This window comes from Pithys albifrons, chromosome 7, assembly GCF_047495875.1.
Source record: "Pithys albifrons albifrons isolate INPA30051 chromosome 7, PitAlb_v1, whole genome shotgun sequence".
Lineage (NCBI taxonomy): Eukaryota > Metazoa > Chordata > Aves > Passeriformes > Thamnophilidae > Pithys > Pithys albifrons.
Genome location: NC_092464.1, coordinates 36,962,293 through 37,106,471, shown reverse-complemented (window position 1 = coordinate 37,106,471; position 144,179 = coordinate 36,962,293). Strand labels below are relative to the sequence as shown.

The following is a 144,179-nucleotide window of genomic DNA, read 5'->3' as shown; positions in this document are numbered from 1 at the left end:
CTGTTTGGCAGAGAAGATTAACCTCCATGACACTGCATTATTGCACAGCTCCATGCGATGCTGCTGTCTGCAGCACAGGTTTGCTAAGAGTAGTCAAAGGCGGTGATGTAGAAAAGCATAGAACCACTGAAGAGGTTTTCTTTAGCTGCAAGAAAGATTACATGTGTGCCAAACACATCAATATGGCAGATGACCTGGCAGAACAGGTAGTTAAAACAATTTAGTCTTCTTAGGAATGTTGTTCTTAGGGTAAAAGCTCAAACCTCAGCTCACTCAAAAGAAAATTATTCTAGAGCATTGTTTCTGTACTTAATGCCTTGAGAAGGAAAAATGAGTAGATGAATACTGTTACTTCAACATTTTTATCTGTTTCATTTAGTATTTTCCAAGAGCCAGTTCAATGCCATCTGAATCTGTAAATCACTTAAATGGAAAGCATTTAAGTCTGTTGACTGGAGAAAAAAAAGCAAATACCATATTTCTATTGGAGAAGCCAAATCTGAAAGCAATCCAAGAAATTGTCACCCAGAATCATGGATGAAGTTAGTCATCAATCACCAGGGAGACATGACAAAATAAAGTACAAAGAGATTGAATGGAAACATGGTGTAAGTCCAGCAGAGAAAGTATTGATGTGAGCTCCTGTGTGAGTTTTCCATACCAAGTTTGTGCTCTTCTCAAGGGTGCCAGGACTGCAAGATTAGGGCTCCCAGCTGATCTACAGAGACCACAGGGAGGAAGGACATCATCATATCACCTACATAGGCATGCTTTACCTCAGACACATAGAACAGTTGCAATTCAAGGCCATTAAAAGTAGGAACCCAGGATTCAATTACTTTCTTCAGAATTAAGCATCGAGTTCCTGGAATAATTTTGGGTAACCAAGATATCAGCCCAAGGCTGACAGGTCTAACACAGGAACTACAGGAGAGCTGTGCCCTTTTGCTGAAGTAGCTGCAGGCCAGGCAGGTGACAGGAGGTATCTCCTGTGTCCACGCAACTGATTTGAGGGTCTAATTTCTCTGGAACCCACAGGACGATGTAGGCATCTGCACTAGTTAATTCAGGGCACTGAAGTTAGAGAACATGATTGCAGCCCTCAAAAAAGTATCTATAGAGACAGAAGGCCTTGCCCATTCACCCAAGACTAAGATGGGATTGAGTCTACTGTTGCGGAATGGTGCAGTCCTTTCGCCTCTGCTGACTCCTGTCCTTCCCCAGCAGGGAAACTTTATTCAAGTGAGGCAATGGAAAAAAATGCCTGATGCTGAAGCCTGCAGCTTCAGGCTGCCTTAATCCAAGCTGCTGTATTTCACCTCTTCTGCTGGGCATCTCTCTTGACTGCCTAAGAAATTCACACAGGATGGAGAATACATTTGTGCAGAGAGGTGGGGGAAATCCCACCCTTGAAAAAACATTAGGATGATAAAAAGGGGGCATGTTTTGTACATGGCCTCTGGCAGATTCAAATGTTCGATCAGAATGAAGCAAAATCAGGGCTTGCAGCATGGGCCTTTATCTTCTGAGTGTCCTAATATCTTCTAGGTTACTGGCTTCTCCTCCATTCCCTTAGAACACTTGTTTCATCCTGATACAAAGAGAGAAATTTCTGAATTTTTGGCAGGATAGTAAAACCACCCAGCTACAATCTCAAGGCATGCACTTTCTCTCCATGGGAGGTGAGCAATCACGTCCCATACTGTTCCCTCAGGTACTGGCCCAGTTCCATAGGCTGATAAGGAGGGATAATAGGTCTATGGCCCCACCTCCTTCCTTTGCCTTTTTCACATCCTGCTCCCCAAATCTGAGTGACAACAAAGGCTAGTGCTGTAGTTTTTGGGCTGCCTAGGACACCCACAAGGCAGCCTGTCTGCGTGGATGCCAAGGCTCAGCTGGGAGCAGATCCTCCACAACACAAACAGCTTTGGAGACTCAAAAGCACTTGCTTCCTTTTCCAGACAGCATCACTCTGGGTTACCTGAATTACTCCAAAATGCGAAGTTTCCTTTCTACCCTACCATTCCACTCCTGCGTGACATATCCCCTATGAATACTGGCCAAATCTCACCTGTTAGAGGGGTAGGATGGAGGGGGAAATTAAGCAGTCATTGAGAAGGCTCAGATAAAGCGGAAAGATAATGACTGCTCCAGCCAGCACTGGCAATCACCGCACAAACTTCCCCACACAGCACTGCCAATGTAGCTCACTCCTGACTGCGACACACCTGCTTGCTGAGAGTTGTGCTGCTCCATGCCAGGGCTGCCCACTGCACCAACTGCCTGCGACTGCACTGCTCCGTGCTCCGAAACAATGAGTGCAGCGGGGAGGAATCCAACAACCCCCTCCACTCCACTTCTACATAAAACAGTCAAATTCAGAACTATAGCTCTCAGTTTTGGTGTAGTAACACAGCCTGTGCATCCTTACGTTATATGTGCTACGTAACAAAGCAGGAAGTCACACTTTTCTGACTGTAGAATCCCTTACATGATTTACAGAACATCACAGAGCTCATTTTATGAGAATTCAGTGCTGGAAAATTATTTTCAGTGAATCTTTTATTAATCAACATGTGCCAAATAATATCTGCAGGGGGAAAAATTCTAGAAGAAACCCAAACAAAAATAATAGAACAATTATTCCTTGAAAATTCTGATTGCCTATAAATTATAACTCTATTCAGCTCAGTGACAATTTATGTTTTCATTTATGAAACCATTCTTGTTATTAACTTTCAGTCTTGTTTACTGAGGGAAGTAGGAATACACCAAGCAGACAAATCATTTTAAACCACGTCTTGAAAACCTAGAGTTACGGCACACGGGACACGTTTATTACCACTGTTTTAGAGCACCTGATAAGTTTAAAATGGGGCCCTATTTTAAAAGGCAGAGGTTGGCTAGGACAAGGCAACTTACCATGACTGCAGTTCCTAATGTAAAAGTGTCAATGTGCTTGGTATATTCATAATGTGTTTATTCTCATTACAGTTTTCAATTTGTCAGTGTTTTACTGGCATGCAACCACAGAGCAAGACAGCTATTGCTGGTTAACCTTGTTATTGCAGACAAGTTACAAGTCCTGACAAGAGTCTGATAACTGTGCCTACTTATTTTAAGTCATACATGAGGAAAGGGTAGGAGGTTCAAAGTAAGTTATGCTTTCCTGTGTGAGTCTCCATATGATCACTCAAAGTTACTGTAAATATAAAAGCAGAAGTGCCTGATTGCCATTTTGTCACTATGACACTAGACAAGAAGGTAGTCAAAAAACAGAATCAAACATGAAGCTGAAGTTACAAAAGTGTAAAACCATGGAGTCTAAAATCCTCTAAAGCAAATGTATGGATTTAGTCACTTGTACAGGTGCTTCCAGGATTGAGGACTTATTCACTTGTAAATAATCTTTCCTGGAATCTATATCCCAGAAGAAACAGTGACCAAACAGATAAAGAGTGGAAATTACTGTTTCTTGAAAAAATATGCTTTTCTCCTTCTCCTCCTCCTCCTCCTCCTTTTCCTCTTGACATGTTTACTGCCCATTTATCTGTCTCAGCACCTTGTTGTATCCTGATGTAGACTGATTGTACACTTGCGGGGTCAGAATCTATTTTCCTATTAATTTAAGAAAAACAAAACAACTTATGAAAAACCTCCATGATCTAGGCCTGATCCTTGACTGAGACCACATATCACTGCTGGAATATAAATATGATCTCACTGTTTGACCAAATGCTCCTCAACAGTTAAATAATACATATAGAGTTGTGGAGGGGAAAATAGAGAAAATTTTAGGCAATTCCTGGATGCAATTTCACAGATCATGAGAAATCAGATAACACTCTTACAGCTTCTCAAAAAGAGACACCTAAAAAAAAAATTTCTAAATATTCAGAGATGTTGGCCATGTGCTGTTCTTTAAAGGCAGGATCATGGATGTGCAGCCCTACAAATAAAGGATTCATTTCCTATTTGCATTTTGTCATCTAAATTCAAAAGTCACCAAGGACTGCCAAAAACAAAATCCAACAAAGAAACAAAAAATACAAGAAAAGGTAAAAAAAAAAAAGGAAAAGTCATAGATCTTTAACAAGCATCTGCCAGTGACCCTTTGCACATCAATTCTGATTGTTGTCCTGCTGTGGAGAGAAGAGGTGCTGCCCTGTGTATACCTTTGATTTCAGCTGAACTTCCTTGTCATTAAGGTCTGATAGAGTTCATTAGTGTCCTACAACATGAGGAGCCAACATATGGGAGGTGAAGCAGAGAGAGTCAGGATTCAGCTCCCAAAGACCATCTGATGCTGCTTGGAAATCCTGCTTTTTCAGTCTAGGAACATGCTGCCTCTGAAAAAGCGGTATCTTACACATAGCATTCTTTCAATGGAGTCTCATTTTAACAGAAAGTTAAAAAAATAAAATAGCTAAACTCAGAGAGCTGTGGAGTTGCTGCGAAATTAAAAAAAAATCTTTCCTCATTCATCTTTTAATGTTCCCTCAAATTAGATGGAGAGGAGAGATAGTTACTTGCTTCACCCTCACCCTTCTCCACCCTATCATTTAACCACAGAAAAGACTGATTTATAACAACAGTAACTTCTGTACTATCAGACATCTACAAGTTTGCAGTCTGCAATTTTACCTCACATGAATAGATACTGCAGACTTAATACGCTTCAAAAAGTTAGAACCATTTAATGAACTACTACTAATGTGACTACACTTCTGAGAACATGCAGTTCTTTCAAATGTGTTTCCAAGTGAAATAACACTTCTGAGATTTATAATAACACATATATTTTTCTTCCTGAAAATTCAGGACTCAACTAGTTGCAAAGCCAAGAGTGGTGCTTACAGACATCTCCTTGTTAGCTCTGGACTGGACCATTTTGAAGATAGGTGGCTTTAAGTAAAATTATGCTTAAATTGTTCTTAAGTATTTGAAAGCTGGTTATTTTCTTCTTTCAAATCTCCTTAAGCAAACAAAGTTAATTAAATGTAAAATTGTCCATTTATGCATTTGTTTTGCAGTCCTGTGAATGTTCTTCATTAGGATACTTCAACTTGGAGCAGAAATTTCCTACATCATTTCGCAAAATATCAAGATGGAACGCCCATCCTTCTGATAAAATGTTTGTTTAGAATAACCTCATCTTTTAAGTGCAAGCTCCCTGGTGCCAGTTTTGCCACCTTGGTAAATATTTATAAATGAGTCATAAGCCTCTGAACAAAGACTTTGAATTGGGAGCCTGACTGAAGCACTGTTATTGGTACACATATTGATGTTTCACTTGCTGACCTTGTATCTGCTACTTTTATGGGAAAATCAAATGCTTTTCATTATTACATTCAATTTCTGTCCTATATTTCAAGCAATGTTTAAACTCTAAGTCTTGAGGCTCATGCTGATGTGTAAATAGAATGTTTCTTTATGAATCATACAGAGTTGTCAGCACCATGGGTCTTGGGTAAAGTTTGCACATTGATAAAGCTAAACCTCAAGGGACTTTTTATTGAGTCTGAAATGGGAAATTTAAATCAATTCTCTTCATATCCAGTGCACAAAAGAAGCTTATTTTTATACTCTGATACACCTCAGTATCAGGAGGTGAAACATCAAGAGTAAGGACAAATAAAGGGTGTCACAGACACTCCACTAAAACAAATAGACTTTATTGTACACAAAATACTATGCGAGGGTTAATCCTGTTTTTAGCTCTGTGGCTGACAGTCCATAGGGACTCTGGTGTCTCCACATAGCTATGCTACACAGGCAGCCTGTGTAACTGTCATTGGGCCAATAGATTTACATGGCAACACACTGTTTTGGAAAACCATCACAGTTAAATTAAGGTTGACTTGTTGGTTTTTTACATTAAGTGCCAAGCAGAACTTAACTGACATGAACTGTGTGAGGACCATTACCAAGGGATTCCTGGCCACTTATTTCACCCCAGTCATTCACCACTTTAGAAAAGCAGGCCCCGAGTTTTCTCAGCCAGTTTCATCTTGGGATCAAACCAGAATTCAAACAAAGTCCTCTGAAATAAAAAAAAAAAGTAATAATGTCTTAGTTGCAATCTTCATATTGATCTTCATGAGGCCAAGATGATTCCATGTACACCAACCCCAACCCCTCTGATGCAACTGGAGAGCCAGAGATACCTTGCACTTCTTTGCAAAAGAATGTTGGGGACATGAATCCCAAAAGAAGTTGCAATTGCAAAATAAGCTTCCTAGAGAAATGCAGGGAGTGTGCTGGGAGGAAAAGACCTTTCCTTCAGTCATGCAAGGTAAAACCACAGCAGGTATTCTGTTGCAGGTCTGTGTACTATGTGGACCTTTCAGGTGTCAGAATAATATACTTCCCTGATCTATAGCAGAACAAAAAGAAACAAGCTTTAAAACAAAGAAAAGCATTTTTTTTCCCCCAAGGCATTAGATTTGGAAAGATGAAACAGAGAAACCCTAACACTGAGGGGAAACAAGACAAGAGAATTAATTATTAAATAATTAACATTCTTACTATTAGAGTAACAATGGCTGATGTATTGAGGGCAGGCTGCTCATAAGGTGAGGTATATAGGACACAATGGAGAAGGGTTTGAGTGGACAGTAATACAAGTGTTACAGAGTACAAAAGTGAGTTATATTCCCATCAGTGTGTGACCTGCTGACGTGGTTTTAAACAGCACTACTCTTACTTAAAATGTGTTCCAACACAGTAGTTAGCCTGGGTTGTAGCTCATTTTTCTAGTGCTAATGATCAGGATTGCAGGAAGAAAACTATGGAGACTATAAACTAGGTGCACGCCAATACCTCCAAGTTTGTGTACAGACTGTCCCATGTATTGCAAAGGCATTAACTGAGACATGTAATTGTGGTGCTTGAATGGGTAACAAGATTATCCTTAGCAACATCACAGTAAAGAAAGTGAGCAGGAACAGCGTGATTATCAGAAACAGCACAAATATTTTATTTTCCTGCCTGAAAATAGTTGAAAGCAATAGGAACAACTATCTGGTGCCGAAAAAATACAAATATTATCACTCCAGCATGGGATTCCTGAGCCAGCTCTCAAATTTGAGTCCAAATATTACTGACAAATCTTTAAAAAAAATCAGTAACATGTTTTTTAAAAATTCAAATGTTTCTGCAATTACTTTTTTCATCCAGATCTCAAAGAAGAAGTATCAGAATGTGAAGAGAAAGGTCTGGCAGTCCTGTTGAGCAGGATGAAAACACAGCAAGAGCTAGAAGACTCGTGAAAACAAACAACCCCTCCCAACTGTTTTGGGGGTCTTTTTGGTGGGATTTTTTTTTTCTATGTTTCTCCAAACATGAAATTAGGAAAAGTGTTTGTATATTAAGAAAATTATCCCTACATTATTTGATATATTCTTCTCAATACTGATTATTGGGATATTATTTATTCATACTTGCCAAGGGTGTCCTCTCAAACTGATTGATATCAAAGGAAAATTAAGACTAATTCCCCACCTCTGTCCCATTTTCTGGAGCAGTTCTGGAGGTTTGTAAGAACCTGTGGAGGCAGAGGATAAGCCAGTTCCTAGTGGTGCCTATATCCACTGTGAGGCCTCAGGGGCAAGCAAGGGTCCCAGGAGGTTGCACAGACACCTCCATCACCCTCTTAGTGAAACTGCAGAGATCCACATTTCAACTCAGCCCTGGACTAGCTGGGTTGGATAGACAGTGGCTCATCACCATTGTCCGCACAGAGAAGAGACAGAGGGAGATGCCTGAGCAGTTCCCAGGGAGAGATCCGAGAGGAGCAGGGGCTGGGGCTCTGGAGGCAGACACAGGCACAGGTGTCCGCAACCAGAGTGCCGGAGGGAGGGTCACCTCGCCAGCATGAGTCCAGATGGCACTACACATGGCTCTCCTCTTGCCTGTGCGTGTCTACTGAGGCAGCACCTAAGGTCACAGCAAGGCTTGGCAGACAACTTACAGAGCTCCCTCTACCCCCACAGTTGCTTGGATTTGGAAGGCCAGTGGATTTCCAAACAACAAGCTGCTCTCCTCTGATCTGGGGAGAGATACTTGGTGACCTTCCAAAGACAACATGTACCAGCCTTTGCCCTGGGTTGAGCGACCTGCCTGCTCCAGGAATAATAAAGAAAAAGCAAAACAAAATACAGTGGTGCTCCTCCACTTATGCCAAAATTACAGGTGCAGGGTCATTCATTCCTTGCCTAGAAGACCCCCGCAGAATTGTTTGGCTTGTGGTATGTACCCAGAGCAGCTGAGAATGTTGAATCTGGGCTCAGAGAAAGCAGATCTCTCCAGCCAGGTGCTGTGCACCCGGCATGGACTTAACACTGGTGCTTGTCAAGGGGCCTTGGCCAGTAGATATGGTGCCTCGTCAACTGGTTTTGATGTTCCCAACAGGACTAGCACCTTCTATCTCATGCTTAAACACTGTGTTCTTCCTCCCTACTTTCTCCAGCCATGTTAGTGGCCACATACTTTAGCCTGTGTGCATGTTGGTGGGACCTGCACAAGACCAAGTGTTAGAATGGCTTTACCAGGGATACCACAGTGACAAGTTCAATGGCATGTCATGAGTACCCCAGGGATAAGACTGAGATAGTACAGGGATACTGCAGAGATACCTCTCTCAGAAGGATATGACAGGAGTCAGAGAAGATGATCCTTGGGTCATCAATAGTTTAAGTCTAGAGAGTGATATAAAGTGACAGAATAGTCAAACTTCCACTCAGGACCACAAACACCAGAAGTCTTGTGACTTATACATAGTTTTTTATGGATTTTTGGTTTTTTTACAAGTTCCAAGAGCATGAAAATATGACCTAAGTATAATTAATATAATTGCAACTATGCATCACTCAACTTGAAGCCAGAGAGAGCATGGACTGCATCTCAGTAAAGGATTAATATAATAGAAGGTGTACCAGCTCAGCTTATAAAACATTTCTCATTTTTTTCCTTGAGTTTAGTTTGTTGTTGAGTCCCATGCCACAGGTTGAGCATTTCAGCTCATTTAAGGAGTTATGACTCAGCACCACACTGAGGCTACCTTATTCCAAAAGACTTAACATCACTGTTAATCACAGCTTTCCAGTAGATCCAGAGGGGGAATACCATAAAATTGTTTAGTAAACGGTGTATCTGCATTGAATAAAGATGATAGCTCAATTGGAAATATTTTAAAGTAATTTTTAAAGGAAAAAGAAAAGGCATGAATTCTTATTTCACATTTGCACAAAATCCTTTCCTGCTGCTATTGTAGTGTACCTTCCTGGTATAAATGTGTGGTTTACAGCATCTACATTACAATGTATAACTTTTAGCACTCATTTTATGTTGTAATACATGCACAGACACTTTTTTTTCTTCTGGATCTTCTTTCTGATATGATTTCTTAAGGCTTGTCTACATGGGAGAAGTTAAGCAGCATAGCAGTTCCAGGATAACTACCCTGTGATAGCTCCCTGTGGACACTTCATTGCAATAAAAAAGGACTTTATTTGGGAATAATTACTGTGCATTGTGAGTAGTGGAATAATTATTCTAGAATAAATATCAGTCTAATTCCAAGATAAAGTATACCCATGCAGGAGTTTTTGTCTGTTTGTTTGGGGTTTGGGCTTTTATTCCAGAATATGAATACTGTACAGGAGTAGGTAGAACACTTTTTCCCCCCTAGAATAGATACATTAGTCCATTTTTCCTTATAGATAAAGTTATGGTATTGTGTTAAATAAATATCTGTCACCTGGATTCTTGTTAGTTCAAAATGTAGTTTTTGTCAGACCAAAATATTTATGTTGGCAGATAGTAACAGGCTGATGGGCCTTTCCTTGACAAGGATTTTCCATGCCTTGGTAACAGGAGGATTTGTCCTCCTCAGCATGTTCTTCAGACATAAAATCTGTAGCAGGAAGCCAAAGTGTTACAAATTTTATTTTGTGTGATCATGCTAGAATACATCTTCTCTTTAGTACATCTCTAGCAAAAATGGCAATTGTCTATGGCCCATAAATTCAGAAGACTCAAAAGGTGACTGACAAACTCTTACCTGATAGTGTTTTGTCTCTCCTTTCTCCCTCAATGGAACCAGCTATTTATTGCAAGCAATTAGGTAATAGATAAAGATCCAAGAAGGCCTTGATGCTTTGTCTGTTAAGCAAAGCTGAAATAGCTCTCCACCTGGCCAAGACACAGGCCAACCACAGTCATCTCTCCTGGTCTTGTACCACTGATCTTTCTCCAAGTTCACTCAGGCATCCCTTACCTCCTGTATTTATGACTTCTCCTGCCTTTGTATTTTAACTGACTCTGCTCTCAGGTGGCAGGTGGAGCAAAATGTGTAAAACTATCTGCCAATTATGCTAGTTTTCCATTCAGTTTCAGGAAAAAGGGTTTGTTCAGTAATTAAAAACACTTTTTTTGCTTTTAGATGTGCCTAATCATTTCTAGCAGAAACATAAGTCACGCAGAAGAATCCATTCCACATTCATCTTGCTGGCCCATCTTTCCCTTTTAAATACATGTAAATCTGTAATTCTAGTTGAAGGTGACCTTCAGGGTCCTTAGTCCTTTCATAATATCATCTTTCATTTCCCTTCTTACCCTTTAGCATTTTTAAGAAGGTCTGGCAAGAAAGGCTATTTCAGACACAAAATGTGTTCGTGATACTAATAGTTTTAATGCGTAGTCTAGTGGAGATATTTAAAGCATTCCATGAACCATAAGGAGTTAAATTCAACTGTCTTCAATATGAATCATCTTTATGTGCAGATAAATTGCCAGGCAAAGAGCAAACTGCAAATGTTGCTCTTGATTCTGTGTACACCAGCATTTTTGGTAATTTTTAAACATTCTATATTATCTTTTAAACAACAGATGGTGTTAATAAGATTATAAACCACACCCTATAAAATGCCAAACAGCAATAGCATTTTGCATGGAAATAATACAAGGTATAACATTTCCACATTTATGAAAAGCTGAGCATGAAAAACATTCAGGTTGCAAAAGATAAGACCCAAAATAGTCCTTTTCATTTCTTGTTAATGCAACTTCAGCATTTTAATTAGTATCAAATACTGCGAATGGAGTTTTGGATGTGTTTTAACTTGTTCAAAAGTTTCAAAAAAGAAAGTTTTTATTTGTTTGATATTAGTCTCACTGCAAGTTCAGATGTGCTATGTCAAAAAAAAAGGATCTACTTTAAGAAATAGAGCTTGCTTTGAATCACTTAAATGAAAGAGATGGATGACGTTTAGTTTTTTGTGAGCTCTGAGTATTAAATTACTTAATAAAAGAAAGTAAAATTTGGCAGTGCTGGGTAAGTAATCAGAAAATAATGAAAACTCTCTAAAATAGGTGACAAGTCAAAGCTCTATCAAGGGCCAATTCATATTCCAGGAAATCTCACATTAACTTTGATCAAAGCAAGAGCTTTTGGTACTTCCACAGATGGAAAAGAATCAGACTAGTTAACGTAGAGATCTTTATTCTACTGACATTTTTCAACAGTTTAGAAACTAGTTGGAAACAGACTGGCTTTCCCCTTCAGACTAAACTTGTGGTCTGAGTATCACTCCAGGAGGACACTACAGTAGTTTCTCAACTACAGTATGGAGACATATGGACAAAACAAGTGTCTTCTATATACACAGGAGAATGCCACCATGCCTGTCATCACTTGGGTCATTCAGCACTTCCTCTGCCTATTTTGAGCCCAGCCTGCTGCCTTATCACATTATGCTGAAGGGAGAATCTGTTTCTTCTCTCCTCCATCTATCTTTTTGATATTCACAGGGCAGTCCTCTTCCCACCGAGAAGCCCAATAGCCATGGCAACTCAGCTACTGATCTTAAAGAAATGAAAGATGAGTGTATTTGTTAGAGAGCTGGGCAAGAAGTCTGGTATTGTGGAAGTAAGCATAGCTAGACTGCAGCACCTCCAAGTGTGAACCCAGTCAGACTCTGCACTTAATTATGGAAAGCAGCGATTATGCAGGATGAAAGTCCCGTCTCAGCCAACTGCTGCCAGGTCTACCTGTCTTAAGGTGTTCCAGCAAGGTGTGTGGCTGAGTCCTTGTAGCTCCACCCTCCTTTCACAGTCTCCTGTGGCATGTGTGCATCTTCATTTTACAGTCTTCGGGGCTAGTCCTCTAAGTGCAGTTTGTATGAGTCAAGAGACTCACGCTGGCATTACTGAGATCAGAATCTAGCCATTTGTATGTCTGAGCACATACTCTCCTTGAAACAAGTTTGTGGTAGTGTATTCAGGAATGTTTCGCACTTGGGTTCAGATCTGGTTCCAGCTGGAGTTCCCTTGTAATGTTCCAAATCTCATTAAGTTAATGAGAGTTTTTTCCAGCAATTTCAACGGGATTCCCTGTTTCTGTGCCCACATCTTTGGCTCAGCCATGCACATGGGAAGCCAGAGTGATTGTTGGGAACAAGAGGTCACACTCCATCCTGGCTGCTCCCTCCACAGCAGGACACTGAGCACCAAGGCAGGGCAGACAGGTAGCCATTCTTGCCAGCTTCCCTCATGCCTTGCCTTCCCCTGCTCCCCAGTTTTCTCTGTTTATTGGTGTGGTCAGAGACTTAAATTTAGGAATGGAGAATAGGAAAGGTGCACAAGAAGGAAAAACACATGAATTCTGGGGGGAATGCACACTGATATTACTGTGGTGGGCAGTGGTGTGACCCCCACCTAGAGGTCAAGTTCAATCATTTAACACATGCTCTTTTCCTTTTCGAATGTATTATAAAATTGCTCTGTCACATTTGGCTGGCTTGTTGACCATTCCCCCCCCCAAAAAAAAAAAAAGATTGCAGAGAGAAGAAATTGCCCTCAGATGAACTGAGGGATGGCTGAAAACCTTGCACAGCAGTTGAAAAAGCTGACATTTTCATGTAAAGAAGACTAACAAGCAGGACAGTCAAACCAGTACCTTTAATGAGCACTAGATTCACCCACACAAACCAGTTGAATGGACTCAGATACATATCTTCTCATTTCCAAATAATATACTTCCTATTAGCACTACAATTATTATACAGACTCTCTAAGAGAAGATAATCTTCCTAAAGATTTATTTAGTATTGATAGAATTGCTTACAAAACCTTTCTCTCATTCTGAGAATCTCTTACAAGACTCCCTTGTTCCCAAGTTCATTATTGCTACTTATATTATTACTGTAAATCTTTCTAATGCCTCAAATGCCTGGCTCAGAACAACATTTTTATAATGAGGGTGGGGCAATGCAAAACTTTTCCTCTCCTAATTCATTGCTAAATTGTATTTTCAGGTTCAAATGCCAGAGTGATGAAATCACAATATTATTCATTGGATTTTGCTTGATTATTTGGAAGTGTTGTAGGGAACGTATCTATAAAACAACATGAAAAGCAAAGCAACAGAGCTGTAGGGGTTTTCCGGAATTTCTCTTCCGCACACATCAATTTTACTGTATGACTGTCCTGAAAGATTTATGCTTTGTGTTTTGAGGGCCAGGTTTTAAATGGCTTCACAGAATAAAAATATTAAAATTTAAATACAACTTTAAAAATGTGTGTTGGACCTTTGGGCCTTCTGAAGAGGTCAAGTTCAAGACACTTATAAAAAGACCATTCCCAGAGAGAGACTGCATGGGAAAGCCTATTAACATTACTGCTTTGCCTTTATTTCCCCTTTGATCATGAAATAAGGTTATGGGTGGCAAAAGCTGTAATGGTGGGAAGATCCCAAATAGGATAGTGTGATTTAATCTACTGAATATAAAAGAAAATATTTAACAACAATATGGTGGGTTACCAAGCAAGAGTTTTACTACAAAGTGCCTTGCTAAAGATAAATAAAAACAAAAATTATGGAAAAAAGGCCCTGTACAAGTACATAATAAGAATGAAGTTTTTTTAAAAAAATGAGAGAGAGAATTTTCATTCTACTTCTTCTTTAATTAAATCTCATTTTGTCCATATGACAAAAAACATAACAATTATTTAAAGTGTTCCTAAATATTGAGTAAAAATAAAGAAGCTCTGCATCTGGCTTAGGAAATAACAAAGTACAATTATCTGTTTATGCTAGGGACATGACTCAGAATCTCCATATTCCATATGGAGAATATCCTTTTCCTACTTCTGCAGGCCTAATAGTGACAGTGAGTTATTTAGAGTAACACAGGGAGATTATACAAGTCTATATGAGCACTTCTGAGCTCATTTTTGACCAAACAGGCTTTTGACTGTTATATATATTGAATGTTCATCAATTTTACTGTACAATGTAAAATTTAGAAAATATACTACATGAACTGTCTTCCATTGCTGCTAAGGCCATTTTTTTTACAATGTGGGTATCAAAACGTTCCTAGTGCAAAACAGTCTTAAGCTCATTGATTTTAAATAGTCTTATCTAAATAAAAGCAAAATTTGGCCCTGAACACCTCTAAGCAGAAAACTCTGTTACTGTCATGAATATCTTAAATGTAATAGTTTTTCTTTTAATTAACATTCTAAAGAGAAGAGGAAGTTGGAAATCCAGATAAATCTGTTATGAGTCAATTAAGAAGCCAGGATTAGCATATGCAATCAAGATGGGTGCAGCAAGATTTCATGGAAGAGTTCATGAGGAAGCAACCAGGATGTATCATTTGCATGGGCAACCTCCTTGGTTTGTGTTCTGCTCAACCTCAGTATTGTTGACTTGACTCATGGCATGAATATTGCCAAACAGTAGCAAACCACGATTTCATTTTCCTGCTTGCCCAGATACAACTTACCTTAACATGCAGTTTTAAAAAAGACAAATCTTATGAACTATGACAAACAGTGGTCCTTTTCTTCTTTCTGCAGACATTCTTTTTAATAAAATCCCTTCCTAAACTCTAGTTGTATGAATATCATCAGCAGATACTGTAGACTGTCCTTTTTTTTCCAGCATCAGATAAATTATATTGAATAGCCCTCGGGACTAAAGTAGGATACTTCACACATAGGACACCTGAACAATGGGAGCCTTTATCGGGGGTGATTGATTAGTGGAAGATATAAAAGGAATGGATAAACTCACACCAGATACTATCAGATAAGCATTTATATTCTAAAGTCTATTTCCAACTTGTTTCTGCTTTTTGGGTTTTTGTTGTTGTTTTTGTTGGGAGTTGTTTGCTTTTTTGTTGCTTTGCTTTTTTTTTAGTGAAACAAAAACCCCTAAACATTAGCTTTATGGATACAGAGCTTGAAACTTGTAACATTTTTATCTGATTATTCTAGAGTTTGGCCATCACAGAGAATCTATCTAGCCATAGTGTATCTTTTCTATAAATAAACTGAAGGGCATGAGTATACTGGGATAAAAAACTAATATTTTCCTAACTTCACACTTCACAGAAGGAAGAATCCAAAGCTTTTGAAATATGAACTCAATGGTAGTAAAAATAATTTAATATATATCTGTGATCTCAATTGTTTTGAAAAATGCTGTCCATAGCACTGCAGAACAATACAAATTTAACACAGCTGCTGAAAGACAGTCACTACTGAATTAATTTTCAACATATGGCATGATTTGCTTAGATCTACACATTGAAGGAGTTTGATGAAAACTAAACATTCGTTCATAGATCTCAAGCCTCAGTTACCAGGGTTCACAGAAAGCCATACACCTAATGTCAGTTGAGAAAACTATTTGTTTTGTAGTGACTACAGAGTACAGAACATGAAAAAATGAGAAAAACTGAATTTCAGCCACCTGAAGCTGTGTTAAAAGCTCATGTCTGCTTTTTCTGACTTCACATTCATTACTTACAATAGGCACTGTTTTTCCCAGTGTTGACCAAGGTTTAGATCGATACTAGTTTAATGCAAGATTTGATACCTTCATATTACAAAGAAAATTATACTATACAAATGTAGTTTCCTAATTTGATTTTTTTGAAAAGAAACACAATACTGAGTTGTGGGGCTTTTTAAAATATGCTGCACAATGAAAGACAGCAAGGCCCTCATATTGCATAAAGACTGACCACTACAATCATGGCAAAGATAAGCCTTTATTCGAAGATAGAAACTTCAAAGTATCAAAAGAAACTCATCTACTGGACCATCTTTTCTCTTACTGAATCTTGCTCAATTATATTTGTCTACATCATAGCCAAGGGAAAAATAAAGGGGGGAAAAAAAAGAGTATGGAGCCCTGCAAATCAGAATTGTTCTACACAGACTACATTTTTAAAGGGTGCAAATACATTAGAATATATCAATTTATATGAACAAATTTGTGTAGAAGGGTGTGTTTCAGAGGCTTCTCAATGTTTGCACAGTATTAAAATCTGTCTGAGATCTGCTTGGAGAAAGCAACAATTATATTTCTTATTAAAGAATATGCAATTACAGCCCTCTTAGCACTTCCTGCTTCCTTCAACAATGAAGACCTGTCTGCATCGAAGATTATAAAGTCCTTCACTGTTTCACTAGGTCACCAGACTAAACAGGCCAATCCACTTTCACGGCAATTTATTCCAGATTTTCTCTTTTGGGCCAACATCTTTTATAATACAACTAGTCCTAGCTGGAGATTTACAGCACTGTCACTGCAGGAGAGCTAGCCTGTGTAAAATGACATAGAATGCTGTTTAAACTTAATCATCAAATAGTTTTGTGCAGTCCCTAACATATTTATTCTTATATCTATTATATTTAAATTCTTCATCAGACATTGACAAATACGGTCTTCAGACTTCTCAGGTTGCCACAAAACTTACTACAGCCATAGCTGGTGCAAACACTTTATGTACTAAACATTATTTTAGTCCTTTTTTGTTTATGGTATTTGTCTGTCATCAGAAAAACCAGAAAGTCTACGGTTCAGATTTCTCAGGATCATAAATGGTTTGATTAAACTACAGATGTTAATTAAGACCTAAATCTGTATCTTTATGCATAGCCAGAATAACCAGCTTGTTAGCTAGGGAAAGCCCAAGATATTTAGAATATTCCATATTGCAGGATGTAGATCACAAATGGAAGGGTTCCAGGACAGCTTTGCAACCTCCTCTTCAGTTGTATCAAGCAAGTTTGGGGAAGGAAATACACATGGGACAGACTGTCTGAACAACTGTGCTCCTACATCCTGTATGTAGCAAAGGCAGTCAGTTACACCACAGCAGAAGAAATCTGTGCACTGGGTTGCCATTATATTACCTTTTTTTTTGAGGAATTTATTGTCCCCTGATTTTGGAAGTTTTGAAGTAGGAAAAATTAAATTATTTTTAAAGGAGAAATAAGCATCTTTAAATATCATTACACTTTTCCTAAAAAAGGTCAAAATTTTAATATATATTTCTATTTTAATTTAGATAAATTCCATAAAAATAGTGATTTTTATGGCCTAATCCTATAAAGGATTTTAGTGCTCCAACACTGAATTTTTCATCCCATGGTTCCCTACCAGGTATTGTGTTTTAAAATCATGACTGTCCTGTGGCATATGTGGGGAGACACCTGTGTGGGCTGGAAAACAGCCAGCACAGCATGTCTTGACCTCAAGATAAGATGACTGGTGTTAACCAGGTTAAAAATGAGCTTTGTCCCAAATCTAAAATCCTGCCTCCTTCTAAAGCCAGGGCTCTACCTGAAGGTTACCTCTAAAGACAGGGCTCTGAGCTGTCTGAGAGATGCCTCCATCCAGTCAGTATCTACACCCTGATTCTTTTTATGAAAATAGGTTCCTGTGATCTTTCCTTCAAAACTTATGTTTTATTAAAACATAGCTGGAGGAGAAGTTGGCTTCCCATCTCCCTCTGTATAACAACTCTGTGATTAGAGCACTCACACAATCATGGGATTCATCTCTCCTGCCCTGAAAGGCCCCAATTCACAACTCCTTTCACCCCAGGAAGAACTCTGACCACCAAGCTGATGGTTATTTTAGAAGAGGCAGTCTTGACCCTTGTGCTGAAACAGTGCCCTTGAGCACAAAGGAATCCAAGATTCCTTAGATCATAATCTGATGTTCAGGTTTTATTCCCGGGGCTGGGGCACACACTGAGTTTTCTCGGGATTATTTCTGTCTTCACTATGCTACATTATTTTGCAATACACAAAATGACCCCCAGCAAAAAAAAACCAAACATATAAAAACAGTCCTGGGAATAAGTCCCATCATTGCCACTGTGACCCTGCTGCATTTTGTCAGAAAAAGCCAGTCATGTCAGGGAATCTGGGCACACTTCAGGAGTGACCAGGACACTCAAGTGGAAGAATATTGTGGTCCTGAGGTCCAGAGGACTTGGATGGGCATGAACACTACTGAAAGGCTACTTGGAAGTCACAGATGGAAGAGGAACTAACTCCAAGGCATGAATCATGACAGACAAACGTAGTGCTTTGAGGTTTAGGCAATTGCTTAGCAGGGTTTTCTGAATCACAGCTGTTTGTTCCCATGCTTAAAATCCACCTGAGACCCACACTTCACACCATCCAGATCCTCTTACTGACCAAAACACAAGTATTGACAGAGATATTTTTTTCTTATCAAAATATCTTTTTATTTAAGAGAAAAACAGCAGCGGCTGCCAAAGACAGTTGACAAGGAAAGCATGGAGTTGTTACCTTCACAGCATAATCCTTGTCATAGCTCAGCTGACAGATGGATTATTTAAAGTATGGTGCACCTATGGTAAGGAATCATATTGCAAGGTTTAGGGCTTGACACTAAAACTGCCCTGTCTATCCACATATCCCACAGAAAGAATTGTGCTAAATCTTATTTTCCCTTCACAATATTCCCAAGAAGAACATATAATTTTGTGCAAGGAAAATGTTTATTTTGACTTTGTGATTGAAACCTTCCACTCCAGGACAGAAACATTAGTGAAAGGCCTTACTATCTAGATGCTGTAAACTCCAAACCGAAGACATTTTGCTTTAAAACTTCTTTATTCTGGGACATGTTCTGTTTAGCCTCTACAAAATCTCCACATTTCTAATAACAAAATATACCTTTGTCTCTAAAGAAGCACAGTGGTGAGGTGTTTATATTATTACCTACAGCAGGAAAAGCTTTTTCACTGGACTTACCAGGAATACAAGAAAAGAAGGTGATTTTTTCCTATTTACTCTGGTTTTGTAAACCTGTTTACTGAGATTTGGTGGCACACCTTGTAACTTCTAGTTAGCCATTCAAAATTGCAACATGACTACAAGTTAAATATAATTTGTGAAATATATGCCATATTTGATAAAAAATGCATGTAGTCAGAATCATATGATGATGTAATTTGCATAGATGTAAAACCTGAATTTATTATATACAACCTATATTAATAAAAGTAGACAGTCACCTGGTGTCTCTTCACTGGTTTAATCTGGCAGTCCCTCACTAGAGGCAACAGAATTTTTAAAAGCAGCCAAGACAAACCAGACACGAAAGGGAAGAAGGGAAAGAGAAAAGAACAGACAATGTGCAGGAGAAGTGATTCCCACAAATATTAATGCAACTCCTTCATTCCTTTAAAAAATGATACTTTTAGACTGACAGAAGATGGAGAGAGCAGTCAGGCAAAACAGAAGTGAGTCTAATATCACTGATATACCTGCAATAAGTTTAACTTCTTTTTCATAAAACAAAGGTTTAAATCTACAGGATGTAGCTTACTTTCTGAGGTAATCCAAAGATCTCCTGTAAGAGATGTGGAACAGAAAGTAGTTACCATCTTGGAGAGAAGATGAATGGCCTGAGGTACTGTTGTAGCATCAAGGCTGGCAAACATGGGTCTTCACTAAATGATTGGAGGAAACTTAAGCCAGTCCGGAGACAGACAGGTGAATTTGTTATTACTGACATGATTCCCATTTCAGTGAACAAATTTTATGGAGAGAGATTCAAATAGTAAGGTGGCATAGGCCTAAGCTTGGGAGATTGGTGTCTAACCAACAAAGTAGAATAATCAAAAGACTGTAGAAAGATACATTCAGAAAAAGTCATCTGATTATCTTCCACTGAGCCAATAGCAAGATGAAACATCAGACAAGATTGGGGTATTGCTGATAATGGCCATTTGTACCTAAAATATGTGTGAAAGGCTACTCCACCATGGTTGTATTTGTTAACTACCATTTTCATCTACAACAGGTAACGCTTATTACCAGATGGAACACAGTTACTCAAACCAAATCTTATCATTTCATCAAGCTGCTGAGACAACTACGTGTAGACCAGGCAGGTTTCTTTGCTATGTTTCACAAACAGAAACACATAAATAGTTTACAAAATGTAGGCTGTGGCTTTTGTATGTTAAGAAGGAAAAAAGACCAAAATATTATTTTCAGTTTCTGGTGCTTAAAGCAAACCACAAAGAAAACAAACAATCATAAGGAATGCTAGGTGGCATGTAGTGTATTTCACTGATACAGCATTATTCATATACTACACGCTGGAAATAAACCATACGTGATAATCTACATATTATTTGAGAATGACAAAAATATCTGAACATTACTGAGAGTTCTGTTGCTCATCGATAATTTCAGTCAGAAGATGGCCTTCTCTATCAACCATAGGTCAGCATAACTCTCACATATCCACAAGTTTCTGCAGTGTTTCTTTTTGATAATGAACATTTAATTTCAGGCCCCAGGTAACACCAGATACAGAAGAAAAAAAAGAACACACATGTATGTATTTGGTTCCAGGAACTATGTGGATGCTTTTAACCCTGCTCTGCTCTTCGCTGAACTTTACTTTCCACTGCTCTCTATTCATGTCTAAACATAAAGATATTTACATGTCTGAAACGAACTGGAAAGCAACTGTGATATTTCCCAGAGGATCCTGAAGCTCTTCTCACACGAAAGTGCCACAGCAGCACTTCAGTAAGGGCACCTCAGGAAAGACCTGTGACATTGTTACAATTAACAGATTTATCACTTTCACTACCTCATTTCTAGTGAAGGACTTGAACAGAAATATTTTCAGTTAGTATTACCCATCTCTGGAAACGGTTATGTCTGTACCCCTAATAGAATGGGTCATCAATAAGAGGGTCTTTGGACAAATGTACTTTTGCATATTATTCAAAGCCCCTAAAACCGATGGGACTTTGAAATCGTGTGTATATCTTTCCTTGGCAGTTTCTAAATCCACAAATTCATGAGTAGCTTATTGTGATTCATATGTCACTTTCATTTTTGGCAGGTAATGCTAACGGCATTGGAGAATGACTATTTGAATGAGATCTGCACCCACTTCCCTCAAATCAGGACTCTAAAAATGCTCAGAATGGAACTGTTAGTATAAATAAATAAATTTTTGAAAGAAGCAAACACTTATTCTGTACAGGTTTTGACTGTACAATTCCAGGCATCAGGGATGAGCAGGATAAGCAGGATGAGCAGGACTTTCTATAGTTCCTGGAGAAGGTTGGGCAAGCAAACATCTAGGAATGGACACTGAGGAAGAGGAAATATCTACATGTCAGTAATTGGAATGTTATATTGTACACCTACTTTTTAGGCATGCCATCTGTGCTCCGTCATACCATATAGCTTTGATGACATGCCACAGCTAAAGGGCAGGCAATATATGTCTTGCTTCAGTGACATGAATGACAGAATTCTATATAACTCTCAAACACAGTACATGGTTGTTCCATATGTTTTCCAGTGTTTAGACCCATATTTTGAGACTGAAAGCACTGACGGTGCATTATGGTGAAAACCAATGCACACTAGCAAAGAGCACCATATCTGTACTAATGCTGGACTTCTCATTTTATTTTGTTGACCAGTAACTACACCAGACCATTCAGCAAATATTGTTTACAGTAGCCTAATAACAAGCAATACTGTTACCATTACTGCTCACAATCTCATGTTAAGTATTTGTTTCCAAAGTAAACTGGCCTATGTAGTTGAAAGGTATTACCACACCTTTTTTTAAATTTCATCTTTAAAAACGAAAACGTGACCAAAAAAATGCATTTTGGCTAACGTGCAAAATTGATGAAAAAGAAGGTTTACATTACATTTCTTTATAAAGAAGCATTTTTCATAGCACACTTACAAATCTTTAAGAGGGAGCTTGGTCTAAATTCAGTTCCAGTCCTGGATCTGCTCTTAAATCCATGTGTAGCCTCAGGCAAATGTGTTAATTTTCCTGTTTCAGTTTCCTTGTCTTTAAAGTAGGGATAACGCGACTAACCCAAATAGCTTAGCTACAATTTGTAACAAGGAGTAACTCGATTATTAGATTCTGACACAGGAAACATGATTATTAGTACTGACCAGCCAGTCAGAAATGTGATACAAATAGAGGAGATGGATCTTTGAAAATAGAAGGATGCAGGTTAGTCTGTCAGTCAGTCTGAGTAGCCCTGCGAGGAGACAGGTCTAGGGAGTGGAGAGCTGGACCTATAAAACTGAGAATGTCCCCTTTTTACTGATTTCCTATTTATTACCCCATGGTACCAAAAGACTATAAAAAGCTAAGTCCTCTCTGAGAAATGAATAGGTCCAAAGCACTACAACAAATCAGCTGCAGGCAAATAAATTTTTATCTGTGTAAGTGAGCTTGATGTTATTTTCTAGTGGAAATGTCAGAATTGATTAAAGACCTAGCATTTCTATTTAAAATGAGAGAGTAGTGGATGATACATTTTAAAGGGCGAAAAAGTCAGAGGACTGATAACATGAAGATAATGGGATAAATTAATTTCTGGTGTTGGGGCAGTAATTTGGTACTCAGTGTATTGGGTCTAAATTTTCACCACTGTACCTAGTATAAACAGGAGTGCCTTTTAATAACTATGACAAAAATATTCTTCCCACTGGCAAGGTCAATATTATTAATTGCTATTCCTATTATTAACCTTTGCGCTTGTGTATCCTCCATGGATTAATGATTATTCAGTAACTGAGCTACAAGGTTAACTGTCTAATAGCAATTAATAGAAGGGTATTCTGCTGGTTAACTAGGAAAAGTATTGACTTATCAACTTCTTGGTCTTGGTCTTGTTTATGAGACAGGCAAGGTGCCTACAGGAATTGTAGCTGTCAGTTCCCAGTGCTGAAAGAAGAAATCTGCCTCAAAGTCGAGACAAATAAGAAACGGAGATTGTGCTGAAATCTGGGGTCCTCTCTCATCTCAGTCTCCTAGGAAATAAGAAACAGCCTCAGCTTTCAGGGAAACCTAAACTCATTGCCAGGGTCCTTCTCCAGGAACTCTTCTTCCAAATCCTGCATCTGTGAAGAGGGGAAAGAAGGTATAAAAACAAAAGAGAGAACAATACTTCCCCAAGGAAAAGTTTCACGAATAAAGGCAATTCTCAGACAGCGTTACGGAGGAGCATGTGGTGCCAGGAGAAACACCAGGGGTGATAAGCGGCGGGACCCGACCCCGTTCCCGGCCCGATGGGACAGCGGAGGGGCAGGGTGGGCAGAGGCCTCCGGGTGATGCCTGCCCGAACCCGGGCATCCCCAACCCTCAAAGGCCGCCAGCGCGGCCGCGGAGCATCTCCCTCAGCTACCTCAAATCGCGGGTGGCCGTGGGGCGCTGCCTGACGAAAGTGGCCGCCGTCGGGGGCTTGGGAGTAGAGACAGAGGGCGGGCACGGGGAGCCGAGGCAGGTGTGGAAATAAAGGAGCGGGGGAAGGATGGAGAGAAGGCGGAAAGAGGCGGGGGGGTAGTGCGGAGGACGCACAAGGGGCCGGGGGCGCGGTGCCCGGGCAAGGCAATGCGAGGACGATGGAGGGTTCCGAACCGAGTCGCAGGGCGGGGGAAGCGGTAGGGATGGACGCGCGCACATCACCACCCCTCGGCACTTCCACCGCTACTCGGTGCCGGGAGACACCGGAGAGGAGGAGACACCGCGCACACACACACAGACACACGCTACCGCCGCGTTCCAGCCGCTGCTCTGTTCTCCCCCGCTCCCACCACCACCGCCGCGCAGGCAGGAGGCAGCAGGCGTGGAGCTGAGCGGGCGGCGCAGGGGCTCCGAGTCCCCCGGCCCCAGTCGGACCGGCCTCCCGCGGCCGCGCTGCCCCGACGGCACCGCCGCCCCCTCCCTGGGGGCAGCGCGCACCTCCCCGCCCGGAGGGGCCGTGCGAGGCAGCGGGCGGAGGGAGAGCGGGCACACACACAGACACACACACACACATATACACACACACGCGCACGCACACCGCACAACACGCAGGCAGAGGCAGGGCTGCCCCACGCCGGTACCTTGCTGCCCTGGTGTTTTCCGTCCGGGCTCCTCCTTGCTGAGGCAGCTCGGGAGCGGAGCCAAGCGGGCGGGTGCGTGTGCGTGTGTGTGTGTGTGTGTGTGCGTGCGTGCATGCGTGTGCCTGTCTGCGTGTGTGTGTGTGTACGAGAGCGAGCGAGCGAGACTCTCCCCCCTCCCCCTCCTCCTCCTCGCTCTCCTTCCTTTAAACGCCCACTCCTGATGGGTGAAAAGACAACTTGAACTTCAGTGCAATTAACTTCGCCGGCGCCTCGGAAGCCGGAGGTGTCGCCGGCCTCGCCCGCCGCGCTCCCATGAGTGAGTCGGTCCCGCTCCTTCGGCGTCGCTCCTCGGGGACTGGGGGGGACGGGGCCGTGCTGGGGGCACCCGCCACGGTGATTTATCGAGGCCGGCGGTGCCGGCCAGGGAGGGCGGGCGGGGGGAGGCGCGGAGCGGGTGTCTCCGCTCGGCGCTGCCGCTGCCGGAGTCTCTCGGCCGGCACGGACTCACACCTGCCGCCGCGCTGCTGGCGGCCGCCGGCCCCCTCCGCTCCGCTGCCCTGCCGCTGCCGCCTCAGCCGCCAGTGGCACGGGGAGAACGGGCGGGATGGGGGGGGGGGGGGGGCAGAGGTAAAAAACCCCAAACCCTAGAAGTTTGCCAAAGTTCTCGCCCGGCCCCGCGCGCCTCCCGGCAGCGGCGGGCACGGGGCAGCGGCGCCCCCGACGGCGAGCGGTGCGGGCGAGGCGGCGGCCGAGCGGGATGGGGGGTCGCGGGGTGGGGGGGGTCGTGGGGTGGCGCTTCCGCAGGGCGCGGAGGTTGCGCGGGGGTTGCGCGGGCGGTCGAGCGGCGGCGGCTGGCCCAGCCGGGGGCGCGCCCGTGGCCGTGGGTGGCACGTTCCCCCCGCCCGCCCGCGGGGCGACCCAGCGCTGCCGCTGTCGCGGGGAGCAGTGCCAGGAACTCGCCTCTGTGCTCCAGGATTTTATTTTTGATTTTTCCGCTCCGTCTCCGAACCCGCCACTTGAGGTTTTCCTAAACCCTCGCCCCTTAGTCGCCGTCTCCGCCGGCTGCCTGGGGGAGCGCTCCTGACAGGCACCTGCCGGACCTGGAGTTTCCCTCTGCCAGTCTCCAGCTTTCTCGGACTGCGAGAGAAACTTCGCTAAAATCCAAGTTTGCTGAAACACTTTGGACCAGCTCCTGAGCTGAAATGAGTTTAAACTGAGGAAAGCTCTTCGCTGGTTTTAGTCCGTCCAAATGAGCGCAGCACTTCTGCAAAAATAATTCACAAATTCAGATGCAGAGACTTCAGGGTGTGTGATCTGGAGGTGCCCTTTCATTCTGGTCTGCGCTACTTGGGTGGGAGTTATCAGCAGCCCCTTGTTTCTGCTTTATATTATTTGGGTACAGTGCATTTGTATATTTGTCTGCTGTAGTCTGCTGGCAAACATTAGCATTCAGGCTTACATTTTTGACAAATGTGCAGACAGGAATAGCATGAATAGGCATCTTAAATATTAACAACCTAAGCATCTGTTGTGAAACAAATTTAATATATTTACTCTGTTTTTCTCACATTGTTAGAAAAGGTTACAATAAGTGTAAAATTTCAGCTGTAGTTAGCACGAGGAATGGTTGGATATTTCACTATCTTTTCATACATTTAACACAATCACCAGATAGAAATGTGTCAAATCAGGCGCACTATTCAAAAACAACTTGAAACTGTAAGCATAGAGTGTATACACATGAATGTAGGATGTTCGCTGCAATTTCTATCTTCTAATTACTCTGCAGCACTATTTGTAGAATTTAAGAGTGCTCTTTTCAGTCCTGTACTCCTACATTCTCTTTAATATGTTTATATGTACACTCATTTTCTAATTCACTTTCTCTTTGAGATTGTTATTGGTAGTACCTTGCTTTTCAAGTTGAAGCAATGGTTTTCCACAGAAATGTGAAATAACATAGGGTAGGTTAAAAAATGAGCAGGCAGAAAATGCAACATATTCACATATAAGCATGCGTCTGAACAGACAGCGCACACACATCATAAGGCAGTAGAAGAGAAATTAAAATCACTGGCTAGTATGCTATGTATGCCCACTCTTGAATACAGCTAGTGGAAAAGAAGCAAGTGACTCCAAGGAATTCCTCTGTCCCTGGAATAAAACTGTTGAGAGTAGAACAAGAGCACAGAAGATTGAAGTCTCCAAAAAGACTGTGGAGTTATTTCAAGAATCAATGCATTCCTTCCCTTTTTCCCACAAGTTCAAATATGTAATAAATAAGTCCTTTGTATGCAAAAGAGTTTACTGGAACAAAAAATATTTAAATGAAATGCTTTTTGTGCATGCTCTTTGAAAAACTGTCCATTCCTTTTTTATATTCTTTGTTCTTAATACTTGAAATAGGAAAGTAACTCTTGCAATTTCCCCTGTCCTGTTATTTTAGCAATTTGCACGAATCTTAACCTGCTGTTGTGCTACTGAGAAAGAACTGTAAAGCAGACAGAGTCGATGTGTAACTCACTGATGGGACATAGTGCTTTGGCAGCATGAGAAGCAGAGAGAGGTCGCCACACCAACCCCAGCTTGTATGTGAGCAGGACACCTTTTTGGTTTGCAGCATAGGCCCAGCAGGTCAGTAGATGAGCACCTGCCCTCTGCTGATGTGCTTCCCAAGGCAGGGCAGGCAGCACTAGCCCTGCCTGCAGCCGCTCCTGCAGCCCTGCCAGCATCCCACAGGCACCGACCACGACATTCAGCCCTTCTGGGGACGTGGGCACATCCACCTCTGCAGCACAAAAACCTCTTCAGAGAGGTTTCTCCTGATTTCCACGTTTGGGCTAGAGAGGAGTTTAGTGCCATTTCAAAGACAATCAGCTGAAGCCTGGTGTTTTTGTTAAAAACAACCCCACTAAATCTTTTTAAGGTATCAACTACTCAATTTTTGGAAGTATTGTCACCTTTTTATTGTCGTCTATTTTTTAATCTAAGCAATGTCAGAGAAATTTGAAGTAATTCTTTAGGTTTCTAGCTGTATTTTGGGAAAAAAAATCAAGGAACTTATTTCATTAATAAAATAGTTTGTAATATACAGAAAAATATATTAAAAGCAGATTTCAGAATTAAAACTGGAGGAAATATGACTTCTGAAATGTTTTAGTCATATTTCTAGGAACTATGGTATTTTAACATAGACTCCAGTGAAGCATTTTATTGCCTTCTTGTATATAACTGCCATTGCTCTCTCTAGATATATTTAAAATATAACCAATGAAGCCACAAACTTTCCTTCTACAACAGTTTAAACACATCTGGAACATTTTACTTTCTTATAATTTATGTTAATAGATGTGGAGTGTATATACAATCTTCTCAGACATCATTGCTTTTTCCAAAAGGGAATTTTTTTACTTTCAGTCAGGGAATATATTTAGAAGAACAAAATAACTCAAAGTATAGGCAATTCTATATATCATTTTATTTTCTGTTATATTAGGTTGATTATATAAAGCTTTCATTTAGAGCGATGGGATGATGAAATTACAGAGGAGTGATTGGCTTTTGTTTTTTTTTTCAAACAGTTCAAGTTGAGGGCTGCAAAAATGAATGTTTTTGGTAAAGTTCTTTGAGTACATAATATTTTCATAGAATTCTGACAAATTAATTTAATAGAAAAGCCACAAGTCTCTTAGCATGGAAGGCTATATTTCCAGGTAAAATGGAAGTTCTGCTTTTGCCGTTATAGGCATCAGGCTTCAGTAACCTGCTCCTCTTGTGGAATGAACACTTTCTACTTAAAGCTGTCATGCACCTACTGTTTATTTACGCTGCATTAAACTGACAGCATGGCAATCAGAGGAAAAAATATGACTTACTTTCCTGAAGTAAACAGCAGTTTATAGGTTAGTGCATGTATTTATATTCCTGTCGCCACTAAATAATGGCTGTCTCCATTTTAATATGTACCTGTGGTGTTACCCAGGACTGCTGGCAATTCCTTGTTTAAAATGAGGAAAAAATGAAGGGGGGTGAGGAAAAAAAGAAAGTTTTGTTATCATTCCACTCCAAGAAGAACTTAACAGAAAAGTGATTCAAGATTCCTTTCTGTGGCATGCCAAAGCCAGTTTTAAAGACATAGTATTCAGTTTTACTTGGTGCAATTGAATTGCATCTCAAATAGGGAAAACAGAATTCCTTAACAGTATTTGTCTATCCAAGACACTGAAATTGTATATTCAGGCAATGGCAGATTAAGGGCAGAAGCATTTTATTAATAACTGAAAGCACATATGTGTGTGTGATGAAAAATGTTCTGCAAATCTGTCACTATGCAATCAAGTGCATTTTTTAAACTTTAGTTGTCACAAAGTTGCTACTGATTCTAAAAAAAAAAAAAAAAAAGTAAAGCAGTTTGATGGTTAAAGAGTAACACAGTTCTTACTGCCTGTTATACTGAAATTTTGCAACTTTATAAAGTCCATGTCAGAAAGCACTGTTCATGTTACTCTTAATCTTGGACTAATGCATCCAAGTAGCTGACATTTGAACTGAAGATAACTGCAGTCTGAATAACCCCATTTTGCAGAAAGCTTCCCTAAATCCTTTATTGGAAGATTCCATTAATAACCTTTACATGAGAAGTCCATTTTTTCCTCAGAGTCTGAAATTATTATACTTAACGTTAAGCTGACGAGTTTGTCGGTTCCTGTGGCAGTGGTCTCCTGAACTCTGAACAACCCTGACCACAACTTGTGTTACTTCCAAAACGATATACTATAATGCATGAAGGATATACTAATAGTACTCCATTCCCTTCAAAAGTGGTATTTTCAAGCATTTGCCATCCTGTGGCATCTAAGTTAACCACAGTTATCACCAACACTTCATTGCTTGTTTGGTATCCATTCTGTTGCTTTGCAAATGTTGACTTTCTAATGGTTTCTGCACTGAATTGCTCTTGGTAGGTATAAGTCTTGATAGAGATTAATTTTAAGGAGACTTTCCAGTACCGATCTTGCACATATGTTCTGATCTGGTCCTCATGCCCTGTTCCAGCTGTAATCTACTCTTAATCTGTGTTTTCTGGTGCAGTGTAGTGGGATTGGCATAGTAATAGTAGTGTAGACTAGAGTATAGTAACATACCTCAGGCACCGTCTGAATTGTAAATATTTCCTTTCAGACTTGCTGGGCTCCCATGCACACTGGTGTGTGACTGCAGAGGTTGGTAAACCTTCATTTTTACAGTTCTTGTATGGAATCAGGTGTACAGAGAGGTTGAGAAACACACTAACACTTAGTATTTATGCCAAGGTCCACCTCTTAGCTGGTGATGTAGAACACTAACACATAGCAATATCTTTGGAGATTTATTTTCCTGCGAGACACTGTGTATTTGTGTATGCTGGGATTAGGACTCCAAGAAGCCTTCCATTCACTGCAGCCGAGGCTAGCCCTGAGCCGTTGTAAAGCATCGCTGGAACCATCACTCTGCAGCTGTAGGTTCACAGGAGTTAGCTCTCGCCACCTTGTGCCTCTCTGTTGTGAACTGCGGGCTGGATAGGCAGGGGAGTCTGCCCGTCTGCGACGGGCCTCGGTCAGCCCAGCTGCACCTGGGCACAGAACATCAGGATGGGCCACAGCTATCAGCTCTGCTGGCCTTACAAAACTTCCAGCGACTATCTGCTCTATCTTTCCCTTAGGACATTATGACATGATATGACCTGAGGAGATGAGGGAGGTGCTTTAAACCTAGAGTGCATCTCATCTTCCCAGGATCCTGCTCTGACAGGATTTATTTGGCCAGCAGCAATCATTTGTGGGTCGTTTCACTTGTTGCTTGCTAGACAAAGTGGTGATGCACTCAGATCACATATACTTGAGGACTGTCTTATAATCTTTTCTGGTGTCTGGACTCCTGGTTCTGGTTTCAGCCCTGACAAAAATGTGTGGTTTTGGCTTAATAACTGTCCACAGTGTCTTTGCCATCCTTAATGCTGTAACCTTGATTTTGAAAATGCTCAGCACTCGCAACTTCAGATGAAAGAAAAGGAAGCTGCCGTACACTGTTCTTCTATAAATGCAGCTTTTCACATGCTCCTGGTTTATTTACCTAGCTTTAAAAATAATAATATATGTTTCATAGGACACTGCAGAATTAAGGATTTTTTTTTATGTTTGTAAATCAGTCCTAGAGTAGGAAACATTTTCAGCACAAGTGCCAAGAATTGCTGCTCTGAACTCAAACCTACATGCAAAGGTATAACAAAGATATATCCTTTCCAGTAACTGCACTTAGAATACATCTGGTCATAACAGCTAGGTAATTAAAAACATTTTCAATGAACAGGAGAAAAATTCTAAATATCATGCAGTCTCTGTATTCCTAATTCTATTACATTAAATAATATACAGAAAGAGAGGAGGGGAAAGATAGTGGGAGAGAGTGTGCACGCACACAAACTAACAGAAGGACCAAAGGCAAACAATGAAATGGGGAGAAATTGCAGAGTGAATTTTAAAATGTTATAATCAAAGATTAAATTAATATTTTTGTGGAGAGCAGTATCAGGAAGATTTTAAATCATTAACGCTTTTCATCATAGGTGGGCTTCCTTGATCAATGTAAGGAGTCTCAAGAATAATTAAAGGCATCTTAAAACTTAAAAATGACAATTTTAGCTTCTAAGGATTCATTGTAATATAATAATACTGTATGCTTTTTAGTGTTACTTCTGCACTAGACATTTAATTACAGTCTTTGTGAGACATGTTATCTATGTAGTAACCAGTGCATAAAAAGAATATTTACTTTTACATACAAGCTCTTGCTTGCCAGCTTTCTTTTTAAGATTGTAGATTAAGATCTCCAATCCAGAATGTTCATGTCTTCAATGAAAACAACTTAATTTGACACAATTTTTAGAAGGAATGGGGCATTTACTGTAATAGTACTGCTTCTGTAGTCACACTTTTTGCAATAATACTCGAACTGCTGTTTAGCAGTAGGATTTTTTTCTGTGTATGGGCCCAAACTCAGCATTTCTTTGCTTGTTCAAAGGACGTATTTTAGAATAACAAAAGCATTTTAAAGTTGTATATTGAGTAGTAAGAATAAAAAAATTCTAAGAATAGTTTGTTAGGTTTTTCACAGGTACAGCTTATTGGCGAGAGAAAATTCAGAGCTTGCTTTTTTTGTGTCATATGTTGAGTATTGTCTGAAACATATTCTGGATAATGTAAATTTGTGGGATTTATAGTTTGACCCACACATTGCTGTGGAAAAGCGAGTACATGCACAAGAAGGTGCAGAGAATTAGTTTTTCTTTTGATACATTTGCAGATTCCCCTAAATATGAAAATGTTCTTCCACATACCGAACGTCCCACAGTTCCTAGGTTTTGCACTGCCATCATTGCAGGATGAGACACAATGGAAATCATATCCAGCTGTTTTAGAGCAGAGCTTTCCAACTGATCTTATTTATCATAGGTCTTCTTTCAGGTCTTATTTTTTGTTTCTTATCTAGGAGTCCTCTGCAGGAATGGTACAATATTGGTGTTGAGCCCCTAGTTTTGGTATTCTTCGTAAGAAAATTTCACTGTCAAATCAGTCAGTCAAAATCAATCTCTGTCCCATTGACTGTATTTTGCTAACTTTCTTTTTCTATTTTTTCTTCATTTGACTGACTGAACACCATAATCCTTTTCACCATTCATGATGAATTTTGTTATCATCTTTTTAAGATAGTTTTATAATAACATATTTATATTTGAAACTTGTGATTCCATTACTTTATTTGGGTTACAAGTCCTACAAGTAACTGACTTCTGCACTGCCACATAAAATGACAATTAGGATACTCATAGCTGTAGTTACTGTTTTCCAAGCATTCCAGAAGAATTTTATAGATACCATGCAAGAGAGTTGAACCAGTAGAATTTCTTTATATATTTGGCAGGATGACAGATACACCGTAAGAAGCATTATACTGTCTGATAAATTGCATTACCAAGCACTATTTCATATAGGTTGTGTCTCTTTAAAAATGCAGTCTCCTCTATTTGCCCTATTAATTGTTGATATGTTGCCATCCACAAGACAAAAATTAGAGCTGTAATTAAATAATCATGTGATGCTCCTTAGTGCCAGTGAGAGCAAACTCATTTTTCCAGGCCCTGATGGTCACTGATTATTGTATTACTACTGGCTTGCTTTATTTTTTTTTAATGGCTCTATATTGCTGGGTTACCTAAGCACTGCCCTTCTTTTCAAAATTAAAGGAATTGAAGAACATTAAGTCACTTAATTGGCCAGTGGTCTGTGGGGACACAAAGTAGTTATACCTCCTCTGCTTTTTGGTCACTCGATTGGTTCTACTGGGAGAACTACATCAGTGGTGTGGTTGTGTGCCATTTAATTTACACTGGTGTTTTGGCTGGGATGGATGCATATAGGGAATGCCAGGAGAATTACAAAAGGAGCAGGGTATTAAAATTCAGAAATGATTAAAATTGAAATAAAAGGATGCTGCTTCTTTGCCAGTACTCTGGCAGTCATAATGACACATAGAGATTAGTTTCCACCTTCATCTTTTCCTTCTTTCTCATTTCCTCTTGTTTATTGTTGACACATTTTCCTTATGTCTCTGCTTCTCAGCGCTTTTTTTCACTGTTATATATTCCTACTTTTTCTCTTTCCTTAAGCATGGAGAAGCTTACTTAACCTTATTATAACAATAACAGAATAGGTTATTAATATTTAATATGCACATGATTAAAATTTCTCTCTTAAACATAGGTCAGCTCTATTATTAACTGACATGTTATTTTTCATCAAAAAATTTTTATTCTGCCCTTACGGTTTCTCAAACACCCTTTACTTTGGTGGTGATTTAACACATAATGTTTAGAAAACTGTGTTAGGCTAGTGAAAAAAAAGAACTTACCAGTCATGGATAATCAATTATGCATGAATTCAGATATAACAGATGGAAACTGGTGAGTTAAAGTTTCTCTTTAGCTTCGTGATTTTTTTGTTTTGTTTTTGTGACACCTGTCTCTTATGTATAGATAAACATCTAACATAGCATACTGCTTTTCATGCGTCTTTGTGTGTTTTGCTTTTTGGGGTTGGGTTTTTTGTTTCTTTTTTGTTTTGTCAGTATGGCATAAACTTACTTTCCCCTGTTTATAACTTACTATTTTTAATTTGTTTGTCTGTGAGCATTTCTATACTGGCTGCCTTTTCTAGGGCTAAATTGTCCTGTGATGAAGCCAGCATTTAATCTTTTAATAAATTACACAATGTCATTTAACCTTAAAATTGAGTCAGCATGATATTTTAAATTATAGGAGTTCACTTTTGCCTTCAGCTGCTCATGGCCTGTAGTGTTATGACATTAAAGCAACAGGATAGACTGAGGCTGGGCATATATATGCATATATGCATATACACACATTCTTATGATTGTGATACTTACATAGGCATTCCCTCCAAGAGCATTAATTAAATTTCTTTCAATCATTTGACAATGAAGTAAATTGCTTTACTGCTTTTTATTAAAAAGTTCAGTATGGATTAGGCATAATATTTCTTTTGGTCATGGAAAGATTTTCACAGACCTAAATCAAGCAGAAAAGGCAATCACCCTTTGTGACATGCCAGTAATGACCCCTTGGTATTAAGTAAATAAAGAGCTGAATATTTTTTCTTTCTGTTTTTTACATAGAAATAGAACTTTAAAAGAACTAAAGAACTTTAAGCACGGGTTTAAGATGAGAGATGGCAGGGTTTCTGTGTAGCTCATTCCTAGCAGTGCACTGAGCAATTCTTCTATTTGAAGGTGTCCCATGTTTCAAAAATGTGGAGGTAAGTTGATTTAAGTTGATTTGGACATTACTGTTCTATGACTGCAGTAATTTGGAGCATTACTTCACCTGGCTTCACCCACCTTGGAAGTGGCATATTTGCAGATGTGGTGTGGAGAGATTTTCCATCTGCATACCAATAAAGGAAAAATGAGTTGAGAGAATGCATTGCATCTTTTCCATGAGCAGAATATTCCGAAAGCATCTCACCAATATTTGTGAAGGAAAAAGATCAAATATGGGAAAGGGCTTATAGTATAACCTGCCAGAAGCAAATTATAGAGAAGAAATCTTTCCCCACAAATTTTTGTATTTAATGCAGGAACTAATTTTTACACACCTGTTCAGGCATTTCCTTCAAGTGCTTTCATGAGTGTAAATTACTATCATAAATATTAACCTAATTTTGCCCTAAAAATACTGCATTCTAGTGGGTTCCCAGTGCTGCTTCCATCTCAATTTGTTTCCATTGTAGCCAGTTAGCAGGAAATCTAGAAACATAGCTGTTTTAGCAAAAAAAATGCAATAAATACTTGAATATATTTTTGTTAATTTCTCCTTTTTTTGGTTTTTTTTTTCTTTTTTCCTAAATCAGAACAAGTATTTTGAACATTTACAGGGTGCTTGGAGTAACATTTTAAAGTGATTTTGTTTTGCTTTATGTTGTTTGCATTAAACTGAGCATACTCTGACACATGTATAAATGACCTTTATCTTAGTGACACTGCATATGCTAAACGATTTTTAGTTAATGCCTGAATATTAACAGGTACCCTGTTCCTTAAAATATCTGTGAATATTAACAGCTAATTGTTCCTGGAAAGAACTGTGAAAAACTCATTCATTTTGTCTGTGTTGTTGTGGAACCATCTGAGTTTGAGACGGGAAGGAGCCCTAGAAGAAAAAGCTAATTCGGCCAAAACCACCAACTTTCAATTTGTTTTACACCAAAACCACACATTTTGCATGTATTTTATGTACAATGAATATTGACTCCTGTCAAGTTTGGCTGTAATTAGATACACAGTTTTACTTAAAAGGTTTTGAACCTTAGAAAAAGTGTAGCAGAACCTGGGCAGAGTTCTGAGTTAATAATGAAACTGGAAATAGGACATTTCATGTGGTTTTGTGTTTCATAATGAAAGTTTGACATAGTTCAAGTCATCAATCAGTTCTAACCATTTCCTTAAACTTAAAACTCTTCCATGTTTTCAGTTTTTATCAGACTTTTATTCGTACTGTTAGGTCAATGAAAGAGATGATTCTCCCATTGATGAAGTATTCCAATGTAAGAACTCATAGTGGTTGGAGCTCGACATCACAAACATCTAAGCTGTAGATAATAATGCTTGAATAATCCTCTGTAGAGCTAAGTGCAATGGTTCAGATGTTTTCTACCATAATGCGCAGCTTTTCTTGGGCTATGTGAAATTCACTCTTGCCCAGAACCGTTGGATAAAATTCCTGTATTCCTAAAAGCATACTTTGGGGTTTTTTTCGGTACCCGGGAGGGAAGCACAGTGGTTAGAAGTGATGGAAAATTAGTCAGGAATTGGAAAAAAGCAGAATCGGTCAACAACATTGCAAACCACTTTGGAGATAACTTGCTGTAACTTTGATTTTAATAAATAAATATAACTGGAGCTATGGATTTATGTGTCCAGGGATCATGGTTTACATACTGTTAAATTATCAGACACATCCCTAAACTAACCACTTATCAACTGACTCTTCTTTTAGGTAACAATTATATGTCTGTCTCATGCTAGGAGTTATCTAGTGCTGTGATAATCAGGGTTTTAACAGGAACCTTTTTTTATATCCCATATTAAACATCTTCACATGAAAGACCTAAAAATTACACCTCTGAGGAGAAAGCTGTGAAATTAGTGACCTACTGAATATACACTTATGACATAGGTAATTTGGCTGATCCTAAGATAACCAACTTTCCTCCTTTCTTCCAGCTGCCTAACTGCATTAAATATTATTATGTAAATATCTATTGCATTTTTTTATTTGTTCTTTTTTGTGGAAGTAGTTGGCTGTAGTTGCCACATGGAAATTATGAGCATGACTCACAAAGTTCTAGTCTAGTGTTAAGGATGGAAGAGGATATGGTCCTCAAAATAATTTTTTTTAAAGTTGAAGCTTTTTATTTGAAATAGTTTTGAAATCCACAGTCATAAAATATATTGGCTAATATTAGATAATATATAGATTGTGTTTCTGGGGGCTCATGTCCTACAATAGGTAGTGGGAAGTGAACTCAGTTTGTCCACATAGCAGGCAGAGATACTACAACTATAGAGTAAGATTTATGTAATTAACCATTAATATTCATTGTGGTGATCTTTTATGGGAAAGTGGGCACCTCTTATTACAGGTTTAAGCAGCTAAGATTTCTTATGGCAACCAGGGGTAAAAGACTCGCTATTCTCATTAGTGGTCTCATTCAAGCTTCACTTCATCATGCCAAGCAGTTTGCTGGGTTTTACTCCATAATTTTCTTCAGCATTTTGCCTCTCTGTGACTTACTAAGGGGTGAACTGAAATGACTCCTGGGGTCACATCTGGAAAACTATGTACTTCAGTTGTACAAGCATCTAAGTCAAAAGAGATATACAGCTATAGAATGACTTGAGCAAAATGATGCAGTAGTTTGACTAAAAGTAACTTATTTTATCCAAAACCACATTTTGCTTATTCTTATTAAGCTCTATTTTTAAAAAAAGATTCTATGATTGAAGTACATTGCAGATAATGTTTGCAAGAGTAAACGAGCCTCGTCACAGAGGCAATCAATAGGGAGATGTCTGTTTGTATATGATTTTACATATCTGCAAGATAGCTGAGACATCCAACTACAAAATGCTGCACCATGGGACACTGTGTAGATATCTGATACTACCCAGGGGGTTTGGGGTCTGTAAACTAATGAATACACTACATGTAGCCATATATGTAGGTTTTTCACCTCTGACGAATATGGTAAGGATAATTTACTTCACTTAATAAGCAATTAAGTGCAGTTCAATACAGCTGACTATCGTAAGTTAAATATTCATTTTATGTAACTGTTTCAGGACATGGTGTGTGAGAGAACACAAACGAGCAGAAATTGCTCATGCAAAATGTGAGAGGGGACGACAGCTTGTGTGCGATGCCTTTCAGTGCTATGAATTTCATTTCATAGCACTTTTGCTTTTTGACAGGCATCCTATCCAGGCTGGGGCAGGTTGCAGTCAAAAAAATCTAGGTTGGTATGTAACTTTTGAGTTCAGCGTGGGGGATGTCGCAGAATGCTGTGATTTGCATTGGTGTGCATCACATTCTTGGGTCGTATGTAAATTGCGATTGCCGCAGTCAGGTTGGTTTAAGCTTTCGAGCAGTGTCAGGCAACTATTGTTGCTCAGGGCAAAGTGAAGGGGAAGTCAGGCTGAGGAGACTGAAAAACAACTTCAGTCAGAGGTACAGAACTTGTAGGGCTGCAGGGCTGCGTTAGCATGGCAGTGGTGACTGTGCTGAGGTTAGCACAGGTAGACATGGGAAAAGACAGTAAGGCACATCCTTCCCCTTCACCCACACTTCTGTCTAACCCATGTGGCAATAAAGCAGAAGCCCACCATGGAGTCATCCACCTTTCGGCCATAGACCTGTGGCTTCAGAAAGCCACGGATTGGTATTTTCATTGCCTTTCTGTCTGGCAGTTACTGTTAACCATAGATGAGCACCCATCACCCCTTGCAATGTGGGAAATGCATTCAAATCCCCACCAAAGGGAGTTTCCCAACAGTCTCCCTGCTGTTGCACTGCTCTGCATCACCTCCAGCACAAGTTACCCAAATGGCCGCAGTGTTGTCAGGAGTATGTATGTATAAAACCCAATCAGCTTGATCTCCCCAAAGAAATCTGATAAAAGAGAATACACAGCCATGCTGGGTTTGCTCTGCTGCCAGGTCATTTCTGTTTGCATTGCACAAGAGCCAAGCCTCAAGAGTTGGGCCCATATTTCCTAATTTATTTTGAACAAGAAAAGATTGGAATAGAGGCCTTAGGAGGCACTGAGGCAGCAAGCCACACTGGAGAATTTGTTTTGCTTTGCAGCTACTGAGACTGCTGCTCAAGAGCTAATTCACCATGGGGTTGAAAAAAACATAGTCCCGACTTTTAAAATATTTGTCTTATTTCAGCACAACCTAGTGCAAATGCATTTATATATCATAAACACAATGCAACAACTTTATTAAGGATTAATAACCTTTATTAAGCATATGTTTGCCTGCTGTACATTGACTAGAAGCTATGAAAAATGTGGTTACTATTGCCGCATGTTTAAATGATTGCCTGCATATGTATCCATGACAATATCTATTCATCTTCTGTTCTTTATATATATTTTTATTATAAATATCTTTATTCTAGTAGAACATTTTAATATCAAAGTTGACACATTGAAGTACAAATTGGAATAGGTCAAATGAAAATCAGATATCTGTATCTTGAACTTATTCCAAGTAGTTTGGTATTGATAAGAGATATCTGATTGTTGTCTATCTGTCAAGACATAGCAGCCTTCAGTAATTGGTGCTTTCTAATCAAAGCAAGGGTTCCATACTCGGTTTCCCAAGTCTGTAGTAAATACTTTACCAAGCGTAAGTGGTATACAGGAATTACATTAATCCATGTGGTAGAAAGTTTATAAGGTTTAGTACATATATGCACTTGCAAGAAGAGAGTTCTTTTCCATAATCATTTTTCCCAAGCATAGGAAGCATATGCACAATTATATAATTAACAGAATATTTGTTTGTCAGTGTTTGGTTAGTGTGCGTAATAATATCATTATTAGGCCTTCTGTGCTCCTGTATTACCAGATTGTTATCTCCCTGCTCCTTTAATTCACTGTCTCTGCTTTTTAATCACCGTTTTTATCCAAACATTTTAATTTTTTTTGACCATGGAGAGAATGATTTGTGAACACAAAAGCAAAAATTATTTTAGAAGATTTTAATATTTTGTTGTTGTTGTTTATCTGTTTTTGTTATTGTCATATCTGGTAATCATTTTTATAAGGTGGTGTTTAGGCCCAAATCTTGTTCCAGATCATATTTGCTCTATTTGAATCAGCTCTGCATCTCTCAAATTATCTTCAGTGTCTTCCTCCTCCATCATGCTTCAGGCAGCATACTGCCTGCTGAAACTCTCACATCGTTTGTGATTTTTAGTGGTCAGTCTTGCTTACTGCTGAAGTTTCAGTATACTCAATCAGGCTTTTCTGAAAAGGCTTGAAAAAATAATACCATGTTATTTTTCATTGTGCCCGCAAAGTTTAAATTTGGCTAGTTGAAGACTCTTTTTTCTACAAGTATTCAAATAATAACTACCTCTTTGATTCTTTTTTTTTCTTTTTTAAAAAGGACTGAATGATTGCCTATTTTGTTGGAAAAACACTGGTTTCTAAACAAAAAAAACCGCTAGAGAGTTATCCCTTGAACATATGTTAAGGAAGATGGCATCTATATTTTCCCTTGTTTTCTTTGTGAAACACGTTTCTTGGGGTTTAGTTTTTGGGTTTGGTTGGTTGTTTATTTCCTTTTCAGCACTCTCAACCATCTCGGTAACTATCTTAGTAACCTTTTTTCAAGAGATGCAACATAGGTACAACTTTTAAGGTTTCCTATGTATGCCACCTCCACTCACTCTGCTTTGAATAATAGTATTATGTAACAGTGTATTAATTTTCCAGCCTTGCATTTCCTTGCTTCCGAGATCAGAATCTATTTTATGCGCTGCATAATATGATACATACTTCATGCATTTCACCCTATTACCATTTTCTTTTTCCTGCATGCCCTGTATGTCATTTGTGCTTCTTTTGGTAAACATAGGTATGTTTCTTTACCTAGCCTTGATGCATTCTTCTTAAGTAATGTATGTGTAGTGAAAATTTTTCTCTTTATAGATTTAATGATGTGCGTTTTCTGTGTACAGAGGCCATACCATTTTGTGTATTACAGAACTGGTATTAGCCTTCCCACTCGCCTACTGTTGCTGCTGCCTCATGTTTGTATTGGTTTTGTTGTTGTTGTTGTTGGTTGGTTGAAAGTTACTACCCTAAACATTTTGGTTATGTATCTGTCTATGCAACAGTTCATGTTTTCTTTGGTTGATGATGCAACTTTCCTTTCAGGTATAGTCTATTCAAACCCTGCATTTTATCAATAAAGAAGTTTAATTTTTCTCTTATCTCGTAGCTTGTACAAACTTGTTGCTTTCAAGTTTGGCTTGTCGGGTTACTTTTTTCCAAGTGCATGATGGGTAAAGCCATGTCTATCTCGCAGTTATTTATTTTGTCAATACTTTACCATCTTTTAGCGTTCGCCTTTCAGGGGTGGCTCTCGGCCCGGCGCTGCGCAGAGGGCACAGGGGCGGGTTTGTGGCGCCCCGCACGCTGTGGCGGAGAGGCCCAGGCCGTGCCGGGCGCGGAGCGGATCATCGGCGCTCCCGCACGGTGCGCTGCGTGCTGCGCCGCCACCGCCGGCGGCGCGATGCCCCCACGGCACGGGGCCGGTTCCTCCCAAGCTCGGCCGCCTTTCACCAGCGTGCCTGGTGCTTTCCTTTCACTCTCATCGCTACCGAACGTGGGGGGCAGGAAAAACTTCTTTCCCCCACGTGTCCCGGCAGGTCCCCGGGGGCTCCCCCCTCGGTGCGCCCCCCCCTGCGGGGCGTCCGCCGTGCACCTGCCCTGCCCGCGCAGGCTCCGCGCCGAGGGGCGGGGGCTGCGCTGGCGCAGCGCACCCGGCAGGATATTGTTCAGCCTTCCCCGCCGCCCCTCCTCCCGCTCCCGCTTCTCCTCCTCCTCCTCCTGCCCCCCCCCCCCCCCCCCATCCTCCGCCGCATCCCATCTGCCGCGGGCGCGCGCGGGGCGCGGGCGCTGCGCGCGCGGGGCGGGCACTGTGCGCGCGGGCAGAGCCGCCTCACCCGCGCGCGGCGCCGCAAATTCGTGCGCACCCGGAAGCCGCGCGGCCTCTTCCCGCGGCCCCCCCGCCCGCGCCGCCCGCGCCCCCGGCCCGGCCCGGCCCCCGCCCCGCGCCCACCGCGGCCCCTCCGCCCGCACCGCTCCGACCCCCCTCCCACGGCCCCGGCCTCCCCTCCCCCACGCCTCTCTCTTCACCACCACCTCCTCATCCTCCTCCTCCTCCTGCTCTGCCACTTTCTCTCTCTCTCCCAGGACGCGTCGGATGATCCGGGGCCGCCGGGGAAGGGCTCCGGGCAGCAGCAGGGAGGCTGCGTCCTCCTCCTGTCTGTGGCTGTAGGGAAAAAAAAAAGCCGGTGGCCTCGGTGTTATTTTGTATTAAAATGAGGAGGAGGAAGAAGAAGCAGCGGCGGCAGCGGCAGCGAGCGGTAGCGGAGAGGAGGAGAGGAGGCTGAGCAGGGGACGGCGGCGGCAGCAGCAGGAGGAGGAGGAGTAGTGATGAGTCAACTAATAATTTAATGGGGACAGAAACAGGGAGAGAGAGAGGAGGGGGGGAAGCAGAGCAGAGAGAGGCAGCTCCGTCCGGGGACACACACACATATCCATGTAACATCTAGCAACAACCACCAAACCGGCCTAAATAACAGCCATATCCAGCCAGCCAGGGGAAACGAGAATTAAAAAAAAAAAAAAGCAAAACCAAAAAAACAACAAAGCCTACCATTATTATTCTTTTTCAATTGTTAACTGGTTTGTTGTTGTTGGTTTTTTTGCTGGCTTGGTTTTTGTTGTCGGCTTTTTGCAACCTTTCTATTTTATATTTTTACCCCTTCTTGCGAGTAACTCTTCTCGGAGTTCCCAGATTTTTTTTTAATTGGCAAAAGCAAAACCAGTTTTTTGTTGCTGGGTTGTTTTGTGGGTTTTTTCTTTTTTTTTTTTCCTAATAGAGAGGATTCGATTTGTTTGTTGTTGTTTTTTTTTTTTAATTATAATTTCTCCCGGTTTTGGACTCGGAGGGAGTGAAACCTCGTCACTTTTTTGTAGTGGTGGTGGTGTGCCTTGTTGTGTGTGTTTCCTTCCTCCCCTCTGTTCTTTTTCTCTCTCCCCTCCTCTCTCGCTCCCTCTCTCCCCCTCACTCGCACAACAGCCCCCGGTAAATGAGAGGAGACAGGTCCTCTCTGCCTTTTTTTTTTATTATTTTCCCCCCCTCTGGACCGCAAAGGCGAGTTTAAACGTGGCATTTTAGTGCCTTTTCCTGCAATTTTCTCAACACTTTTTTCCCTTCTTTTTATCTCCAGTAGCGATCTCTGGGGCTGAGGTTTCCGCAGAAAGTTTGGGGGCTGTTACGGTGTGTATTTTTGCGGAGGGGGAGGGGAGCGGGCGCCTTCTGTGTGTGCTGCTCCTCTGGGTGCCTATTGGAGAATAATAGTGTAAGTGACAACCTAGAAGTAGACTTTCTGCTCTTCACACTGGATAGAAAAGCTGCTTTTTTTTTTGCTTTGCTTTTGCTTTTTTTAATAACCCCCTTTCTCACTTGCTCCTGTATGCATTGGTTTTATTTTTGAAAGGATAGCTAGACTTAAGTCATCCTCCACCTCCATTTAAACCTGCTACTTATTTTTTAATTATTATTGTTGTTATTGTTAATTCTTCGTTTTGAGCGTTACACTTGTCTGAGCAATTTGATCTCCAGCTCTGTCTTCCATTGCTAAATCTCGAAAACTGGCTCTCTCAAAAGATATTTAATCTCTGTTTTTTTTGTCAATTGCCATTTTTGCTCATGGCTACTCTGCTTCTCCCTATCTATTTTTGCCCCTCCTCGTCTAGAGGAAAATAGAAACAAGAAAAAAATAAGAAAAAAAAAAAGAGAATATTAGGGGAAGTAGTCCTCAGGTCTGCTGCCCCCCCTCTGCCCCCCTCCAGAAAGGGGGGGACCTAAAAAACATCAGTCTTGAACTTCTTCCTCTTCAAGAGCTCGGTCTGCAAAGGAAACCTCCTTTGTTTTTGTTATTTATATGCTGTCAAGTTTTGAAGTGGTGAGTTTCGGGTCGGTTTTGCTAATTTCACTCAGAAAACTGCAGTGTTTCTGTTTCTAGATAAGTACTTTGCTTCTTTGTCTCTTTAAAAGGTCACAGGGAAAGCTTGGCCTGGATTGTGAGAGCCATATGGAACGGATAAGTGCGGAGCCTCTCTCAAATGTGATTATGGGTTTTTATGGGGGAGGGAGGGAAGAGGAGGGGAAGGGCATGGGGAGGGGGCTGATTCAGGAGGAGAGAAAGAAATAATATAATACCGGCGGCATTACATCGCGACAAAAGGAGATACCGCACCGAGTCTCATTCAGAAATTACGCCGTGTGCCCGTACGTGTACGCTGGCTCTGGGAAACTGTGCCTTGGAATTGTGCTCTTCTCTCAATGATCTGTGATGAAAACTTGTAGTTGTGAAAGATGCCTAAATGCGAAACCCGGGGAAACTCTTGGCCTGGAACCGGCAGAGAGGATAGGTCTTTTCTGCCACCCTCTCCCTGGGCAGGCCATGCTGGTTGTTGCTCATCACTATTTCAGACTGAGGTTTCAGTGAACTTTAGCCTTGGGCATGGAGTTTAAATGAGTAAATTAGGTGTTTTATGTGCATGTAATTTTGCTTTGTAACATAAAGCTTTTTACAAGATGACTAAGCGGGGAAAGGATGCCGATGGGTGGATATTCTCAGGCCAAGCGAAAATGACCCATTTGATGTTTTGGTTGTAGTCAGTGTATTAACTGAGTGGCAATCTATCACTTTTATTCACTGTACACGATGTAGTCCGATTCTGACTCATGATGACTAGATACTTTTTGTAGCAAAGAATCTCTGTGCCTTAGAGTACTTCTGAAGTTGCCAAAAGTGATGAGGAATTTCTTGTTCGAGGCTTTTTTTTTTGGTGTGTATTCTTTTACTCTCCCTTCCCCTTTTTTCCCCCCTTTTTTTGTTAATCCTCTTATTCTTGAGAAAGACCAGTCTCAGAAAAGCAACCCTGTACTATGTTAGCATCGTCAGAAACATCGGAAGATGTTAACAGTTTGAGTCTAATTCTTTGATTAGGCTGCACAGAACACAGCTTAAAAAAATCTTTTTGGAAAGTGGCTAAAATAGGCATGTTTACTGTTAATAAGACAGACGACCTAAAACAGATGGGATAAAGATGAACGGTAAACCTTAGCCTGTCACTTTACAGCATAAAGAAAAATAATGATTGTTTGAACTTCGTCTATTTGGTGCCATTCTTGAGGTTGCTTGTAAAGGTTTGAAATAATACATTACCTCTCTCTTCACTGTGTTGGGAAAAGCAGCATGATCTTCAAAAAAGAAAAAAAAAACAGTTTACAGAAATGTCAGTGGCATGTATACCAGCAATGCAGAAGTGCATATAAACAAAAAAATTCTGAGATATTTAGGCTCTAATAGCTTTGCTATGAAATGTGGAGAAAATTTATTGAATTACTAGGCAACTGAAAGAAAGTAGCAATTATCAGATTCACACCAGTCTTTCTAAATATGACTTCCCCAGTATTAGTATTTGTAATTGTTAATGTAAATACTAGTTCATAAATTAATGTCTACTCACCTGTGCTTAGTGATTATATGTGTAGCATATATATAATGTGTCTGTGTAGTTACACCTTTCTCAGTCAAAGGTGGGTTAAATACGTAACAATCACAACAGTATTGATTAATGAAATCATAACCAGAAAGAAATCTCTGCTCTCAGCAAGAATTTTTTTTTTACTATAGTTGGCAAAACAGATTCTGATGAGTGACAAAAATCCTCAAAACTTTGTTGTGTTCTAGACTTTGAAGATTTTTAGTGACTTAACTGTAATTGTTATTCATGGACAGAGGTTTCAAAAGTTTATAAAAGGGGAAGTACAAGCATGCTAAAACATACCTTTTCTTAATTTTCTACTGAAATTCCGGGCTTTTTGGTTTCTTATAGGTGTGCAAGCAGGTTTGGGGGCTTTTTTTTATATTTAAGTGTTTCAAAGCATCTGCAGAAATTGTGGAGTTTTTTCCCCAGCTTTATATTTGGTTACATACTACTTCTCAGTAATTTTTCTTAATTTGATAAACTACTCATTTAACAGGTAAAGCTTTGCATTTGAAAAATTGCATATTTTGAAATTTGCAGAAGTTGATAAACTCTTTCTATAGTACTGGTTAGGAAACCCAAAAGCAACCATCTCCCGCCACTGCTTTTTGAAGTTCAGTGTTAAATTCTTTTCAAACTTTTATTTTTATGGGGTGTGAGGAATTGTAAATGGACAATATTGTACATCTCTGGTAAATCTGTTGCTCATTCATCTAAAGTTTTAACAATCTCTATTATTCATCCATGTTTTAACCAAGTAGATCAGGAAATGTTTCGTAAGAATCTTTTTCTCTTTCCTCATAGTAAAAAGACCCGCGATTAAAAGCAAACATTTTTGAGATTTGTAACAGTAGCTGTGTTGGAGCATATACCTTGACTATCATCATCATTTATATGAGTCTTAGGGTCTCTCAGATTTAGTAGAATATCTCAAAAGATTTTTTTTTTTAATGGGGTACTCTAATTGGCTTTTAAAAATAATTCCACCAGATTATGTAAACTGGGATATGGGGTCGTTTTTGAAAAATAAATTTGTTTCTTTTAAAAAAGGTATTTCCTTCTAGTTAAAATAGTTATCTCTTCCTTATGAGCTTATGGTGCATATATATCTCTCTGTACATGTGCAGGCTGTCTACGTAGACATATGCGCACACGTGTACAACATATATATTTTTTTTTGAATCATGGCAGGTGATCTTTAGAGGCGGGACTGAGTATGGATCATTTGAACGAGGCAACTCAGGGGAAAGAACATTCAGAAATGTCTAACAATGTAAGCGATCCGAAGGGTCCACCAGCCAAAATTGCGCGCTTGGAACAGAATGGGAGCCCATTAGGAAGAGGAAGACTTGGAAGTACAGGAACTAAAATGCAAGGAGTGCCTTTAAAACACTCTGGACACCTGATGAAAACTAATATTAGAAAAGGTAACACTTTTGCTAATTCTGCATTAGAGAAATATGATTTATAATATTTGGGGGGGAAGAATACTTTTGCAGACTCTACTTCATTTGTATTTCAGTATTAAATCTCCATTCTAAAATACTATATATTCCCGATTCTGATATAAATCACATTTGGGAAATGTAAGCTTCATGCTTGGGTGGAGCATCTTGCTTTTCAGGGTGGAGTCTGATTTCTGTTGAGGTAAAGGCTAGCTGCTCTGGTTAAAGCAAATTCTTACATTGAAAAATAGGTAATACAGTGCATTAATTCTTTGTGTGTTGGGCGAAGAAACGCAAAAATATATAAGAGTAAATACTGAACCCCCCAAACAAATTCTCGCCTTTCCTCTTAATGATGGTCCAAATATTGGAAGGGCAGCAGTATTTGCATAACAGTTGCAAGTTGGTTTAAAGGAGAGAGTGTAAATCCTTAGGTATCACATTGGAGAAGTCATTTATGATGTCAATCTTTGCAGTTTATTTTCTTAAGTACGATTCATTATTGAACAATGAACAACTTGGGTGTCATATTTTTCAGTGGCTGGTTTGCTGTAATTAGACATTTACACAAGGAAAAGGCACATTTAGAATCATTGATGTTTGTATATGGATGACTTTTGTTTGCATTGAAAATATTTTTAATGGACAGTAATATAGAAATTTTACTTACCAAAATGTGTAAGTCTTTTTGACCATGTCCTACAGGCTTGCTAATTTAAATCAAAATATGCTGCATATAATTTGGCAAATATCTTAAAACAGCCTCTACTTTTCCCAGCATAATTGGTTATGCTTATAATACAGATTTTTCTTGTATTTGCTAAGCAAAGTGCAAAATGGAACCAGGACTATTTAAACACTCGAAGTTAGAAGGCAGAGGAATTTCATTGTGTCTGATGCATAACATTTATCGTACAATCATTTATTTTTTCCTCGGTTTGGCGAAAACAAAGAATATATTGATCCTGAAATGAACAGACACAGCAGTCCGTATTGTTAGATCTTTATCTATTAAAAATGGAAAAACAGCACTTCAGCAAATTCTTTGGCCTCTGCTCATGATTACCCTATTTATTGATTGTTTGCCAAGAATGTATGCATCTTAAGAAAGCCAGGGTAAGAGCATTAAAAATATAATTTATTACGGCTTTTCAAGCAGAGTGCATTAACATTGTACAGTGAAGCAGTGGGGCTGTATAAAAAGGACTTTCTGACGCCTGCAAACATATAAGTTCCATAAAATCCTAAATAGGAGATTTCAGCTGTCTCTGGTATTATGTGATATTTGCACAGCAAACTTTAATGCCAGGACAGTTTTAGACAAGGATTCTACAGACTTCAGTGCTCCTTATGGCAGACGTGCTGTTTACACAGACTCGTAAACCATCAGCAAAAGCTCTAACACTGCCTTCAGGTTTAAATCATGCTGTATTTTTAGCAGGGAGCACTGACCAATGCTCTCCCCTTTAATAGTAGAAGGTTATGAAGTTGCTGCACTTGGAGGTCTTGCCAAGTACTAGCAGGAGTGATCAGCCAGATGAGATTGTGCTGTCCTGTATAACATTTTTCACATTAACAGAAGGACACTAGTGACAGTTTGCTAAAAGATTTAGTGACTTGATTTGTAGTCAGATGATACCTGTGTCGCACTACCGGGATCCACCTCTGATAATCTAATGCTGCGCTTCAAATTTTTTTCAAGAGGTTCTCCCTGTGTTGCTTAAAGTACCTCATTTTCCAGAATGCTGCAACACAGCAGACTATGTACATGGCAAAAAGGGTGCTGATAGCAACGAAGTACCTGTGTGTTGTGTCTGATCATAGCTTAATTTGTAGGAACTGGTAAGGGGAAAAACAAATATATTGTAGCTGGTTTTGAGTGTATCTGCAGTGTTTGTTAAAATGAAGTTTTGCTTACAGTTTATCTTCAGGAATTACTGGTGAAACTACTTAAGAATTTTGAACCCTTACTCTGAGTCAGATGGTAATAGGTGAAACATCAATTGTGAGAGCCTGGAAGGGAGGAAAAAAACCCCAAACCACCACGTTTTTGCAGATGAGCATGTGTGTCCACAGCTTAATTAAAACCAGTTTGCATATACTGCTTTTGCTTTGGTGTTCTTTCCCTTTCTGATAGGTCTCTCTGTCATGTAAAAAAACCTCCCAAAAACCCCCCACAAAAAAACAATACAAAAGTGCTCCTTCCTGCACTACATAAATATTGGCAAGCTTTTACTCGCCTTTCATGCAGAGCCTATTGGGCAAACTGCAGTAAGTTTGTGAGCTTTTCCAAGCAAGCCTGAAGGGATTTGTTTGCCAGAGATTGGCTCTCTGGTGAACAGATGTAGTTTAAATATACGTGCTTAAAGAGGTATCTTTTTTATCAAGATTTCTTGCTATACATTAGAGCACAAATCGACAGACGCAGTCCTAAAGTGTGTATCTATTGTCAGGAGTAAATCTTCCTTTTAGACTACAGCATGTCAGGTGCACCTTAGCAGATTAGGAGGTTTCCGTAAGTCTAGAGGGCAGTGGTTATAGAGGCATTAACATTGTAGGACTAATTGGAGTTCCTGGGTGCCCTGTTAAAATAACCCTTGTCATCATTTATGCTAAAGATGATACCTCTCTGGCAGGCTGCCATAAGACAGGTCTGTACATCTGCTTTTAACCCTTTTGCTTTCTGTCATTAAGAGATCCTTAACCTGTGCTGCTGGAGACAGTGGAACAGAATTAGGACCTAAAACCACAGGTCCGAGGTCATTGTGTTATCCATGTCCATCTGGGAGGCCAGGAGGGATTTTCATGAAATCGAGGAATCTGATTGTTGCAGGAGACTTTGTCCCTAAAACGGCTTGGGTCATTTTTTACTTCTCTCTGTTGTCAAAAGGCAGGGAAAAATTTAAAAGAAAAAAAAAAGGAAAAGTTAAAAAAAAGAAAAAAGCTAAGGGTAAGAGAAAAGGTTATTTACTTAATATTCTGCGCAGCGTATGGGTGGAAGGGTTTGTCAATGATGCTGCGAAACTGGAAATCAGTAATTGATTTTCAGGCATGCCAAAATAGCATTGTGGGGTGTAAAGCACAGGAGACAACAAAAAAACCCCCAAACTGCAGGTACACTTCTTAAAGCAGCACTAAAATTGTGATTTGTTGCTTAAAGATGCAAGTGAAAGTAGTGCTGAAGTGCACTCAGTGAATGAAGCACGAATTAGTGTTAACTTTTGCCTTGTTTCCTTGTGTACTCTTTTCAGAGCGAATGTATAACACACAAGGTGATTTATTGTTGATGCTGAAAGCAATTAAATATTTTTGGCAGGACTAAGAAAGTTTTAATGTTAACGAACAAAATTATGTAGCTGGTACTAAAATGGCTTACAGTGAAGACATCTGCAGTATGTATTTAGGTTCTCATGCTGCCTGCTACTCACAACAAATCAGGCAGGACAGAGAGAATCAACTTCTCTTCAGTCAACCTTGTTATTTCTATAGAAGGTAATTCTTTAAATCTGTATCTGATCAAGCGGGATAAATTTGCATTTCTGCTTTTCAGAGAGATGTATCTTTTGTAGAACTGTTTTTGGGGGAGGGTGAGGGGAAAGGACTCAGGGAATATGTTTGTCAAATATTTGTGATGATTCTTGATGGCTCCTCTGCCTGTTCATACAGGTTTTATTTACATAATGCTGTAAAGACCCACCTACTCTACTATAACTCAAGTTTAATATGTTAAATTTATTTTTTAATAGGAAGTATGCTTCCAGTTTTCTGTGTAGTTGAACATTATGAAAATGCCATTGAGTATGATTCTAAGGAGGAGCATGCAGAATTTGTGTTGGTGAGGAAGGATATGCTTTTCAACCAACTGATTGAAATGGCATTGCTATCTCTTGGATATTCTCACAGCTCTGCTGCCCAAGCTAAAGGTAAATAAGATTTTGAAATTGTATGAATTATGTCTGTTTGTGGGGTCTTGAGGGAGGAGCAGGATTTCTTTCAGGAATGTAGGTTTTACTTCTTAAACTTCTTGCAAATTCTGTCTCTTTTTTTTCCCCCTAATGTGTTTTTATTTAGCTAGTGCATGTTTTGTTTATGGGGAATGTGGAGGTAAATTATTTTCTTTTTTTCTTTTTTTTTTTAAAGAAGGAAAAAGACTTCAACTGAATCATTAGTATGCTTATTGACCTTAATAATCTGCTCCACTGAGGATCCACAAGGAAGTGTAAAGCATATTTGAGCAGATGGACTGTTGAGAGTCAACTTGCATTTATGACTGAATATCCAGCTCTGTTTCTTTTATTTTGTTTCTGATGGTTTTATAGACAGCAAAGTTTTTTTTTTGTGCTCAGTTCTTGCATTGCAAAATCCTTTCTAATTTATTAAGATGAATGCTAACTATTATATGTCCTATTGAATTCATGGGAACTTAGGAAAATATACTTCTATACATATTAAGAAAATCTACTGAAATACATTTGTATAATTTCATAATATAGATAAAGCATATCCTTGGTGGTGTGTGGGTGGGGTTTTTTTTGGGGGGTGGTGTTCTTTTTTTTGCTAGATTTAATAGGCTAGAAACAAAGGTGGAGATCTTGTTAAAGTAAGATATTTCTTTTGCCCCTAGGAATTAACAGGTAAATTATTTTCTTTCAATTTTTCCTGCCCTTCTTGCCCACTCCCCCTCCCCTCACAAAATAACAATCCTGCAGGGCTTATCCAGGTTGGAAAGTGGAATCCAGTTCCACTCTCCTATGTGACAGATGCCCCTGATGCTACAGTAGCAGACATGCTGCAAGATGTGTATCATGTGGTCACACTGAAAATCCAGTTACACAGGTAAGTTGCATAGCAGTTTTGGGACATGAACTGTTACTTACCTGCTCTTAACTGTTAAGACTGGTTATGTTTGTACTTTGTGCTCAAAGTACAAAGGCTTGCCTAAATTCCTATTTAGTTACTCTAATTCTTCTTTAACTTACACTATACTATTCCAGAAAACTTTTATAGCTCTGATACAGAGATTTTCTTTGGATATCTCATTAAAACTATATTGCATTTTAGTCAATTAAATGATGCATTACAAGAAGGCATTTTACATAAAGTTTACTTAAGAGAAAAATATTTTTGCATATCATGAACAGTACCATCTGTGTGCATTTTGTAAAAGAATGACTTGCTCACACTTATTGTTGCTGTCTAGGTTCTTAAATTTCGTGGCAACAAAAAAGAAAAAATGGTTAATATATTAATGTTTTTCATGATCAGTCGTGAGAAAGCATTACACCTTAAATTGTTTTACCAAGCGCATCAGAGCAGGAAGGTAGAAGTAACATGAAAAAATAGTCGCCACATGCAGCTGATGTATAATTCATGCATCAATACAGCAGATGTGTTGTATAAAGTAATTAACTAATCGGAACAATCAGGAGACCGAGAGCAATCTCCAGATGCATCTGCTTGATGCGCAAAATGAAATCTGTCTGTCTTAAAGGAATGTTCTGCAGCAGGATGCAATCTTGTAATAATCCCTTTTCTAATCTGTGTTTCAAATAGTTGCCCTAAACTAGAAGACTTGCCTCCTGAACAATGGTCTCACACAACAGTAAGAAATGCTCTGAAGGACTTACTGAAGGATATGAACCAGAGTTCATTGGCCAAGGAATGTCCCCTTTCACAGGTACTTAGCATAACATGTAATAAATAATAAAGCACTATAGGCAACACTGATGTGAGATTTGTGTAGCAAGTAGCACCCATGGAGTGGATCTGCCAAAAATGCAAATGCATTTGACCACTTCATGATCTTTATAAATATGCCTGCTTCATTTTGAACATAGTCTTACAGCGTTTCCCATGGGGAGTCGTGAGAGGTTGTTTACACCACACTAAAATTGTCTCACAGTAAACTGGATTTTAACTGGTTTTTGTCTTCAGTCTTTGAACTGCTTTGATGCAACTACTTTTTTCAAGCACATGTGTTTGAGATGTTAAAAGGCTCTTTACTTACTGCTGTCAAAAGTACTATTGAATCTGAATGCTTGTTAGATAACCTACAATAGTTTTAAATGCTAATTCATAAAATGAGACAGTCTTTGGCATGCTGTATGAGAAAGGAGTAAAGAATAAAGCTCTTTCGATGATGTGTTGTTGCAAACAACCAAAGGAAAATCAGTCGTTTATTAGTTCTAATCAAAATATACCTAAACAAAAATGAAACCTCAATTTATGCATTGCTAAATATTGAACCAATGCTTTCCTCAAGCTTTACTTGTTCTATTTTTACCATTCTTTTTGTTCTTCTCTCGTCAAATTACTGCAAAGGCACAACTTATTTTTCTATGCATTGTGGCGTCCAATGATGCTGTGGTGGGAACATGATATTTATTTTTACCTTTTAAATTTTAAAATGTATTTTGTTGTGGTGCAGTGGAGATGAATTTAGTATACAAATAAATGATGCTAATTGTGGCAGGGAGAGGAAAAAGGGAAATTAAGGAAGTCAAGGTATTTTTATGAGGATTTTATTTCTCTTTCTCAGAATACTGTAATCTTTGTCTCCAAAAGACTTCAGTTAATCTATAGAGGACTAGTCTCTTTGTCTGTCTGTTTTTCCTGTGGATATATTAGCAGGTTTGTTTCCCATCACTTTTTTCCCCTACAGTTAGATTGTTTTCAGTGATGTGGCTCCAATATAGGAAGTTCTGAAGTGGAAATAATCAAAATTATCTTCACTGGTTGCAAACCATTCCAGTAATATGTCTGTAAAGTTATCTTGTATGTACCTACTACAGAAGCATGTGAGCTTTTGCACTGCTGGCTTACAGAATTTGCAGATAACTTGGGATTTTTCTCATTTTAATCTAATAGTGCTACTTTTTACTTGATACTGATGGTGAGGAATTAAATTCTATTGAGATGGAATATCTCATTTCTGTTTGGACATCATATTTCACAGGGAAGTTTCTGTATGTATGTATATATAAAGCAGAAAAAAGTTTTTAAAAGAAAAACTTTATTATAGGCAGGATCATGGTACTGAATACAATTCAATAATTACAGTCTTCTAAAAAATCGCTTTTAAACTATGCTGAATTTTTATATAATAACTTTAATGGACAAAAATCATCTTGCTTAATAATAGCTCTTCACGTTAATGCTTGAGATGACCAGAACTCCAGATTACAGAACTCTGATTTGGGACTGTTTTTTCACTGATATATACTTCTTCATTTGAAAAATAATAGACTTAAAGCTGCAAGTTTCTTTCTATTGTTAAAAACATGCTTATTACTTTTGCTCTCTCTATCTTTGTCAGCGCTGCCGTCGTTGGGTTGCAAGAATGTAAATACCTTCTGCTTCTCTTTTTTCTTTAAGGTCAAATCATGCTAAGCTTAATATACATTTATTTATTCTTAACTTTTGGAAAAGCAAGTTCTTACAGCAGATGATTGAGAGCCCAGGAGTCAGTCTTCCTGTTTCCCTTTGGGAGCTTGAGGGAAGACTCATTGATCTAATTGTGTCCTTTTCACATGACTAAATTGATCTGGGTGCTTCCCATATTTGCCTAACTAATAACTCATTGTATATCCCTCCTATGGAAGGGATACTGATTTAAGGGTGTTAGTGATTTATTAAAGGTATTAAAGTTTGTGAATTGCCCCGCAGCAGCGTGCCACTGCAGCAGAGGGGAGAAGTTAAAGCAAGGCAGAGGGCAGTTTTTCCTTAGCAGGTCCGTCAACGTGCCAGCATGGGAGATTCTTTGGAGAGCAGAGAAGTGGTCTCTTCTGTTACATACTTCCACAAGTATAGGTGATTTCATGTGAAGTGCTTCATTACAAATGCAAACTAATGCAGTGACACCATACCATAACTTACTAACATGGTTATGGATATAATTTATTAACCACAGAAAAATGGCTCCAAGTGAAAATGAGAGTAGTTATCATTTTCTTTCACTGTCATTGGCAATACTCTGTTTTGTGTAGGTATGGAAGGATTTGTTTTAACGTATTTAAGCCATTGTGCTCAGTGCAGTGCATCTCTGAAGCCCTGTTCTCACTTAGAATTTAATGGATTTTCTTAAAGAATCTTGCATTTTTTTATATTAAAAACTTGCTCAGAACACTGGCATTCTATGTCCTGAAAAAAAGCCCCCCCCAAAAAAACAAAAAACCAAAAAACCACACAAAAAACCAAGCAAAGTTTTATAGTGCAGACATATTTAATAGCTTGAGAATATGTGAGCAAACGAACTTTGAGAACCAGTTTGTTTCAGTTATAGAGTCATAAAAACTTAACATCATTATTGGCTTGAGTGTGGGGTGTTTTTTTCTTTTAATTTTTTTTGCCATTTGATTTCTTGTCCAACTAAAATCTTGGGGCATAAAGGTAAGAACTCTTCGTGCCTTCCTTGGTAAAATACTACTGTGTCTTACACTCTCATTAGCAGAGTTGAATACATGGTCCTTTTTGAAGCTACTGTAATTGTCTTGCCTGTGACTGCTGTGGCCACCCCTGAAGGTCGGGTTTATTGCTCTGTATGTGAGCCCGCATTGTGGGGAATCCCTGTAGACATGACTTGGAGTGCTCAGGATCGACCGGAACAAGTACGTGGCTTTGAATTGCTGTGGTGTTGCAAATTGGCATCCAGAGGTTTAGTCTCAAATTTTTGGTATCAAGCAGTCAAGGTAAAAGGAAAGGACACTGCAAATTTTGCATGGAAAAGCCAAGCCTGTTCGGAATTATGTGCTGCAGTGGGTATTTTCAACCTCTGCATCAGGTTTGCAGATTTTATTGCTAGAGAGTAGCAACATGTGCAGATGCCGAGTGAAAGATGTTTGGAGTTCCATATGCACAGCTCGGTTCATTTCTGCTTCCTCTCCAGACTTCTTTTGATGGGGAAAGTAACTCAGAATTTAATCTAAGGCTCAATCTTGGACTGTCTTGTGCATTCCATTAAATTGGTCTATCTCACAAGTGGCCTAGATCTCATTTCCCTCCTGTTTTGGCTCTTCAGTCTCCAAAGGGTTTTAAAGAAGTTGTTCTACCATCAATTCTTATTTCCAAACCCTTGCACAGAAGCTGTACTCTACCTTAGTCTTCTGGGAGCTGCTCTAAAGTGATCAGGCAAGCAGGCAACTCTGTTGCATTTATTTATTTAACGTTAGTCTTTCAACATCTCTTCTCAGTCTTAGTCTTAGCATTTTCATACTTTCACAGTTTTGCTGTGTTTTGATTTTAGTTCAGAAGTCTCTTATTACCTCCATGGTTAATAACTGAAATACTGCAGGCTGTATTTCTGCTGATATTAATAAGGGGGGATTTTCCTTGTTTGTCCCAATTGAATTGTTGTATCTTTCACTCTATACATTTATATATGTATATAGTTAGATCAAATTTTATGAGGAAGGGGAGAGCAACATGGGCTATTGGTTCAAGAAAAGAATGGGAAATTCATTTGATAATTCTGAAATGAACTCACTGTGTGATTTTGAACATTTAGAGGTACACCTTATCTTGAGTTTCTGTAACCTTTTCTAGGAAAGAAGATAACAAGTCACCCACCAATGAGGAGATTGTAGAGATTAAATAGTATCTGGGCACTGCTTTGAAAATATGGCAGTGATCAAATGACATTGATTTTTGTTCTGGTATTATCTCGCCTGATTTTTTTTTTTTTTACCAAAAGATTTTCTAAATTGTGGTTAGTATTTGCAAACAGGGACTTTATCAAACCACTGCAAAAGCACTTCTGAAGCAATGTATGCTTTCTCTTACCTTTTAGTATCCTGAAATATGAAGGTATCTGGGGGTTTTTTGTTTGCATTTTTTTCCCATCACGCTCATCCTTCAAAACTGCTTGTTTCTAGTCTGACTCTCAGGACAACCATGAGTCAGTGCATTATAGATGAGAAATTCCAGGCCTGATATATAGTAGAATCTCAAATCTCTGTAGCTTTTTTTTTTCCCTCCAATATTTTGTAGGGGACACGCAATATTTCCATTAAGTATATCCAGAGACTGTGATACCTGGGGACATAGTAATTTACAGACATTGCATTGCTATTTTAATTTTTTTTTAAGATATTGTGTTTCCCTCTGCCCCACCTATAATGTCATTTACATAATTTTGCTCTTGGTGATGAGGGTGTTTTTTCAGTCAGAGGGATATGTGTTTGCATTCCATGAAGCATATGCATATACAGAACAAGTGCTGATATGATACCCAAGTCTGAATAGTTTTGCACTTGTGATAAATGTAACTATCCTGACTGCATTTTGAACAAACTTCCATGCTGTAGTGAATGACTCTCTGCATCTGACATGGGCATGGTATAGTTTATATGCTTTCCTTTCTGTTCAGATATCCTGCACTGAATTTGCATGTTTTAGGTAGACACTGTGCAGACTTCATATGATCTGACAGAAACAACAGGCAGAAAGCTTTCTTGGAACATCAGTGTTTCTCAGTTCACCTAATGTGAAGGCACCTGGCCATCATAGCAAATAAGCAGCTATTGCTGCTGTTCTGACCCCCACCAAAATCCTAACCAAAAAAGTTACATTTTCTAAAATTAAAATTTCTATACCTGTAGATAATCAAGGAATGACCTATGAAGAGTTGACAAAATAAATACTTTTTATGCGTGATTTTTAATTCACACTTCACAAAACCAAACGGTGTTTTTTACCTCTTCCCCTTTAAATTTTACCTGCCTAGACCTGAGATCAAGTCCTTGGATTTCTTTTTTGGTTATAAGTATTTTCTCTCTTACACCCCTCCCCCAATAATTAATAACTTAAGTAAGGAATGCAGCTCCTTTTTCTGTTATAGAAGTTGCTATACTTTAGATTTTAAAGATGTCATTAATTATTTCAGGGAAGTAAATCCTTGAGGGCCTGGGCTCAGGTTTTGGCAGGCAGGGCTTTTCAACCTGCTCCCCACTCGCTCAAGAGCATTCACTGTGATGTCTCTTCAAGCTGACATGGTATCTGGATTTTTAAAACATTTGCAATTAACTATTGAAATTTGTGCCTATGATTTTTAGTCATCCAAATAGAATGGGGAGTGCAAAGCCTATTGTTGATGGATTGAGCAAGATGTAATAAATGTGTTGGTAGAGCTGTGTGAGGACATTCACAGGGTACTTAACCTTTCAGTTGCTTGATCATTTGATTACTGATTTATGTTCTTTAGATGCACCTAAACATTCAGTGTTAGAGCTATGCCAGTCTATCTACAACTGCTTTATTTGGGCAATTCCCTATTAAAGGAGAGAATATATAGCTATTTTTTCTGCCTCTTCATTAGAATTACATATAATAAGGATGTAGAGTCCCTTTCCAACAGTTATGAGGCTTGAAATTATTGTGGGGAGGAGTGGGGAAACGTGACTTGGTCCTCAAATAAATGCAGCTTCTGACTTCAGAGGAGTCTGTAAAGTGTCAGTGTGTCCCTTAGTATCTGTGCTGTATTGAGGTCTTGTGGTTCAGCTTCTGAAAAATGCAGGAGTCCAACAGGGGAATGGTGCTACTGTTGGGGGGAGGTGTTTTTTTGTTGGTTTTTTTTTTTTTTTTTACTCTTCTTAAGTCAGTTGTGTGGAGTTACAGGCACCTGTCCTCTGCCAGGCTCTCTCGTGAACAAACTTCATGCATTTTTGGGACTGTGCGTCCCACACTGTGGGCTAGCCATTTGTGATTGTGTCTCAGCAATTTTGAGAACTGTGTCATGTGAGTGATTATCTGCATCATATGGACTTCAGGGTTTGGGGAAGTGACAGAATGAAAAGGAATACAGCACTTTTTCTTCTGATATGTTTTTCTTCTAAAACATAGGACTGAGCCCTACTTCTGTTTTCATTCAACGGTCTGGAGAATGGTATATAGAATAACTTGGATTTTAAATATTTGTGGTGATGTTCTTCTTTTTATAGATACATGTATACATATAACAATGGGGTTTTTTCTTCTGGGTGTATTTAGAGGCTTGAGAGCCAGTCAAGTAATTCACTACTGCAAAATTTTTTATTCATTTGTTCATGTTTCTTGCATACTTCTTAATGCAGTCATGGCCAAGTGACTGGTTAATTTACTTTTTTCATAACTTTATTTAAGAGTTAACAAGCCACTCCTCCAGTGTTCTTTAAAGCAAGACTGCAAATAAATCTTTTTTTTTTCTCTTATTGGCAAATTTTTGGCTGTAGAGTACTGCACAAGTATAAACAACATGAGAGATCCTTTAACATAACATGAGAGAGCCTTTAGTCGCTTTGCTCCCTAGCTTTGGAACTCATTGCCAATTGAAGTGAGGAAAGCTTGGCTGTTGGGACTTTTAAATCTAGACTTAAAAGTTATTTGTTCTGTTTAGCATTTTTAAAATGATTCTATTAGGAATTGTATGTGCTTCAGTTTTAATTTTAACTCATAATGATTGTAAAGCACCCTGGGATGCTTGCATGAAGGGCGCTACAGAAACCCAAGATTGCATTGTACTGTGTTGTAATGTATTGTATTATTACATGGTGCTGGAGTTGGACCACGGACAATTCATATAGAAAGCATTTGAATACTTAGCTAAAGATAAGGAGTGAGTATGTGGGGGGGTACTGTCTTTTCTTGCATCTTTTCCCCCTTTTCTGTCAGTTATTTTATTAAACTAAATTAACATGGCAGTTATTCCCTAAGAAATGCCAGCATAATTTACTGCTGCAAAGGGGCTCAAAATGTAAACCAGATGATAAACTAAAAATAAGAAAGTCCACATTAAGATTTAATTGCACTTCCCTTTCTATATTACGTTCTTATGTAAAATACATTACAAAACAGTACATTCTTTATCACTTCCTTCACTTTTAACTGAATTTCATTAACAATAAAGAAATATATTGTCTCTATTTTCAGTAATGTCACTTGACAGTTAATCCCTTAACTTGATGTACATGTCTTTAAGATATTTTTTCTTCTTCTTTTTTTTTTTTAATAACATGATAGCACTGACTGGAGCCAAGTATTGCACAATCATGTGATTTGCAAGTTTCCCAGCTCACAGCTTTGCCAGTGCAGGTCAATTCACACCTGCCACACTTATGCCATTCTGGTCCTCATGTTGCTTTTGCTCAGTGGTTGTCAGAGGTAGAGAGAGTTGTACATGTGCTTCCTTCCTTCCCCCCTCCCTCCATGCTCCAAATGTGTGGTAAACCTTGTGCATTGGAATTGTGTCCTCAGGAATTAAATGGAGTTTAATTTCTGTCCATTAGAAAGCTGCTATCCACATTGCCAATTAAGCCTTCTATTTAAAGGGTGAGGAGATATGTATGTCTACATCTTAATCACTGCTGTGACTGGTTTGCAGAGACCTTCCCTGACTGGTTCAGTTATTACCAGCAGTGGTGGGAGGAACAGAGATCAGCATGGTTATAAAACCTACCCGAAAGCTGAGCAAATTCTGTAGGTGCTGTAGTGTCACTGTCAGCAGATTTGAAGCTGAGGTACATCTGTGTTAGGGGACGCAGGAGTGTAGGCATAAAGATTTATCAGGAGAAAATTACTTGAATTGGTAATAATTTTTTACCTGACAGGAACAAAAGCAAACAGAACCCACTTGTTGAGAGGCAGTGCTCAGAGACAAGTAACTCTCACCTTGTCAGACCGGACTCATGCAGGCCTTTGCTCTAATTATAACTTAGAAGAAAAGAGATGAGTTTCTCAAACAGACTGAGCAAAACTCTCAAAGCTTGCTCTCCCACCATTACCACTTTTTGCTTTTGTAATTAATAGTTAGGTTCTTCTTATTTCCAAGAAACATAGTAGGAGAACCCTAAGGTGAGAGTTAACTTTGTCTCTATTTCCCTGGACACTTCTTTAAGAATAGCACAAATGGTATCAGATTTCCCTGGTGCCTTGTAGCAGTGATCAGAGGACAGGTTTTTCAGGACAGAGCAACTTCAGACGTCCCTTACTCCAAGCCATGGAATAAATTGCTCAAAAGGGAAAAGTTCTGTTCCCCAGAGGGGGGAACAGATGAAATGTTCTTCTTAATGCACCTGTCTCACTTAATTTTATTTTGGTGTTTTTTTTAAGTTCTACATTGAGAGCTTCAGTTCTTCCATAAGCTTGCAACAGAAGAAGGGGAAAACTGTGCTAAAGCACAACCTGTGCCTGGCTGTGCCATTGTTCAAAGGATTTTGTACTTCATAGTAAACTGTCAGGGAGAGGGTTGAGGTTTGTAATGATAAAAAAGTGAAACACCTGCAAAAGGACATTATTATCAATGGCCTTTGAGATCTATAATTTCAACTAGGGTGTTTGTATTTGAATCAGTATATTTAGACTCTTAGAATTTTCAGGGTTGTGTGTGTATTTATATATTTATGAATTTATCTTACAATAAAAATTCCACCAAAATATACATGCCAGGTAGCACATCCCCAAGCTCTTACAGGTGTGTTACTTATTCTGCACTGTTTTTTTAAGGAGGAGCTTTGTGTGCTAACCCTAATCTAGCTACATTTTTTAAACTTTATATATTTTAATATAATGGGTGCCTAAGGAAAAAAAAATAGTAAATAGAACCTCAAAGTGCTTGTACATATTCCTCATGGAAAACTAGCTGGAACATTTCTCTTTCGAGATACTTTCATTGAATTTTGGATCTTTTTTATGAATTCTTCAGAGCATTTATACTTTTAACAAACTCTTGACAGTGAAAGATATCAACACTGAGACAAAACTGGCTAACATAGCTGCTTAACATATCATCTTTATATGATTTCACTTAGCAGAAGTTAAGAATCCATAGCAAATTTCATACTATAAATTTTTTTTCCTGACAAATTTTTACATTTTTCTCAGGACAGAAAGTAGTTTCTTCATGTGCTTCTAGCAGCACCTCCCTCACAGAATTTGGGTCTATATGATAAAAATTAATCAGATGTGCAGGTGGCTCATAGAGGGCTATGTGGCCTGAAGCAATAAAACTGACACTTAACCAGTTAAAAAAAAAAGATAAGGGGTGTTGCATTCAGCACTGGAGAGGTATTTAAGCAAGCAATCAGAGGCATGAGAGATGGAGAGATGTGCTCACTTTTTGGTTTTTTAATGTATGACTAGTTATATATTAAAAAGTTACAAGGTTCATGGAGGGATACATATCTGGTGAAAGAGATTATCAGGGATGTGGTGAAACATCCAGCACAAGAAGTCTTCAGATAAATATCAGATGATTTCTCTATCTCAGCCACTGGTAACTTGGCTGAACTTGGAAACTGCTAGATGAAGTTCTAGGGTCTCTTTTTATATAGATTTCAAAATAGATGTCCACAATGGCCTCTTTTGACTTTAAAAATCTGCAAAAACTTGTGTCAAAAAAGGAAAAGAGATCAAAGAAAAGGCTTATCTTTAATACCAAAAGAAATTCAGCAAGGCAACTGTTAGTGCTACTGAGTCTAATGACTTCTTGTCTGGACATTGTGCCTTAGGGCTCAACTTCATGCCAGACATCTGATGCTTTGCCTAGCAGAACAGTGGAATCCGAGGAGACTTGCTGAAAACTGTGTCCTATTTCCCAGCAAGGAAATCTTCCTTAACATGATGGATATTAAGCAATTCTACAAAAACTATATTGAATCCTACCACTGTGGCTGGTTGAAGATAGGGCAGTTATCAACATGTCTATCAGGAGAATGTATATACTTCACTTTTTGTGGAAAGTTTAATATACACAAAGCTGACTTTAATGCATTAGTAGGTCTAAAATGTCCTGTATCACACAAAGCATTTTCATTAGGATAGTGTCTGAAAGCATGTACATTAGGATAAGCATTTCAAATAGGAAACAAGTCAGAAGCACTCTGATCTGGCTGGGACAGAGTGGTTGGAAAGAAAAGCAATCAACCTGAGAGTAAGGTGTTTCAGAGTTTCACCACATCAGTCTGTGAGATCTCCAAGGCCTCATCTACCTCTTTATTCCCATACAAGAATTGCTGGTTTGCCCTATCCACATCCATCTTGGATAATTTGGATTGTTCTCCTGGCTCTAGCTGCTTCTAGTCTTGCTTTGTTGCATCTTGAGGAGAAGAGATGGGTGTAGGTGGACAAGCTTCATGTAGTGTATTGCCTAGTGTAGGAACAGCAGCCTTCTGGAGAGAGGCTGAGGATGCTGTCACCACATCATGGAACTGGTAAGGAGGGTTGGAACTTGCCCTGCCGTTGCTTAGCTGTGATCCTGTGGCCTTGAAGTCCAGCCAGGGTTGGAGCATGGCTTCTGGGTCTGGCTTCATCCAGAAGAAATTCTACCTGTATGCCCCAAGATAGTGTTGTGATGAGCACCAGTGTGGGAGCAATTGGGAGAGCCCTTGAAAACACATTCCCAGTTCAAGCTGAAAGAACAGTCTAAAGCAATCTAGTTACCTCATAACAGCTCTTTCAAATGGATTCCTGGCTAAAATGGATAGTGCTTTTCTTACCCATGGAGCTCTCAGATTTCAGAGCTCTGCTGGCAAAGGCACTTGTGTAATCAGAATCTTAGGGTATAATAACTCACCTCTCAATTTCATTTTAATTCCATGAAGTAAATCAAGAATTAACTTATTAAATACTGATTATTTTTCATTTTATATTTCATCCTGGTTGATTTTAGGAAGGATTTAGGCAAGACTTTTGCTACTAAGTACTTGCTATTTACAAATTGTGTGCAATAAAAATCAGGATTCTTAAAAAGATTGATGTTGGACAACTGACAGTGAAGACAAAAATGTGTTCTGTTTCCTTATCTTTTATAGGTTGAGGTTGTGACTTATTTTTTTCTCTTTTTTTTTTTTTTTAAGTCTAAGGCACTGTGCCATAAGGCTTGTAAAGCAGTTACAAAGTTCTTTAAATCTGAATTAACATTTCCCACCTACCTTTCTTTCTCTCTTTTAAGCTTTTAACCTTTGTAGTTATAAGACTAGTATCTTGGGAAGCAGCTTTTTATTTGAGCTTTATTTATATCCATCAGTGGGAGATGCTAGGAAAACATTGTGAGAATGCTGCTCTGTCATGCAGCAACTGGGAATTTACATGGCAGAATGGTAAAAATAGTGCAAGGATCAGTTCCTTCAGATGCTGAATCCTCATTTTGGATTTTCAAAATCTTCCCATGTGTGGATATATTTCTATGCATCTCTAAATATATGTGTATATATGTATATATTATTTGGGTTCTGTTAGTTTTATATCTTCTTCCATTATATTCTATGTAGCTTTATGTTTACATTAATACATACATTTATAATTCTTAAAGACAACATAAGGCAGAAAAGAAGGAGGAGATAATTTAGGTTTTACAAGGATAGGAGAAAGGAGGAAAGACCTGCCCATATATTGGAAGAAAAGCTTGTGCCATCATTGTAAATCTGCCTTTTATTCAGTTTTAATTTATATGATTGTCATTTGCCATGCAGATCCTTACTTCTCCTGACCCTGGCAACAGTATGGAGGTCAGATAGCCATCCAAGTGCAATGCCAAAGGCACAAACAAAAGTTTTTTCTTCTCTGTCCATCTGTGGGTTTTCCCCTGATCCTACGTGTTTATAGGGCATATGACAACAAATTCCGTTGCGTTATTTGCTATAGTTCAAGCTAATGGACCAAGGAATTTAACATAATTCTTCGTATGCAGTTAAACTGTCCATTTCATGATTCCTTGTCCAAAAAACAGCTAGTGCCTGGATATATTTGGTCTGCTTCTATTTGAAGTGGCAGATGATATTTCTCTGCCATGCCAAAACACTAGGAACATCATTTTGCTCTGGTTGGGTTTTTGCAGTACGTGGGCTGGCGTAGGCTCAGGCAGGCTAAAATCTTTTGATTTGGGGATAATCTTGTGTTATCCGTTTGGGGCTTGAATGCTCCCTTCTCATTTGAAAAATGTTAACGTAGAGCCTCCTGAGAAATAAGCACTCCGAAGAGTTCAGCTTGTATTAAAACTGATGCTTGCTATTTCCAAGCGAACAAAAGCCACTGATAGTGGCTGGGATAGGGGAAACAAAGTTCCTCTGTCCTTTATGAAAAGATCCTCCCCACCCCCCCCACTCCCAAATCTTTAAGTTCTGTTCTGCAACTTTATCACTATTCAAACTAGATCTAGGGACAAAGGCTCGTAGCTTTTCTCTTTTTCTTTTTTTTTTAAAAAAGGCATGTTAGGTTTGCAGCATTGGAACATGCTTCCCTGCTGGTGTCTAGGGATGTAAAGCAGAGGATTTATGGAAGACAAAGTAGAATAGAGCCTTAAAAGTTTGGCTTTAAAAAACGGAGCCAGTAGTTTGACAGATTGTTCAGTAAATGCTCATTTTATTGAGAATTATAAAAAAGGTGCTTAACGCCTCTGTACCATTAATATAATACATTAAAAGAATACTGTCAAGATTAGTGTTTCAGCTCTGAAAATTGACTGTAGGGTTTATGGGCAGCGCTGTTCATACTCTGCTTGTAAGATGAGGTATCTTCAGCTTATCACTTGACAAAACCATTATGTTGTTACAAGGCTTTAGACTGAAAAACTTGATAAATAGTAAAACGTAAATAAAATGTCATTTGAAAAGTGGGAGAATAGTTGCTGCCTGTCTTATAGCCAGATTTAGCAGATGCGGGTTTGAATGTAAAACAGTTGTGAAAATAGCCGGTGTCAAACTAGTGCAAAATTAAACTTGTGGGGTGTTCTGTTTTCAGTGTCTGTCATTGTTGAAGTACTCCATTTCAAAAGCATGCATTCCTTTCTACAGAAAAAAATCAGATTCCTTAGTTGAAATTAATTAGCATTCAGAAACCAGATAGCATGTTTTTGGGTATTCATGAGATCTCTGTTTGAAAAAATGTTTTTAACTTGTAGAAATGTGTTGCAACACACAGATGGGAAGAAAAAGAAAAAAAAATCTTTTTAGCAAGCACTGTGTGTAAAAGGAATATTACATTTTGCACGCTCCTGATTACCCTGTGTAAACAGTTTTTGACATCTGTCTTTATAGTTTTCGAGGAGAGGAAGACTTTGTTAAAAGAACCATTTTTATACAGCAGTCACCATTTCAGTCTTGCTTTACCTGTATTATGAAAGCAGATGGTCTGCATGTCTTTTGAATATTTATAACTATCAAAAACAATCTCTTGCTATTCACCCTTAGGCTTATGAGATGTCAGGACTGTTCTGGTTGAAAAAAAATCATCTTGGGTGTTTACAGAAAGGGGATTACATTAAGCTGAAATGACTATACATTTTCCAGTTTAATATTTGTCCATCAGCTGTTTAATCGTATTTAGATAATTGTGTAAATAAGTTGTTGCAGCCCTTGCCCCTTCCACTGAGCAGGCTCGAAGCTTTAAACACCGATGAATGAGTTTCAAAAAAGCTCAGATTTCTTTTTTTTTTTTTCCTAGTTAAACAACCTGGAAGGCCTAAGTAAGTTTTGGTTACAATGCTCCTTTTCAGGGAAATGTTTAATTTGCAAAGGAATCCCCAATATCTAATTCAGCCGATTTGTGTTAGGAAGCTGTGGTGTCTGTTGCTCTCTGCTAAGTCTGTTAGCATGTATTTGCTCTGTGTAAATACTGCAGCCCAAGTGCCCCTTCATGAGGCATGAAAACAACCTTATTCTGCCCATATAAAAATAATTTTAAGGTTATTTAGGGGAAGTTTTGGGACTGTGGGGGTTAAAAGCTTTTTTGACTGGAAGCTGAGCAATCACTGATAACAGATTTTGCTGTGGTTGGTTGATTTGGCAGAAAAGCATGAACAGTTTTGGTTTAGATGATTGAATTAACCTGATTAACATTGTTTTTGTTGCTTTGCAAAAAGGACAACAGTATACTTTTAGCGATGATCGAACAGCACTTCACCTGGTTGAAGAGCAGTGTTAGAGGCAATGACTCAGAAAAGCCTCTCTTGAAGCACCTGCAGCAGTGGCTGCAGCAATTAGGCAGTAGGAAAGCTCAGGTCCTCCCGTGTCTGGCAGGACACACCTTGCATTAGATTCTGGCACAATACAAAAGGTGTCTGATGCTACCGTTTTATTGGGTTTTGTTTGATAAGCATATGAAAATATTTCTGGTTGAGATTTATGATATTTCCCCAGGGAGTTCCCCAACTTCTTTGAGAAAAGATGGTGCCTGGTTTTCAAATCTCTGGTATTAAATCTTCCAGAGAAAATGGGATTTTGTTCAATGTACTCTGGGTGAACCTCAGCTGAACTTCAGAACAAATTCTACCCCTACCTCCACACAGTTGTTGGATGCCTAATTATAATTAACTTATTTGGCTAAAAAAAGAGCACTTGGGCTGCAGCAGATGGTATCATTCCAGAATAGTGGGATTTCTGTGAAGGTGGCACCATGTCAGATGAGATCTCCCGATTCTCAGAACAGGACTGCAAGTAATGTGGTTGGGAGGAGGGAGTATGGGAGAGGGGTAAGAAGGAAATTTGAGATTTTGAAGTCTTACAACTTATTTTCAAGGATAAATTGCTGGAAGGCAAGTGACCAGTTTTTGCATTCTTTCAATTTTCTTTGCAATGTGTGAAAAAGAAATCTGGTTATGAGTGATGAATGTGATGCAATTGAATATTTGTATGATGTCTTTATATTCATCATCCTTGTGTGTGAAAGGCCTCTGTGCCTCCCAGATGAGGAGGATGTAAGCAGTAGTACCTGAATATGATGTGTTTCAAATACAGTAATTTTGATTACTGGTAAGTCGAGACATGGGGAGCTCCTCAAGTGAAATGACCCAGGTAATATGAAAAACATCAATATGCCGCCAGTTTAGATTGTGGATCTCTGAAGACCACTAACCAATAGGCTTAATCTTAATTTTGTGAGTCTTAAGCACACCGGACATTCGTATATGTAAATTGACCTTAAAATGTGTACAGAAATTCTACAGCAATAGGAATTTCTGTAGCAAAGTACATCTCTCTGCATTGATGTGACTGCAGATTTGATGGCAATAAATAAAGCATAGAAACAATGAAATTCAGTGTTGTCACGTTATTTTCTGAGTTAACAAGGTAGTAATATTTTATCTGGCTTGTAAAATTTTGCCTTCAGTGAATTAGTAAATAAATCATTGATTCCTCCTGATGAGGATTCTTAGCATAGATAATATCACTTGAATGTTTGCATGAAGTGTTCTCGAAGAAAATGCAGGATAATTTTCATTTTTAAATGTGTTTGTAATGTCTGTCTTTTTTTTTTAATTTACTTTGAAGAACAGCAGTTACATCCCGATGTTAACCAAAGAATCTTGAAATTCGCGTTGTGTCCAAGAAGCTAAAATTCCTAGCAGTGTTGCTTAAACAGACCAGTCCCTAATTTGGTTGTAAAGTAACTGCCTTAAATCTATTGTTGAAGAAACAGGGGATGGCACAAACTGCCATGTCATTTGTATATCATCTTTGTAAAATGACATGGGAGGGAGGACTAGGAAATCTTAGACAAACATCTTTGTCAGTAATAGGTAATTTACTAAAATTATTACTAACATACATGTTTTCATACTAATAAAGTTAATTGGGCATGAGAATATGTCTGAAAGGGGCAAAGTAAAATAAGAGAAAACCACCTTGAAGTGTAAATGACATCCACAAAATATGCATGAGCTGATATAGGGTAGTGGCCCATCACAGGTGGAGTTCCCCATTTTGCGCATACAGATCTACAGGTTTTGCGTGTAGAATACCTGTGCAGTCATATAATTTACCAGTTCAGATCCACAGGACTTTTTGAGTCATACCTTATGTATCACATGCCCCTGTTTAAGATTACTTAATCTGTAAAAGCGCCTAAAGGGTAATTTTGTACGTATATTAGACATTACTGATACTGCTTATTATACTGGAAATTGAAATGGGGTTCAGCTGGGCTTGATTTAGGTCATTCAGGCTAGAGTTGCAGTGGTCTATTAAGATTTCACTCTCCTTTTATGCCACTGACAAAAGGCTTCTAGCTAGTTTCAGGAATGCCAGATTAATATGAAGAAATGGCAAGAATTTTGGTGATTCAGAGAAACATTAGAATAGCTGCCTTCTGAGTAGAGGGTATCCACATTTGACATCAACGATACTGCCTCACTCTTAGCAGTTCTGAGCCTCTGCAAGTAGCTTCATACTGATTAATGCCTTAGAAAATGGTTATAATGAACTTTGCTAAGATCAATAATCAAGATACTTTTAGTCAGTAGCTGAATTAGCCTTATAAAAGAAGACTTATAGTAATATTTATTGCATTTTTACTCCAAATTCTTTCTTCCAGTGGTTATTGCAGTTTGTGTAACAAAGGGTTGATGCTGTATATCAATCTTATGACAGCACAAATGTATCTTAATGTTACATGCTGAACAGCAAAGAAACATGATAATCAGGGTTTTGTCTTCTTGACTGTCATTTTCTTGATACACTGGACAATTCTTATAGTTAAACTAAAAATAAGTACTTGCCACATAGAAATTTAAAGTGACGAAGTTCAGTCTATTGAAATTACATTTTCTAATTGTTTTGTTCAGACATCATATATTGACTATAATTTTCAAGTTGGAGCATTATCTCATTTTGCAAGACTTAGTCTTAATTGATTTTGTAAATGAATGTACTGGAACTGAAAGTTTTATGCATTGTAAATTCCACTATTTTAAAATTGGTCAGAACTGAGCAGAAGGTAAATTTCTCACTGTAGCTATCTGATAGCTTGAGAACCTTTGAGGAAAAAAACCCCATCTCTATCATCCTTTGGTCTATTTCACAGCTAATTTTCAGTTACAGACCTAGACATGACAATAAGCTTTTCATAAGCCTGTTTTTGCAAATCACTTAAAATTCACTGCTTAGGAAAAGCAAGGCTGGGTTCATTTTTGTTTGTTAGGTACATATTTTATTCTGCTGTAAACCCCTTATTTTATCCTACTCCAAGGTCAGTTAAACTTTGATGCTACAATTTTCTGGGGCCTGCTCTGTGATCAATGGCACAGAGAGACTGGATATGGGTAACTTGGGTCACTGCTTGCATTTGTGAAGGCGGTGTAGGATATGTATGGCTGTAAACTTGTGTGGGTATGTGAAGGGTCAATTAAATTTAGAAGCAGAAATAGGATGAACAAAATTCGCTTTCAAGAGTAGCATCTTCTGTCCAGAGCCCATTCCATTGCCTAATGTTTCTTGGTCGATAACTTTGTTCTTCCCTTAGTACATCTGCTTGTTCTGCACCTATTTACAATACACCTTGGTTTGTTTTCATACTCAATTAATAAGTTTTTTAAAAGGCTTTGGAAGATAGGATTAAAAAATGCAATATGGTTCTCAAACTCTAAAAATATAATGGTTCAACAATTGAAATAATTTGTGCTTTGACTTGTACTGCTCTGCATTACAGATTTTCTTTTCTTCTCCCCTTTTCACACAGAGTATGATTTCTTCCATTGTGAACAGCACTTACTATGCAAATGTCTCAGCAGCAAAATGTCAGGAATTTGGAAGGTGGTATAAACATTTCAAGAAGGCAAAAGATATGATGGGTAAGCAAAAAAAAAAAATTGCCTTGATGGTGGTTACATACCATTATGTGTCACATTGAGGTCTGTCACAGTCATATAAGAAGCCAGTTCCCTTCACAATAAGTTTAGGATGCTTTTGATGAGTAGATGTAGAAAGCACATATATAGTGAAAGAATTCATTTAAATAAATATTTGTTATCAAAACAGCCAAGCTGACTTGGGTTGCCAGAGATGTAAAGCTGTCATTCTGTAAATCTAGAGATCTTCTACCACACGGAATAATTGTTTAGAAAACCTGTTCCTGGAACTGTGACGAACTGATTTTTTAATGTATGTGTTTTTTTCTTGCTCTGGATAGTATATATTTAAAGAAACAGGCTTCTATAACTATCACTACCTTCCAGCAAGACTGCTATAATTTTATAAATTCTTATTTTTCTCCAACTTTGGGACCCTAATTGCAATTCATTTTAACAAATATTTGTTGTGACAATTGTTTGCTTGTTGTAGTAAGCACAAATAAATTATTGGATTAAAAAAATCTATCAGTGGGACATACTAATTCTATGATAGCTTTTGTCTTTCTTAAACTTGTTCACATAATTTTAAACACTTTATATCAGAAGACTTTTACATAGATTTCAACAGAATGGAGAAATGGGACCTCAGTTTGAATTGTATTTTGAGCTTGACTTAGCATTCAGTATTTGAAGCAAAATCATTCATCTACCAAAACAGATTCCTTGCCTTTTATAGCTTAAAACTGTAATGAAGACAATGCATCACTTTTGTGATAATTGCTTGAATTACTATTCTAAGTGAATGGCCCACTTGGGTTGATCTCTACTTTCCAGAGTGAAAAAAGGTATCTTCTTTCCTTAAACTGCTTTGTACCTTCTGTGCAACACCAAAAGCCTTGTTCTGAGACCACCAAATTTGGTGGTAAGGCTTCACGTGGTTTCAGGTGGTCCATGTGCAAGGCACTGGAGCATCTGCATGGGAGAGTGATTTTTCCACAGCAGCCTATCCCACCTCCTTTGCAGCACCACTCCTGCATGGCACAACCCCTGCAAAATTTTCCTTATGTGGCCTGTCAAGACAGGTTCACCATCCAATTTGGGAACAATGAAGCCAGGGAACAGGAAATGTGTTTTTGTGTGTTCCTGTGTAACCTAATGCTGAGGGGACAGGCAGTACTGCCCCCGAAGCCACTCGGGTGAGGAGTAGCAGGGCCTCTGGTTGAGGACTGATTCAGGCCATGGACAAGTGAACTCTCTGCAGAACAGTGGGCTTGCCTTTTATTTATTAAGTTTCTGACAGAGGAAGAAGAGAGGGATGCAGTTGGGAATCCAGGTGCCTCTTTCTTCTTCCAGCTCTCATCCTTGTGGAGGAAAGGGTGGCCTTGCACTGATGACTGTTAGTAAAGATCATAGTCACTATGTAAAGCTCAAACACTGCTTTAAAAAAAGAACAACACAAAACCTTTACTGGTATAAGAAAAACATTGCTACAACACTTTTGTGAAAAAACCGGACTTCTGCTTTTTAAATAAATCATATTTTCTTAAGGCTATTTCCAGACCAGTGTTGCTAAAGCTCTAGAACTGAGATTGTTTAAAGTAAAAAAAGTGGCATACATTGATAAAAAGGAAAATCCTTTATATCTGTCTAGAGTTATTTTATATTGTTTAATCATGCACAAGAGGGGAACTGGAAGAACTCTAGTAGTTTAAAAAACCGTGTTGTTAAATAAAAAGGAGGGTGTGTCAAGGCAGATGAGTTAATATAAGAAAAAAATTCAACCATGTTGCAAGTCACTGAAAAAAAACATGCATACATGGTTGCAAGATAAAGCAGCCCATCTGTGTAATTTACATAAATTATACTAGTTCCTAGCAGTCCCATCTAGAAATTAGCAGAGCGTGGGGAGGTCTGCACCTCACCGTGCTTGTTACAGATTTCCAGTGGCTGGGAACTGCAGATGTCATGGCAGGGACATCATGGGAGGAACAAAAACAGTCCCTGGAAGCTTCTCTCTCTGGAAGAGGCATGCTTTCCCATAATAATTCTCCTTACCTTTTGCACAGATGCACTTACTGTGTGACCTGCATCGCCTGCAGCACATAGAATGGTTTTTCTCTTCTCTTGGCCCTGTCTCTATTTGGTTACTGCCTTGTGCAAAGTCCTCTCTGTCCATCACTGTGAAATGCAGCAGCCCGCTCATGATTGGGTTGCATTGGGCCATTTTGTATTTGTTCATTTTTATTAGCATGTCTTGTGAGGATAATCAAGTTTGTGATTTTCAGTCTGATGGTGGCCTTTTCAATGTTTCTTTTCCACCACAGTTGAGATGGATAGCCTTTCTGAACTATCCCAGCAAGGTGCCAACCATGTCAACTTCGGTCAGCAGCCTGTCCCAGGGAACACAGCCGAACAGCCTCCATCTCCTGTTCAGCTCTCTCATGGGAGTCAACCATCAGTTCGGACACCACTTCCAAACCTGCACCCTGGACTTGTATCTACTCCCATTAGCCCTCAGCTGGTAAATCAACAGCTGGTTATGGCCCAGTTACTGAACCAGCAGTATGCAGTGAACAGACTTCTAGCCCAGCAGTCCTTAAACCAACAGTACTTGAACCACCCTCCTCCTGTCAGTAGATCCATGAACAAGCCGTTGGAGCAGCAGGTCTCAACAAACACAGAGGTGTCTTCCGAAATCTACCAGTGGGTCCGTGATGAACTGAAACGAGCAGGAATCTCACAGGCAGTATTTGCACGTGTGGCTTTTAACCGAACTCAGGTCAGTTGTCTTTTTTCTTCCTTTTTTTTAGTGAGTTCCTTCTTTCTCTCTCTAATTAGTAATTGCCATTTTTTTAAGTCTTTCTTCACATTTCTACCTTGTTACGTAGCTCCTTTGAGGGAACACACTTCCTTGCAGGGCCATTGTCCCTGTTCATACAGGACTGAAATCTTCAAGGATTGGTTTGTGGAAATACCTGCTGTTCTTACACCCTGATTTCGCCCCAGTTGTGATGGTTTATGACTAGCTGAGTCTTCCCTGGAAAGGAAATGAGTAGCTCTATGCAGAACCATTCACAAAGTCACCCACCAGATTCCCTTTTGTCTTGCAGTTTTACCCGTACTGACCACATGCACACACTGAACAACCTGGTTTCATTCACAGGTGTACCAGAGATGGTCACATTTATTTTTATTGTATTCTAGTGAAAGTCTTAATAACATCTCTTCAGGCTTCTGAAAATATTAAAAATTAAAAGCTTTATCTTAAGATTGTCTACTCTTTACATGTATTTTTGTAGCTTGTTACAAAAACAGTAGTTGCTGAGCTTGCCACTGTCCACGTCAGAACATGTACTTCATCTCTTCAATGCAGAAAAAGCTAGCCCTAGCAAAGCTGATAAGTAACACTAAAATGTGTTATTTTTTACACCTGTTATAGAAGCTAACCCTGTTATAATTTATTCTGCTCTATGAATTTAACTTAATGCCATGTTGCATGGAATTTAATCAAGCAGAAATTATGGAAGAAATGACAGTATATTCAATGCAGATAATAAGATCTTAAAATTAAGAGAAAATAAAATATTTTAATGGGAATTTTTTAATAGGAAATATTGCAAAAACACATAGGTAAATTTGCTTTAGATTCCACATTTTTAAATGAAAACACATACTTAGGGAACAATTTTTTCATTGTAGATTATAATATGACAAAAAAAATCGTAATTTGTACTTCTCTTGAAACATTTTTGTTTTTCCTTACATAGCTTAGAGAATAAAAAGTGTTTCAAATGCTCTGGTACCAGGTTTGAATCAGCATATCATTTGTAGTTGTTCTTAATTACTATTGTTTTAAAATTTTTTACATCCTCCTTTTGGTAAAAGAAAGTAAAGGAATTGTGTGAATTCTCTGTAGAGCTCTGTGTGTGTGTGTGTTTCCTCTTAATAACAGAGGAGTTTTTCAAGATCTGGGTCTTCCATACCAAATTTCATAAGATACATGAAATCATGCAAGGATTACTTACGTTAACTTAGGTCCTGGCAGTTTCAGTTGTTATATTTACAAGTAAGCGACAGTGTCTTCTTTAATACAATGTTTAAAAAATTAACTATTGATACTATAAAAAGTATTGAAGCTTATATAGTAGCTTCATGTTACAGTGATTTGTAACTGCCATCTTAACTGGACAAAAAACCAAGCAAGTAATTCAGAAAATAAAATTTATTTTGTCAGACTTGCCTAAAAGCACATTGTTTTCTCTCAACTTTCCTCTCCCTCTGAAGTAAATTGGTCAGTGTTTGTCAGCTAGTTTTGCATGCAGCTTTTGCCATATCCTTTGTGCATGATTGGTATTCATTACCTGAAATAGAAGAATGAGTGGTTCTGAGTGGGCATTTAATTTATATGACACCGTATGAGAAGATGCTCTTCAGATGTGATGAATGCAACTGTAGAACCAGATTTCTAGTGCAAATACTGATTCTTTAATTTTATATTAGTGTTATTATTACAGTAAATATATATTAAAATATGTATGTATTTTTCTTACTACAAATGTTATTAAATATTTATTTAAAGTTCCGCACTTCCACATATGTTCTGGTTAACCAGCTTGGTAAAGTGTGTTCAAAGTGGCCCAAAAATGGGAGAAAACCCCAAAATGACCACTGAAAACAATTCCTCTAAAGATATGAAATAGTTATATCTGTGAAATAGATACGTATTTTTGGACAATTTGCAACCAAATCTACTTGAAAGAACACCAAGTAGCATCCCTAAAGCCTACAGACTGTGTTAGCTAATCAAGTTAGTATTTGCAGTTAGTTATATAAGATTTTGAGTTGTTTGTTATGTATTGTGGAAAATCTAAGGAGCAAAAAGAAGCCTCGACAGTATTAGCCTTAGTTTTGCCAAGAAATATCTCAGCATACTTTCAGATGAAGCAAACCACCACTGAAATAGAGAGGAGTTTGCTGTAGGTGCATTTCACCTTGGCAAAACTGAAAATTGTTAATTTTACCTGCAGTGACAGCTAATGTCCAATGATAAGCACAGACCAGGAATTCTTATATGAAAACCTTTAAATTTGTTCTGCTTGCTGTACTTCTGAACTCATCACAGCTTTTTCAAGGATACATCACATTTAGTTAAAATTAGAGCAGCACTTTAATAACTGATGCTATTTAGAAGTTATTTTGTAATAGTGATGTAATATCCAAAGTATTTTGTGTGTGTGTGTGTGTGTGTTTGGCTAGTGCAAGTGAAAATGCATGTTTAAATTCATCTCCTGTTTTCTAAGATAAAAAGCTAACTCAGGCTTACCACTGACATTTTTGAAACTGTCGTAAGTGTATTTGAGCCATGTCCAGGGACCAAATCGTGCTATCAGTTTCTAAAGGCACGAGAACTCACTGAAATCAATTAGGAGTTCTGCACAAGAAAGGTCTGGTGTCACGATACAGTCTCAGATGAGGGGAAAGATTTGCTTTCAGTGTAAAAGTTAAGGAAGGAAATTATCTATAAATTTAGAGTACTTTAACTTAATGTTTAGGCAATAAAATGGACTTTGGTGAAATTGGCTGAAGACACTGGCATGTCTCGTTTTTCAGGCTTATGCTTTGTAATATCAATACAGAATTTGGTGGTGGTTTTGGTGGGAAGGAGGGTTCTACCAGGTTAGTGTAGTAATTCAAAACCTGGCCCTAATTTTCAAGATTTTTTTATTCCAGGACAAAAATGTTGACAGGAAATATTTCTACCTTTCCCTTCCCCAGTCAAAGGAAAGAATTTAGTAAAAATACTGTTGAAAACTAGATTGCTTTTATTATTGTTGTTGTTATTATTATTATTATTATTATTATCTATTTATAAAACAAGAAAAAAACCTCAGCCACACCTTAGAAGTGTGTCCTTAAGAAAGGGTGTGACTAATGTCTTCTTGAATAATTTCCCCCCTAACTCTTAAGTTTCAAATGGTAATTTCAAAACTGAGTTCTCAGGAATGTGCCTTGTCAGCTTTAATCAAAGTCCAGATAGTTATAACTTGAATGAAAATTCACATCTATACAGGCACAATAGAACAAGCATTATAGGAAGCAGAAGAAGTTTTGGAGGGTGGTGCACCTTTTCACGAGAGAAATTTCTCTGTAGTCCTTCTAGGAGGGCTTCAAAGTACAGTCAGATAAGGAGTTTTGCTTGTCCTTCAGCAGTTGTGATTCCAGCTCACTGAATGTAAAGAAACAGGTTGAACCTTGTTAGCACCTCTTTGTGGTGCACTATGAAAAATTTTGTTGAGTCAGGATTTGTGGCAGCAGATCTGAGCCAAGCAAGGCTACCAAAGGTGACTACAGGTCTCTCACTTTGCCAGGGTAAGTTTTGTAAATTATGTTTCAGTTGCCAATCATAAAATCACCAAATACACAAACATGAAATTTTTTCAGCTGATGTCAGTGCACTTTACAGACAGCTCCGCTGTCTTCAAAGAGTGAATTCAGTATTTTCCTGTGCATTGCTGGCCAGAAAATGGCATTTGTGGTCAGTTTGCTGCCCTGGGTGGCCCTGAGCAGCCATGGGGTGACAGTGACATGCACTGGGACAGCCCCCCAGAGCGTGGTGCCACAGCCTCCCATCTGCAGAGAGGCTCTACCTGCCCCTTCAAATGTGCAGTTAAACTGGGAGTTTCTCTCTGTTTTGCTCTTAGAGCTGAAGTGAAGCATCAACATTTGTTGGGCTGAACCACCTTCAGAGCCATAAACAAGTAAATAAACTCTAATTTCTGTTGTGTGTTTGTAAATGTAAACACAAGTCAGGAAATGGAAGGCTTGGGTTCCCTTAGCAAGTCTGATATTTGACTTGAAGGTATAGCTTAGCCTGGTGCAGGGCAGGGTGATGAGTTGGCAGTGTAAGAGCAAGGAATTGTGTTAGTCACGGTTGTGATTGGAATTGTAACTGGAGTTACAAACTGGCTGTCTCTGTGTACACTTTCAGCCTTAAGGTTTGCTGTTAAACTCAGGTGCGGTTGTATAGAGCTGACCTCTTCACTCCACAAAAGAAAGAGGAGTGCTTTTTGCTACTTTTGCCATGTTTGACTATTGTAATTTTATTTCTTGCCACCAATGACAATGTTTGATCTGAAGGTTTTTGAGTACTTTCCAGTGTTTCTGCTGGATAACTTTTATCTCTCCCCGCTTTCTACTTCACCCACATACTCATTTAAAATATCAACTGCCAAGGACACTTTGTCTTTCATTCATGTATAATGCCTGTTCTCATATGTAAAAATTTCTGTGTATTTAGGACTGTGGTCATGCTAATTCTGGGCAATTGCTATTTCAAAGGAGGATGCTTCGATGCAGTAGATGGTTCCATGTAATTGTAAAGCAAAATCTAAGTTTATACAAACCACCTTCTCAGGGACCTTTTTTTTTCCCTTCCACTTTGTCTTTGGCACACTTTATTTTCCAGTAAAGTGAAAAATGAAGATGGATTATTCAAAATTGATAACAGTAATGGACCATCATGTAATGTTTTATTGAATTTGAGTTCTGTAAATTATGTGGTAGAGAGAAATTTGCCTGCTTAAGTATAACAGAAATTGCCACTGTATTCATATAATTCTTCGTAGTGTAATTTAAGAAAAAGCACACTATCCATATCACTATTGAATAAAAGGTAAAAGGTGCTATTACACTATCATGACAACTCTCCTCTTGCTACTAAAGGACATAGATAAATGTGTCTGCTTATAACTTACTTGGCAGGGATCCAGGCTTGTAGGTGGAGCTTGTGAATAATCTTCCACCTGGACATGGGATAGAAGCACCCTGCAACCTAGAGGGATAACATTCAGGGATAGCATCTGCATATTTTGGGAAGGTTTGGGCAAATTGCATTTTTCTTCTGGGAGCTTTGAAGTTCTATCAGGGTGATAAAATCTATTTGAATCAGTGATTACGTTCAAAGAGGAGACACACAGGGGGCCAGACAGGCAGTCTTTTTGTTCATACTGGCAGACACTTTAATTTATCTCAATTTTTAAAATATTTGTAATGAGCTTTTGAAAGCCCTGATAATATTTATTGAACATTTTTGTGCCGTTACTAATGAATTATACTTGTGATGACATGTAAACTTTCTTTATTTTCAATAAAACCTGGGAACATTTGAAGAAAATACATATCCTGTGTGAAAAGAATGCAAGGGAGGAACAGCGAGGAGGGCTCTGAGCCTAACGGTGTTTGCAATCTCTATGCAAAACGGATTTAGTTTTTATGCAACCTGAGGTACAGTATCAGAAGATGACACCAAGCCTAGTATCTTGGCAAACCAGTTCAAGCCTGGTAAAATGAACAGTAAATCTCTGCCCATCAGCACAGGGCAGGATATGAGAGCTGACATTTTCTTTCTAGGTTTTTTCCCATTGTACATCTTGTCTAACAACTTTTAGCTGAAGGTTTGTGTTCAAAAATTGAAGCAGTAGCAATGAAGTAATATTTGAAGGAGGCAAATTGTATTCTATGACTTTGGTTGCACGTGGTGCTGCATCTTATTTTTCATGTTCTTTCCTCACATATGAACCTTTAGATTGAGAGACCTAGAAGTAAATGTTTCCTTGCCTTTTCTCAGCTCTGTCGTCTGCCCTCCTTGGGGTGGATCTTGATCCTCTTCTCTGCTCCAGGCTCAGGCAAAGAGGCAGCGATAGGTGAAGGAGAGGGGAATGAATACTTAGTGTCATTTCTAATTACCAAGAGGTGTCCTGCAGCAGTGGAGATGCAGAAAAAACCCCAAACCAAAACAAACAAAAACCCCCCTTTTTCTGTATTTATTTCACTGGAGAGGGAAAAGTTATGCAAGAAAAACAGACTTTTCTACCTCTTTTAGCTGCCCACTATGTGGCAAAGGCTTATACAAACAAATATTTTCTATTATAAGCTGAAGTATTTTTCAGGGACATTTCCTGTGGCTGATAGTGGGCCGGCTGTTTGTAAGGAGTCTTCTCTCCTGACAATGATCAGTCCTCTTGAGTTTAGCTTTTCTTGCTGCTTTTTTCCTAGTGAGGTTGTTTTCAGCACAGTAGTAGTCAGAAATCACATGTGTTTAGAACTCTCTAAAAGGAGGTTGTAGCGATGTGGGTGTCTTCTAAGGAGCAATCAACAGGATGAGAGAAAATTATTTCAAGTTGTGGCAGGGGCGGTTTAGATTGGATATGAGGAAAAATTTCTTCTCCAGAAGTGTTGTCCAGCATTGGAACAGGCTGACAGGGAACTGGTAGAATCACCATCCCTGGAGGTATTTAAAAGATGTGTAAATGTGGCACTTAGGAACGTGGTTTAATGGTGGACTTGGCAGTGCAAAGTTAAAGGAGGGAAATTGTGATTTTAAAGGTGCTTTCCAACCTAAATGATTCCATTCTATTCTCTACATCCTGTGCTCTACAGACTGCTTTGCCATGACTCCAGCGGCACAAAATCATTTTTGGTATCCCTTTGAGGGAGGGTTGTGTGACTGTCACTGACAAACAATAGTAACTGTGAGTACATAGAAATAAAAAGAACTGGTAGACACAAATTTAATTTCCATATTTAGTAATAGGAAAATTTATTATTAAAACTAATCATTAAGAAAAAAATTTAAAACTTATACATGACCCAAATGCCACTTTTGTCAGGAAGTCATTACACCTTCTGAGTAGTTTCTGACTGGATACCAGGAAAAAAAGAGTGCTGAAGAAAAGTGGTAAGTTTTTCATCCTTGTCCAAAATATTTTTCATGCTTAGTGCCAGAAAGACTGTTTGGTTTTTGCATCCCATTTCCCTGTTACATGTGCAGGTACAGGCAGGGCCGTGAGACCCACACTGGCCACAGGGTAGTGGTTAGCACCACTGTCCTCATTGCCCAAGACATGGAAGTGCAACAGGCACATGCAAACATGCAGTGGCTTTGCAGCAGCATCTTCATGAGGTGCTGATGCTTATGCCTGAAAGGATAAGAGAGGCGACAGCCTCCACAGGTGCTGTGAGCATGAAACTTTCCTACAAAGATGCATTTTGGTTCTTTCTGGTTTACTCCCTTAGGACTGAGTATATTCAGTTAGGATTGCCTATCTTAATTTTAGCTTTTTTATTGTCTGCTTCCTTCCCTCCATTTACCCCTCCATAATCACAAATAACTTACAGCAGTTCCTTATGGAAATGAAAAATTGGCTGTGTTGTTTCTTTAAATTCATATGCCTGTTCCCTTGTTACAGTGCTAGTAAAAGCCTCCCATACTAAGCCTCACCTTGTCCCAGCAGAGCAACAGCATTTATTCTAAAATAAAGTTCACATCTGCTTTTGCAAAAGTTAGTTTTCTTACCAACATCTTGTTATTTCAAGACAGTAGAGCATTTAGGATGCCCAATATATTTAAAAGGAGAATTTGGCAGGATGGGGGGAGATTCAAGAACCTGCTGACATTAAAGTTGCAGTTGTACTCTCAGGTTCATAAATATTTCATCTTTTAGAATAATTAGGTGTCCCAGACCACCAGGCTTGCTCCATTGCTGTGAGTCAAGATGAAACAATTGTGTAGAAAACCTGGTGTGGTCTGTACAAGCTGCTGATGGCATGCTACCCTCATGCTACCCTCTGGAGCCTGCCCACCTCGGGCTCGCTGCTATCGATGCCTTGCATGCAGTTTCCCCCTCATTTCCCAGTGCCATTGCTGGACTCTGGAAGTGGTCAAATGACAACAATGGTAAATGGACGTAGGAAATGGGACCTGCACAGCAGGTTCTCAAATAGACAATGGACTGGGTGAAAATTAGGGTGGTCCTGATGAGGAAGGGGCAAGGTGTAAGAAAGAGGAACATGAGGACATCCAACTGTGAGTTTCCTCACTTGTTAAACTCCAATATACAACTCTTAGAAAGAAATACTGAGTTACAAAAAATATGGCTCTGAGTCAGTAAAGCAGTTACTTTAGGAACATTTCTAGTTTATCATCTCAGATTAGTTGTGAAATATCACTTCCTTTCAAAGAGCTGTTTAAGTTGCTAGAAATGTGGAAAGCCTTTTTTTTCTTATGTTGGTTATGCATTTTGTCTGTGAAGCCTGAGAACACCCCAGTGTATTTCACTTACTCGTAACATCTTATGATTGTCTGTCGACTGTGAAAGATTTCATGGCAAGTTAAGCCAGTAAAAGGAAGGAGACTTATTAGGCAGATTCAGTTTATGCTGTATGTAAAACAGGTGCTTAATAAAATTAAGGGTACAATTGAGGCTCTCTTCTCTGCTACCTAAAATGCCATTAATATATTCCTATGTGGAGCAAAAAGTGCATTTGCTGCTCTCGTTCTCAGCCCAATGGTAAGAAGAATGAGGACTGATAAGCAGTGGCTTTGCAGAGCACAGTTTTACAGGCACTCACATAGGCTAACTCTTCAGCCTATTTTGTTATTCCCTCCCTACAGGGCTTGCTCTCAGAAATCCTCCGTAAGGAAGAGGATCCCAAGACTGCTTCACAGTCCTTACTGGTAAACCTTCGGGCTATGCAGAACTTCTTGCAGCTGCCAGAAGCAGAACGAGATCGAATTTACCAGGACGAAAGGGAAAGGAGCTTGAACGCAGCCTCCGCGATGGGCCCCACACCTCTCATAAGCACACCACCCAGCCGGCCCCCACAAGTAAATTACTCTCTCTGTCGTTTGAGATTTGCTCGTTGTGTTTTCACACTGTCCTGCAGGGTGATGCCTTTCTTATAAAGGAGAAAGCTTTTGCTGTTGCATTGTTTTAAACACTCATAGAATAATTATTTGCAGTGTATTCCACAAATTAAATTTAAGACATATAATGGATGATAATAGCAGTTAATTTCTACCTGTTTTCAACTTTTAAGATAAATTCTCTCCATTACGACCCCTATGGGATTGGTTTTTTCATTTTACTGGGATAAGGGCTTTGTTGGGCCTGAAAGATGGTGGCTTTTAGCTGTCGTCTTTTCCTACATTTCTCAGGCTCCTAATGTTAGATGTCCATATAGGGATTTGAAAGGATTTGGACCACTAAATGGAGAGGGAGTGAAAACAGAAGTATGAGTACATTGCAGTGCCTTAAAAATTATTTTCCAGAAAGCAAACAGGTAAAATGGAAGTGATGTGGGAAAGAAGACTCCATCCCAAAATGCTGAACAGGCTTTCACCAGACTGAGTTACTGACAACTGTGTAACATACCAGACTTCCTGTATCACTCACTTCAAAAGATTTGGATATGTTCATTAAAGCTTCATTTAGTATTTATTCAAATGAAACTTCCATTGATTTGTGTAAATTCTATTTGATTTAATTCTCCAGAAATTACAATGTTTGGTAGAATGAGACCCAGAAGTTGAGTGGTATAGTCCTTGTGTCTATGGAGGAAACTGATGCTTGTTTTAAGGTACAAGATAAATACATTAGTGAGCCATAGGAATGCACAGGATTGCCACAAAGAAGAAATGTGGTTGTGAGCAAAACACTCCAAAAACTGTATCTTTTCAAAAATATTCTGCATTGTGGTGGCTCAAGTATGTACTCATGCAAGTTAAAAACAAACTGATCTGCAGATATGTGGGAATCATGCTGTATACACAGTACAGATTTCCTATACAAAGCAAGGCTTTGGGATTGTGGGAATTTTGCGATGGTTGAGTACATAAACAGCAGGTTTTCCTTAACCAGTCATAGGCTTGTGACTATGACTATGTTCCATGCCTATTCTGAATGCTCGAAACTCCTCAAGATTATTTTTCTAATTTTCTCGAAGCTAATGGATACTAAGGACCACACTAAAGTAATGGATAACAAAATTGTAGAAGGGAGGACAGAAGATCACCTTGACTTGCTGCAGTACTTTTCACAAGAAGAGTAAAAAATTTTAGAGGAAAGAACAGACTGTGCTAATGGTGTAGTTTTGTTATCATTAACTGAGTTTAGTCTGTAAAACCCACTATATATTCTTCAAGATTAACAAGAATCTATTTACATAGTAATGCTTTAGTGGGAAATAGTGAAGTAGAGATAACTGTGTTTAACATAACATTTGAGTTTGTTTTAATATCTGTACCTGCTCCCACAGCCCAGGTAATTCAGAGCAAAAGGCTAACCCTCCTTCTTAACTTATCTCTTTCTGCCAAGGTAATGTCTCACTCTGTCTCAAGTGGTCTTGGGCAATTTCACAGCTAAAGAACAGAGTTAATTACAGGACCTTCCAGAAGGATGTCAAGTCAGAGGTAGTTCTTGTATTGGTTTTAATTCACACTTTAAACTGTATAAATCCCTTGCAGCCAGAAAGAAAGTGTGACTTAGGGGTTTTCTTAACTGACAAAACATGCTGTAAGTCCAAGTTTGGGGGGTGGGGGTGGCTATCTGTCTCTACTGTGTTCTGGTTCATAATTGCATTTCATTTTTTTAGTGTGAGTCAGGAGTATAGTTAAACTCATTGTGACAGTTCAAAGTGGAAACAGCATACGTTTTTCTTTTAATCCTTTTCAAGTGGAAAACAAGTTAACAAGGCAACCTTATAGACTAATACTTGAGGTCTAGAGAACAAAGCACTTATTTTACCAGTTGTTATACTGTTCTCTGGACTGAGAATGTAGAAAGCTCTGAGCTGAGATTCTCTATGACCTTCTAACAATGTTTCCAGAATTACCCACCTATAAAAATCTGAAGCACTTCTCACCTTCTGCTAAGTGTTCACAGTCCTAAGTTTGAAAATTGAAATATCTGTATTCCTAGCATAAGTAAGTACAATACTTAGTGCTAGAAATGGTAATGAAATAATCCTAGTTGTAACACTGGCAAGTATGACTTTATAAATCACAACAGAAATAAATTACCGTCAGGGTACTGCAAAATTATTAATGCAAACTACTACTCTGATACCTCCTACAAAATGTCCACAGTTTATTGAATATTTGATACTAAAGAAATAAAACTACTACCATCCTTACTACTAAATTTATTACAAGCAATTATTCAAAGTTCACTATGCAGGAATACAGCATAATATTTTTCCAGCTTGGTTGTGAGCTTCTTGGATAACCATTGAAAGAGAAAACAGAGCATTTATCCTGACAACAGAATTTATGCAAGAGCCAACATATTTAATATTAAATCTTTAGACCACTGTAACATTTGAAACAATTAAACTATGAAACCATAAAAAATGGGAGATAATATGCCACACATGAAGGTTTATTTTGCAATTGCAAGTTATCAGTTTCGGAAGGATGTGAAAATAAACATCCTGAAAAGGATCTACTTTGCATTTTTGTGTTGCCAACTGGTGGCCAGACAGTAGAGCAGACTTAACCATTTAGCAACTGAGCTTTTTCTGTGTAAATTTTGCATGCTGTTGTATGCAAAAAGAGAAAGCGTGACCTTGGAGGTCTGATTGGATAGTAGGAATTCACCAAGCATAAACCCTAGTGCCTGAGTTAGAAGGAACTGCGTTGAATTTATCTCATTTTTACAGTATTCTTACTAGTTGCTACTTGAGCTAATGTATCTGGATTGTTTCCAAATTTTTTTTTAAATCCTTTAAGAAGGTTTTTGTCCCCCTTCTCCCTTTCTCTCTGACTTAAACAAAATGCAAAATCTTTTTTTTTTAATTGAAATCATTAGCCTCTAATGCATGAGCTTTTGGGATGCGTGTATAGCCCTCTAAGCTGGTCAAGTTGTAAAAGTCTGCTACTATCTTCCTCACTGGAGGACTGAGCGCAAGGAGACGGTGTACACCAGAATTGGACATTGTTCGTCTTGCCACCCTGGGAGCAGAAGCCTGTCTGTCAGGCTCTTTCCTGGGGCACTGGAGTTTATAAGTATTAGCATCTCCATCAGGTAGGTACTGCATGGAGACATAGTTTAACCTCTCCTAGAAAGAAGGAAAAAGGTCCTTTCATGTTTTACTTCTATTAATTTTCCCCCCACTCTTCAGCACCTTTGTCTTGCAGATACCCCCATGGAGGTCCTTTTGGAGTATTCCTAAATCAAGTTCAGAGGATTAATCTATTGCATGTTATGTAGGAATGAGAGGATCTGGGGATACTTTAGAGGATGCTGAGTTGCTAGGGATGGCCTTTTTGTCTCATCAGGGCAGTTTGGAATGTGGGGAGGAAGACGACTTCCTCCACCTTAGTACATATCGTGGGGGAGGATGGAGTCAGGTGGCCAAGTTACAAATTTTCTTCTCCAGAATATTCTGCTTAAGGCTTTTTAGCTATCTTGCACTTACGAACACTTCCTTCTCAGGACAAATTATTTCAGCAGAACTGAGGAAGAAATCCTTGCCACCCATATTCCACAAATAAAATTCATGTTAACTGTTGGGGCCATCATCCTGTGTAAAAACAGAGTACCTGTAACATCAAGAGCAGAATATAATTTTAACAAGACAATGTTTTGAGAAGTATACACAAGTCTTACATGAGTCATGGTTCTGGGTACTCATTGATAAAAAACTTCACCTCATAAATATAACCCTATCTTCCCTCTGACTGCAGATAAATTACAGTTCCTCCAGTTAATGCTATTTGAACTTGGGTCTCAGAGATAGGATGTCACTCTTGAAAGACTGGTCTTGAGGAGGACACTGTTTTGAAGTGTTTGAGGACCAATGAACTTCCAGTGCAAGGAACTCTTGGATCAGCTTTCATGAAACTTGATGCTGGAGTCCTGGTGTTTAAACACATACACATGCCATATGTCACCACCAGCAAAATTTTTATTTTTAATTCAGATAAATTTGAGATTTAGGTTGATGGTCTTTATGCCTAGTTGCCTTTTAACGAAAGTAAAAATGAAGAAAATGATAAATACAACCCTCTTCTCCCACCCCCACAAAAACCACCATGGAGGAGAGTTAATGGAAACCCTGACACTTAACTATAACTGCACTTCCAGGCGCCACTGTAATAATGCAGTAGTAAACCTTGTCCTGATAAAAGCTGTTCTGAAAGCAACAGCATTTATTGTACCTCCTTTGCTATTTGCAGAGCAGAACTGAAAAGTAGTTTGTTTTGCCTGGAATGAACTACTTTATGAATTTTAATGTACGATGTAATATTAAAAGCTAAACCAGGATTAAAGAAGATTTTTGTTCCCAAGCTAAAACAGTACTTATGAGGAGTGTGTTATATAAGAATTTTTTGTTTGAGTTTCAATGGGGAAGGAATGATCTTCCATATTGGTGAAAATCTTTTCATATTGATTATTCCTTCTGCAAAAACTGTCCTTTTTTGGGGTGAGGAGGGTGGAGGGGGAATGAATTAATCCAGAACTTCTTATTACTATAGTCAGTCTTATTTGATGAGAAGATATATCTGGGCAGTCCAGGAGAGGATGGTTGTGTTATTCAAGTATTTTTAGAAGACTAGATTGATTGGTGATAGGAAGATGGCCAAATGAATTTTTGATTCTCAGTGTGTTACAGTTGTAAAATAATGCTTCCCTGTTCAGTAAGTGTTTTCAAAATTTGGTTACTGTAAAAAAATAAATAAATTAGCTGATCTCTGGTTTCTTTCCTACCAGAAAATGTCTCTGTAAGTGTGGGTGGTGTGGGAGATTGCGCTTAAGAGTGGATGAGATGAGAGAGTATGTTTTGTTTTGTTTTTCTCTCGAAAATGAATACTTTTTCCACCTCCTCTCCCAAGTCCTGAAGTGGCACCATTGAGGGCTTTTTTGTTTTCTGTTGAGTTTTTTTGAGGAGGAGGCTGTTTTATCAACCCAGCTTCAAACAGCCTCTGTCTTGAACTCAATTCTACATTCAACACAACAGCCTGGATGCTTGCTTATGTATAAATTATGAAACAGTTTTATGTATGGATATTCTCCAAGAGGTTAATTAGCATTATGGCATGGAATTCATCAGACCAGAGAAGACCAATAGTCCATCTAGTCCAGCCAGAGTCTATACCTGATCTTTGAAGAGCTATTATTAAGAGGCATGGGAAGAATTTTTATACTTGGCCAGTGATGTAGATTGGAGAGGAAGAGGGTATGGCTGTGAACCACAACTCTTGATAATCCCCAAGCCCATAATTTTATAACTTTAAGACTTTTATTCTCCTGAAGATCTTTGGGTTAATATGACTTTTTGATGCAGATATTAGTGTTTCCTGAATTCAGTTAGTGTTTCCTAATTAAACATCAGTGCAAGACAATAGGAGTTTAACTTCTGTGACATATTAGATGCTGTTGAATTCATTGTACCTGTATAAAGATAGATGTGATTTGTGAACCAAACTGAGGATTTTCAGTAATTCCCCTGGGTTAAATGCATATTAAATTGGACATTAAAAAATGTGGACCAAGATGCATAGTTTAAATTATGTCTCCAGCTTGGTGTGTGATGTTTTTTGATGATCTGGGTGTTCATAGCTCAGTTAAGTAGTCTATGAAGTACTACTACAATGTAAAGCTGTCTTTTGAAGCTGAGTAGCAATCAAAAAGGTAATGTACGTACAGAAGAGAGTTGTTTTGATCAGGATCACAAGAGCGAAGTGTTTCCTTCCCAAAAGGCTTGTGTATGCTAGCTGAATACTTTTGTCTTATCTTCCCATTGGGTCATTCAATGACTAGTTACAAGTTAAAAATATTTTTGGGGAAAGGACTGAAATTTGCCCAAGTTTAAACCCAAGGTACAAGGCAGCATGTTGACAAAGTTATCTCTTTTTTTTATTCTCTAATTTAGCTTAGCCTGATATTCACAGGCACACAGAGAAGGCTGTTTCCAGTCGTTTTTAACATCCCCATTGCTTGTCAGTTATCATTTGGCAAGTTGTTCTCATTTAAAGGTTAAAAAATTGCCACTGATTTTGTATCTTTAAATGATTTCACTGTATGATGCTCAGGAGATGCACCTGCTCTTGCAGCCGCATACTGATTTGCCCAGTATGAGGCATGCCTTTTCCTGCTCTCCGGTGGGAAGGAGAGAGTTTCATGGTCCTGCTCCTCACACTGTCCACTGCCAGGTGCCTCAAATGTTTCTGAGCAGCTGTTGGCCCAGGCTTGGCCATCCTCTGCTGCACTGTCGCTGGTAAAATGTCACAGTGCAGAATGGCTGCAAAGTGACAGTTGTTCTCAGATGAAAGCAAATCACATGATTAATGTGTATGCCACATTATGGGATTTTTCTTAATTTCCCTTTTTATTTAGGACCCCTTGTTTTCAGACACCAGAAAGTGCTAATGCCTGCCAAAATGAAGGCAAGGGGAAATGCTGGTGGACACGTTGTTCTTACTGGAGTTTTGTCCCTTGCAGTTAATGTGTTAGCACAGCTCCTGAAAAGCCTGATAGACTAATCAGGCTCAGAAAAGTGGCTTGCATTCCCAGTTTCTGGGCTAGATTATTTTATCTTAAAAGCACTATGGAGGGATAGCTATCACAAATTGAGCATGGCATTTCTAGGTAAAAATGGGCTGCTGATTTGCCTGAGTACATCTCTCAACCAAACCCTTTGACTCTTGTATTGTGAGACCTGTGACATATGAAAGCTCAAAGAGAGTGAAATTAGAAGATAAATTATCATGTTGTCATGATTTCCCTTGAACCTCAAGGGACTTTAGAGCACAGGAAGATGCTGACTTGCACTGGATCAAACTGATAGTGAAAGTGTGGGTTTAGACACTTAAGAGTAGGCTGAAAGTACCTGGCACTTCTGGAAGCATCAGTCTCTGTCCATTAAATTTAGAGTCAGGCTAAATGACTATCTTAAACTATGTGTAACTTCTGAATAACTAAATTCATTCAGCTCTCAACATCCTCAGTATGAATCAGTAGGTTTGAATTGAAATCTAAAGGTTTGATTTTGCATCATCACCTTGTGGGTTCTCGGCAGAAATCCAGTCTTTCATTTGGTCCACTTTAGGATTAGTGGTCCATTAGGTCCACTAATCCTGGGCAAGCATTGCAAGAGTAACAGCTAAAGACAGACATTATCCTTAACTACTGAGAATATTGTAGGATAAGCTGAGTACCTGCTGATTTTTTGTACCTCTCAACTGATATTGCAGAAACTGCACTCTAACCTTGGTGGGATGATGCTTGGTGTTGCAACATCACTTCCATTATTTCCAAAGGATGAAGGAAAGGATAGTCTCCTGCACATCATGTCACTACTGATGTTTTTTTGTTGTTGTTTTTCCTTAAGGCTGCAGATGCAGCATAGAAGTGGTACCGTAATAGTTGTCTTGTTTACATGTTTGGTGTTTATTTAACCTGAACTGCAAGAAGAATAAATATTTGATATATGTAAGTGAAATACAATGAGAATCAATAGTTTTAAGAAAGTCTTATCTTGATTTCATGAAAGACTGGTTAAAGTATGCATTATTCTAAATTATCTCTTTCTTAAAAACAGCTTAAGAATTAAACTGATAAGATATATTTTTAAAAGTGCAATCTAAAGCCCCAGCTTTTCAACATTATCACGCATTTGAGTGTACTAGATATACGACATGAATCAAGATATATCTCTCAGGTTTCTATTTCATTAGAGATTCTTTTATGTTGCACTTAGAATTTTTATTTTATTTGTGCGGGGCAAAGAAATCATGCAAGGATTCACAGGTCCCTCTAAAACTGTTTGACAGGTTCCCACCCAATGTGTTTTATGGCATTGAAATTTGCAGTGGTCAGTTAATGATAGTTCATATTTCACATACACTCATCTGTTAAAATGTGCTGAATTTTCTTGTTTCCCAGTTGCTTGAACATATAATTTTAAGTCTCCAAAAAGCTGAAAGAGTATCAGAGAAAGATTGAGTAAGAGGAGTAACATGCTGAGGGAATTACCTGGGGAGGGACAGAGAGGAAAATAACTTTTTTGTAATGAAAAATGTCTCATATTTTCTAGGTCAAAACTGCTACTATTGCGACAGAGAGGAATGGAAAACCAGAAAACAATTCCATGAACATTAATGCTTCCATTTATGATGAGATTCAGCAGGAAATGAAGAGAGCTAAAGTGTCTCAAGCCCTGTTTGCAAAGGTTGCGGCAACGAAAAGCCAGGTAAAGCTCCCTGGATGCAAAGACCTCTGTGTCCTGTGTGATTATTTCCCCTGCCCCAGTTTTGATCTTCTTCTGTCTGAGTTAAAATGAGTGGCTGGATCAGATGTATCAGTCTGGTACTGCAATTTGGAGCTCCTTGCTGAGTCCAGAGGTAACCTCTGGTTCTCCTGGACCAGGCAGGTTGAGAAGCGGCTTCCTGAGATGTCTCACTCCCTTTTCCCCACCAGCCAGACACCTTTACTGTGTGCCTGTGGATCCGGGTGCAGCTCAAAAGGCATCAGGTTGATGGCTTCTCAGCTGGTATGAATGTGGCAAAAGCTGTGGGCAAGGTCTGTGTATTGCTGCCAAATGCATCTCAAGGTTTGGGTATTTTGCAATTACATGTGCTGCAATGAGGAGCATTGGGGTTCTGCTTTTTTGCGAAAATATTTAGTCAGACTCACTGGTGAAGCTGTGCATGGGAGCTGGACAACACTGTCCATGTCAAAACCAAACGAAAACAAAACAAAAAACCCCAATAAATTACAAGTTATATCTGAGAAAGCATGCATGGTCTTTGTGGAAATATGATATCACTTGGCTACTACCTGTGTGCATACATTTATATTCCACATTCAGTTTTAAGCCTTTCTTGTGTGGTTTCCTATTCTCTTTTCTTCAGCTGAAGTATTTCTGTTAGGTTTAGTGGAAAGAGGGAAATCAGCAAGCACTTTTTGGGTGTGATTATCTTAAGTGACATGTCTTGTGAGAAAGATCACTGAAGTATATAAAAGGATTGATTTAAGTGAGAATGTACTTAAGAAGTAAAGGAAAAACATATAGAAAAATGGGAAAGACTAGAACTGTGTTTATACCCAAAGGTGAAAGAAATTACAAGGGCACCAGTGGTTGCAATGTTGAATTTTCACATTAGATTAAATGTTAAGTCCACTTAATCACTGCTTCTTTAATTTTCTAAAATTGCTTCATAGAAAAATTCAGCATGTTCCAGGGAAAGCTGATGATGCTCAGTTAGAGCAATATTTCTTAGGCCATCAGCATTTTAATGTTGGTTTTCTTTTTAACAAGTCTTTAACTTTGGACTTCTGCATTGTTCACACTTTGGACTTCATAATACAGAAAGGATGTTGTCTCTTAAGTTATATGATGTAAGGAGCATTTAAAGGGATATTTTGAAAATGTTATATCAAAATGATTAAACTCAAGCTGTGGACTGTAAAAATTATAGCTTTATAGGCCACATGCCTGCTTACCCTTCAATCACTGTCAAAGTCATAATTTCAACAATAATATGTTTCTTTTATTGTAGGATTCTAAACACCAAGTGCTGTTTAAATATTAAACTGAATTGTTTATGTTAGTGCTGTACTCAGTGTGTCATACATAAGGCCACTATAATCTCCCATGGAATGTAAAAATTCTGTCATGAATCATGGCTTGTATATCAGAAATTACTGTAATTTTGATTGGAAATTACAGAGCTCTTGAAATGTTTCTAATTATGATAGAATGTTGCAGCAACTTCCAACCTGTGTGCTCCTCAGATGTCTTTATTTACATGTCAAGATTTGGAGTTAGAGAACTGTCCGTTTCTACACTTTCCTCTTTACACTGCAGTTTTCTGCAAAGCTGTGTGAAGCCAGTCTATCCACCCATGTAATTGTGTTCTGATCTGATTTGTGTGATAGTATAATTATTTAAGTGCAAAGCCTTAACATTTCTAGGTGGGACAGCTCTTCTAACACTGACTTTAAAAGGGACAGGTAATCAAAGTGAAGGCCAAAAGCTTCCAGAGGGTGCAGTGCATGTTTATTTGAGCAATGGTATAAAATTTAGGTCCTTGTACAAACTTTGCTTCGAAGTATAGAAAACAACACAAACATGTAGTTCTTTTCCCTTCTAGTCTGGTGATTATACTCATATTCCCAGAGGTTATTTTTCTTCCCAGTTTCAGCAGTGCAATGTTAATTTATGTGTCAAACAAACTTTCAGGTCTGTAGTTAGACAAAGTGTCATTTGTAGTAGAAAGCTGCTCTGCAGAAGTAACCTCCTAGGTAAACTGGATGTGTTGAGTCTTCTCTAACTAACTGACTACTAGTCATCCAAGTAATAAGTTTTAAATATGTAGCAGCGGCACATATATTAAAAGAGGTACCTGTACTGTAAAAAATTCTGCATTGGAGCTTGTCAGTGGTACAGATGAATATTTCTTGGGACAAAAAAAGTCTCCCTTGCATGAAAAAAGAGGCTTGTCCAAACATATTCTCTAAGAGAACATCTCTTGAGAGAGATCTGTTGCTGATATTTTTCCCATTTGGTGATATTAGTTCCCTGCTCAGAAACGGAAATCCTGGGATAATCACTTCAGGTTACAGTGAAGAGTCTGAAGGACACATATTAGAAAATGATGATCATTAGAAAATGATTGGTTAACAGTTTTGTGTTATAAAATCACTAAAATTGAAGACTGCCAGGTTTGTCTTAATTGGAGATAAAAACTTGGCTAACTCCTGAGTGCATTCTGGATTTATGGCATAAAACACTACGTGACTTAAATCAGCTCTGTGAGTGGACAAAGGTAGTTGTTTGCTGGAGGGCTTCTTTTTTTTTTTTTTTTAAGGAAATTATTTGGGTCAACATTAGATTGGATGTCTAAGCAATCTGCAAGGTGGCTGGGCTTGCCTGAGCCAGGAGACTGCAGTTGTTCTGCTGACTAGAGCACTTTGTACAGAATTGCTATTAAATGATGCGCTACAGGAGTTTCTATTTGGGTAGCGCCAAGGTAAAAAAAGAGCATCTTCCCTTGTACTGTGTTAGTGCCTTTGACAAAAGTGGAACTGGAAATCCTAGGATAATTACTTCCAGTTATAGTGAAAAGTCCGCAGGACACTTAGCAGAAAATAATGTGCTGGTTAACAGTTTTAGTTTGCAATCCTGAATGATGAAGGATCGTGTGTGGACCTGATGCTCAACAAACCAGCTGGCTGCTGGGGCCCGGTGTGGCAGAGATCATGGCACAGGGCAAGGTGTGGCAGAGATCATGGCACAGAGCAAGGACAGGATGAGGGATCAGGTGGAGGTTTCAGGGGTGTTAGTGAGTTCATGCTCCGGCTTAGGTGAGTGATGATTTGCATACTTGTAGTTTCACAGTGCACTTTGCTCGCAGCTTGTTGGTTTTCTTAAGGAAAAGGGCTATCTGGTACATGGGTTTGGGGACTTAGCTCTAGGACATGGCTTCAAATGTTAACTTCTTTTCCCATATAGAAATGTATACATTCTGTGGTTTTTTAAAGTTTTTTTCGTTTTTAGGGATTGATGCATTGTACAGAATAAATTCAAATTCTGTTAAATTCAAAATATACTCTGTAAAAGTTAAGATGGCTATACTGAGGAGCTAAGAAAGATACTATAATTTGAATTCCTGGAATACATCATATCTTTGAGGAGTTTTAGAACTGTAATTGGCCAAGCACCTAATATCAGTGTTTAAAATCTTACATTTTTATTGTAAGTCGTCTAATAGGTCTGCTTATTTTTTTTAGATGATACTGAAAAGAGAGCTTTGGAAAAATGCATGCAAAAGGAAGACAGAAAGATTTACCAAGTACTTTGTCTCTACTCCTAGGTTGTTGTTTTTTAGTGGTAAAATGGCAGTGCTAACAGTGGTATTTACTAAAATTCAATCAGCACACCTGAATAGCCTAAATGAAAAGAATCCACACATATGTAAAATTGAGTGGCATACGTTACTTTTATGATACAATTAATTTCATCATATTGGGGTTTTATTTAAATTTATAATCTGACAGTCTGATTCAAGTAATTATGGAAGAATGTTCTTAATTTCATTATTTAAAGAAAAAAAAAAAGGTTTATTTGTGTAATGATTATTAAGGCATCATGGTTTGACAACCATGCAGTGGTTGCGATGTTCTCATGTGGGAGCCAGGGATGGGGTTTTCTTTTGATAGTGACAGATGCTGAATTGTAATTTTATTCTGTAAAAACATACAAACAAACAAACAAACACCCCAAACCTAAGAGCCCTGAGAGATAAGACAATTTGTAGTGCTTCCGAGTGTTTGCTGTGTTTTGAGAAGTTATAGGTATGTTATGGCTTATCCTGAAAAGCTGTGGCCTGCCTGTGCTAGAATAGAGCAGGAACTAAAGCAAAACTTGAAAGTCAGCTTACAGTGCTAAAGCTTTCTTAAATTTAGAAAACTACATTTTGCAACAACTGTAATATCAAGCTCCATACCCCTGAGAGTCTCATGCACTGCAATGTAAAGCCATTAGCCTGCTTTATTTACCTAAATATGTTAACTTTATAGTAGAAAATGCCTTCCCTTCTCACCAAATAAAAATGCCTGTATGTAGAAGAAGCTGAAACACTTGGTTCTCACAGAATTGTGCTTTGATTTTAATTTTACAGTAAATCTAATGGAGTACTACCCATACCTTAAGAAACCCTATCTAACTATGTAGAATTTTGACTTGTTATTTCTGATCTGTTGCATTGTGTTGCCCAATTTCCTGTCCTTCCGTCCCTGTCTTTCACTTTGGTTAGGCAGTTAGCCCCTTGGAAACTAGTTGTTTTGCATGCAAGGCATGTACCTAAAATCACTGGTTCAAACCATGCTAGAGACTCCATCCTAAGCCATCAGGCAAGCATTTTGTGCAGTGGTCTTTTGTTAGAAGTGTTTGACTTCTTCCCTTTGTACACACGCAAAGGGACCTCCTTTAAGAGGCTGTGTGGGGAGATCCCCTGGATAGGCACTAGGCAGAACATCTAGCACTCGTGAGTGGAAGGGAAGGAGTTAAATGGGAAGGGAATGCTAAACGTTGGCACTAAAATTGCTTTTGGCATGCAAATACCATGCTCTTCCTGACATAAATATTTTGAGAATAGGCCATTAGAGTTCAGGTATATAAAACCCTGCTTTTACTGGAAATTTTAATGTTGTAGTAAACCCAGAGATTTATAGTGAAAAATTGATGTCTGTTATCTCACTTTTATCTTTTTAACCAGCAGTTTTATAAATGCTATATCTTTGATCTGGGTTTTTCCATCTAGAGACTAAGCTATATACTGTAATAGGAAAGTCATTTTTAAACAGCTTCCCACACTGAACAAACACGGTATTGAGGATCTGGCACGGAGATGTAACATGCCATTACCGCAGATATAGAACAATGTATTCAACTATTTTCCAGCTGGAGGAAAAAAAAAACTTTTTAACACCACGAGTAACCCTCTGGTAATAATGTGGCTTTAGGAGGGAATTCTGAAATTTATTTCCAAAGCTGTTTTCTCAGGGCACTATACCTCAGGCTACCCAGTGGGGTCCGACCTGAGGGGCAGGAGGGGGCTCAGTCCTTCACTCATCACCGAGCATCTCTGTCAAGTCCTCTCCTGCCTTTGTCTCCCTCAGAGCAGCTGAGTCACTTCCTGGGTTTAAATCTTGGCTTCAAAACCTTCTTCCCCCCCTCCTCAGTGTACAATGGATTCTCTGTGGAGCAGGGAGGGATATGCTGCACAGGCAGACGCGAGGTGGAAACACCATGTACTCTGAGGTCTGCCGTTTCACATGTCCACCTGGAAATAAACCCTTCACCCTGGTGTGAAGGCAAGATGCAGTAGTCAGAAAACATTAGCTGCACAAGTACACCACACAACAGAATCTACATTTTTATTATTTTTTTACTTTATTTTCTTCTCCCCTCGTTGCCTGGGGGTGATTGCTCTGGCAGTTGAAGAGGTGCCATGAGCAGCAGGAGTCGGGATGGGATCGGGTGTCAGCAGGGATGGGAGAGAAAGAGCATGAACTGAGAGAGCAAGATGGGCTTTTGCATGCAATCAGAAATTGCCCCATAAAGCAGCGTGTCATTCAGTGAAACTGTGAAACTTGGCAGATAGAGCTGATTTGTTTCTTTCACAAAATATCAAGTTACAGAGTCATAATGTGTTCTGTCTTTCCCAGGTCAGAGGGAAAAAGATTTTCAGGTTTCCTCTGGGGGGAAAAAAATGGATGCTTGAGGTCCTTCCTCTGCATCATGTGCTAGTCTCTTTTACAACATCTCTTCTCAGAAACAAAGGTTAAAACCTCAGGAAATTTCCTTAAGTTTTTTTTTGCATAAATTAATTCTCAGAAAGTGGGTTGAAAAATTGGCTTCAGTTGACTCTCTTACCACTTGATCTGGGTAAACCTGAAAAAGGGCTGGCATTGATCCTGACCATATCCCACATTATTGGTATGACTTTTGTTAAGTGGGTTGACTTCAAAGAGCCTTGGGTTCCCACTAGTAAAGAATAGACAGCAACTTCTTGAATCAACAAAGGTGCACTGAAGAGAAACTGCCTTAAAATCTCCAAGGTGTTTTATATCAGCATGCAATTGCCCATGTAAATCTGAATAGAGGAGGGCAAAAAAGGCATTAAAACCTGAAATAGTTCAAGCCAAATAAAAAGGTACAGAATGGAAAATACTTAACTGGTAAGAGGATTATATTGACCTCTTCAAACAGCTCCTTAGGGCCAGGCAGCCCTTTCAACACATAAGGCAAAGGCTGGATTTGTTGACACAGCAACAAGAAAGTGTACTTCCTGAGCACGCTTTACACATAGGGTCAAATCGGCCACAGCTAGAGGTTCTCAGCCAGGCGGGTGGCAGCACTAGCTGTTCAAACACTACCGTTTAAAGGACTGTAGCAACTTCAGGAAACAGGGTGTATTTGAACCCTAAGGAGAGCTTCCCTGGAGGGATGCGTTGCACACCTGCCCTGCACTAGTTGGAAGTTAATGCTTAACGTTCCTGTAGCCACAGCCTGCAGCACATCCCTGGGAAGTGCTGTGTCTGGGACCGCTCAGTGCCTGGCAGGATATGGCCCACAGGTGTCTAGAAACAGCAAAGCAGGGTGGGGGTGTCTTGATTGGATGGTTTTTGCCTGGTGCATAAGTGCGCATAAATGTGTGAGAAAAGCTAGGAGAACTACAAGTTTAAGTCATTAAATGTACAAAGGAAAAAAGAGAGCCAAGAAGAGAGAGCTCTTTACAAAATACAAAATTATGTTAAAGCAGCAAGACGGCACAACATAAGGAATGTTTGGTACATGTTATTGAAACTGAAAAATCAGAGTATAAAATGAATTATAATTTAGCATAATCCATAATTTTACAGTTTTCATTTTAAATTATTTATATTATATGATTTGATTAAAGATAAAACTGGCTGACAAGATTTCTAACATCTCTGTATGTCTTAATGACAAATTAAAATCTCTGCATTATAACTTCACCATTTTAAAATTTTTATTTGTATTGTTTCTATATAGTCCCCTTTTATTTTTAAAGCATATTTCAGCTGCACAATTGTGTACACATGATTCCATAACCCATCAGGCTTCAGTGTTGCCTCAGTACCTCTGATTCAGTAAATCAGATCATAGGCAGCATGCTGTCATATAATAAGGTGTCTGATCCTTATTACCAGTTTGTTGATGCACAGACTCCTTCAAATTGACCATTGCAACACATGGTTTCCCCTGAAACTAGCTGTGATAATTAGCGTGGCTCTAATGAGACAGAATGTCACTGATCTTGTGCTGAACTGTCGAGTATCGACGCTACGGATGGGAACTGTCAAAGCTTGCCATCTGTGACAGAGCTTGGCATATTCCATTTGCAAGGTAGAGCATGCTCAATAGACTGTTTTTAAACAAATGGTCCATTTCTTGATTAGGGCTCTGTGTTCTGTTACTGTGGAAGACTTATATCATAGTTAAACTTTTTGCTTTTTTTCCCTCCTTTTTTTTATGCTGAGGTAAGCTCATTAGGAAATGAAAATGTTGCTGATTCTCAAATCAGTCCTTTAAGTCTTCTGTTAAATTTTTTTGGGAGAGGTGAGGAGTAGCTGATCGCATATTTATTCTTCTTCCTTCCCCATTATCTTAATGTAGTTCTATGGCTAGCACTCACACAAGCCTTTTATCTGATTTTTTTTTAAGCATTGAGGATTAGGCATGGCATAGTTTTAGAGTGTAGAGGAATAAAAATTAACAAGTCTCAGGTGATGTGCAGCAGGAGCATATGCACCTGGGATGAAAGATTGAACTGGTCAGGAGAGTTGGGTACCCAGGCTCCTGGGACTGGCCCTGCAAAATCCGTGCAAAAAGTCCAGCGCTGCTTATCATTCCAAAATATGCTTTGTTGCTTTTTATTTCCTCCTTCTCTGGCAGACCACACAGGGCTTGTTCTGAAGAACATTTTCACTAATCTGATCAGGCAGCCAAATACGCCGGGAAAACTGCTTTAATGATCCCACTAATTACCTCAAGTCAATATGAACTGTATTATTAGACTGAGGGAAAATATTCCATTAGGTCTCCCCCTTGGGAGTTTCTCCGCTTTGTGATGTCACCGAAGCCTTCGCCCTCTCGCTTGTAATTAATTTTATTTACACACGCAGGCACGCACAAGGTCACACCTGCACAACCGGAGCTGGCCAGGGAGCTAGTGGCACTCAGGCTTAATCAGATCTGTCATAATTACCATTCTGCATGTTTCTGACACACGCTGTGAAATATTTCAATTTAACTGCCGCTACCAGCACAACCAGATGTAGTGTGAGTGTGGCTGCATTGGAAATATTATTCCTCAGGATAAACTCTCTCCTCCTCCTTTTTCCTCCCACCCCCTCTCCCTTTTACAGCTAATGTGGCACAGAAGCTGATGTATCCTGTAAATCTTGAATGCAGCGCTAGATTGATAACAGCAGATTAGACAGTTTAACCACAAACAGCTTGTTCATTTTTCACAAATGAAAACCACATGTGGTGTAACTAAAATTTCAGGCTCTTTTTTTTTCCCCCTCCTTTTTGGTTGTTGTTTTCTTTTGTGTGCGCGCGTGTTTGTGCGCATGTTAAGGTCTGCCTTTCACTGTAGAGGGGTGAAATAAAAGAGTAAACATATAGAGAGTAGAGACACTGCTGTCTTTGGAGATTATTTCTCCCTGACCTTTATTAAAAACCTTCATTACTTTGGCAAAGAAATCAGATAGCACATGGGGGTTTGTCACTCACTCTGAGACTTTCTAATCTCTGGGTTTTATGCCCATTTATTAAAGAAGTCATCCTACTGTGCTGATTTTCAAAATAACATGCCAGCAAACACCTCACTTTAAGAAGAGCTGCTAACTAAAAATGTAGTCTTCACTGCTACATAAATTTAGCAGAAATAAAATTTTCTGCCAAAGTTTTTCACTGTGAATTTTGCCTCTTTTCTAACTCTTCCCTCTACCTCTTGTTTTGGGGTAAAGATTATTTTTAAAAAAGAATCCTCAAAGGGTTTAGAATTTTGGCAAATGGAAAATTGATTATTTTTTATTAAAACAATCCAGTATTTCTCATGAAAACACTTTTCAGGAAACTACAAGTCTGTAAATTCTTTTGTTTTTTTCCTCATCTTTCCCTAATTAAACAGCCTTCAATACTTGGTAAGGTAGTTGTTTTTAAACCATCTAGTCTTTAGTAGACCACTGTTGTCTACTTTTCCTACACACAAAAAAAAATTATGCAATTTTGATAGAAAGTTTTAATTATAATATTCCAAAACAGTTCTTACAGCAAGGTAAAAAACATAAATGTGCAGAAAACAACTGAGCAGATTCCCCAGAAGCTGTTACGGGTATTGTCAGGCAGGAGGACTGGTGCAGTGCATCAGACGCAAATTCATCAAATCTGCAGTAAGACTTCCAGGGGAGGTTTAAAAAAAGGTAACTATAGTAAGAGATTGTTTTATCCATTGCCACTGATTTGTGATAGAGAGGCAATATTGAAAGTGCAGGAAACAGGGAGCTAAGACTCAGTGTTCCAAGTCAGTCAGAAGAAGGTGAGCGGGACAGCTTTTGAAAGCCAGTGAAAGCACGGTTTGTAGCAGAAAATGTGGCTATGTAGGATGGCCCCCCAGGCTGCTGCAGAGTGGGTTTAAGACCTGTGCTGGAACCACTTGGCCAGCCAGCAGACTGCATTACTAGTTCCCCAGAGCTGAGCTGGAGTAGGTCAGTGCAGGTGTGCCATCAGTGTCCCTCACCACATGGCAGTGCCATCTCCGTTAGTGACTCCCCCAGGGGCCATGCAGACCCCAAACAAAGGGAAAATCTCATGCTGGAGGTACAGCCAAAGCCCTGGAGGTTCTGTGGCTGCAGATACCTCAAAAATGAGCTGAAGTAAGATGAAGAGGAGAGCAGGAAGGGCTCATGTTGGATGAGATAATGCTGAAATGAACCATCAAGATTCTTGCAAGCATCTGGAAATGCAGCTCTCATTTCTTCACAAAGCTATTCAAAAAATGTCATGCAATTGGGAAGCACTGGATAGCTAAAAGAAAAAAAATTCATGGCATCTTCTCCCACTTACTTTGAGTCTTTTTAGGGTTTTTTTTCTTAGGTAGAGGGTGTTTTGATTCCTACACTCCAGATGCATGAATCAGCTCTTCCCCAGGCAGCACCTGCTGTCTGCCTGACAAGAGGTGCTGTTCCTGGCAGGATGGATTTTCTTAATCTCTCTGCCTGCTTTCTATACCTTCACCTTCTGTTTTGTTTTTCTCTCACTGCCTTCCCATATTCTTCTCATTATGACTCTCCTTTTAGTCCTCCTTTGACTTTTTTATATCCCTTCGTATCACTTACATACCCTCATCATCCACTCTCACTTCATCTGCCTCTTTCTCCTGGCCTACCACTGGCTGCTGGAGTCCCACCCCAGGCACATCCCTTTCACACACCGTCTCTTTGCGTGAGTATCCCCTTGTGCATGGGACACAGTGCCTTTGGTCTTCACTAGGCTTATCACCAACACTACTGGTTTTGTGGGTGAAGCATCATCCCTTTCACTGTGTGCTGACATGGATTTTGCCAGGAAAAGAGCCTCTGGTTGCTCATGCCTGCTATGGGCAGATTACTGATTCAAGAGGCTTTTGAAGATTGAGTATATCAGTGTTTTAACTATTAAAAAAGAGGGGAAAGTTTGAGTGAGCTGTATGAGAGTTAATGACAGGACATAAATGAAAACAAAGCTGTGGTGGCTGAGACGAGGAGGAGGCTGAGGAGTTAGCGAGCAGCCTGTGGTTCCCGTCTGTGGGGGAAGCAGGGTACCAAGTAAACAGCGCAGAAAACAAAAGCAAGCTCAACCCGTAACTAAACAGGAAATGACAGGGTAAAATTCCTGCTGCAAAACTGAGAGCTGATAAACACATAACTGCAAAGAATAAATGCATCTTGTGCAAACACAAATATACAGTAATAGTCTGAGAAGCAATTTGTTAAAGGAGTGACCGATTACAAATCAGGTGAAGGGCTGCTGGGCAAAGGCAGAAGTAAGAAATAATAGATGTGTGTTTTCTCTCATAATGTTAAACTGAGTAATTTAAAACACACAACACCTGAAGGAATGTTACAGGATTTCTAAGTGCAGGGTGAGAAAGGAGATGATGTTTTGTTCCAGATAATTTTTAATTTTACTGCTCCTAACTATTTCTCATTGCATCTTTTTTTTTTACTTACTTCAAATTTAGCTTCTAAATCAAACTTCAGATTTTTGATTGTGAATTACCCCAAACCATTGGTATCTAATGAATATTCCAGGGCAGGCATGCAGCCAGCTAAGTTAGGAAAAATTCTGATTTGCAAATATTTATAATTTCAAATCTGCCAAATTCTGACACATGGTTATTCAGGGGTCATTTAATTTTTATTCTTGTGCCGTGTTTATTCCTGTGTCATGTTGTCTGACTTCAGGATGGCATTTGAGAAGCATATGAAAATAATTTTCAGGATCTTTGTAAAGCAAAGATATTTGGACCAAGTGGTCCTTAGCAGAATTCCCTAAAGTTTTGGACCCCAACTAAGCAAGATTTGCACACATATCAATTAACATCTGTGGGGTTACTTAGATGACTGGTTATTTTGCTGAGCCTGGTGCTTAGTATCTCTAGTATATAGGGCATACAAGAGAAAGCTCTACTGATGCAGGAACTTTCTACTGTTTACATAAAAGCAGTTATTTAAGGGGGAAAAAAAGAGCTATGAAGGGTTTAAATGAGATTCCTTTTATTTTTGCTTTGGGGTAGGCAGTTTGGTTCACCTCTGAGAAATCATTTGCTATTCTTATTTAATACAAGGGGGGAGTCTAAAAGGGTTGATCTTTTTCACCTAGGGAACAGGATGGAAGGGATGCTGGAAGGACAAAGCATTACTGTTCCATGCAGCCCTTGATTTAAAGGCCAAGGGTACTGCCAAAACTTCTGCCTGGAAATACAGCTGGGGCTGGAACTCAGCCGGGCTGGCACTTCTCTTGGCCAGTGAGGAAGATTGTTACATTAAGAATTGCTCTCTCTAGGAACTTTTCCCTTGTGGCTGTTCTTGCCCTCTTCCTGACGGCAAACTACCTGGAAACATTATTCTGTTGGTTCCCACTCACGAGCGAGAAACCCAATGTCTCCTGCTTCCCTTTTAATCCAGCTTTCCTGTTGTTTCAAGTCTGTGCCACATGCAATCATTCTATAAGTAATGGTAATTTTGCTTCTGTTTCTGTGGTTAACAAAATCTGGAAGAAAGTCAGAGAAAAGTTTCTTTTCAATTTATTTAAGACTCCCTTAACCCTTGACATTATCAGAGTATTAAGTGTACTTCACTATGAAACTGAGCGCCACAGAATTAGCTTAACTGCAAGAGACAAGAAATTTTCTCAGAATATTTAAATGTCTAATTCAAATCTATATGAAAACTTTTATTTAAGCTGGGAAAATGTGAGGGGATATCAGAATGGATTTGAGCTATGTATGTTTTTGAATGATGTCACTTGTTGGAATATCTTGTCAACTGAACTGAATTTACAATGAAGTCCAAATATTTGTGAGCCTGTGATTCCTCAATTTGTGGAAGATTTTCCCCTGCTCCAAAATGAATTCTGGAAAGATAAAAACATATGACAAGAAGCCACAAAACTAAATTACTCCATCTGGAAAATTATAATATATAAAAAAGGTATCTAGCAACATGATAGGCACACATATAAGTAATTACAGAAGTGACACTTTGGCCCTATGAGCTTTTTACTGGAGGTCTTTCCCCCAAAGCAAATGTTAAAGCTCTGTAAGCAACTTAATAAGAAACATTTGCTGTTCACTTGTAAATTGATAGTAGTAAAAAAGATTTTTTAAAATTGCCAGGCTCTTTCTGTTAAAGACTCTTCTCTAACTAAACTGCAGATATAGCTGCCATACAAAATTGATTGCATGTTTAAGAAGAGATAAATGTGGGCTGTTAAGGGTCTTGCTTGGATTTAGGATTCTATTTACTTTCCAGGGACACACTGGTATTGCAGTGAAATCAGTATGTCTATCTACTTAAATAAAAGATAAAGGGCCATATATTATCAGTCAGTCTCTGTGAAACCCACTGACCCATTTCATACAACCGTATTATAAAAAGTAATGTACCAGAGTAAGAGTGACTTATGTAATAATTAGCAGGGGTTTTTTTCTTGTTTAGTTTGGGATTTTTGTTATTGTTAAGCCAATTTTTGTCACACATTATCTTGCAGTTTACATCAATAGAATTGTGTGTATGAAACGGGAAGGACCTGAAGTGGAGAAAGGCAGAATAAAGCTTCGCCCATTTGGGGGTTTTTTTGCATCTATTACTTTTTCCCTTTTTTTTACTTATGAATGTAGTTGTGTTTTATGTAATATTTTCAAAGTCATGCACGTTGCGGTTTTGATTAGGTCTGTGCCTATCTGTCATCACTAGGCAATTGAAGGCAGTGCTGTAAAAACGTACATTTGAACAAGGGAGAGTAAAGGTGGAGAAAGCTGAGAGCAGAGAAACCAAGCTTGGGAGAAGCCCTTCATTTAGATTATTGAATTCCCTCTGTGCTCAACTAAAAAGTAATGATACTTACATTTTCAGTCAAGTTTAGAGTTACAGGTTAGGATTTTTCTTTCCATGACTTGGTGGTATGTCTCCAGTGCTCATACATAGGGAACACACTGACCAGTTTTGATGCAGCCTCAGACCTTAATCCAGCAAGTTTTTTGGAAGCACTGGCTCTTAATCACTCACCGTGGCCCCTGGTAGAAGCAGAGGTCCAATACGACAGACAAGACTCTTTAGGTCATTTTGTTTCTGTACTTGTTTGCTGCTTGTCACTGAATTTTAGAGGCTGCTTTAGCAAGTTTATTTTTCTATTTATTTGTCTGGATGTTTACAATAATAAACGTATGTATTTAACTGTTAAATGCTACAGCTAGAGAGAAGAAGAGACGTTAGCAATCCTTTTCCCCTAAAATACCACCACAAATTTGTGGTGAAATACTATCAGTACCGCTGCTAACTCTTTGGTCATTTGTTTTTCATCACCCAGAGAAAAGGTGGAGTAACATCCAAACAGATGGTGTAGCTGAATAATGGGTAGGATAAGAAAGTTAAGGAAATGGTATAATCTGTTTCAGTATTCTTCAAAGGAAGTTTTTCCTGCTAGTGAAGTTTACCTTTCTTCTGAAAAGCCCTATGAGGTTGTGGGGGTTTCAGTTTGTTTGTTTTGCTAAATCTCATCTATGATGATGGCAGATACAGATTTACTTAAAATTCACATCTGGCTCCTCTTTTCAATGTTCTAGTAATGAAAGCCAATAAAATAGATAAACCAGAAATATCTGGAGATAAAAGACATTCAGGTTTCAAACTTTGTCTGATTTAGGGAAATGCTCAAAGGCAAAGCCTGAAAGTTAGGGCTAATTAGTGTAAATAAAATACTAAGGCAACCATCTTTCTGGGGACACTTATTATCACTTGAGGCCACATATCAAGAAGAGACATTCATATATTAGTATCTCTACTCATTTTCTGGAATCAGCTGAAAACTAGTTTTTGCTTCTTGAATTAAAAATGCACAGGGTTTTTTTCAGAAAAATAGAGAAATCCCAAAGTATTGAACAGTCACTGCAGTTTTAAAAATTTGTCAAAAGTATGTCCCTCATAGAAGGAAGTCAGTGCTTAAAATTTCTTGAAATATAAGCTAAAATGAAAAGAATTTCACTAACAAATGTGTTGGTCTATCAAAAATTACTAAGTCTGGTAGATTACTAGTTTTTCCTAAGTTTTTATAAAAATACCCAGTGGCCTTTCTTTTAATAGACTTCAGTTCTTCTGTGAAGCATTTCAGTCTTTTCAGCTTTGCATACAAGATAGCCAGGATACTTTATGTATTTTAGAAAAGGTAAACCTACAATCAGAATAAATTTTCCCTGCAGTCAGGAAATTTCAGAAGAACATCTAAGGCTAAAAAGGACTGTTCTCATCGTCTAGACTTGTTCCCATGGCTGAACCCACAGGTATTTCACCTAGAAAGAAGTCAGATTTAAGTGATCTCAGCCTGAAAATTAATTTTTAATTAAATGCTCTGTTCTTACCCTGTGGTGGGTATTGTTGCCTGTTATATTTTTTTTTGATAATACAATAAAAATACACAAAAACCTTTTCCCAGATAAACTAAACAAGTGTCCATTGTTACTTATTTGTTGTATTTGTTTGTGTTGTAGTTATGTTTGCTTATTTTTGTTTCTCTAAGCCATATGTATGAGTTTACTGGTTCAGAAGTCCCTGAATTTTTGATCTTGTTGAACACTGTGAGAAATTTCAGTTGAAGACTTTAATGCATTTTTCAATCAATGTGTAGGGGAAATTTGGCCTTATCAATTTAAATGCTGGAGATCCTTTCATTGCATTATGGAAGAATCTTCTCTAAGCAGAGATTATTCTTAAGAACTTCATAACATTTAAAGGTTAATATGTTAGGTAAAGAACAATATCTTAAGACAAACATTTTTATTACAGGACATGAAGGGATAGTTCTGATTAAATTACACGATTATTTGAATGGGAAAGAAGACAAAGTGCATCATTTCTTGCCCTCAACTTTAATGTCTTTAATCAAATAATGACCTTCTGGAAATAGTTAATTTTAAGCATTTGGAAAGATCAATACCACTTTGCCACCAAAAAATGGCCCAGATGATGAAATTTGATGTATTTAAAGTACCATTTCACCCTTTTAACCTAGTAAATAATTTAAAATGCTTTCAGTACTCCTTTGCTACCATTATGTATCTCACTCAAAGTATTATGACTTTTCCAAAAGCAACCTTTCTGTGCAACGTGCAGCATACAAGTTTAGTACTAAAGACTTAGTCTGTATGCATATATGGTAGTGGCTATGTCGGCCCTTTTTCTTCCCTTCTGTGTGTGGATTCTGTTTTGAAAAGAAATAGAAATATCTAAGATGAACACAGCCATTTGAACAATAATGAGATTGTAAAGCAAGCTGGATTGCTTTTGAAGGGAAAAAGTCAATATTTAAAGTTTAGTCCATGCGTTTTTTTCCTTTGTTTTGTCTATAAGCTTTCCTGTTAAAGGTGAAGGATTTGGATTGCTCAGACAATTAAGAGCCCATTTTACCAAGTGTAATTTCATATCTGAGTTCTATAAACTGGAGTGCCTTCACCATTGTAAATAAAAAAAAAATTGCCCTCTATTAGCATGTTTGTGGGCAGATTAAAAACAGTCTTCATTAGCATAAGTAACACTTGCAGATTCTTTTAAAAGTAGGAAATTATTTGTTGAATGATAAATTGCTAGCTTTCTAGTTAGTTGCTGAAAATGTGCTCATTCAAAATGCCTGCTTTAGTTTAGTCTACAATACTCTTTTTTTTAGTTAGAAGTACTGTTTAATGGATTATGTACTTAGTCTTTGTTCACAGTAGATGCTGAAATGCAATTCACAGTTTCTGCTAAAATGTTTGTATCAAATACCTCACTATTTAGATTCATTTCTTTTAACACTATATATTTTTATTGTACTATATGCCCCAGAGAATGATACAAAATAATCTTAGATATACTATACCAAAGAAAAACTGATCATATCTTAGCATTGATACTCTAAAATGTTTTGTCTTCTTAGATTCAAATTACAGCCTTTCTATAAAATGCTGAAGTCTTTGTTATTTTGTAAGAAATATTCATCATTTAGCAAATTATTACTACTGTAACAAATTGACCAAACGTGTGCAATTGCTCTATCCAGAAGCCTTTTTTTTACAGATTAGATATATTTGTTGCAGATTTAGAAAGCTTTGGCCAGAGAACATTTTTCATGATTGTCATCTTATTCTCTTTGATCTAATTAGGGTAGGTATTTACACCTTAAGTGTATATTTCTTTTTCTTTTAAAAAGGAAGATACCAGAATGCAAGAATAGTTCATTAGAAACTCTGTGTGAAAGACCAGAAGATTTTATTTAAACACAGCACAGGTCAGACTGAATAAATAGCATTGGGATATATAGATAAAATGGATAGATGCTTTCTTTAAAATAAACAAGCTCATGGGTATTGCAGAGCCCAAGTTTTGGCAGTTATCCTCTTTGCGCTTTTCTTGCAATAGTTTGGCAGTTCGGCTTTCACAGGTTTTTTTCCTCTAATGTCTTGTGTTTCTTTACTAAATCCCTATCAGAAAACCAGACAGAAGACTTTTATTTATTTTAAATATCTTAGGTTTAGCATCTTTTTTTTTCACCATTTTCTTGCTTACTGTAGCAAGACCTTTGCAGATGGTACTTGGTTACTTGAAAGTGCATAACAGTATTTTCTTTGTAGCAGATGGATTTAAGACTTTTAGTTCCCAATAAATGTAGGTTTACAATACATAACTTTACAGGATTTGTGTTGTATATAACAGGTTTGAACATATTATCTCAGAATTCATCTGCATGGCATTTTCAGCTTATCCAGGGTCTATGCCAGTATTTTAAGTAATAGGGAGAGCATAGTGATTGATAGCAGCTAAAGGCGTGATTTTGAATAGAAACAAAGGTTTTAGAACAGAAGGTGTCAAATTAAACTTTGTCAGTTTGAAAAGTAGTAACATCCTGAAAGTTCTCCAAACATATTTACATGTGGCTAATGTTTATATTTGCTTTATACTCTCTTTATATTCAGTGTAATGTTGCCTGGCAAATTTACTGTTTTAAAATCAAGGTTGTTCCCAATGTCATTGCAGTTTTGGGGGGGTTTGCCTTCCTGCGTAAATGTATCAGCTTCATTATTTTAAGGCTGCTTTTCTTAACAATGTACTATATATGCTGTATAAACTGGTTGTGATCTAATCTGAATTATAAGTATTTCCTCATTATTTTGTGGTCATTTCCACTTCCTGTAAGACTATAAAGACAAAAAGGAAAAATCCCCAACAATAAAACAACCAGTGGTTCAAGCCCTCCTACAGAACAAATTGCTTGAACTAGGCAGAATTTGCTATAGACTTAAAAAAACATAAGAGGAGAAAAATCAGCCCTGTTACATTCACTCGTAAATTCAACTGCATTATCTGCAGCAGTTCATACTTTTCTAGAAAAAATGGAAAAAAACATTGATAAATTTTACAGAAATTAAAATTCTCCATTAGAAAAGTCTGGATGAGTACTTTTCCTAAATTTTACAAAAACATTTAATAAATTTTCATTTCACTGACTTTTATGAATTAGCTTTATTTCATGTGTAGATTCTGAATCTGAAACTAAATTAAATACTTATCATTTTGTTTGTTTGTTTTGAACCAAAAGAAAGCATATTGGTATAAAGTTCTTAGTCTCTTAACAAAGAAAACCCCTACAGCCTTTCTTACTGTCCATTCTCTATCTCTTCTGAGAACATCAGTGAGATCAACTTTCATAAATATGTTCAGAAATAAACAATGAAGACCAAAAAATTCTTTCTATCTATGTAATTGCAGAATTTGGTTGGTTGTTTCCATATTGTCCGTCATGTGTTCCATGAGAATGTAGCTGCTTCTTTATACAAGTGTGACAAATCCAGTGGAATAGAGACATTTGGGTAGAATAGCAATCTATTCTGTGTACCCTGACAAAACTATCTCTCTTCACTATCTCAAAATTGCTGCTTACCTGAAATTCTAACAGAGACCTGCTGCAGATTACAATTAATCAAATCATTTTAGATAAGAAATTAAAAGTATTATTCCACTGCAAAAGTTGATAGAAAAATATTGTAAATATAGTGTTAGCCTTCAGTAATTAATAAAAATAAGGTCTGATGTAGTAAATATAGAAACAGAAAAGACACTGAGGGGAGAAAGTATTTCTTAATTAACAAAAACTGTTGTTGTCAAATATGTTTAATTGGCATAAAATGTGATTGCCTAGAAATTTTTTTACTGTTGGACATTTTTTAATTATAAAGAGTTTCTACTGTCTTCTTTCAGGGAAAAAAAAACAACAACAACAAAAAAACCCCAACAAACCCTCTGATGCATGCAGTCAGCAGACAAAATATGTGCAGCTCCTAAATGCATGATGCAGCTTCTTTTCCAGTCTGTCTGTATGTCTTAGAGAGATTTCATGAGAGGAGACAGTTTGTCTTGTCTTTTTTTTTTTACTTTCACCAGATTGTCATGATGATCAGCTCTGCTCTTTGTTTTACCACCATTAGAAAGAAGGCCAGCAGTTTCAGTGTGAAGCAGTGAAGATTTCAGACAACTAAAGGACAATTTTTACATTTTGGCATGGGCTGGTTTATGGGTTGTTTTGTTTTGGTTTTTTTTAAGAATTTTATAACTGCTTTTCAGTTAAAATATCTAGATGGGTTTCTCTTCTCTCCTCCATCCCTGACAAGCTACCTATGCTTTCTGATTGCACCTCTTTTAACTTACTGCAGAAAACTAATACTGCTGTTGAGCGTATAAACCAGCACATATCCCAATGGATGGAAGGTGAGCAGAGAACCATGAGCAACATGTTGATTTTGTTAGGGGCCTGGAAAGCTTGCACATTACCTTGCTAACACATTCCAGTGAGATTCCACATACCCTTGCTACTGTTTGAAAGCATACCATACAATTCCAGCTGAGACAGGCTGAATGTTGTGTACTCTATATGAGGCATTTGACCACATTTCCCAGTCACATTGCTAAGTGCTGGGGCAATACCCAGCTTCCTCTTTAGTGCATGGTCAGGGAATGGAGTGCACTCTATCCCTGGGGTGCAGGGAAGCCCTTCTGCTGCCACCATTCTCCCTTCTCTCCCCTCCCTCCCTAGCAGACCTTGTGACCAGCCAACGGATTTTGGCCCCATTTAAATTTTTGCTACCACCATCTCTTTAATATTTGCCAACATTTGCCACTTGTTTCTTAGGGGCATTTTCTCCTGTGTCATTTGTTCAGTTTTCCACTCATATTCAAGTGAATAGTCTTCAAATTTTTATGCACGCCTCACTAAATATTTTTGTATACAGTATGAATGCATTATTTGTTTACTTTCACCTCTTCCTGTTGTGGCAATATTTTTACACTGCTTTTATTAACTGTTAGCTAAAGATATGTACGAATGGCTTTAAGAAAATATGTATCTGTATCATATCTATGTAGCTATTGTATCTTTTAGTAAACTAGTCTGGATAAACCATTAATCTACTACCAGTGCATATAAAAAGGATCTCAGAGGTTCTGTACATTTATATTATTTGTTGATTCAATAAAATGTCACATTATCTTTCCTACAGCATTAAGAAATAAAATTGCATGGACCTAGTTTTGAAAACAGATCCTTGAAGCTAAAAGAAAGGAAATATGCATGTTTTATACATGTAACATTTTGTTTCTAGATTTTAATATACCAGAAAATTTCTGCTGATGCACACTGTCCTAGCTAGAGGGTTTGCACTACTCTTTTAAAACTACCAGTGCACAGTTAAGAAAAAAATCCTCAATTAAATTTTAGAGAAGACGTAAGGAAACATTAAATTTTCAAGATGAACTCATACGTCTCTTTCAGAAGCAAATTAGCAACTGCTGCAGTTCTTGCAAGGGATTCTGTAGCCTTCATATTATGCATCCTAAAAGCAGGTCTGAGTTAGAGTAGGTAAGCTCTTAGCCACCTTGCTGTCCTGTGATGTGGAAGTGTATGAGAAACTTGAGCACATCTTGCTCCCCCCATCCCTAATAATACTGTACGTAAAACTGAGAGAATGGGGTTTTTTCTGAGTCTATAAGGACAATCCGGAAACAGTCACTTGAAATAAGTTCACCTGCAGAGACACCTCTACTTGTAGCAGAAATGAAGAAGCTATTACTTGACTGCATCTAGTCAAAGAATTCCAGTCTTTCAAATGGATGTTAGGGAGCTCCTGTACCACTGTGATTTATGTTAAGCAGCCCTACAGTCAAGGCAGATTTCTGAAATACATTCATTTTGTAAGTAGTGGTACCAGGATTTTAAGGAATTTATAAATTGCTCAGCAGTCTACTGGCTCCTGAAATACAGTGTCCATGCTGCTGGAAGGGTGCAGCCTTGCATGAAAGAGCATAGGTAAAGCAAAGAATATACTGGCATTGGTGAATGCCCTGTTCTGTAGAGGGGAGCATGTAAGGAATTCTGCCTTCATCAGGTAGTTTGTTTCTAAGCAAACAAACAGCAGTGCTGTGGTATGGGACCAAGGGGAAGGTGCTTTCCAAAATGCTCATAGTTGGTAAGGGTTGGTAAAATAGCAGGGCAGCCTCTCAGTGTTTCAGTGTTTGCTTTAAGCCCAACCTGCACAGTGAAAGCGCTTTTTTATTGCGGGAGAGCATGAGAGAATGCAGTGCCTCTAAAATACACATTTTGCCCTCATTTTGCCACTCACAAAGTGAGGAAAAAACTAATGTTTTGCTGGTGTTATCTTCAAGGGGTGGCTCTGTGAGCTGTTACGTTGGAAAGAAGATCCCTCACCAGAGAACAGGACCCTCTGGGAGAATCTCTCCATGATCCGAAGGTTCCTCAGTCTTCCTCAGCCTGAACGTGATGCCATTTATGAACAAGAAAGCAATGCAGTTCATCACCATGGTGACAGGCCTTCCCACATTATCCATGTGCCAGCAGAACAGATTCAGGTTAGTTTACCTTGGCCAATCCTGCAGAGCGCTAAGTAAATAAAGCTTTAAACGGAGCAAAGGAAATTAGTGTTTCTTTCCTCCTGGCCAGGCTAAATGCAGGTCTCCTGGTACAAGATAAGAATGCACTGCCGTCCACCACCGGAGTTCAAAGGAGACTGTGTGACCACCCACGGCTCTTGTTTCGGTTTGGTGGTGCTTTGCAGATGCGTGTGGTGGTAGTGCAGAGGCAGCTCTGTGCGGGGCAGGGCGAGCCCCGCGCTGGCTGTCCCTGGCAGTACAGGCACCAGGGCTGAAAGGCAGGGCTGTGTGGCACCAGTTGTCAAAGGTCTCCCCAGCAAAGCAGGAGGACCTTCTTGCACTGCTGTTCAAAAACTAAGCAAGAATTCTAAGCAGTGGTGGCTCGCCCCAGGTAGGAGTGAAGGGAAGGGGATTCCTCATCCCACTTTAACCCCATTGTTTTTCCTTCAGAGCCCCTCTCCCACCACCCTTGGGAAAGGAGAGCATAGAGGCGCTTTCTTACCAGGCCTGCTGACCACTGGACCTTGGCTGGGTGCTGCTCCGCAGGTGAGCTGGCACAAGGGCACCATGTCAGGGAGAGAGAGGAGGGGATGAAAGGCCCACACCAGGGGCTTAGAAACAGCTGCCTTCCACTCACAGACAGCCCTGGTGGTGCCCCCTCCTCCACGGGCTGCACCTACCCTTTTTGCTTGCACAGGCGCTGCCAGCCAGAAGTGGAGCTGGCTGTTTGGCTGAGCTTTGTAACCCAGATTGTCAGTGGGGACTGCTGTCTCTCTGAGCTGGGGACTCTAATCGTTTCTCACAAAACACCTGAGGTCAGTCTTGTAACTGCTCCTTCTTAAAGTGTAGGTATTACCCCATGCTTTCCCAAGCTCAGCTGAGACCCTGTGTATCATTTGTGTTACCTATACAGAAAATATTTACAAAGCTAGGAAGGATAGAGTTATCTCACAGCCAGAAACAACATGAGTGTATATTAAAGATAAAGCAAACTGAATAAGACAATCCCTTAGGATATCAAGTACTAAAATAATTGTGAAAGCCTGGAAACTTGGTGTTTGATTTAGCAAAAAGACGGAGAAAGATCTATATTAAGTAATAAAACAGCACTTGTTTGAAAATGTACATTGTTTTTAATAAAATCGCTTCTTAAGGGGATAAAAGGAGAAGCTTATGCACAGTATAAACATTCAACTACTGTGCCACTTACTTAGATTTTCTTGCCTTGTTGATAAAAGTTGTGTGTTTGATCTTGCAAATATTATTCACATAAGCAGTTCCATTGTAATCTCTTAATATGACTTGTAAGAGTAAGGATTGGGAGATTTGGCCTGAGTTTTGTCTCTGCCCCTCTACATGGTAATTGTTGTAGATGCATAAATATGTAGCTCAGACACAAGTTTTAAAACTGTATATACAAAGCCTCCAGTCTTGTAAGAAGTTAATGTGCTGGGGGTGGTCTTGAATCTGTTTAGGATTGGAGCCTTGAATGGGACTGCTCACAGACCATAAAACATGAAAGGACGTGAATAGGGCTGAGGAAAGAGCCCTAATTCCACTAGCATTTGTGTCAGATCTTAGAATATGAAGATCACTGAAAGCAGTAGCTCCTAAACCTGATGTGGAGATCTCTGTGAAGTCTCTGCAGCCACAAGTGGGCCTATGAAAGTGAACAGAATTGTAATCCCTCCAGTATTTATTCCATTTGTACAGCATTTTGTGCTTCTTAGGGTCTCAAAGAGCTGCAACTGGAAGCTTGAAAACTACTACCAACATGCAAAAAATTGTCGAGGGGAAGGGAAATGAAATGTAGTGATAGCAACTGCTTATTTTGCTGTGGTTGTTTTTTAATAACTAGTGGTTTGTATCATATGACAAGAAATTTGCTGATCCAAAATATCTTACTAACCAGTGCTTCCTGTGCTGTGCAGCAAAAGAATTGTCAACACAAACAGTAGCTGATAAATTTACTTTTGATTTTAAACATGATCTTATAGTTTACTGTACTCTGGTGGTAGATGAGAAAAACATTTCTGTCCCTAGGGCTCAGTGCCTCACCTTTTAAAAATGTTTCTGAATCCATGCTTGCAAAACTTCATTTGAAGCTCTTGTTAATTATTTACATCATAATTTCCTTTATCTTATTCTTCTGATGTGCATGCTGGTTCATTTTTATTGCCTGAGTCTTTGGAATGCAGCATTTTCCCTTCTAATAATAATAGTGCAACTTATTTAGAGCTTTGCATCTTAGTGCTTTATAAATATTAACTAAATAATCCCCAGCACAAACACAGAGGCAGGTAAATAGGTCTGTTCCCTGCTTATATGTTGGGATACAGACAACACAGACCCATTCTGAGACCACAGGCAAGAGAGGTCAGAACCAGAAGGGGAAATACAGATTTCCTGCCTCCAGATCTCTTTGTCCTTGCTGAGGCTGGGTTTGACCGCGTGTGTTAGGAGATCCCAGCCAACGTATTCTGTTGTAATGTTTGTAAGTTTGACGAGTCTTCAGTACATGCTGAGGTCATATCAGCAGTGAGATATTTCCATACTTAGTTAAATGCTGTCCTTCTCCCTGATTCCCCTTGGTCTAGCTATTGCTAGAGATTTGCAGTCCTTGTTTTTGGGCAGCAGCTGCTGTTGCTGGCAGAGCTCTGGTGCATTTGCCCTCATCTGGCACTTTTTTCACTTTGCCCTTGCTACAGTTCTGGCTAAGCTGGTCAAGTTAATCCTGTACCATGTCACCTACTTAGCATTTTGTCTTGTCTGCACTTGACTCATGGAGCATATTCATTAAAATTTGTCAGCTAAACCACACCAATGTCATAGCATCAACGCTTTCTGTCAGACAAAACTAGGGTGTTCTTTTAATTCTTTCTTTTTTTCTCCCTTCCTTTTAGTTCTTTAAACTTACTAAGCCTTTGTTTATAGCTTTGCAATTTCCCCCCACCCCCAGGATTTTCTCAGTAACAAAATATGACGAAGAATTCATGAACAAAAAAATGCTGTTCTTTGTCTTGCAGCAGCAGCAGCAACAGCAACAACAGCAGCAGCAACAGCAACAACAACCGGGTCCCAGACTACCCCCAAGGCAACCGACAGTAGCATCACCAGCTGAATCTGAGGATGAAAATCGTCAGAAACCCCGACCGCGAACAAAGATTTCTGTTGAGGCCCTAGGGATCCTACAGAGTTTCATACAAGATGTAGGCCTATATCCAGATGAAGAAGCAATCCAGACTCTCTCCGCTCAGCTTGACCTGCCCAAGTACACCATTATCAAGTTCTTTCAGAACCAGCGATATTATCTCAAGCACCATGGGAAGCTGAAGGACAATTCTGGTTTGGAGGTGGATGTTGCAGAATACAAGGAAGAAGAGTTGCTCAAGGATTTAGAAGACAGCATCCAAGATAAAAATGCAAACACGCTTTTTTCAGTTAAACTAGAAGAAGAGTTATCAGTAGAAGGGAACACAGAAATTAATGCTGAATTGAAAGACTGATCTAATAGTATTATTTTCTTTCAACAGTGCCACTGGTATTTACTAATGAAATGAAAATTCCATCTTGCGTTCTGTCAAAAACCTTTATTATTCATTGTTTGGCCAATGAATCTTCCAAAACTTGCACAAAAGTTGAAAAAAGGATAATGCTGACTGCACTAGATGTTTTACTCTGTTTTACAAACTGCTTCGCAGCAACAGATGAAGCGTTGAGGATTGTTTGATATTAATTTGTGTTCACTGGATACACTGTAAGTGTATCCAATAAGCATGATACCAGTGATTTTGATTCTGGAGCCTTCAGACAAGCATTACAACTTTTGTGATTTACTGTTTTTTTGTTTCTGTTTTGTTCTTGTTTTTTAATTATTACTGTAGCACTCCACACTTGATCTTTGGAAACTCACATTTATTTAAAAAATAAAATAAAAAGAGTTTGTAACTCTTGTTCTATTGTATGTTACAAAAGAACTATAGACTGTGGAATGCAGTTTAAAGATAACATATGCCAACAAATGCCTTGTATTATATGGCACTGCCGTAATTCAGATTTGTTTTCTTTTGGAAATAAAGGTCACTGTATTTTTTTTTCCATTCTCATTGTTACATGGTTTTAAAGAAAATGAAAAAAGAAAATGTGAAACACAATTTAGTCCTCATTATTTATTTGTAGATCCTGCAGCATCATGTTGTAATTAATTTTTTTGGAAGTTTCCGTTAAATGTAATATTGCTTCTCTTGTTATCATACCGATTTTTTTTCTATTTATAAATGTATTTTGATGGGCAGTAAAACAAAGTGTCTTAAAAGTTTTAAATAGAGAAAATGTGCTTTACACAGTTGCCTATAAAAAGTGCTCTATGTTATCCAAGCAATTCATACTATAAGCTTCACTCTTATTGTTGTATGCAATTTTTACTATCATGCAAATAAGCTTAGGTAAATAAAACTAATAGATCACCTTAGAAACTTATGCAATTAATGTGAAAATAATTGATGTTTGCAATGTGTCTTCCTTTGGTTTACAATCAATTTTAAAGCTACAGCTGTATAAATTTTCTGTATAAAGGTGTATTTCTTTTTTATGAGTTTATTGCTATGAAAACACCAGTTATTTTGTTACAGCTGGCTGTTTTTATAAGTGTATCACAATTTTCTTTATGCAGAAATGTTCTGACTAGGAGTGGTTATTGACTGTAACTACACAATTAAAATTGTTTGTATGGTATAATATGGCAGGGTTTGTCTGTGTATGTGTATATCTGGGAGGAATAACTTGTTCCTAGTGCACATCATACCTTCTTGCCACCACTTTGAAGATGACATTTCAATTGTTCTTCTTTAAATCACAGGCAGATTTTTTAAATGGACTTCTTAAAATTTGAATTTAGATAAGATACTTCAAAAAGAAACCCAGTTTGGTTATGAAAATCATAACCTGTCTTTTCTTGGTTTAAAAACTTGCCTGCCCAACAGAGATAGCAGGATATTATTGAGTCAGAAGGCTATCAGGCATAAACATATTTACAGTTCCTGGCAGTAATGCACTTATAATGGATACAGCTGGTTTTATTTTACACTAGAATTATGCTAACACTGTTCCTTGCACTAATGTATAAACATTAAAAAACCCCAAAACATTAATAGTCATAAAGTAAATAGGAAAGATGGGCTTTGCCCATAGCATTCACCTCCTAAGCAGGATTGTTTTTAATAATCATTAATAAGGTTCTTGATAAAGCCATAATAATTGGTGATCTCTGAATTTATTCAAGGTTCATGTGTAGGCTAAAGAGTAGTCTGAAGCTGAAAGTTGTTAAGTACACACTGTTGTTCTCCTAGGAGAGAAACAGCTTAGATGTGGTGCAACTCGGGACTGGAATTCAGCTCAGTTCTGAAATGACTAAAAGTTTGCAAAACTCAACATGAATTTCAAAGGCACAAATGACTATTAGGTTGCAGCAAATTTCTTCTTTTAGTTTCATTAAGTTCTTTAGGAAGACACATATTAGGCAACAAAGCAGGTTTTCATTCTACACTGCCGCAGGTTGTCCTTTGTCTCAGCGCTATTGCAGGTTCATTGAGCAGCTCCCAGCTGTGGCACCTCTTAGCTGTTCCCAGGACTGTATTGGAGCTGCACCATGATTTGGGCTTGGGATCCAATCCAGTTAAAAGAAAAGAGTCTTAATACCACTCTGGGAGAGTAAGAAGTCTTAGGAGGGACACATATGTGTAATTTGTCATTGTATTCCAATAAAAAGACAGTAAAACTATACCCTCACTTGGGGGACTTGTAGTAGCTATAAAGCCACTGATAGCCCAAAGCTATGCCAGCTGCAAAAGGGCAAAATTAATTCCTAGTCCAGGGAAGGCACTCTGATCAGCATTGGATTTCTTCCCTTATTTTAAACAGGATCATTGCTTTGTACAGCCATGCTGCTGCTCAGAGCTAGGACACATCCCTGTTCACAGCTGAGGGGCAGGATGATATGTAGCCCAGGCAGTGAAAGCAGATCTGATGCTCAGGAGAATACCACCGGCACCTTTGTGTACACTTTTAATCTAACAATCTGTGCATATAGGGGGCAGAAGGGAAAGGGAAGGAAAGACTTTCCTGGAATATCCCTCTCCACACTAAAGGCTAATACACACAGGACTCCTAATACCAGGAACAGGGCAACCCTACAAAAGCATAAGAATAAATGTTTATAAAATTGTCTTTGCTATTTTGCAAGCAATTTCCTTTTCTTTTATCCTTTTAAGCTTTATGGGTGTTGAAGTAGAGGTCATGTGTACTTGCAGATGATTATTATAGCTGTTTCTTTTCCATTATCTTCGTTTTTCTTAGCATAGCTGAGGTTATCTTCCAAGTAGTTCAACCTCTGTAGACACACATTACCTGCACAGGGGTTTGAATCACTTTCTTTTTTTGTCCCAGTGGGTGGGCTGTGAGTACAGTCTTTTAACTTGGCCTAAGTGACCAAAAGCATTTTTTTTAAATCCTTAGCAGTGTTTTCAAAGGTGATATGGGTATTAAGGATTCCAGCTTTATGTGAATTTGAGACATTTATACTGCTAGGATTTAAGGTACAGCGAGTATATGCCACCTTGACTCATGGACCACTTAGACTACCTACCTTCTGTTCTGTTCCTTTCCTCATTGTCTGGGGGAGTCCAAAAAAACAAACAAACCCCACAACCACAACTTTCCATTTCTGCAAAGGTCGAGAAATCAGACTAGACTTCAGTAATGAAAAACACATATTAAGACATCAAAACACTATTAATTGGGAAGTTGTTAGGTAAATTCACTGAGTGGACTTCACTGAGTGTATGAAATGAGTATTTTATATATACTCAGGGAAGTATAGGGAGTGAATATAACTTATTAAGAACAGAACTTAGACTGCAAAGAAAGCCAAATACCTAAAAATGAGGGATCCAAGGGTTAGGAAGGGATCCAAGGCTTAGCTTTTGCTAAAAAACTGAAGTTAAGTATTTATTTTATGGAATCTACCATAAAAAGTGGAGTATTTTACTCCCTGATGATTCCCATTAAACTATATTTAACTGACAAGATTTATATGTATACTCAAGAGTCCCCGCCCAGTGTGCGTTTTTCAGCCCTGAAGGAAACCCAAAGAGGCCTCAGATCACAAGAAATCCATGGCTTAGGGACAGTCTCAAGCCCCAGTCACATATACAAAAGTTGCTACCCTACAATGCAGGGGTTTAGATTTATGTTTTGTATAGCTACTTTTAATTGGATGACACAGCAAAAATTGTCCATGTATTAAAGTAAATTATTCTACTTAATTTTTTCTTAAAGTTGGGAAGGTGCAACAAATGGAGCAAGAGGTGAAGGTTCCTCCAAACCAGTGACTTTGTTGCAGTGATTCACTAAGTCAGTACTTTGGTTGTGTGCTGGGAAAGAACCAAATATTACTAAGTTTATTTTCCAAAGCAAATGCCCCATATGTTAAGAGTAGTATAAATTACATATTATAGAGGCTCTACTTGAACATCAAGTATTACCAATTCTGTTTAACTTACTGAAGTTGTGCTTTGAAGTCAGGTACATTTCAGAGACTAAAGGTATTTTGATTTTTACATAATGATTTATATTGGGCTTTGAATAACAGTCCCATAGCAAAGCAGGGATGTAAATACACTCCCAGGCCTTTTTTTGCACACAGAGGTAATTTAGGTTGGTCTCCTCACAGTGCCTTGCGTCCACACAGTCTGTTACTACAACAAATGAGCTAATAATTCAAGCTGCAATAAACGATCCTCCTTGGAGCAGGAGTAGTGCTACTTGGCAGTGAGTTTGTGTGCTTTCAGGTTCATATGGGAGCCCTCCCACCCACTTTGCTGCTGGCAGCCGTCCCACTGTCTCATGCCGTATTGTTTCACTTTGGCCTGACCTGAGCACTCTTCTTCTCTAGGTCATCTTGCCCAAGTGCCATCTCTCCTGATTACATGCCAGCACTCAGGTATATGTGCCACAGTTTAATATGAGGCAGCAAGGACTGTATGTGTCTGGTATCACCTACCTTTTGTCGCGACCATTCACACTTTGAGCCCTGCAGTGTTGCTAGAATGAGCCATTTGCATTGGAAAGAGAGTGACAACTGGAGCAAACCCACCAGGAGCAAGGTTGTTTCTGAGCTGATGGAGTAGAGAAGGCAAGGGGATATACATCCCAGAGGGGAGAAAGAAAAGGAAAGAGGGAGATGCCTAATAAAGATGGGACAATCAGTAAAGTCACAATAGCTACCTTTGCATGCGGAAATGAGCTCTTTTTGCAAGCTGTGTTACAGCAATACTCAGAGTACTACAAACTGCTGCCAAGACAGTTGTTCTTGACCAAAAACACACAGTAGTCTCCAATTGTGGGATTTGTCTTGGCAGGCAGTTATCTAGGGCAACAAAAAAACCCTCAGCTGTCCATGGCAAAAGAGGTCCCCTATCAGTTTGTCCTCTGGTACCATGTGTACAAGACATGCAGGATTCCTTTTGTCAGCTGCTGACATGTTACCATGGCAGATGCAGTTGGGACTCTTTCTAGGTTACTTCCTTACACGCACAATGTGCTAAAGTAGCCTCCAGGCTGTCAACCCTCTCATTTTCTTCCAGGATCACATCCAACCACAAGTATGTTTGCAGCATCAAATCTATTTTTCAGAGATGTCCACTACAACCCTTCTCCTCAAACCAGATGTGCCACAGGAGTTGAAAAAATGTATAGATCATAGTGTAAGGGAACAGAAAAGAACAGAAAAGAAAATGTATAGATCATAGTGTAAGGGAACAGAAAAGAAAAACAAAGCATGACCTTTGTGGGTGCACAGAGTTGTAAAAAGCATGCACAGTTCAGAAGTTTTGGAGCAAGTAAGTTGCCCCATGAGGCTTGAGAGAGAGATTTCATACTGCTATAACTGTCTCAAAACATCAGTTGCCATGATTTGAAATTGCTGGGGCCAGAAAAATTTATGCATAATCCTACTAAATCTGCAGAGGACTTTCTCACAGAACAGAACTTTAAACAAAGGGCACTCTGTTTTGTGATTTGCATTACAAAAAAGCATTCTTTGCAGTACAAACCTTGTTGCTCTTCCACATCCACATTAAAGGACACTATCCTTATAAGTAGCAGCACTGCCCAAAGCTGTATGTCCTGTCTTGACCTATCTCAAGGGAGTTCCCCTGTACACAGCATGCCCCAAAATGGCTTAACTCTTCTTCAGTCTCCCATCATCAACCTAAACACAGCCTTTCATCTGCAGTCACTGTTTTCACCTGGGGAAAGCAATTTAGAAAACAACTTGCCTTAGAACAAAACAGGACAGGGAAAGGTAAACTAGGTGTTCCTTTCACAAATGAAGGAAAAGAGATTCTTTATCATTATCAGCAGGCAGCTTGGACTTTGAAATAAGTACAGGTGGTGTTGGATTCCCTTAGTAGGCAAAATGCTATGTCCCCAGCCTAATGAGGATTTAATATCAGCTGATAGACTGAAGGAGACAAAAAAGCAGGGAAGGTGAGAAGAAATACCTAGATAAAAACTCACTGGGGACAATCATGCCTAGAGATGTCTGGGGAATTGCAAGACTTGTTTAAATTGGAGGAGGTCTGAGTTAAGCGGGAAAAACTAAGGACCACTTTGTGGTTTACATACTGGATGTCCTGTGAAAATGCTGAGAGTGAATGTAGTAACATAGTTGCTTCAGAGGTAAGATTAAATAGAGAAGGCTTGCAAAAACATGGCATTAGCTTGATTTTTCAGCAAATACCTGCGAAATCCTAAGTGGTCCATGGAAAGTGAATACAGAAAGAAAATTCAAAACTTCTTGTAACACAACTAGAGGCAATGTTTGAAATTATCAACCAGCAGGATTAAAAAAAAAGGTAGCATTCTTCTGCACACTTAACTGCTGAACTCCCTGCAATCACACCCCTTCATATCAAAAGGCACAAATGGCTCAAAAAAATGTTCAAAGAAATTGTGAAAACAAAGGGTTGATCCAAGCTTCTTTTGAACAGGCCAAGGACTGTGTTTTACTCTTGTGCTAAACAACCAGCAACCCAGTGCCCAGCATCCAGCCAGTTGCTTTGCGTCCTTCATAGTCACAAGTGGGACAAATATGAGTGGGTGAAATTTGCTCTGTTTTCTTGGTCAGATATGGTAAATGCCGTTTGTGTACTTTATTCTCTATATTGTTCATAACCAGATTTTAAAACAACTGATCTGAATAATTTCATTGAGGAGTAGGTTGCCTCATATTTACAAAACATTGCCTCCCACACATGTTAGTATAAAAATTTATATCCAAATCATATTGGTCTTTGCCATGGTGCCTGTGCAGTCACTGCTCACAACTGTGCTCTAACTGCAGCAAGAGTAAAGTAAGGCTGCTTTGACCCCATTCACCTGCCAAACTGGGACATTTTTTATCACTTAGTACCATCTTTCTTTCAGCCTCCCCTGTGCACATCCCACTTTCATTCAAGTTTAACTGTCCTGTTCCTTTCTCTGCTTCAAAGGCCGACTGTAAAGGTTCACAGAGAATTAAAAAAAAAAAAAAAGAAAAGTTGTATATACTTGCATCATCACCTCATGAGACCTTGCTCCCAAGCTTTTTAGGATGCATTACAGGATGGCTGGGAGAAGAATCACAGAAATGTACTTGCTTGATCCCATGTCTCTTCCAGCTGTTGGTGGGCTTTCTGCAACACACTCTGGGGAGCCATGAACAGAGGGATGGTCACTGCCAGGGGTACCTCCCCAGGGCACCACATAACACATGAGCCTGACACCACTTGCAAGCACACTGTTGGACAGAAAGAGCACTGTGGGAAAGCAGATCAAAGCAATGTGATTGCATTTCACGTTTGATGCAGCTCATTCCTGAAGCCAGGGTGAATAGCCTAATCCAATGTATCATTCCTGTGCAGGCAGACCCTCAGGCTGGCATCAAGTCCCACAGAGAACTGCTCCAGAGTGCAGCATCTGCCACCATCTGCCCTAGGGCTTGGCTTCAGATTGTCCTCCTCCTTTTCACCTCCTTTTGGGAGATGCTTTGCACAAACTTTGAAGGCCAAAACTCAGGCTGTTTCAGGCCCTTCAGGGCATTTATTCCCCTGCCACTTCCTGCACTACTTGATCTTTGATCCACACTCCTAACCTTTAAAGATTCAAAGGGGTAGCTTTCCAGTGATTTAGCTTCACATTCACTTGCTCTTATTTTTGGAAGTATATCTGCTTACCCATTGTCTCCCCTGTTTAATCAATATGTCAGCTGTTGATCACAACCATTGCCAGATAGCCAGTAGATGGGACAATTATTCTCACAAGGACTTTTAAGTCCAGACTTTTAACCCACAGGGCCCAGCACGGAGCAGCTGCAAGAGCTCTGAGTGGCAGCTGCCCCTTTTCTGCTGCAGCTGCTGAACCACACTCTTAATGGTCTCTGGCTACTTTGCTAGGGCAAGGGGAAAAACTACTTTGTTTTCTAGACAACATAGTATAAAATCTTAGCTCACTGCTGCTGTTAAGAAAGGAGGTGAAATGCCACAGCCAGCTCCCACCCAGTGTGGTTGTGACCTAGAGTAGTCTGAGGTAGTTCTTTCTACATTGCACCCAGCCAGTAAACGAGTGAAGAGCACCAGACAAAACAGGAAAGCTCTTCCTGCCTGTCAGTTTTCACACTCTTGTTAAGGAGGCATTGAGGCAGATATTTCTACAACCTGAAGCAGATTCAGACTGGAAATCATATGGCTCCTGGCTTTCATCTTGTCTGCTGAGCAAGGGTCTATGGCAACTTCTTTCAAACCTGCCTCCTGAACTTCACTGTCTGCCTTGGGGCATGGCTTCACCAAATCCATGGAAATAGCATCAAGAAGAAAAACAGAGTGAACATGCCACATGTTAGAAAAAGTAATTACGCTACTGAGGAGTATCAAGAAATTTGATACCAACCTTAACCCTTTCCAAGACATATTAATGGCCACTGGACTGTACCTTTTCAACTAAGGATAAGATTGCATTTGGGAAAGAAAATTGTGGCCACCTGAGCTCTCAGTTCTGCTGTGGCCCTACAGAGGTCATGGGCCACCAAGCAGAACTTGCAAGAGTGTTTATGTTGCTTTGATATGGTAGGCATTGACCTTATTTTCCCTGTGCACTGGGACTAGGGATAAAAATATTTGATTTAAGGCCATATTACCCCACACCTCCTTGGTGTTACTGTAAGCACTGGTCACCAGTATCAAACATGTACTGCCATAGTTCAGGGATATGACGTTATAGCTGCAAAATGTTACTGCTGCTAGTGAGAATTTATATGCCACATATTAAGGTGAGCACCTGTAACTGCAGATTTCAGGCTGGACATGTGATCTCTTATCCACTTCTTTAATACTGTGGTCTGGTAGGTAGGCTAGAGGGCATTTCCGACTTCAAAGAAGTTCTCTCCGCCTGCTGATTTCTCCTGCCTGGGTTCTGTCAGGGTCCAGTTCATGTGATTTATTAAGAGAAAGTAATACACAAAGTGAATTTATATCCACAGCCTCAGTCCTTTCACAATACTCTGAAGTGAGCTATAGGGTTACCTGTAGGGTCAGGAAATTGTTTCAGAGGATTTGTGCTGACTTTTCTTAAATGTTCATATCCAGCTGTGTAATCAACTGCTATATCAAGGCCCATGATGGCCCATGAAGGGATCCCTTCCAGCAGTCAGATGAGAGGGTCCTTCAGCACAGAGGAAGGGTCTGCTGGGTCTGGGTGACAGTGTGTTAAAGTGCCCTGGGAGAACAGCATCAGAGGCAGGAGAGGAACAGCACGGGGAAGAAAATGGGAATGGGAAGGATTGCTTTGATATAGCAAAGGATGGAAGAAACAATAAAGAGAGGAAGGGAAAAAAAGAAAGACAATCAGATGACTAAAATACACAATGATATCAGTAAAGTCTCCCACCCCTCATCTATACTAATTTTATTCCAGTACTTTTTCTCATGTCTTACGAAGATTTGCCAGTTTTACACTCGGATGGAAAAAAAAACTAAATAGAAACTATTTCTTCCTCAGTGAAGGGAGTGTTTTAAACCATGATGGACTTGGATTCTTCTAACTTCTTTTTTATTATTATTTTTTTGGGGGAGTTCTTATGCATGGTATTTATCTCATCCATGTATGAGAAGAGGGGGAGGAATGGGTAGGCTTGACTTGTGCTAACTGTTGACAACAGTCGTTTAGCACGAACTAAGTATCATGAGACTGAGTAAAATATAAATAAATAAGCTCTTTGGAAACCCCATGCATCTTTATGGCCTACAATACCTTCACATCATGGAAAAACGCATGTTTGTTTGTTTGTTTGTTTGCTTTTTAAAAAATATTTTCGTGGCAATGCTACTTCCCATTGCTGTAAACAAGGTCAGGAGGCCAAAATTAGTCTGTCCTATTTTGCATAAAATAGTCAACAACTTAAGATGTTTTTGCAATAATCAGAAAATTATTGACCGGTGTCAACACCCCCTTTCTGATAAACTGTTGAAATGTTAATATTCTTGGCAAAATTGTTTTTGCTCTAATTACTGTATCCATCTGCTCTATAAGATTGATTATACTGTGAGAATGTTTGTTCTCTTGTCTCCTGCAATGATGGGCCTCTCCTTGGCACAGAAATAGTCCTGCCTCATCTTTACACAGAGACAAATGTGCAGCAGAAATCAAACCAACACTCAGCTCCAATGAAGTTGGATGAAAATTCCTTGAAGGAGTTAATGTAATGGATATCAACAGTCTCTTGAAGAGACTATCCCTTGGAAAACTATTGCCCTGGCCCAGATGAAAATAACTGGCCTTCATTCAGCACGGATATCACTGACCAGGAAGGCCACCAAAACCCTGAGAGCCCACAATACTGGCATATCAACGGCATTACTGATTCAGTTGAGGAGAAGTTTGGCTAGTTGGCAATGCCAGGCCCCCTCTACAACAGTTCCTTGGCAATGAGCGGCTGAGTTGTCTGAGGAGCAGAGCCTTTCCTGTCCTATCTTCCATCAGCACCTGCAAAGGCTAATGTTACCTGGATTGGATTGGTTATTTCTGGAGCCAACATGTAATATATGTGCTAACTGTGGCACATGCCAATAAAGACACAGTAAATGTGATGTCAGGTATTAATCATTATTAAAGCTGATTAAAACAAAACACAACAAAAACCCCATACATTTTCTTGTGACCAAAACCCACAACAGCAGTGGAAAAATAATTGCTTTATTAGAAAAATGCTTTTTTCCCATGGCAAGTATAGGAGGAAGTAAAAATTGCATTTCATTTTGTACTTGTATTTCAAAATACATGCACAAAAAATCATATCAACTCAAAACAAAAATTATTTTCTTTGACCACTCTTATGCAGCAGCTGAACCTTTTCATTGAAATATGATGCTTTTCCCACATACAAAATAAAATTCAACAAAAGCATTTATTTCAGAAATACAGTTTTTAGTTTAAAAAAAAAGCAGCTCTTATTTTCCAGATACTGAATTGTACAGTCATGTCTAAAACATTCAAAAGCCATTGAGACTTGGGCTGAGATTGCTTTCAGGTTTTTCATTTTAAAAAAGATTTAGGGTCTTTGTAAAAGTCTTCCAAGTTCTTGACTCCATAGGGTGCATTCAGTGCATATACTTATCCTTGCAGAAAGAAGCTTAAAGGCTAGAAACTTCCAAAAATGAAGGAAGAACTTTCTAGATATTGGAGGAATTACTTTTTCACAGTTTTAAATTCATGACGTATGAGTACGTATAATTTTTCTGGAAATGTAATGCAGCCTGAAGAGCATCTGCTGGATATTCATTTGCACCTTCATGTTAACCCTTCATTTGTGCCATCAAAGAGTGTTAAATTGTACTCAACTAAACTAACACAGGCTGATTCCAGCATCTCAGCTATTTTACCATGCTGGAACATTTCCAGAACAGTTTAAGAGAGAAGGGGAAAAGATTAAGAAAAATATTGTTACTAGATTTGTTGGGCATAGTGTGGAAGAATGAGTTTTTTAAGTCAAGCTCCTCCTCAGAAAAAGATGTTGTACGTCCACTTCCTCAATGTACTTTTACACTATTTAGCAAATTATGTTTTTTGCACCTGAGAAAAAAATTCAGTGGGGAGAGAGTGGCTGCAGTCCAGCCTTGACATGACACCCCTCTTTTATCATCTGGGCTTACCTTCTTCTCCCATTTCTTGCAGTAGTTACCAGCCTTAAGAGCCAGCACAATGCTGTGTCACTGCTACCATTGCCTGAGCAGGGGAAAGAAATGTAGTAGAAGTTTCTCCAGATTTCTTGTTTCTCAGGCCTGGGCACCAGGCACCCGAGACTTCTATTCTGCCAAAACTCTTTCGTGTTTTTGTGTCTGGTGACCACTATTTAAAGGACTTTTCACCTCGATAAGACAGGTTTTGTCTATTGCCAAAGCCAGGGAGTAACAAGATTCCTTTCAAGATGAGCAAAGTTGTATTTAGGTATGTGGGAGATATAAGACTGGAGTAGCTTATGCTAAAACCAAAAGTGATTTCCAAAAACATTTTAAGCTGACATCTACTTTTAAATTATTTAAAAAATCAAAAACCAACACACAAAAACCACCACCACCACCACCACAACAACAACAGAAAAAAAACACTCACCTTTTTCAAGGTATTTTTCATTATACATTTGTTTAATCATAATAGCCCTAAAAGGACAGGTCTGATTATAGTAAACATAATGGTAACTATACTACAGCAATTTTTTACATGAAGATCTGTAAATCTCAGAAAGGAGAAGAATTGAAATTTGCAATCCTTACATAAGACTAATGCAAATGGTTCATGAAAGAACACAGGCAACTATGAAGACCCCATGCTCCACAAAGAGCCACTGGGAAATCCAGAAATCCAAAGCTATATTAGGGTTTTCTAAACATTAACCACTATGGTTACTTGTTATGCAGGGACTTGAACACTTTCTCATTGCCCCCTCCAGAAAATACAGGGAGGATTGCAGCGACTGAATTAGGCTTGATAATTTCCTGTCTGCCTGCAGACTCAGACTGACATCCTGACTCTGTCCTACACTGGAGGACTATTTTAAAAGCTGTCTTTACAGGCACAGTGGATGTAATGTAGTTTTATTTTTAAATGAAATCTTTGATTATGAAGAACAAACCCATGGCTAGGGATGCATGCTACAGAACCACAGAGTCTGTGGGGGACCATGCTTATCGCAGCAAAATCGCCTTCTCAGTGTTCAGCATTGCTGCCGTGTCATGTTACAGTAATAACTGTAGATGAAGAGCTTTTAATTCATTGATAAAAGCAGAAGGCTGGAGTAGCTGGCTAGTTGTAATGAAGCTTATTATTCTGCAGCTAATTTGCCGATTATGTTAGAGTTTTATTTCTGAGCCCTTGTACCAGAAGACAGCATTATCAACATAACATCTAAACACAGAAGGTCCTGGGAAGAATGTTAATGAGCTATGACCTACCTCAGCAAAGGTCCCCCTTATTAATAGTGAGTATCCTAAGTATAGATCAAAAACTGTCCCTGAAGAGTGTGCAACCTGTGTAAAATATGATTACTCATTTGGAACATAACCAGAAAGTAATGGCAAAGTCATGCCTCACTTCTAAAAGATTGTGGTTTTTTTAATGATGGTAAGTGAATGAGAGCTCTGATGAAGCACCCTGGTCCAGCAGTGGGATTCCCACACACCCCCAGCAGCCCCAGACATGAGCTAGAGCCTGACCCTTAGAAAAAAGCTGGTCATGAAGTGTACTTTGCTGTTCCCTGTCCTCTACTTTCTTTAACTCTCCTGTTTCCTTTTTTCACTGCCTGGAGGCCAGGAATCCCCTGGAGATTACTGAAACACAGGATCTTTTTCTTCCTCTTACTTCTGCCATTGAGATCTTCCAAAAGTCTGAAAGAGGATACTGGCACATCTATTTCTGTGTCAGGGAATAACAGCGATGTCATAATAGATGAAAAAGGCAGTTAAATGCCACCCTGACACCCGATCCCATCAGATCTCGGAAGCTGAGCAGGGTCAGGCCCGGTTAGTACTTGGATGAGAGACCTCCTGGCACTACCAGGGGCTGTAGGTTCTAGTCCTGAGGACTTCACTGTCACCATCCAAGTTTACTCGGCCGTGACAGATGAACCCTAGGAGTTAAAGGGTGGGGCCAGTTCTGAGCATGCTGTGCCTCACCTAAAAAATCCACTGTGCAGGCTTGAAGGACACACCCACACGGGGAGAGCCCTTCCCAAATCTGCGTTCATGAAGCCAAGTCATACATACATAATAGATGCAGGGGTAAGGAGGGATCAAGGATGTGTCATCTGGGTACCCACCAATTACTAAGATCCAAGCAGACCTTCAGACAATCACATACCCTGGCATCTTCCTGGAAATGCTGACACAGGTTTTAATTTGCCTAAAAATTCTTCAGATTTCACTGGGAAAAGACATTCTTCATATCCTCTTGCTTTGCTATGGCTGGTCTCCCCCCAGTCCCCAGACATGAGTCCAGCTCCTTCTGGGTTCTCAGCAGAACATAACATCATGTTAAAACAGCATCTCCTTGGACCACCCTCTCTCAAGAAAAAACATCACTGCTGAGCTTCCTTGTGCCTTAGGAGTGAGGAAGAGCAAGCAGTGCTTTACTGGTTTGGAAATTTTATAAATATATCTACTTATCACTTAGCACATGAGAAAGTCATGTATTGAGTTAGCGTTCAACAGGTTTGAGCTAGACCAAAGCACAGCAGAGATTGCTGTAGGATATACTTTGGGTTTGTGTGTAACAACACCATAGTTCAGAGAGGTTATTTATACTAATCCACAGAAGTCCATAATTGCTTTGCAAGCTCACTGCCTGTTCAAGGAATTACAAGCTTGAGAGTTTCTCTCCTGTATTGTGTCCAGACAGAAAAATTTGATCTTCTACCACTAGACCAAAAAAAAAAAAAAAAAGAGAGAGAGAGAAAATGCACAAACCCTCTCATTTTCTTTAAAACACAATACTCGGCAGCAGATACAGTCTATTTCTCTTTCCTATTCATTTAAATATTGTTGTCAAAAGACTTGCTGTCATTTCCTAGTGGCAGTGAGCTCCGGTTGTAAAAATCAGTTTGAAACTGTAGTTCATGACTGATTTGTAAAAGCATTAATTGCTGGAGATATTAATATCAAACTGACACAGCTGACATCAGATAACCATCCGCTGTGCCTGCAGCTGAAGCTGTGGCAGGCCAAGGGGTGAGTGAGACTTACCCTGCAGACTTGCAGCCCACTGGCTAACCCAGAGGCGCTGTGGATGGGGTGGTGTGGCAATGGGGGCCAGCTGCCATGAGATCCAAACCTTCTTTTTGGGCAGCTGGCCTTTGCCATGATAGGGGCTGCCTGTTGCAAGACTAAAGGGAGCTACCTCAGTCATGGGGTTTACTTTAATCTGACCCTTTCTTTTTACCAAAAAGGGACATCTGGGGGGCAGTTCCACTCTAAATTGTGCTGCCTGTGCTCCAGCACATGCTGATTAGCCATGAAACACCAGGCTGCCAAGCTCAGCAGGCACACTGCATGCCAAGCAGCTTTACATGGTGATGCCTGAGCTGCACCAGCCCCAATCCCATGCCAGGGTGCAGAGTTTCTGCATTTCAGGGCAGGACAGTGTCCACACATGCACCCATGGGAGAAACTTACCACTGTGAGTGTTGGGGGTCTGACATACAGGATTGAAGACCTTCACAGAAGGGAAAGAAATGGTCTGCAAAACAGCTGAAGAGATGGACAGCTATGGCAAAATCCCCTCCCCAGGCAAATGTCAATGCATCAGCACGACCTCCTCTGCATATAGGGTATTTTCTCTATTAGACACCAATCCACGTACCCACAGGCAATCTAGACTCCTTAGGGAAACAGAAGGTTGCCTACTTAAACTTATTAGGATGGTAAATGGCTGAGCAGCTGGATGAACAGGCAAAAATAAACTACCTGATATTCTTCCAAGTAGTATACAGAAACCATCCCCATTTCTCTTCAATCCTCTTGGTTTTGTAAAGCTAAAGGGATTTAGATGCTTAACATTTAGGACTTAGAAACAAAATCATTGAAATATAAACAGGCAGCTTTGAAAATATATCTTAGAGGACAGTCCCATTGGTTTTCCATTAGACTTTCAGAAACAGAGGTGCTAGGGTGGCAAGGGAAAGTGGAATTGCCAAGGCATTTTGTGGAAGTTTACATTCACAATGACGTGGCATGTAAACAGCAATGTAGAATATAGAACTCACCCCCAAAACTTGTATGATCCAGACAGATTACAAAACCCCTTCCTAACAAGATGTAGTTCAGTAAGGAAAAGATCTCCACCATGCACATCACAGAAATCTGTACAGGACATTAGATATCAAACAACAGCTAATAGAATAATCATCATTGTGTCCTGTACCACTCACCTGTGACAAAAATTTAAGGACTTATACATAAAGGACCAGTCCACATTACTCTATAGTTATTTTTTTATGTGGGTGTTTTTTCTCATCATTATATTTTTTTCAACAAACCATTATTTCCAGTATTGATGGCTTTGTGTAGAGCATTTCTCTAGAACAGTTACAGATGTTTTGGAACAGATAATTATGTATGAATAGCTGAAATAGTTTATTCTTGTAATTGTGCATTACCTTGAACTCAGGTCCCACAAATTCCTTCTATATTGTGGAATCAGGGTATCGATATCCTTTTCTATTCTCTCAATGCTTATTTTTTATTTTTCCTTGAAAGAAAGAAATTTTACCCAGCAGTATACATTGTGGTTTACTGTGCATCTTTGTATTGGTAGGAGGCTGAGAAAAACTGTATTTGATGGTCAGTACATCTCCAAATTCTCTCATTCTGTGGTTCTTGAGCATGGAGGCCAACATTTTCCAAGAGACTCTGTAATGTTAAGCATTTGAATCCATATCTATACACATAAATAAAGTTAGCCCTGCTTTTCAGAGGACTTTCAGATCCCATCAGTGGGAGCTTTTATGGACAGAAGACTGAATAAGCATTGCAGGATTTAATTAGTACTATTACCCAAAGGAGTGCTTTAAAGATGGCTATATCAGAGGACGCTGACACAGTTCAGCAGATAACTGTTCTTTCTTTTTTTCTGTGTATAAGCTTTCAGTGATGCTTAAGAGAGGAGAATATTGTTCCTTAAAAATTAAGTTTTGCTATATATTGCTTGAAGTAGTATTTATTTGATTAAAGTGTCGTGCATTAAGGATGTCAATATTCGGAAAAAGAAAAGCATGGAAAACTAGAGTCAGAGTAAGAAAACTGTCTCTTCAGAGCTACGCTTAACTGCTGACTTAGTAGAAAAACAATCAAGGACAGTTAAAAACACCTTTAGGAGTTTATATGTAGCACAAACCCACACAGCTTCTCAAAAGGAATGGCGCTCATCACACATATCCTTGAAAAAGAAGGAAGTCCGAAGTCAAAAAACACCACAAAATTTATGATCACCTTCAGCTGGTGCCTCAGCTGGTGTAAATCAGTGCAGCTCTGCTTCTTTGAAGGGACTGACACTGATTTACACAGGTTGTATTGGAGTGCTATGCTTCTTACATACCCAAAGAAAGAAAAAATCTATGAAAAATAATGAGGAGGTAAGATTTCTAGATCCGTGGTAGAAAATGAACCAGGAAATCTGTACCTATATTTCCTATAGGAACAAGTGGTATTTTACTGCCTGAGAGCCCCAAAATAAAAGTGAAATTTTAATGCAGAAAGTATCACAACGACAGTTTAAAATATTTGCATAAGGGAATTAAATTTCACACATATTTATGGTTATGATGGCTTAGGGTATCTGTCTTTATGGAACTAGGATCCTCAGTTGCAAGTTATGAACTCAGCTTATGCTCTTGATCTTGCTACATTCTTAGGTTTTACTGTGTTAGATATTTACTTGTAGTGATACTATGAAGTCTGAGACCTAAATATCTGTTTGTGAATGGGTCAGGTATTACATTGCTCATAAACAGAATAAAATAAATAGGGCTGAACAGATCAGCCCTAACAAATAGTAGGATGGCTCCAGCCCAGCTTCATGTAGAGTAAGACTTGGTTTTCTTCTCTCAGGAGAAAGACAAAGACAAGAGATACAGAACAAGCATTTATGAGAATTTATGTAAGGATAAAGAAAAAAAAAAGGACTAGGCTAAATGTAATTTCATGTTCAAGGAAAGAAAGTTGAGCTTAAAAGTATTAAGAAGATGTTACAAAAAGGAGTATTCTGTGGTCTCAAAAGGACATCACTCAAAATCCGAAGACTTGTGAGGAAAAATGTAAGAAATACTAAAAAACAGCTGAATTAATTTTGCATTGATGTCAGTAAATCTTGTCCTGACCGTAGTAAGGAGAGCTATACTTGGGAATCATTCTGCAAAGTGTATAGTTTATTCATTTAGACAAGTATTTCTTCTTGAAGGGTTACACTAGAAAAAAACTTTGTAGGGAACATTTGGAGGTCTTTGTGGTGAGTCCACTGGGAGTGGGCTCCTGCAGGAGGCAGTGGCAGAGCAGGGCAGTGAGCCTCCCTGCTGGGGTGAGGCAGGGACAGAGGGCAGGGAAGGTAGGAGACTGCTCAGAACAAGAGCTGCTCGCCCTACAGTCCAGGACATGTGTCCACCACCAAAATTTCTGCAGTGATCTTCAAAGACCTGGTGCGGCCTGAGGACTCCCAGAGCTGCTTCCCTGTGAGTGCTCCAACCACATTCTGAGAGGACTTGAGCTGATCTAAAAGGAGATATTCTCTAGTTCTCCTAAATTGTACACCTTGTGGATGACTCAGCCAGTGGAATAATTTCTCAGTTCCTACAGATTTAGTAATTTACACCTATTCATTCCACTCACTTTTCACATTACAGTCCTGTTTTTCGTCAGCTCTGAATTTGTCGGGATGTACAAGACCATCTCCATGCACTGAGTTCATAAGAGGAAAGCACATATAAGCTGCAAACAGAAGAATGTGCAGAGGTTTATGCTGAAAATTTTGATCAATCCCATTCACATTTGCAACTTTTTATAAATTTTTGGGAGTTGGACTAGACTGAAGTGCCTCACACATGATGAAGTGGGAATGGCAGTAAGAGTCTGGTTAAGAATGAGGAAAGCAATTTGAGTAGAAAGTGATTGAATGGGAGATAAAATGAAAAATTCTTCCTGACTCAGGCATAAACTTCCCTTTGGCATGGAGGGGAAAACTCCTGCAAAAGTGAAGGCAGCAAGTATTGCATCCATAACTAGTGACTGCAGCGAGTGTGCATATATGTAAGAGACAGATGAAAGATTTAGTAGATAGATGGCAAAACAGGTGACATGACTTCTGATTCTGACTTATGGAAATTGATACCTCTGCTGAAGTACAGCCTGTTCTCCAAATCCTGACATTAAGACGAATAGCAGCCAAACGGCCACCCCAGGCATTTGATATTTGTGAGAGCTCAAATATTGATTGCACTATTTATTAATGAGTTCCATTCATAATAAATACATGGTATGTTTGCACAGAGGAGGTGTTTTCTAGGGGAGGCATTACATGCTATATTAAACAATGAATAATTTCTTAATCTTAAATGTGAGTAAACAGCAGGATAGTAAGTGTCATGGTTATAGGCAATTTCAGGGAGGTGCAAGTGTAGCAAGTGCTCCAGCACACCTGATGAGGCATCTCTCTGAATGAAGATTTCTTTGATAGCGATCACTGTGTGAGGTATTACAAGCTAGAAACTACTGTCATAACAGACAAAGGGTCTGTCTTTTGAAGTACTAAATTCCATGCTGTTTTGCTGTGGTATTTATTATGGTAACTATCTGTGTTGTCCTTTAAGAGCTCCTCCTACTTGAAGTATAATTATGTCTTGGCCAAACACCTATTTTTTTATTCTCCATGTAGATCTATTTCAAAGAAAGTGTTTCCTTCATAAGACAGAGGACATATTTGAAATTCAGAGAAAATAATGTACAATAAAACTGACACAAAATGGATTTTTTTAAAAATGGATGTTTAACATTGCCTTTCATAATGGCTGTATTCCCTAAATTGCTGGTCAAGTTGCCATTTACTGTAATGAAATGGAAGATGATATCTTGTGTTTAGGACCTACCTGAAAGTTCAGAGCTCTCTTTCTTTTTCCCTCTTATTTTTCACTACAATTCCTAGAAGTTTAATTTCTATAATCAGCTTTAGAGATAAGAAGTCAAACCAGAACATCTAACCAACAATAAAAAGAATCACTATTTTATAGTAAACATGGAATTTTTCTCACACAAATGTTATCTCAGACTACAGATCATTGCAGCTGGGCTAGTTGAAAAATTTGATGTAAAACTATTGTGGAATGTTTTCTTTCCTTCACAGCTAATACTCACAAGCCTCCGTTTGCACAGGTCTCCAGTAGTCCCTTTCAAGGCTCACTGAAGAAAAAGGGAACTTGGCCAACATGACATATCTACACTGTCCTGCCAGCTCAGTGCTCCAGCTCAGACTCTCCACCTGCCCAGCCTGTCTAACTCCTTGGCTGAGACAAGACACCCTTGTGCCTGGAGAAACCCTACCCCTGGAGAGGACAGAATATTGGGTTTGGCTGCAACATGAATCATGACCATGCAGTGTAGCAGGTACAACTCCTTGAGACCACAGAGAGAAACAATTCCTGCCTACAGACAGATACAGCTAGGAGTACAGAGCTCAACAGTGCTGATCCACTCCCTGCTGCTGCAGGAGGAAAACATATCTGAATATTCATGCATAAAGGAATAAACAGATAAAACTCTTCCAAATTTGATTGGTGATATGATTCACAGAACAAACAGTGGACTCCTAAAATATTTGCAGAATGCCTGTTATAATGTTTTAGCATTTTACTGTTACTGTAGGCACCAAATTTCCCATCGAATACTAGTAAGCAAGATTGTTCTCAAGAGAAACAGACAGCAACTCTCACACTTGTGACTGGAGCACACAAGCATTTGGCTGTATCTGCAAACTGGCAGCTTCAAAGTTACATCATTGGCTCCAGTGCAGATCCACTGAGACCCCAAACTCTTTTATTAGCTTCTTGACAGTGGTGGCAGCCTCTTGGATAGGTGCAGCATCACTTATTTTTGAGAAACAACATATGGTACTTAGAATCCAGTGGTTGCCAGCTTGTGATGTAATTAGCCATGATCTCTGAACATCTGCAGTCATCAGTTAGCCTTTAAGTTGGTGATCTATTGTTCTACATCAGAATTGAGATTACTCTTTCTTTGGGCACGCTTCCTTCAAGAGTGCTTAATATCTTTAAAGTTATTAGCTTCAAAACCCTGTGAGTATTCTGAAGACAGAAATCCTATTACAGATTATCACCTTGTCACACTTGAAAAGTTCTCCTGAGGCCAGAAAAAGGGGACTGCTTAAAAGGCACTGTAGGGCAGTGTCAAGGACCACAGTACATGATGGTACTGTCAAAACAGAAATACTCTTCTCAAAATAACAGTGTTTACTAAATCATATTTGTAGCCTGATGTTGTCAGACTTACTGTCATGCATACACATTAGGTAAGTCCAGTAGATTTGTAATAGGGAAATGGAGATTAAAAACAATAATCAGAAGAACCAAAAAGATGAATATATTTCAAAATTTTGCTAGTTTTTCATTAGAATTTTAAATGTCAAAGAGTAACAGCCTTACAAGGTGAGCAAAGAAGAACCATTTACTCAGTGATTTTTATTTTTTTTTCTTTTTGAATTGCAAAACAAATTAAGCTAGTATTTGTGACCAGTTATAACCCTGGATTACCAGATGGATTGAAAGAGACAGTAAGGCAAGAGAGAGAAACTATTAGTTAAACAAGTAATCTCATGGAAGCCATATGGGCTGTTTAGGCAATTAGGATTATTCATTGAAGAAGGGACTTAAAAAGTCCTTCAGAAAGTCCATTATCTTTGATACTGAGGTTGCACTGGGCAATGTGAACTATCTGGAAGAGAAATTATGCTGGAAGAAAATTTAAAAGAAAGAAAAGAAAATGAAAAGGAGGGAAAAATTCCCAGAAATAACAATTATATCTAAAATAGCAAAATTAAACAATAAATGAATTGATATACAATTTCCCTAGAGGTCTAAAAAATAGTATTAATTAGTCCTGTGGCAGCAGAAGGAGAAAGAAAAAAGTCACTGTCATGAATGCTGGGCATTCAGCAAGAAATCACTCATTTTTTTCTAGCTGTGTGTTACTAGTACTCATGCACATAACTATAGGACATCTAACACAGGTCAAGGACACTTCATATTTGAGATTGTCAAGCTTAGTATAAATAATAGTCTAGCTTCTCACTAAATAAGAGAGGGGTCCCATGTAGCCTATATTGTATTTTCTTACTGCAAGCTGAAGGCTTTCTGTCACACTACATTCCCTGACAGTTTCTCTGCAGCTCTGGCAAGGTGACCAACATACACTGAATTTTTGCAGTAAGCTTTATTCCCAGGCTAAACAAACCACTTAAGCATCCCCTGGAAGTTGCACACTGGACAATGTACCTGAAGATAAATTGATGCATTCAAACAGCCCAACTACAGACTTGTACAGATTGAACTTGCTGAACTTCAAGGACAACCAATCCTACTGTTTTGCCCAACAGTCATTAGGTATTTCCAGGGAATCCCAAGCAAGATTATCTTTCATCACCCCATTACATCACCCCTAACAGATTTAAGATATTCTGATTCACAGGGGAAGTTCATTATGAAGCATGAATCCTTCATACCGTCTAGTATCAAGACTGAAATCCTTCCACATGTGAAGGATGAAAAATTCTTCTTCTCTGAGAAGATTTTTTTCTGTAGGAGCCAAGTTCCGTCAGGTGAAGAAATACTTGATCCATGTATTGAGGCCCTGCAAAGTGTCATTCAGCTGAAATCAGGTTAAGATAACCTCAAATGACAAGCAGGAAGAGAAGGCTTATTTTTCCTGATCTGCAGTGGCTTTGCTACACTTGGCTGTGACACAAAGAATTGAGCTCTGATAAGCATTGAAAGAAGAGAAGGTGATTGTTTTACCAGCTTGAAAGAGAGGGGAACTGGAGGAATTCATTCTTATTTATATTATTGCAAATATCTTTGGGGTTTTGGCCTGAGAGACCAAAACACATTTTAAGTCTCCACATTTTCCTGTAGCATTTTTTGTCAGCTGACACAAAGCTGGCCAATTTATTGCTCTGAGTGACAGCAGCTGATCAAGTGTTCCCACAGCTACTATCACAGTGTGAAACACTGGGTTCAAAATGGTGATGGGTTCATTTGCTGTAATTCTAAATGGGACAAAGCCCAAAACGAGGATCCCAGCTCCCTTGAACTCAAGCTGTTCAAAATTCAGATCCATATCAAAATCTTACTCCTCAGGCCCATCACTACTTAATTTACCAAGGCTGTTACTGGCACAGCACTTCATTCTGGCTGTCTTCACTAGCCCTCACATGGCAGCCACAATAAATTATGCAGCTGGGAATGCAATAGCATCTGAAGTGATTGACCTGTGCAAGGATAGTGATCCTGCTCACACTGTATGCTGCCGCCCCACGCTGGGCAGAGAAGTCCTGCCTTTCACCCAGGGCACCAGGTGTTGATGCTCCATGCTCCACTAGAGAGTGAATCTGGCCTATTTGGCAAGTGCTGCCTCCCTCCTGGTATTGATAGAACTGGATAACACTGACAGATAAGATTTCCCTTAAGCAGGTCTGCTTCCACCTTTCTTAAGAAACCCCTTAGGAGGACTTCTCATGCAGGGACTTAGGTCGCTTTAATGAAGCCTTTCACTTTAGCCTGCTTGTGTACTTGCCAGAGAACCGCATGTGGATTCAATAGCTTGGAATGAGTATTCCTATCTCTAAAGCAGGCAGTGTAGTGAAATGTGACTGTGACTACCTGAACCTAAAGCCCAGAGGATGGCTGATTTGGCCGAGACTCAGGAGATATATGACAAATACAGGAAAAGTGGGTTAGAAACAGGAGTCAAAGGAGCCAGCAAAGTGTACCTTGTGGCTCTTAGACATGCAGCAGTAAAGGCATGTCCCTAGACGCTGAGCACCCCCAAAATGTTTCTTCGTCCTGGCTTTTTGAGAGAGGATCCCACTGCGATGATCCAGATGCCATGCTGTGCTGCATGCAGGAGCTGAAGCCAAGAGAGATCTCCCTGTCCTGGGACTAACCTCAGTTTCCTTCCATGGGGACATTGTGTGACTTCAGCAACTGCAATCACAGTTACCAGGCTGTTTCCAGCTGACAAACTCTCCACAGACAGGGATTCCTCTTCCTTCCTCACCACAGTCCTGCTATTAAGTGCCCTCAAGCTGCTGTTCCTATTTCCTCAAGTAAAAAAACTTTCCAAATAAGCAGAGAGGGACAAAGTACAAGTTCCTGGCTTAGCTCCAGAGCCTACACATTGCTGCTGGCTTACGGATCAGAAAATGACCTTCTTTCTGCACAGGGAGAATCGACACAGCTGTGTTACCTATGGGATTGGAAGCTTGTCCTCCTTCAGACGAAAGTCTTCACCCCGGCCTTGTCTGCACGCAGAGATTCCCAAGGGGCAAACACTGAGCAACATGACCTATGGTAATGCTCATAGATAGTTCGCACCTCACTTTCTGTCTGAAGCATCAAGTATTCACCATGAGTGCTGAGCTACATATGGTGCAAGGTATACATTATTCCACTGGCAGCCATTACATGACACTGTAAGTAAAATAAAGTAACAGGTAGATATATTTTTCTTCTTAATCACAAACCTAATTTTCTATTAAAATGTATGAGATGACAAAATCTCAACAAACTCTTTAAAGCTATTACTAGAGGATAAAGTATTCCACCAAAGTATTAATATTAACATCATTAAAAGAGTTTTATCAAGTGTGCCTTTATCTCCAGATTGCAAACAATAGCAGCCTGAAGGAGAGATATGCCCTTGAGTATTGTGGTATGAAAACCAACAGCAGTTTTAGAGCCGCATAAAGTCTTCTTGTGGCTTCAAAATTAAGGAAAAAATCTTGGAGCCACAATTATAAGAAGTAATATAGTAAATGAATCTATTTTTCATCACCTTGGGCTCTGAAAAGAAAACATTTGAGAATTATATTGATAAGAGAAAGAGCTGAGATATTCAAATGCATTTAATGTTGGTTTAATTGATTAAACTAGATCAGGAACATTTCAAATTGCATAAAGGAGCTGTTTCTGGATAAATATTCAAAATATATCTGGTTCAGAAGATAGGTGCTGCTTTTTACATGTAAGTGATACAATATGTCTATCTTCCATAAATCAAATAGTGTCTTAGACTCCAGGAGATTAAAAGTCTTACATTTTTAGGGTACATTTTTTGACCAGTCACTTGTTCGTGTCACAGAACTGTCTCTCCTTTCTTTGGAGAGGGAGTGCTTCTGGCAGTTCAGAACTGTAGAAAAGCAATTTTTGATAAGGGAAAACAAGGAAAGATTTTGGTTCTGCTATGACAATCCATGACAGGTTTGTCCAGAATCGTGGTGGTGTCAGTGAGTTGCAGATCAAAGCACGTAAAAGCCTGGACAAATCTCCCAGTCTCTATTTGGGAAAAATATGTCAACTTTGTGGCATCTGATTTCCAAGGAAGACCAATGCTGTTTCAACTCTTTTCACCTGTGAGGATAAGGGCTCAGTTTTTGAAAATGCTAAGCCATTGACTCATTGATACCAAGAGCACACTGTTTGCTATCCCTTGCTCTGAGATCACACAGCACATGTTCAGTATCCACCGCTCCCTGACAGTCCTGTGCTGACCACCTGAAGCAATTCTCCTTCCTTGTACTGAGATCAGTTTTTTTCTTGAATCCCAACAGTGGGTTAGTTCAACAGAGCTTTCAAAGGGGTCTTGGAGAGAGGAAGGGATGGCCTGGGGGAGTGGACAGAGGTAACCAAAAGCCACCCCACTGGAGGGCTTGTACCAGTATAAAAATTCCCAATCTTGACAAGGTCCCTTTAAAATGTTTCTTTGTTTCATGATCATAAACTCAAAATAGTCCCTTTTGCCACATACTATAGCACTGCTCTGAGATGAGGAAAATACAAGAATATTGTTCTGTAGATGTCTGTCTCCCAGCTGCATTGAGTGATGAGGCTCTCTCTTCCCTGTATGTTCATAAGAGGTAATTTCTTCTAGAGTCTCTCCATAAAAAACTCCTTACAGGGAGCCCACCATTAATCTTGAGCACAGTAAGTATTAGCCAACATGGTAAAAAGAACATTAAAAAAAATCTTGTCCCTAAGCTGTGGAAGCCTAAATAATGACAGTAATAGCATAATCTCACTCTCACACACAAAGTTGTTAACTGACGAAAATAGAGTTCATGAAAAGCAGAGTACACAATCAGAGCAGAAAAGCACAACTTTCTTCACTAATTCCCAAATAAATAACACTGAATATATTGCTTTTAAGTGTTCCATTTATTTTAAAGAAATACTTCTAAAAGAAGTGTTCCAATGACAGACCATGAAGAGCACTTTATAAAAGATTAATTATATCCTGAAAGTTACAAGTGTCATTGAGTAAGAGGACTGCTATATAAAACACCAATATACTACCCTACTCAGCTACCCATTCGAGCTAGGCCTGATCCTGAATTCCCAGCTGAGAACTGGAATTATTTAGCAATTATTTAGCTGAGCATAAATATTTAGAGACAGTTTCTGCTAACAAATCTTGCCTCTAGGAACCAGGCCCATAACAATATTCTTGGCTCTAGTTTTCCACATATAAATCATCCCCCTAACTTCACACCTTCCTTATTTCATTTTTACAATTTTGTAGAATACCCAGTCTGGTTTATTTATGTGATGCTGCATCTAGGATTCTCTATACGAAGGCTGTTATTAGATCTAATTCTGGCTACATTGCCACCATTAAAAGCAGCCCTACGGTATTAAAACAAGAGACAAGGGAAATAGGATTCTTAGAAGCAGTGGTTGAAAAAAATTAAAATGGTTTTCTAGCTGAGGAAAGCACGGACAAACAAAATATCTTCCTTCTCTCCGAGTTCTGCCACAAACCTCTGCATTCCTTCCTTCTATACTGTTATACAGACAAACAGAAAGCATGTGGCTGGGGAAGGCCAGACTCTGCAGAAAGTAGCTGGGGCCCAATGGCTACTCCTGCCCTCCGAGCTTTGCCTTTTCAAAGAAAGCCCAAAGAAAACAGCTCAAAATTTTCAACTCCATATGAATCTTGTTGTAAGGAAACCAGTAACCAAAGAAGTCTCTTAACACAGAACAAAGATTTACTGCCTGAAGTGGCCCAGGAGCATGTGCTGGCAGTGAGGTCGAAGAGTTGGCATGGTTGAAGAGTCAACATGGTCTGCAATGGACGCACAATGACCCTCTCTCCAGCACTGAGATGGGTTTACTGGAGCAAAATTATAGCAGTTGAGCTAAGATGTGACATGAAAATATCCCCCACTACTAAAACTCACTTTAAAGGCATTGTTGCTGGCACAACTCTCTATCTATTATGCTATAGAGAAAAAAAATTCAGGCACCCTACAAGTTATTCCAACATCTGCTACAACCTGGGCATTTTTTAATTTTATGGGAAAGCACCTTTTTTGACAGCAAGCCCACAGTGCTCCAAGAAAATTGGCTACTTGCCTTGCTTTGTTTGTTTTGCACTTTTTAGACACAAATGGAACATGTCATAAGTTCACTACTTCAGTTTTCTAGAGCGGGGCGTGAAGCCTAAAAGAGGAAACAAGCTTTGAGCATGGGCTGTTTAACTGCAATTGTTGAACTGCAGAGAGAGCAGTGGCCACAAGTGACAGCCCTTGAATACAGGTGATCTACCTGTTCCTAATGTCAAACAGCACTACCTGTCCTACCACGAAAGCAAGTCACATCTAAAAAAATGGCTATTCAGGCCTTCCCAAGGCTATACAAAGAGAAAGAATCAAAAAGACCCCAAGCTAGCCTCTTCTGCATGTGTTTGTCGAAACCACTGCTTCACACTGCTGCATCTTTAACCTTGTGGTTCCAGTACACTTATTCATGGAAACATGTCCCAGTAAAGACCTTATCAGTTTTCAACTCTAAATGCAAAGGAAAAAGCAGTAGCAGCAGCACCACAGCTGAGTTCTCTATAAATGGTAAATAAATCATGGGAACAACAATCCCCAATTTCACATTAATTGTTTGAAAATCTCTACAACATCAAACATTTTGTTAAAAATCTAGAAAAAAAACACCATGGCTCTTTTGTTGTTTCTGTTGTTGTTTTGCTTTAAAATTATTTGTTCTAAATACAGCTTAACAGGCAGATGACTGGTTTGAGACAAGTGTATTTCTTCAAGCCAGAAAAATCCCCGCAGTAATGGTCTGATATTGGGATGTCGGCAGAGAGACTCTTTAATAACAGAGGCATGTGGAAGAACACCTGGCCCTTGTACAAGGATGGAGAAGGTCAGGCCTTCAGTTGGTCCAATGAATTCGCCTCTATTGGACTGAATTTGAGCAAGAATACTTTCCAAATCAGAGTGGAATAGTCCCTCATTGATTGTAAGGCATTGGAGGATAGCAGATAAAACAAATCTGGAGTTCCTCAAAAAAGACTCAGAGAAGTTAATTACTTGCTAGGATTTTTTTTTAAATTTTGTTGGTGTGACATTCAGAAAGAAAGAGTCAACCCAAACAATTTTTCAAGAGCGACTGTCTCTGCTCATGTTGCACTTTGACATATACAGCTTGATCTTGCCCTTGTCCATTTTCTGTTTGTTTATTTGTTTGGCTGACTTATTTGCAATTCAAACCCATATCTAATTACTGCCCAGTAACAACATTCCTTTTTTACAGAGCAATTGCTTTCCATATTTTGGCTTTCCATTGAATTTCAATGTTCTGGATCACTTGCCTCTATTGTTCTATCTGAGCTACTGTTTTTCCCCACACTGAATCCCTTCATGCTGTTTCTGCTGATGTTTCTACCCTCTCTATAGCCTATTGTAATTTTTCTATCTTTACTCAGATGAATTACATTAACATACTATTTCTGTCATCTTCCAAACTGGATGCCTAACACCAGCTCTTTTGTGTTGAAAGCAAAGAAGTAGTTAAAATGTAACTCTCCAACATGTTGATAAAACCTATCACAGGATTTCCCCATTTTATTCCCAGCAACTACCTGGTCTATATTATAAGGTTCACCTAAAAGGTAGGCTTCAATAGTCCAATTCGTTCTCAACAGTTTGTAAAATAAAAACCCCAGGAAAATAAGGAAACAAACAAACAAAAAATCATTAATTTTTCTTTACAGTTTTGACTTTTGCCCTGATTCTT

The 144,179-nt window shown here is 39.0% G+C and overlaps 1 protein-coding gene across 6 annotated transcripts; it reads left to right on the top strand.

Annotated features, from left to right (window-relative positions):
- Positions 1–24,215: 24,215 nt before the first annotated feature.
- On the top strand, positions 24,216–116,469 carry SATB1 (SATB homeobox 1). Of its 6 annotated transcripts, none has more exons than XM_071561064.1 (13): positions 41,182–43,120; positions 43,213–43,282; positions 45,906–46,141; positions 49,906–50,082; positions 50,869–50,995; positions 51,713–51,836; positions 69,578–69,689; positions 72,014–72,468; positions 81,142–81,354; positions 89,565–89,720; positions 111,512–111,715; positions 112,187–112,282; positions 114,766–116,469. In XM_071561064.1, exons 3-13 carry the CDS (start codon positions 45,931–45,933, stop codon positions 115,240–115,242), a joined length of 2,352 nt encoding a protein of 783 aa, XP_071417165.1. In that variant the 5' UTR covers positions 41,182–43,120; positions 43,213–43,282; positions 45,906–45,930; the 3' UTR covers positions 115,243–116,469. The 6 variants fall into 6 exon arrangements, with proteins under 6 accessions (XP_071417164.1, XP_071417165.1, XP_071417162.1 ...); XM_071561061.1 differs by having other exon boundaries at positions 114,763–116,469; XM_071561063.1 differs by lacking the exons at positions 41,182–43,120; positions 43,213–43,282 and adding an exon at positions 24,216–24,553 and having other exon boundaries at positions 114,763–116,469.
- The last annotated feature ends 27,710 nt before the right edge of the window (positions 116,470–144,179 follow it).

Excerpts from the sequence above, each read along its gene's own strand:
- SATB1 (XM_071561063.1), top strand. The coding sequence starts at position 45,931 with ATGGATCATTTGAACGAGGCAACTCAGGGGAAAGAACATTCAGAAATG. Across the intron at positions 51,837-69,577 it reads AGGAATGTCCCCTTTCACAG|AGTATGATTTCTTCCATTGT; the intron begins GTACTTAGCATA and ends CTTTTCACACAG. Across the intron at positions 81,355-89,564 it reads CACCCAGCCGGCCCCCACAA|GTCAAAACTGCTACTATTGC; the intron begins GTAAATTACTCT and ends CATATTTTCTAG.